Source organism: Hermetia illucens, chromosome 1 (genome assembly GCF_905115235.1).
Source record: "Hermetia illucens chromosome 1, iHerIll2.2.curated.20191125, whole genome shotgun sequence".
Taxonomy (NCBI): domain Eukaryota; kingdom Metazoa; phylum Arthropoda; class Insecta; order Diptera; family Stratiomyidae; genus Hermetia; species Hermetia illucens.
In genome coordinates, this window is record NC_051849.1 from 9,866,099 (window position 1) to 10,010,277 (window position 144,179).

Sequence of the window (144,179 nt, forward strand, 5' to 3'; positions counted from 1 at the left end):
ACAGCTCTTTGGTTGTGCGTTGCCCGGAGGCCGTTTGCCCGAAGGCGGTTTGCCCGGAGGCGGTTTGCCCGAAGGCGGTTTGCTCGTAGGCGGTTTGCCCGAAGGCTGTTTGCCCGAAGGCGGTTTGCCCGGAGGCTGTTTGCCCGAAGGCGGTTTGCCCGAAGGCGGTTTGCCCGAAGGCAGTTTGCTGTCCGTGTACAGATGCTTACCCATGGGCAAGACTTTAGCCTCAGCAGGTGGCGCCGGTTGGAGCCTGGGGTCAGGAGTACTGACAGAAGGGGTCTGCTTCGGCTCGTCCGTTAAGGACTGGGTCCCAATTGAATTGGTTCCCACTTGAATAAGTGGGGAATCTGAGTCTAGACTCAGGTTCTCCATCGATGAGTTCAGGGTTCCCCTTCACTCGGGGTTGGATCGTCACGATCGAAGTTTAATTGTGTTTGCTTAGTAGGTTTATGTTTTTGTTTTTTTGTTTTTTCATAGTTGGCTGCCATGGCCTCAATTTTCCGGGGAAAGTAAGTCGATCTTGGCAGAGCCCCTTTTTGCCGAGACAAGGCTAGTTGAAACTGGGGGTCGCCTGGTACCCAGAGTTCACCGTTTACGGCCACATCTTAACTCCTGTGACCATTCAGCCCTCGGCACGGTAGTCATACCTTGGCTTGGGGTTTTGATTACCGCTTGGCTTCAGGTGTCACCTCCCGTTTCCTGGAGGATCTTCCTTACTGAGCTCCCTCACCACGTCAAGGTAGGTAATCGTCGAGGGAGCGTCATTAGATAACTAACCATTTGACATTTGACACCATTTTATCTGATCTTCTTCCTTGTTACGTTCCCTCCTCTCCTAAGCGCTTACGCTCTTACCCCGTCTGGTTCACCACAAAAGTTCACAAAAAAACTACGTCAAAAAGAGACTGCGAGGAAGAAGTTCCTGTCTTCTAGAAACGATGCTGACTTAGTTTTTTTTTCAAATCTCTACGTTCATCGGTCAAATCCTTAATACGTAAGTCCAGAAACGAATATTTGACCAGTGTGGAAGACTCATTAAAGCGCAGAAACCTGAAGCCTTTCTGGTCCCACATTCGCAATTCCCGCTGCTCTACCCAGTTATCCCCTCCGTCCATTAAATTTTCTGGCTTCTCAGCTAACTCCCTCCAACTATCTTGTGATTTACTCTGCCGCTACTTTTCGTCAGTCCCCTTCTTTCTCCGAATTCCTCCCGATAGTGGATGTAGCCTGCCCCGCATCGCCTACAATTCCATTTCTTACCCTTATCCTTATCGAGAACCTCATTGGCAAACTTGATGCCAATGTCGGATCTGGCTACGATGGTCTTCCAAACCTCTTTTTGCTCAAAACTAGTAAGTCCATCTCCCTTCCCCTATCTCTTATTTTCAACAAAACCCTCGAAGAAAATCATTTTCCCGGCTTGTGGAAAGAGGCTCTCATCATCCTCATACACGTACGCTTGCCGAGAATTACCGTCCCATTTCCCTCCTCCCCTTCTGTTCCAAAATCCTGGAAAGATATGTCAGCGACTGGTTGGTCGCTCACTTTGGCCAATACATAGTGAAAGAGAAACATGGCTTCGTTCAACATAGGTCCACTGTCTCCAACTTGCTTGAATTTACCAACTTTATCGCCAAATGTCTAAATTCACAGCAAGAAGTGCATACCATTTACACTGACTTCGATAAAGCCTTCGACACTGTAAATCACAAGATACTTCTATCCAAAGTCTCGTCTCTATGCGTTCCCATACCATTTGTTTTATGACTTGCCTCTTACCTTTCTCTTTTGACGGCTGTACTTTCCGCTCCTTCTCACTCTCCTCTGGCGTCCCACAGGGATCTATCCTGAGTCCTTTGTTATTTTTATTTTTTATTAACGACCTTTCTCCCCTCTTTACTTGTCCCTGTTTGCTCTATGCAGACGACCTTAAGCTGTTTTCCGCTATATCGTCGCCTATGGACTGTGTTTCCCTTCAATCTAACCTGGACACTCTGGTTCTTTGGTGCTCGACTAATAGTTTAGCGTTAAATGTCAGAAAGTGTCACTCTATTTGCTACTCCCTAAAATCCTCACCCACTTCTTTCTCCTACTCTCTTAACGGGCATTCCTTATCCTGCTTAAATTTCACTCAAGATCTCGGAGTCACTTTCAACAATAAGCTCCGCTTTGACACCCATTGCCTCGAAGTCACCAATCGGGCAGCAAAATTGTCAGGCTTTATTCTTCGCTCCTCCTCTGAGTTTGACTCCATCCAACCCTCCTTAGCTCTCTTCAATTCCCTCGTGAGGAATACCCTCGATTATTGCTCCGTGATCTGGTCTCCCTCCCATAACTGTGATTGTCTTGTCCCCCCTTTTTTAAGAAAAGCTTCCCTCGTGTGGACTATCCCTCCCGCCTCCGCTTTCTGAACTTTTCTTTTCTACAACAGCGTAGATCTTATCTGGATCTATGCACATTTTTTAAACTTTCCTCGGGTCTGATGGACTGCTTCGCCGCTGACGACACCGCCTGCCGTCCTGCGTCTTATAATACACGGAGCGCAGACATCTTCAACGTGCCCTTCGCAAAGCTCGAAGTTTACTTTCATTCTCCGGTTCCTAGGCTTTGCCGAAATTACAACGCAGAACAGCTTGGTCCTTTTAACTTCTCTACTTGAAGTAGTTTTAAACGTAGGATAAGATTTTAGGTTTCTCTTCCTCCGGAGGACAATAATTAATTGGAGTTTACTCTGTTTGTTGTCCGTTAAATTAAATAAATAAATAATTAGGGTTAGCTTACCAAACACGCAAATGACACGCTGCGTGTAAGTTAAACTCCAACCAGCAACGTTAATGACGGAAACCGCTGCTGGCATACCATTCCGCCTTTTCTTGAAAGATGAGCGGACAAACCAGACATACCTCATCGACAAGGGGGCAATTGTCTCAGGCTTACACTTTCTACGCAGCCAACGAAACCACTATCAAGATCTTCGGCAGAACCAACAAGGTTCTGGACTTCAACCTAAGGCGACCTCTTCAGTGAGAATTCATCACCGTACAAATAGAGTATCCCGACATAGGAGCCGACTTGAGGCTACCCACGGTCTTCTAGTAAATCTCCAGCGTCGACAATTGATCGATAGTAAAATCGGTCTTACTACAAAAGGAAGAGTGATAAAAAGCAATCTACCCACGATCTTGACGGTCCCAGAAGGCAACGGTTTCCAGCATCTCTTCACCCAGTTTCCTGAACTGACAAGGAACGACCCAAGCATGCAGTGGAACACATCAAAGAAGCTACAGGCCAGCCTGTGGCGGCTTAGGCTAGAAGACTTCCCACAGCAAAGTATCAATCGGCAAAACAAAAATGCAAATCTTAAGAAGTCTACACTACTAGGTCATCGAGACCAAGAAGAAGAAATATCATTAGACGGTGATGCTTCAGATCACGGTATGGGAGCTCTACTTTACCAACGAGTCAACGGAACTTGGCAATCGCTTGGGTTCTATTCAAAGGTATTCAACGGGGCTCAGGGCATGGACCCTACATATGACAGAGAACTTCTGGCAATCTTCAGTGCTGTACGTCACTTTCAGCAATTACTTAAAAGCAAGCATTTTATCATCAACACACACCATAAACCTTTGGTGTTCGCCTTTAACCAGAAGACAAATACCGAACCAAGGAGAACCAAGCAACACATCTACATTAGCCAATTCACCACCGACATAAGGCAACAGAATAGAACCAACAACACAAACGTCGATACACTCTCCAGGGTGGAACGAATAAGTCTAGAGGTTGAACTAGACTAGCCAGTGCATAGAGAGACGATTCATCCTTACGGGACTTACAATAATCCGAACCTTCAACTCCAATGAATGGACATCCAGGGTGCTACCTGCCAGGCGACTTCAGAAGAAGCATCTTCAACAACCTACATGGGCTAAGCCACCCCTACATCCGAACTACTCGAAAGCTTGTTTCTCAACGCTACCTCTGGCCAAACAGTCAAACAGTCCCAGTTTCTAGGAATCGACCGTATCCGAACCACGCCCAACCGTCAACCGGCTAACGGATGTGTCGAACGCTGACACCGATCCTTGAAAACTTGACAGGCGGGGGGGGGCGGGTTCTTCTCCGCGGGCAGTCCTCTCGCTAGTGCTTTTGCTGGCCTTGCGTTCGTTATTAAGAAGGGCAACAGGGATGACTCCTGCGATCACCACCACAGCCGGTCCTCAAAACAGCGGTCTCTGTATCTGCGCGTGGGGCTAACGATGCATTTTATCGCCAAAGACATCAATTCAAACTTCCGCGACATAGAGCAGAATGGATCCTTAACGTTTGCCAGTTAAGGCCAAAATTCTAGCTACGGTCTTCTCCGATGTTGCTTTGATTTGCTCGCAAAAGTTCATCTTCCAATCGAGCGTTAATCCAAGGTATGTAACCGTTGGTTTTAGCCCTAAAATCAACTTGCGATCGACAGGCGACGCAGGGGAGGGGATTCTCTTTTTAGTCAAGAGGTTTATTTGATTTTTTTCCTATGCAAGGCTGAAACGCATCAATAACGAAATCTGCTTTGCGCTTGTCCAACAGTGCGTCCAGCAACAAGTGCCCCAGCATTATCTGCATAACTAATCAGGCGCGACTCTTCCCATTTCCACGTTACGCGGAGCGCCACTAGTCGAAATCAATGCTGGGTGTCTCAACTTAACAAACAGCATCCACCGTGCATCTCCGTGCTCTAAAACCGTATCGCTTCGACGAGTCTACTCCTCATTAGCCTCTCAAACATTTTCACACATTTGCACGAGCCTCGTCTGCTTCCAGCGACAAGTAAAAATGCCTTCAATGTGCCGAGTAGTAGCTCCAGCCGATTTTACCGGGCGCCTTCTACTTTTTTGCAGAAAGATTGGGAGAACCGTTCACAGGACTGCCTCTTCCAGTCCTTTTATAGTAAAAAAGTGGCAATTCCCGGCATCTTCCACGCTTTTGTCATTAATCGGAGCAGGAGCTGTAGAGAATAATGTCCGCACAATTCGGCCCATTCAACTTGTCGGATAGCCTTTGCCAGCAGGCTTTACTCTTTGGTTATCATACAGCGGAGTTTCATTTTAGCTGATCTGTACTCTGCACGCCGTGCTAAATCGCGGAGATTATGACACTCCCTCCGCAAGTCGACAATTTCGCCGTCCACCATTAAATAGAAAGCTTGACGCGATCGTTGTCTGAAGTGTCCTCCAGCGAGGCCCACTTTCAACATCACGACATTCCAAGCGCAGGGACCCTTTGTCATTTACGTTTAATTTTCGAGCTGATGCTTTAATTAGAAGATATGCATATTTTCTTCTCAACCTTGCTTCGCCTCTTCCTGCGAAATTAGTTTCACACATACCACCTCGTCAAGTGCCTTAATGAAAAACGAACTAACGTTATCATATTAAATTTTTATTTCATCAAATATTCTTTTAGACAATAATAATCGAAGAATTTTATAACCAATCTTAACACTATCAGACTCCTGTTTTCTAGTTTAGTTATTTTACTAGTTGAAATGATTAAAACAACAAAGACAAATACATTACGCCTATGCAGTATTCAAAATTGGTTTAATAAAAACGAATGGAGAAAGAGGTCATTTACTATTCTAATTAGATGTTTTTCCCAAGAGAAATGAGAAAATCGGAATTAAATTGGAACTTTAGTCTCCAAGGCCTCCATAACTTCACGATGTTCATCTGTTTGTTGTCTTCGCTCTGACAAACATTTCAAGGCTCCACTGTAGTTTCCGGCGAGTGTACACCTTAATGAAAATAGAAAAACACTTATATAAACGGAATCTATTTATTTGTTTTAGAATTGTATTTAAAAAAAATTTTCTTTAATTTGAGAGGGAGGCGAGACCTCCTCTCTAACCTGCAGAATCCACAATAACTAAGGGACATCCTCCAATTTTATGGCCTGAGGATGCCAAGTCTGCGTAGGAACTCCAAAGGACACGCCACATTGTACATCTGAGGTAGCACAGGCATTGAGGATGCGATCCTTTGTGGATCTTCTCTCTCGATCGCGGCATTCGAGTCCGGAATTTTACACCCCGCGCGGGGTCGAGCTCTCCTTTTTGTTTTTAATTTCAAATTTAGCTCGCTGTTAATTTTTCATTAGATTTACGCGATGTGCCATGTTTGTTGGTTTGTCGGGTTCCGGTGTGGTCCAATGCATCAGTTAAGGACACATAAAATTTTTGTGTAATGACACGTGAGTGACTGAAGTGTTCGAAGGAGGTACGCTGGTACCACCGTAGATTCACCGAAGAGACCACTAAATGTACCAGCCTCTGTACTTTTTCAAAAAACTGGCTACACGAAATGCAGCACGTCGGATGACAATTTTCGACCCCTTGAGCCGACACTATTCCACGCTACCCCGATTTTCCGCACTCTCTCGCAAATTGCCGTATTTTCTCGACCTTGGACTTAGTCAAGACATTTTTCGGAATCCTTCAAGATCATTAAGATACTTTGAGCCAATGGGTAGGTACACTAGCATATTCCTGGCGGAAATTTACGCCATAGACAAATGTGCCTCCTTTAATCTGCAAAGGAACTACAGGGGGCAGAACATAGCTATTCTCACCGATAGCCAAGCAGCGATCAAGGCACTTAGGTCCAACCAGGTGAACTCTAAACTGGTATGGGAATGCCTTGAGAGACTGAATACACTCGGCTCGTCCAACAAGGTCTGGATACCAGGCCATGCTGGGTTGGAAGGCAATGAGGCAGCGGATGAACTAGCCAAGAAGGGAGCAGGGATGCCTTTACACGGGCCAGAACCCTTCTGTGGAATCGGAAACGGTTTCATGGCTATGAATCTAAGAAACGAAGAGAAACGGTTGAGGGAACTATATTGGGTGGGCCTACCAGGGATGGAGCAGTCTAGAGTGCTTATTGGGGGATACGAACCCATGCGTACAAAGGATTGCTTAGACCTCACCAAAAAGAACCTCCGAATCATAGTGGGAATTCTCACTGGTCATTGTCGGCTGAACTATCACCTAGGGAAGCTAGGGATATCTACGGACACTGCCTGCAGGTTTTGTGAGGAGGAGGACGAAACCTCTATGCACGTCTTGGGATAGTGTCCGGCACTTGTGCAAAGTAGGTCGATACATCTGGGAGAACACTTAATACCAGATGCAAAGCTGAAACATCTGGAAGTGGGGAACATACTAAAGTTCCTAACGGTTACAGGCCTGCTTGAGATACTATGATCAACAGGTACACTGTAACCAGTAAAAGGGGCACAATAGTTCTTCAAGGACGCGGTGCGACTTTCCCTTAACAGAATAATAATAATAAAGATAACTTTTGGACTGTGCAATACGCCGCAAACCTTTCAGAGATTCATCCACTCCGTGTTACGAAACCTCCACGTTTGTTTCGTTTATTTCAATGATGATCTGATTACGTCTTCCTCTGAGTCCGAGCATGTCAACCACCTCGAATACATTTTTCGCGTAAAAAGGAAATGCGCCAACCCCTGCACGTTTTCTCCAAAAGCTGCACTTGCCGGGATCTCTGACGTTGGCCCCTGAAATGCAGTACCATGTCGTCTAACAATTTATGACCCCATGAGCCGGCGTTGAAGTCCCGGTTCGCCTTTCATACCGAAATCATCAACAAACAGAGGAAACCTTAAAACGCACGACTAAATCTAAGACTTCGACCAACATTTTTTGGCGCTTCATTATAGCGGATATAGGCACTCTCATCTTAGGCGCAGACCCCCTGTGCCACTATGAATTTCTAGTGGATCAACAGATTCATCTTTGACTCACCGACCTCCCTTAGCTCATCAGGAAGAAACTCAACCTGCACGCCTAACATTCATTCCATCATTTTTGAATACCACCAACCCACCTATTCGTGCACTTCTTCAAAAATATGACCGAGGTGCCATGTTCAGCACCACATCAACACAACTGGCTCCCCTATCATTTCTAAAGCTGTTGATCTTCACCACCTCACATGCTCTTTGCACGCAATGGCGCATGGAGTGTGGTGATTAGTGCTCAGACGACTCCAGACCGACACCCCATTGCATTCGACATTCATTTACGCACTCTATCGTAGACCTTAGACTTAGCCAAGGGATACCACTAAATCCCTGTAGCTCCCAAAGCTATTCTAAAAATGGCAATCTGGTCAAATTTCGGACTCTTTGAGTCCAGTACGATGACTTGGACTTTGAAATGTTGTGCGAACCTTTCAGAGATTCATCCAACGCTGGGAAATGCAATCTAAATCACATATACGTCACTCCTTTACCTTGAAATAGAAGTCGGACAAAGCGCTCCCTGGCCAACATCGGAACCTGAGCTTTATCAGCCCCAGAGGCTATCCAGGCGTTTGAAGCCATCAAACAACAGCTGATGGATGCTACACTTTTGGTATTCTCTCAGCAAGATGCACCCCTAACCGTATTCGTCGTTGTCTCAGACATCGCCGCTTTTCAACAAAAGGTAAACGCAATTAAATACTTCCGGCATTCTCTTGAAAGCAGGCCACACGCAGTGTCCTATCTTCGGTTCAACGTCCAGTATATGTGATTATACCTCAGACAAGGAACCACGCCGTTCACTATCTAGCCCACCCAGGCATCCGGACAACAAATTGATTAGTCGTCCCTAAGAATTTCTGATCATCCATGAACAAGGACATTAATCCTTGGGCCAGACAGTGCATCGCATGCCAGAAGTACAAGACTATAAAACATGTGGGGAAAGTGGTAGTCGTTCCAGTCCACCAAGTGTTTCCTCATAATTCATCTCGATTTAACTGGCCCTTTGCGAGACTCACACAGTTTCAGGTATTGCCTCACAATTATCGGTAGATTCAGGCGGTGGACTGAGACCATATCTCTGAAAGATATTTCTGCACAATCTTGTGCTGAGGCCCTCTGGCGAGGGTAAATTCCACGCTTCGGTGTGCCGACAATAATCACTGATCAAGGAATGCAGTTCGAGTTCTCCCTTTTCTAGGAGTGAGGCAAACTCCTCGGTTTCAAGCGGCACCAGATACCTAAGTAACATCTGCAGTACAATGGGATGCTTGAAAGACGACCCATCTTGGTCGAATGTTCCGCCAGTTGTTCTATTTGGACCTGCGAGGTTGGTATACAGGAAGAACATGAGATTTCCAGCGATCCTGTACTCGACATTAGAAGGCAGTGCGAAAGCTGAAGCCGCCACCTATGAGATAAACATGGTCGACGTGTTCAGAGATATTTCTAATTAGAACGGGCCTCTTTCGGATTCCGCTACAGCCGCCTTATGATGTCAGCGAGCAAATACCACACAATTTTAAGTCCGGCGCTGGAAGCATGATTAAGAGGGTTTTCTTGGCCTGACTAAAGCCTTTTTTTCGAAAAGAAACGCAGCCAGGAAGTGGGACGCGCGACGCGTCCTTTTTTACTTGCCGGGGCTGAGCCATGCGTTTTGTTCTTCGATGAAATCCTCTTTGGTTTCAGTTGGGGGTGAAATGCTGCCGGATGAATGCATGAAATTGTGGGCGCTCTGGAAAGACTTTAAAAAACAACTTTTGATAGCAACTAAAAAATTGTTTTTAAAAGTCAAGGAGAAGACCAAACATCCGCGTTCGACACTAGTTTAAGAAATAGTTAGTTAATTGTAGTCACATAACTATTGAAAGATCGCAAATATTCTAACTCTTTCGTAAAATCTCTATTCACAAAATCTTTCAGTTCAGATTAACACTGACTTAAGGAACTCCTCAAACACTTCGACTACACTGATGACATCTATCTGCTCTCTCAGGTTCTGGGTGCGGTAATATTCAGACGAAACCAGAGCATGATGTTTCACTGCCCGAGAATCGCTACCGAAAGAAAATTCTTCTTAAAACCCCTTACCTCTCTCATTATATTTCTCCTATTTCTGTTTTCCCTTCCTCAACATTCATTTACATCAAGCATTTAAAATTTTAAAAACAAAAATCAAACATTTCATTTTATTTATCAAAACCTACCACTTACATCTCCCTAAGATTCTAAAACTCATTTATATATTTATATACAAATTATCAATTTATATGTTCGAATATGATGACGGGTCAAAAGGGAAGATTGACCTTGCATTTAAACTTGATCGGTTAATTTATTTTAACGGTTGGTCTGGTTGAGGCGAATTAAATTTTTTGGGCATAGAAATTAGTGGGACCGATACCGGTTGATCGATTGACAGCGAAACGGGTGGATCGGTAGTCGATTCGAAGCCGCGGTGCGGACACAATCATTTCAGAGTGAAATTACAGGTCGTATTGAGTTGCAGTCAAAAAGAAATGATAATAAAGTAATTTGCTGTATAACAAAGTGGAGACCTAGTTGTCAGGGAAGTTCATCCCCCTCCCCCAGTGTTTAGTGCCACTAGAAATCAGATGGGCACACCCCCGCTTAGAGGGAGGATTGGATTTATAGGAGTTTGATCGGCGTGGGAGTTTCGGCCTGATGAGAAATTAGGTTGCACACGAATAAGTGGAAGGAATGGACAATAACCAAACCTTTTTAAAAGGTAACTTCAATTTGACGCTTTACATGACATTTTCTGATGTGTTGTGCTGCGCCTGCTGCAACAATGGATAGAATTCCTTTTCTTATCATCGATAATTTTCGAATGTTTATTGAATCAATCAAGATTTCGATTTATTCGAGGAGCAATATAAAGAAACTGCTGAAGAAGAAAGTCGTAAAGCGGCACACTGCAAAGTTGATTTGGGATGGAGGGTGCAAAAAAGAGAAAAAGGAAGGGAATTTTCATGCAAGTTTTGGGGCAGAAAGACAGAAGGATAAGAGCCACTCTTAAAAGCGTTTCTTTTATAATTTATTGACCTGAAGAAGTGCCACACCAATGCAAAAGAAGAATTTTCCCAAGAGTACAATTTGGTAAAGTGTTTGTCAAAGATGCATTAGTAGAATCATTTTGGTCCTTGATAAATTTCGTTGAAAGTCGATTCATTTCTCCCCTAGAGAGCTCTCGAGTTAAAAGGGCCTTTATCTCATTTTTCTTGTTGCTTGATCGATATTTTCTCATTTTCTTATTTTTTTTTAATTTCTTATTTTTTATATTCTTTCTTTTGTTTTATTTATATTTTCTTAACTTTTTTATTTTAATTTTTCGTTTATATTCCCTCACCTTTTTTTACTCCGGATTTATATCGTTTTTGTCATTAACGAATTGCACGTGGGAATGAATTTCAACAAATTTCTTTTTGATTTGAGGACCTCCTTTTCCCCTAAACCTCTTTAGCCTCGCAAAACTTTTACAGAAAGGGACATCCTCCATAATCATGGCCTGCGGATGTCAAGGTTGGGGGAGAACCTCAAAGGCCACGTCACACATAATCGGTGGGACGATTATTAATAAAAAATATTATAGTGAGGTTCCTTCCGCGCAACCTTTAAATAATAACTTGAGTTTTCCCCAGATGCATTTTACTTGAATGTTATGGTTTTACATAAGTTAGTTCCTAACTTATGACTTAACACTTAAACACTTCCCGTAACACTCTAACTCCAATACCAATCCAATAACAGAGATTAACTTTATAACTTTGTGAATGTGATTGACCCTGTGTGACTTTGAACTTGTGAGTTTAGCTCATGACTTACTTTCTCGTGACTGAAATCATTGATCTGATATTCTATAATATATACTTCTCAAAACAAAGTATTCCTCGGAGACTTGAGTTCTAAGCAAGAAGAATTGCGAACTCTTGGCCGCGTTCGAGAGAAAAATCCTCCGAAAAATTGTTGGCCCCCCTACATTAGGATGGACGATTCCGTAGCCTATATAACGACGAAATCTATGAGCGATACCACACGGTTGTGGATAAAATCCAGCTTAATAAGTTACGATGGGCGGGTCACATAATCCATATGGATGAGAATAACCCAGCCCGGAAAGTCTATAAGGGCAATATCTATGGTAGAAAAAGAAGACGAGGCAGACCCTGCCTAAGATGGAGCGATGGCGTAGGCCACGACGCCAGACAGCTTTTAGAGATATCGAATTGGTGGAGCTCGGCGCAAAACCGGGATGTCTGGAGTTCCTTATTAAGGCAGGCCTAGACCGGATACCGGTTGTGGCGCCGTTGATGGTGAGGAAAACAGAGGATCTAAATTGTAAGATTGCATCCTAAGTAGTTTGATTCAAATCGATATTTGATCTTAGTTGCTTACTTCAGCAGTTACTAGTTAGTCTCTATCTTCTGGTAGTGATGACCCGTACTCTTATCAGCATTAATATGTTCTCAAGAAAGAATGATTACATTAACTCCATTACTAACTGTGCTAGAAGCACAGGATATTTACGTTATAATATCAAGTTACAGTATTTAGTTGAACCCTTCATATACTAGAGTGGAGAAAGATCCACATATTGTTCGGACAGGAGTTTATTGAGGCAGGGTGTCTTAGGGGTTGCCCACAGGAAGAGGTCTCTCTCTCCTCTGTTGTGGCTCTTGGTAATGGACACCTTGCTATGGCTCCTGGATTGCACAAAGGTCTACGCACAAGCGGACGATTTAGCAATAATAATTATTGCCAAGTTTACTGTCATAGTATGTCACCACCTGAATGCCACACTGCATGTAATCCACAGTTGGTGCTTCCATAATGGACTCACGGTGAACGCTAGGAAAACTGCACTAGTTATGTCCACTAGAAACGTCAGGTGGGGCAACTACACGCTACCCACCTTAGTAGGGGCGGAAATCCAGCTGGTACAAACACTCAAATATTTAGGAGTATATCTTGACTCCAAGTTAACGTGGAAGCACCATATTCAGGAACAACACCAAAAATCCGGAAGGACTACGATAGGTAAGACCTGAGGACTTTCACCAAAACGGATTCATTGGATGAATACATCCATAATAAAACCCATTTTGATGTATGCGTGCATCGTCTTGTAGCCAAGACTGAACTTTGCTAACAGTAGGAAGCTGCTGACGCGATTGAAAGGATCAGTTGCCTAAGTATTACAGGAGCAATGAGTAGTACGCCGACTGTGCCACTCGGAGCTATTCTAAATTTACCCCCAATCCATTTGGAGGTAAAACGGAAAGCAGCTAACGACGTACATAGGCTTGATACCATTGGCGCGTGGAAAGGCGGCCAATTATACCGTCCATCCGGAAATTTCTTGGAAAACATTAGGTGACTCTTGTGCCTGTATAAAGACTATCTTGCCAAGGTCCTGAATCTACAATGGTGGGGTCAAAACCAGCTTTTGGCATGCGGCCATCTACTGTCAAGTCCAGTCTGAAGGGGGAAATGGCGAGTATTCATGCAGCCGAATGGAGAAATTTGAATTTTTGCTGGCAGGCGAAAATCGTTGTGAAGGAACTCGAGGTCGCTAGAGGTAGGGCTTTTAATGAGACACTGCCCCTTAAACTACTACATGGAAAAAACCGAAATGGCGGTTTCGGTCATATGCAGCCAAGGCGAGGAGGAAGAAGAGACGGTTCTGCACTTCGTATGCAGCTGCCCGGCCTCCTCAGACCTCAGACGGAGATACCTTGGTGAGGTGTTCTTCAACGAAGAGTCTGCGGATTCTCTGTCTCTGAAGAATGTTCTCAGAATCGCGAAAGTCTGCGAACGATGTCGACTAGAGGCCGATGAATAGGCGATCTCCGGGGATAGTACAAAGGGCCTAGTTAAGGTCTGAGTGCTTAAAGCTGCGGCCCTTCCCACTAAACTAAACTACAGTATTCAATATCTTCTCAAGCAAAGGATGTTAACATAAGAATCAAATCACAAAGTTCAATTTGTTTACATATTCGACAACTTGGTCTTTATTTGTGAGTCATCGTTACTCATCATACATATAACTCGCATCGGAAAAGACGCGTGAAGTTTTTGCAATGACACATTAGGTATCGAAGTCCCAAAAGGACTCCCCATATTCCCGAGCCTGGTTAGCATAGGGGCGTGTAAGCACGTATCGGCGGAACACTTGGATGGAGTTTCAAGGTTTAGGTTGGATAGCTCTCCTCTCTTGTTCGTCTCCGGCAACTAACGATGGTCTTTTGACCATCGACAAACCAATTGGGTCATTATAAAATGATCAAGCCGAAAGCAGCAATGGTTTCGTGGAGACAGCGCTGGAGAATCTGTTGTTCCGACATTCACCCGGCTAAGTAGGAGCAACCGAATCTATCTAAAATGTTTACACCTCCGTGTATCAACAGGAAAAATCGATTTGTCACCGCCGGACTTTTTGCTAGATACCAATTTATGCACTTATTTCCACGAAATGCCAATCCCCCATGATCTGCGACAATTCCTCTTCACATTAGCGCGACTGATCGAATCTACCCAGAACTTTTTCTATACTCCGGTAAACTGAAATCGCGCTTTTAATCCAGTAACTCTACACTCTTTCCCGTTGGTCGGAATATAATACATCATTTCAGCCCCATGGTTTTTACGAATCACAGAAATTAAATTATCAGAAATTTTCATTCATCATGACTACATTCTACAAGATTTCATATTTTAAATACAAATACTTACAACAAAGCAGCTCCTTCATAATTTCCCGTGGAAGAAATATGTTCAACCCATGCCTTCAGCAAATCATCAAACATCGGATCTCTGCTATCGATATGCATTTTTGCAATAATCCACGCTTCACGATAATAATGCTTCTCCATTAAGTAATCTACACTTTCCCTAATTTCATGACAAGCCAAAAGATACGATGCCGCGTTCAGTACAAGTCCAATTTCCAATAGTTGATTAGCGTATGCTTTGCAGCATTTTTTCCAGAAACTAATCAGAAGATACGCGAAAAAATTATGAATACAAAGAATTTGCCTAGATAGCATGATCATTTCACTTACTCATATGAAATCGTTGGCGCCAGCGAGATGTGAGTTTCGTTCAATTTCTTTGATTTTATGCATTGCAAAATTTCTTCTTTAAGATTGCCGGTGATTTGTGGAATTAGAGTTCGACCAATTGATTTTGTATTTGATATTTCATGATTTTTCACTGGAAAGGTGGGTGAAATGCATGGGGGATAAATTCGGAATGAGATAGCGGAGAATTTTTGGAGGAGATTGGATAACTTACTTTCAGCATTCATAATATCTTCAGCATCTTGACGAGAACCGAAAAGTTTCTCAGAAATGAGCGGTGATTCAGAATTGTTTTCCAATACGTTCCGAATGCTTTGAAGAGTATCCTTATTCAGTTCCTTTGCAAGAAGGTGTAAAATAGTAGAAGGATTCTAGAGAAGACATGTTCAAAATAGGTAAAAATTAATTCAAGCCTAGTTTTCAAGAGCTACATTTACCTTTGCTATAAAATTAGAATTAGGGTCTGATTCCATTGGGATATCATTTCCTTCGCCTTTAATCGACTTTAACCTTTCAAGCATTTCTAAGTTTCCATCATCGACTTTATTATCCTTTTGCTTTTGTTTAGACTTCTTTTTCAAAGGGGCAGCATTATCTAATCGAGTCCCCCACTGCACTTCTCCTAAATGCTTCTTTTTATGCTTGCTTTTCCCTAGATTCTCTGCTGGTGTGTCCAAATAGTTAAACATTTCAATTGAAGTAGCTTTGCCCGCACATATCACAATATCTTCATTGATTGGTGAGAAAATCGCACAAAGCATAGGCGAATCGAAATGCTTTACGAACGTCAGCTCTTGTTTAGGTTGTGATAAATTCCAAATGGCAATGGAACCATCAAAACCACACGAAAGCAGAAGATTCTCATTTTTGTTGCTCCATTTGACCCAAGGATTGCCTGGTTGAAAGTCGTGTGTTCCTAGAATGCGGTCTGTTTCCAAACAAAGATCAACAATTTTAAGAATCGTTACGTTGTTTGACGGCGATGAAACTGCTACAAGCGTCGGATTCAGTGGATTAAAGCTTATTTCGCTAATGTACTTTGAAGAGGTGTGTTTGGCGCTGATTAATTTAAAATCAACTGAAGAGCCATCCGAACGAGTGTAAAGCACAACATCTCCATTTTGGGTTCCAACCAATAACAAATTTTCATGCAATGCAATGGTTGAGGCCTGTTTAATGGAGTCCAATTTCGTTGCATCTATTTGAGAGCCAGATGAGCACAGGGAAATGTTTTATTAGTTAATGAGTTACTTACGCTGCGCTTTGCCATTCCATTCATAATACGCCACCTTTTCTTGGCTGCAGGCAAAAATTGTGTTGCTACTCCAAGCAAGCGAATAGACAGGTTTCCCCGAGAAGGGCTTCATCAAGACTATGGGACCAGTCGTCTTTTCACTATCGAGAACTCCGACCTAGTTTAAAGTGTAAGAAGATTTTAGGTACCAAGAGGCTACCGTTTTCATTTCTCTTTAGTTTCACTTACCCGTCCCTCGCCAGTTCCGAAAGCCAAGTACCTAGCATTAGAGCTCCAGCAAAGTGATACAATTTGCGTGTCTTCCTTTAATGTTAAACATTCCATTGTAATATTTGTTGGAGTAATTGAGCCAAGTGACATTAGTCCAATACGCCGATCTGGAAAACCAATTGCAACTCTACCACAAACACCAAAGAGTTATTAATGGGTTGATCGTGGCAAAAACAATCATAGTCGAACTCACCGGTTCATGTCACCTGGATTTTCGCGTATCGCTGAAACCCCAGTCACAGCACATGAATATTTTGCTAATGTTTGCTTTGTTTCGATATTTTCACAAACTAGCTCTCGTCGCGATGAGATCGTCCACACTATAGGACAGTTGACCATCTTGCAAAGACCGACCACATTTCTTTGCTTTGATTCATGCTTCTCTCGTTTGAATTCTACCTTCTTATTTGCAGATGGACCAGCTGCATATATTGCTAGTTCGCAAGACTTGTTATTCGTGATGAGAGTATTTGCATTCAGCCAAGTTACTTCGATATAATTGTTGCCTGGAAAGTAACTCCCATTAGAGCGCCCGAAAAGATCTCAATTAAATGTTTTACCGTGTTGGTTATGTGGCCCTTTTAATGATATCTGATCCACAGATTCACCAGTTCTGATGTTCCAGATCCAAACGCTTCCGTCCAAAGAACCGGACGCAAGAAATACATCTTGCGATGTTGCCCTTTCTTTGCTTAACCCATTTGAATCCACGTTCGAGGTTAACGTGCAATTGTTCTGAAAATCTTCTAAAAGTGAATCTTCACTCGACTCCGGAAATTCAACGCTCAATTCGGAATCACATTCAAATGAACGACTTGTGCATGTTTCTTCTCTGTCGTGTATTGCTTGCTGGCAATCTTCTAATGTAACTTGCCGCTGTTGACGTGCAGGTGAGTCCTGAAATGCATCCTCTCGGTTTCGTGCAAGTATATCATCCTTCAGACTTTTACAGGCTTCAATAAAATTAAAATTTTCGTTGCTGGGAGCATCTTGTGGTTCGTTGTCGGCACTTTCTGCATCGCTAGGAATTTTAGCGTCTAACCGTGCTGGTACACCGAATTCATTTTCTAAGTAATCGAAGTCGTAAATGTCGAATACATCATCGGTTGAGACGTTTTGAGCTGCAGCGACTTTGCGGGAAAACTTGCGCACAGGCGTTTTAGTCGGGCGTGGCTGAGTTGGGGCAGGTGCCACAATCCAGCTGAATGAAGTTATATCTCGCGAGTGACCACAAAATGTTGACACAATCGTTTCAGCTAATTTTGAAAAAGATTGGAACTATTTTAGCTTCACACCTCACTTAATCAATACAATATCTGCATACTTGCCAGGTTTACTAAGAAAATCAATCCTCGAACACTTCCGAAAGCAATCAAATTCTCGTCATACGGCGAACCTTTGGCAATGGTAATTTTGTGTTTGTTACTCAAAATGCGTTTGTTCTTGGTATATCGATTCGAACTAACACAATACTTTACTATGCAAGTCGAATCGATGGATAAAACCGTCCGATTTTGGAGGAAACACATCGCCACCGAATCAGGAGGGCCGTCGCCATCTCCAATGGAAGTCTAGGGAAGAGAATATTACAACCAAACCTTTGAATCGTTAGAAAATATTTGGTATATTTAAGATCGACTGTTCCTTAATCCATTTTTGAAAAAACTACTATTTTCCGCCAAAATTAGTAAAAGAAAATATAATAAAGGAGACGAAAATGATGCAACGAACGAGTGGAAAACATTGGATTAGAGAGAAATTGTGTATTTTGAAGAAATGTTCTTCTTCCGAGTTGTTGACTCATTGGGAAGTCTCAGGTTCTCCCCGCATACGAGCTTCGCGGGCTTGCAATCAAGAAGAGTCGAGTTGTGTCATCTTTCGAGCATCCCATTGAATTGCGGCTGATACGTGGTTGTCCGGTGGCTTTTGTAGCCGAGGAATTTGCCTAACTCCGAGAAGACAGAGGGTCTGATTGGTGACTATAATTGCCGGCACTCCGAGGGGCGTGCAATCCACTCTAGACAGACAGCGTCGCCACAAGATTGTGGAGTAATATCTTCCAGAGAAATTGACTCAGACCACCGAGTGAACCTATCAATGATTGTCAGGTAACACCTGAAACCGTGCGAATCCCGCGATGGAGTGTGTAAAAGCGCTCAGTGTGCCAAGGCAACACGTCTACCTTTTTTCTCACAGTTTTGCAAGTATGGCATTCAATGAAGTGTCTGGCCCAAGAATTATGTCCTTGTTCGTGATGGGCTAAAAATATTTTGCGGTGACTAATCGATTCGTTGCGCGGATGCCCAAGTGTACACGATTTTGACCGGTGTATATATGGCCTTGATTCCTTGTCTGAGGTGAGGCGGGGGTCAAAATCCCTTCACTAGCACGTGAAAAACTGTCGGCGACTGCGTTATCCTTTCCAGAAATATTTCGAATCACGAAACTGTACTGGCTGTTTCGTCCCCCCGGCTCGCATGCGTCCGGCCTTAAGGTCCGTGAATCCTGTGAACGGCCTGTCTGCACTCTCGCTATTGAGAGATATGCGGCTAATAACTAACGATCGTAGGTGCTGCAGTTCCGTTGAACGAGATTCAGTTGCTTGGAAAAGAAGCTGAACGGCTGCCAGATATGATTCACCTTATGAAGGAGCGCATCACCTACGGCGATATTCGAGGCATCGACGAATACGGCTAGGAATACATCTTACTGAGAGAATACCAGAAGTGTAGCTTGCACTCAAACGCCTCGACAACCTCTGGGGACCACCCAATCAAGCGCGAGTCATTAGTTTTTGGCCCAGATCGGTAAGCGTTAAGGATTGCTTGATGGTGGGTGGACTTGGATAGGCAACGACGGCAGAAGTTTAATATGTCCAAGAACATTCTCAGATCCTTAACTAGTGGGACAGAAGAGTGGGACAATATACGAAATAAAACTGGAGGTTTCATCCCTGAATCTGCTGTTTCTTCGTTCTCCGTTCCAGCGTTGAGAAAATACGGCATTCTGCGATAGAGTATGCAAGATCGTGGATGAGTGCAATAGGGCGTCGGTCTGGAATCGTCTAAGCATTTAGACGTCTCTTATGCCACATGGTCTCCATTCGCCATTGGGTTCAGGGAGCATGTGAAGTGGCGAAGATCAACGGCCTTTTTTTTTGGGGTAGGGTAGGTGAATGCATTTACGCACACAGTGTTGGACTCCCGATTCGGTACGTCGTCGGACTACCAACTAAACACCTCCCCATCGTCAGAGAGCTAGCCTGGAACCGTTTGTCACATTACCCTCGGGCTAGTCCCCGAACTCTCCCGCCTTGCGGAGCCTTCAAATCAGAGAATTCCTTTCACCAACGGGAGGGGAGAGGAGGAAGTCAGTTCAAGGAACCCCCTGTCATCCGACTCCTCCACCGGTCAAGTTCTATCTTCTTAGCAACGAGAACCACCTTCCACAAGAAAAAAAAGTGTGGTGGGCATCGTCCACAACTCCATTGCAAAACACAAAATCCGGAGAACGCGCTTTTCCAATCTTGTGCAGGTAAGACTGAAAACTTCCATGCCCACTTAAAAATTGGGTAAGGAAATAGTCAGTCTCACCATGCTTCCAATTCAGCCACGCACCTAAGTTGCCGATGAGCCGCGCAGTCCATCTGCCTCTAGTTTCATTTTGCCAAGAGAGCTGCCACTCGTCTAGAGTGTGTTGCCGTTCTTCGCGAGCAACCACCTCTCTTGCGCTTGTATATGGCTTGACGCTCCCTAGCAAGAAGGGCAACGGGGATAACTCCCGCGATCACCATCACGGCCGGTTCAGAGACAGTGCAGTACGCAGACGCCACCCGTAAAGCTCCCCGTCTTTGTACTTGCGCGAGGCGTTTACGATATACCTCCTTGTTAAGAGCGCCAGCCCATACCTCTGCGCCGTAGAGCAGGACAGACTGTGTTGAGCTCATCAGGAGACGTCGCCTACTAGACGTAGGACCCCCAATGTTTGCCATTAGCCTACTTAATGCCGAAACTCCAGCCGCAGTCTTGTTCGCTGCTGCTTGGATTTGCTCAGAAAAGCTTGTCTTTGAGTCAAGAGTCAACCCGAGGTACTTTACCGCTGATTTTGACTCGATTATCGACTCGCCGAACGATATGGGAGGCAGGGTCGCAATTCTCTTTTTAGTCAGGATGACTACTTCGGTTTTTTCCAGTGCAAGGTTGAAACCATGAGTAGTGATCCATCCGCTTACCCGTCGCATCAATATGCCGAGTCTGCTTTGCGCCTGTTCGACAGTGCGTCCAGCAACAAGTGCTGCGACATCATCTGCGTAGCCGACCAGGCGCGACTCTTCTGGCATGTCGAGTTTAAGCAGACTGTCATAGGTAGCGTTCCAGAGGTCCGGCCCTAGGATGGATCCCTGTGCTACCCCCGACGTGACTTCCATCCACCTTTGACCCTCTAGTGTTTCATAGAGCAGGGAGCGGTTCCTCAGATAGTCCCTCAAAATCCGTAAGAAGGTATTGTCTAGTGTGCCTAGAATGTCTTTCCACCTTACGGAATTGAAGGCGTTTCTGACGTCAAGAGTTACGTGGAGCACCACCCGTCGAGTTCGGCGGCTATGTGCCTCTGCTCGTCGAACGGCGTCCACGACCTGGATGACAGCATCAATTGTCAATCTCCCTGCCCTAAAACCAACGAGTCTACTTCTGATGAGCTTTTCGAGCACTTTCCCAGCAGTATCAAGCATACATAGTGGGTGGTATGAAGACGGCAATTCGGGATCGCCTTTCCCTTTAGGGAAGATCAACGGCCTTAGAAAAGATAGGGGAGCCAATAGTGTTGATGCCGTGCTGAACTTTATGCTTAACTAGTTCAGAAAGACTACGCTCGGTAGTGATTTTGCGATATTTTTTAAGAAGTGTGCCAATAGGTGGGTGGGCAACGTTCTCAAAAACGATGAAATGAATCTAAATCGTCACCTAGCTCTATTTCCCAAAGGTAATCACCGATTGGTTGCCAATTTAGAAACTATGGTTATTGACACCGGCTGTTGAAGTTAGGCCACCTGGTTTGATCTGCCCACGCATGCTGTGTGAATTCAAGTGCTTTCCCGTTAAAAGATTTCCATATAGAAAGTCCAAGTGAGCCAATTTATGGATTACCACCAACACGACTCTCTTTGTTAATATGTGACCAAGAACCTTCAAAAGTATTCAACCGTTTTAGGCAGTCGAAAGCAGGCAATCGTGTATACCTTGCCTGAATCGAGTTGTGTGCCATTAGGGCTGATTGAATGGCCTAGAAATTTCACCTGCCATACGTGGAATTTGCATTTTTCAACGCTGAAACTACTAAACCATGGTCTGTTTAAAGAAGTTTTGAAAAATACACTTGAGATGAGCCAAATTTTCGGGCTCGGTGGATAACACGACCAAAACATCATCCAAGTAAACAGTACACTGTGGATGAATTTCTGGAAGGTTTGCGCCATGTTGCACAGGCCAAAAGTCATCTGTGGGATTTCGAAGAGTCCGAAACTTCTGCAAATTGCTGTCTTTGGAATATATATTCGGGAGCTACACGGATTTAGCGGTTTGCTTTGGCGAGATTCAAGGTTGAAAATAACGCGACAGTTTACAAAGCCTTGGATGAGAAGGATAGGGTACCAAATGGGAATTATATAAGCGTTCAGGCGTCTATAATCTCTTAAAGATCGCTAATAGGCTTGGAGAACAGATAGAGTGAAGTTGATCAACAACCGTTGAAAGGTCTACATATACCCTGCTTAAGGAGTTATTCAAATGCGCGAATACGTGGATCGGCAACATCTTCAAAAATGATGGAAAGACTGTTGTTGTCCTGGCAGGTTGAATTTTTCTGACGGCCTAAGTGATGTTGCGGTGTCTATTAGGGACCTATGCTATATGTCCACTACCGGCCCACAGTGATACAGATAGTCAGCGTCCAATATAATGCCCACTGAAAAGAAATGCCACGAAAAGGTCGTACGCAAGCCAAGACTCACGTCTACTTACCTGTAGCCGTAAGCGTTTATGGGCGTGGAGTTTTCTACCTCTGACTTTAACAATTGTGGAAATAATTGTTAGATTTGATGACAGGCAGGCTTCCGGTTGCTGTCCATCAGAAAATTACACCTACTAAAGAGGTCGTATATTGTCAGGCGGCGTGTTGCTGTGATTAGGATAGATGTTGCCGCGTGTTACCAGCGAACTTATCGAGGAATGCTTGTAATTCTATTTCATATTGACTAATTCCATTAACGCAAGACGTCGTTCATTGTCCTCTATAGTCGGCCAACACTCAGAACCATAGAGGGCGACAGGACGGACGACATTGTGGTAAATTTTAGATTTGAGACATTCGTTGATACGTCGATCACAAAGAACACCAATTGTGGAACGCCACTTCATCCAGGTTGCGTTAATGCGTGAAGCAATTTCATAACGCAGTTCTCCATTGGCTGATAGCGTTAATCCGCGGTATTTAAATCGCTCAGTTCTAGGCAATTCAGTTTTGTCTAGATTCAATCTGAGACCGTGTTGCATGAGGTGATCATTCCATTTTTGGACAAGTTGCTCGAGATCCTTTCTGCTATCAGATGCTACGAAAACATCATCTGCATAAAGCAGTGTGTAGGGCGCAGGATGTTGAAGGTCCCGTGTGACGGTGTCTATAACAAGAACAAAGAGGAGTGGTGAGAGGGCGCTTCCTTAGTGAACACCAACAGAGACACGAAGCGGTTTTGATACACCCGCCATACTTCGAACTTTAATTTTCGGATCGTGGTAGAGCAATTGAACTCAGCGCACGAGTTCTTCTGGCACTAAGTGTTGTCGTAAAGCATACCAGATGAGTTCGTGTGGCACACGTTCAAACGCTTTCTCTAGATCCAGAAATGCGATTACGCTTGAATTGACGGTCTTAAGATGAGAGTGATCGGATATTATTCGTACGCTTGGAATGCACACTATTATATAGTGGGCCCAAACTCGGGACAATTAAGACACTCTATAGGCCTCTTCCGTTTTATTGATTCTTCAACTATAGTAATCCGATGCAAAAGGTACCGCAAGTATAAATTGGATGCGTATCACCATCGCGTTACTTTCTTTGATTCCGAGTTCAGCTCTATCCATGGTGCAATTCTGACGCTGTAGGGTCATACATACAGTGAAGCCCATGGTGTTTTACGTAGGCACCTGTCGTGAGACTTAATCCTACGGTGCTCTTCAGACACGGATTGATTTTGTGACCACAATCAGAGCCCCGCTGAGACAAGCAACAACGGTACCAGTCTATACCAAGTGCATGGCTTAGCATTCATACTGGTGGATGCAAGAATTACCTAAATCTCTACCGAACTATGGAGTACGGCACCTGTGTTGATACGCGACACCACGTCGAGGCCCGAAGGTCTCTTCTCGCTTGAGCATAACCACCATGAAACTCCCACTAGGGGGGCCAACCGCAAATAACCGAGCTGTCCTCACATACAACAGGAGTTCACCCGAAGTATGTGAGTCCAGGGGCTTTCCCGGTTCCCATGGTACCAGTACACCCCTGGTAAGGTTTCGTGACCAATTTGCCACTTCAGATGAGTCCCCGTGCAGACTCGGGTCTGATCGCCCTGATTAGGCCTTTGGAGCATTCGCCTACTGAATCACGGCCGGCAAACCAAGGTGATTACAGCGTCTCCCGGTGCCACCACTATGGAAGTTCTCCTCGCCCACTTGGTTTTGGTTTGGCCGATAGGGTTGCCGCCCCATCTTCCTCGCCGCGACCTCTGAGCACCGGTCATACATACATGCAAAAGGGGGGTTTAAATTTTTTTTTCTTCAAATATTGTCATGTGGGGTATCAAATTAAAGGTCTCGATAAGTACTTTTCAAAGCCGGTCTTAGTTTTGACATTTGTTGGAAATGTGGGGAGTGCGGGAGGTTGAAAGTGATCACTTCTTTAAGGGGGCCATTCTCAGAAACTACCAAACCGAAAAATCTAAGAAAAAAAAATCAGGAGGCTGCCACTATATGGTGCCTGGGCTCCGAAATACCTTCCATACTGATATCTCGTTCCCACGTACTCGAGGAGGGCGATCAGACCCGAGTCTGCAAGGGACTCATCTGAAGTGGCTTCGGCCACGAAGCCTCACTATCTCACTGGAGGTTATCTGGTACCATGAGAACCGGGACGACACTCTGAGAGCATATGCTCCAGAAGAGGTTATGCCTACATCGCGGGAAGAGCTTTTCGGAGCTCAAGCATGGAGTTGCGCTGTATGAATGCTGAGCCTCACTCAGTATAAACCAGGACCACTGTACTTGCATGGCGGGGCTCTGATTGTGGTCCCAAAATCAATTCGTGTTCGAAGAGGACCGTGGGATTATGCCTACACGGCAGCTACTCACGTTAAACCCCCAGGACTTTCATACCGATATCTGTTCAAATAAAGTTAATCATAGTAAATTACTATGCACTACTTTGTAATTAGCTGGAAACCCCCCTTAAGTTCATCCCCCACGATGTAGTGATACAGGCTGTAATGTAGAGCATGACCGTACCAAGCTTGGTGGAAATCACATTATTACTAACAAAGTTATAATACGTCAAAGTTGCTGGTTCTTTGAAAATTGAAGACTATGAATGTCAATATCACCCGAAAGTGGATACTCTCACATAATATACTCGTATGCATATATTACGTGCTACGTACCAAGAAATACACAAAACTTTTCGTACCTGAAGCGTCCAGCTTCCGGTTTCCCGACTTGTTCATTTTTATATATTAGCAGATAAAAATGTAGTGGCCAACGTTCAAAAAATCATCATTGTTTAGAAATGGATTAGGACAGACGCTTCAATATTATTGAAAAATGATACAGATTACGTACAATGTTCCCTATTACCTTGATATGAGCTTTATGCCCTTTCTCTGCCTGACTAGCATTCAGATCCCACACTTGAACAGTATTGTCATCGGCTAGAGCTGCAAAATATTTTGTTTCTGACCAGTCAGGATCGCAATCAATGCTTTTTATTCTAAAATATAAGGAAGCGGATGGTGAGCACAAATCATGCTATGACGGATGGGAAATTGAATTCACTAATAAAGGTTTCGATTTAATACTTTTGCCTCATGGAAATCGCTTTAATCACTGGAACTTCGTCATCTTTGATTGCAGAAATATAATTCACTGATTTGAAGCCAATGTACAGGAAGCCACCATCTGGACAAGCAGCCGTTGATGATATTAGATTCCAGTTGGCAGCCAAGGGAATCTTGACAGGATCCATGATGTCTTGTCGAACTGAAATTGAAAAATAAAGCATGAATACTTTACTTACTTTAATCTTGTTAAATAATAAATCAAATACGTATTAATGAATATTTGCAGCAGGCTGTTGTTCATTAAGTCTAGGTCCTGAAAATTGTCATCTCTTAAGGCAATCGGCTGCTTGATCTAAGTGAACTGTTTTTCGCAGACAAGTATATTTTGGATGACGGTGAGTATTCACAGTATGGAGGAGGATGATCCAGCCCGAAAAGTCTATAAGAGCAATATCTATGGTAGAAAAAGAAGACTATAAAAGACAATGAACGGCGTCTTGCGGTAATGGAGACGAACATGTTGCGTTGGACTAGTGGCGTGACACGTTTTGATCACATCCGAAATGAGGATAACCGCGATCGTTATGAGGTTGCACCGATCGAGAGAGACGTCTTCGATGGTATGGTTACGCAATTCGCGCTAACGAGAATTCACTTGCCAATATAGGTTTGAACATCAAAGTCGATGGTAAACGACCAAAAGGCCAGCCGAAACAACGGTGGCTTGATACGCTGGATGGGGATTTAAAAGCCTCGAGATTGCATCCAGATCAGGCATATGATAGAGGCAAATGGCGAAACCGATCACGACGGGCCGACCCCGCTTGTGAACGGGACAGAGGGTGAAGAAAAAGAAGACGAGGCAGACCCTGCCTGAAATGGAGCGATGGCGTAGGTCAAGACGCCAGAGAGCTTTTAGGGATATCGAATTGGTGGGCCTTGGGGCAAAACAAGTTCCTTACTAAGAACGTCTAGATCGAATATCGGTTGTTGCGCCGTTGATGATGAGAATAGCTTCTCGTGCCGATTGGCTCAGCCGCTGGACATAGGCGAAGATGATTTCGCCTATGCCTGCCGCCAGAGCGTTTTCTATGTCTGTCAAGAACCTCCTGGAACTTTTTTAGTGGAAAAGATTGAGAGGCGGCGAGGAATGCCTGAGCCAAAAGGAAATATACGGAGTCATGTTATAGTGTCCTTTTATAAGGTTAAGAAACTAAAGGCGCTTAGTGTCATCCCAAGCATCGAAGGGCTTCTTTGGATCGTGAAGGGTTTTGGGCCAATTGATCTGACTAGAAATCTTTAGAAAATTTGCAGTCGAAAATGTTCATCCACATGTTATGCCAGAATTTCGTCTTGACCTCCCTCACAACTGCCTCGATAAAGGTTTTGAAGTTGTCCTGATTCGCTATTGTTCCAATGTTCTTGAAAGTTTGTTGTTTTACCCGAGAAAGTTGATCAGCTTGTTAGGCCCCATTTGAAAAACTCTTCTGTCTATCGAGGGGGGAAAATATACGGAAACAATTGTCAAATTAGGTGTTAGGTTGGATGCTTCAGTAATGATGATGTCCCTTACCAAGCGCAATGCGCAATGGCGAGTCCACTGTATCAATCCTTCCTGGATTTTGCTATGTGATTGGCAAGTGTGACAGGAGTGAGGGTTGATTCTGAAAGTCTCTTGGAGGGTGGGGATGTCAATATTGTTTGAGTTAGCCAAAAAATTCAAGAGAGAACTTATTCCTTGGTAGACTTTGGGTGTAGATCACTGTCTATATTGAGTGTATTAAAGTTACCCTTGAGATTGTTAGCCACGTCATGTATCCCTTGCCTGCTTGAGACAATTATATTTAATGATTTTAAAAGTTGGGAGACCAGTTTCTGATATTGCGACCTAATAAAGTAGAACGGGTTATCGAAGACTGGCAAAAGGCTTTGATTTTGTGAAGCGCTGTCCGATGTATTATGAGTGGCTTCTTGTTGGTTTGGGAGTTTTACAGAGACTATTTGCGAGTAGGTTCTTTTGTCCTGAGAATTTGGTTAACATCCACCTGAAAATGTTTGGCCCTTTTACGGCCTGTCGACCGTAAGACGTAAGACCGTAAGAAAATTGCAGTCAAGTGATTCGTCTGAGTTCCTTGAAATAGTTTGTAAATGACTTAAGATGTTTCTGTCAGTTAGGGCAGGAGCGATCCTTGAAGTTCTGCCCCTAACTTCCGCACAGGAGACAGGTAGCCTTGTTGCAGCCCTCTACACACATAACACATAACACTGCCACCAGTGAAATTTGAACCGCGATCTTCCGTACGACAGCCTTGCGCTCTAACCACTCAGCTATCCGGATAGCTTAGTTAAATAGGAAAGGCTTATTAAGAAATGGACGGCAGTTGTGAAGCGCATTCGTTCTGCTACGATCCTCCACGTCAGTAAAGGGGTGAAAAACGGGCTGATGGAGCTGGAGGAGCGGATATGGAGAGTAAGTGAAAATCCGCGAAAAACAGGAACAACCGCGTTTCCCGATGAGAACACCGCGAGCGCTAAATGTATTGCAGACAGCCCATTGCAGAATAAACTGGCGAAAAAAACAAATAAGAAAAGGGGCACCTGAAGGAAACTTTACTCAGGCACTCTTCAGAAGAAGGAGGTGAAGAGGGACAAGAAACAACAACACGCCGCGTCATCAGAAAAACCTCTGCTTAAAATTAAGCTCTGCTTATTAAGCCGACGAAAGGCAAGACTTTTGCGAAAGTCCTCAGTGAAATCCGTTACAAAATCAAGCTCGAAAATAGCGGAGCAGAAGTGTCTTTGATTCGAAAAATAAAGGGTGGTGGAGTCCTCGTCGAATTGGGCCCGAGAACAACAGATACAGTTACATTCTGTGAAGCAGTCAAGGGGATTCTGGGAGAAAAACTTTGGTTTCCAGCCTGGAACCCACATGGTCTCTGGAAATCCGAAACCTTGATTGCCTCACAGAAAAGAACGAGGCAGAGAGGCTGTCAAACGTAAATGTTCGGAGGTAACCAATGCCCGGATTAATATCACCTCTGTGCACTCACGTTGTTGCGGAGCAATATGCGAGGAAGCTTTTAAACATTGGGGTAGTGTGTAAGATACGAATCCGGGCCGTCCCAACCAAATGGAACATATGTTTGGATTATGAGCACATGTCTGCAACCTGTCGGGACAGAAGGGCAACATGCCGCAAAGGCGGTCAGGCAGGGCATAAAGCGAATACTTGGAACGAAAAGGGGAGCTGCGTCCTATGCAGGGAACGTGGCGCGTCTGATGAAATCGTTGCGCATATTGCGGGCTCGGAGCGATGTCCAGTCTTCAGAGCAGAACTGGAAAGCGCTCGGACAGGGTTTTAGTATTACGATTGCAAATTGTCGGCACATGAATTCGTATAGGCCAAGTACACTCTAAGTTAAAATCCACAAGGTGATGTAACTTTTTTAGGTTGTGATGTTTACGCCGCCGCGGTTGGGAACAGAAGAGACCGACTTATTTCCATGCGGTCCTTACTGTCCCAACCAACGGCATTTTTCCGCCGCTAATTCTCCACTGCCCTGGTGCGTTCAGAAAATGAGTGAGTGGAGAGTTCCGCGCCATCTACCCGTCCGCATCCGCAACATTCGAAATAAATTTCGAATGCTGCAGATCCTGCCGCACCACATCACTCCGCCCCCAGACGAAACCTAGGGGGTTTCGGCGACGGATCCCCGAACTTCGTTCGCCGTTAATCCACAAAGCGGACACGACGCTGCTTCGGGGCGCACACGGGTTTCAGCCTGGACAAAGAGACCGCCTTTTTGTGACCACCGATCTCGAGCTGGAAGAAATGTTCTCCCCTCTCGAGAACGCGGTACGGGCCCTCATATGGAGGCTGCAGCGGCTTCCGTCCTGATCAGCACGTGCGAGCATGTGTCCAGTTCCTTGGGCGAACAAGCAGATATGGACGAGTGTCGAGTGGGTGGTGGCGCTTTGATGCGTCGGAGATTGTCCCTCAGCAGACGCACCAACCCCGACTCCGTGAGACCCGATCTCTTGTCGAAAACCGGATCGCTTGGGAGTCTTGGGTTCTCCCCGTATACCAGCTCCGCGGGGCTGGCAGCAAATTCCTCTCGGCGGGTTGTACGAAGGCCGAGTAGGACGACTTGGGTCCAGGACGGGTCGTCGCGTGCCATAATGGCGGCTTTCAGCGTCCGGTGCCAACGTTCCAGCATCCCATTGGATTGCGGGTGGTATGCCGTAGTCCGCTGGCGTTTAAAACCCAGGAGTTTGCTTAACTCCGAGAAAAGGGTGGATTCAAATTGCATTCCCTGGTCAATGATGACCACTGCAGGGACGCCAAAGCGAGGTATCCACTCTCGACAGAGGGCTTCGGCACAAGATTGCGCCGTAATGTCTTTCAGAGGTATTGCCTCAGGCCACCGCGTGAACCTGTCGATGATTGTGAGGCAATGCTTGTAGCCGTGCGAGTCTCGCAAAGGCCCTATTATGTCGAGGTGTATCGTGTGGAAACGCTTGGTAGTGCGGGGGAATGAGCCCACTTCTTTCCTTACATGCCTGGAGACTTTACACTTTTGGCATGCGATGCACTCTCTGGCCCAGGAATTGATATCCTTGTTCATGGAGGGCCAGAAGTATTTTCCGGTAACTAACCGGTTTGTTGTCCTGATGCCGGGGTGCGCCAAGTCGTGAACTGCGTGGAACACTTCCTTGCGAAATGTGGCCGGAATGTATGGCCGAGGTCCCTTTTCCGAGTCTTCGCAGCAGAGCGAGAAGTTTGAGCCGAAGATGGGCAACTCCCGAAATTTGTATTTGGGGTTGGACTTGAGGCCCTGAAGTGCTGCGTCATCCTCCTGCGCCTTGGCAATAGCTGAGAAATCGAGTGAGGCGGGGATGTTAACCTCGGAGACACGAGACAAAGCGTCAGCAACTATGTTGTCCTTGCCGGACACGTGCTGGATGTCTGACGTGAACTGGCTTATGAAGCTCAGGTGTCGAAGCTGACGAGGGGACGCTTTGTCGGGCTTTTGTTTCAAAGCAAACGTGAGAGGCTTATGGTCCGTGAACACTGTGAACGGCCTGCCTTCTAGGGAGAAAGGGAAGTATTTGATGGACAGGTATGCGGCGAGCAGTTCGCGATCGTAGGTACTGTAGTTCCGTTGAGCGGGATTCAACTGTTTCGAGAAGAAGCTCAACGGCTGCCAAACTTGATCCACCTTTTGGTGAAGGGCAGCACCTACTGCGATGTCAGAGGCATCAACAAAAACGGCTAGGGGTGCATCTTGCTGAGGAAATGCCAAAAGTGTAGCATCAGCCAGTTGCTGTCGGGATTTATTGAACGCGCGGACAGCCTCTTCAGACCACACAATCTCTCGTGTGTCTTTTGTTTTGGGGCCAGACAAGTACGCGTTCAAAACGGACTGGTGATGGGCGGCCTTGGGCAGGAAACGACGGTAAAAGTTTAGCATGCCCAAGAACCTCCTCAACTCCCTCACTGTTTTTGGACGCGGGAAGCTTGTGATTGCTTGCACCTTGTCTGGGTCGGGCTGTATTCCTTCAGAGGAAATGGAGTGGCCGAGGAATCTCACCTGTTGTTGAAGGAATTTGCATTTCTCAACGTTTAGGACTAAACCGGCCTCAAGGAGACGTTGAAAAATGCACTCGAGATGGGCTAAGTGCTCAGACTCAGTGGAAGAAGCGACCAAAACATCATCCAGATAGACGAAACAGAAATCGAGGTTTCGCAGGACTGAGTGAATGAACCTTTGAAAGGTTTGCGCCGCATTGCACAATCCGAAAGTCATTCGGGTGAACTTGAAGAGTCCAAAGGGTGTGCATATTGCCGTCTTTGGAATGTCTTCAGGAGCTACTGGGATTTGGTGGTATGCCTTGGCTAAGTCCAAGGTCGAAAAGATGCGGCAATTCGCGAGGTGATGCGCAAAGTCGTGGATGAGTGGAATTGGATATCGGTCGGGAACAGTCTGTGCGTTTAGCCTTCTGTAATCCCCACAGGGACGCCATTCGCCATTTGGCTTAGGGACCATATGTAAAGGGGAAGACCAACAGCTGTTTGAGGGCCTGCAGATACCCTGTTGAACAAGTTGTTCAAATTCTTTCCGCGCGATAGCCAGTTTCTGGGGTGGTAGAGAACGCACCTTCGAGAAAATCGGGGAACCAGTAGTATTTATGTGGTGCTGCACATTGTGCTTCACTGGTTTCGAGAGACTACACTCGGTAGTAATCTGGCTGAACTTTTGGAGGAGTATCCGAACACGAGAGTCGGTGATGTCTTCCAAAAGAACGGAAGGGTTATTGTCAGCGTGAGATACCATTTGGCCCGACGAATTTAGGTTGGTTGTGGGGTCTATAAGGGACTTATTTTGCAAGTCCACCAGCAACCCATAGTGACACAAGAAGTCTGCGCCTAATATGGGGAAGCCGACATCCGCCAGGATGAAACGCCACGGAAACGTCCTACGCAAGCCAAGACTCACGTCCACTTGCCTGTACCCGTAAGTATTGATGCGGGAGGAATTTGCTGCCGCCAGTTTGAGGGGTTGTGGAAATAGCCGATGATGCCGGGGTACGGGAAGAACCGAAACCTCCGCACCCGTGTCGACGAGGTAGTTGCGCCTGCTGAGGGGGTCGAAAATAGTTAGGCGACGCGGCGCTGCGCTCTGGGTGGCCGTCGCCAAGACCCCCCGCGGACCTAGTTTTTTGCGGTAGGCGCGAATTTACAAGGTAGCGTACATCTTGTCGCTTTATCTCCGAAGTTACGATGGTACCAGCAAATACCTTGGTCCGCAGGCTGTCTTGACGACCTGCTCCCCGAACGCCCTTTTCGCGTGGCAGACCGTGAGCGAGCTCGCGATCTGGCACTTGAACGCTGAGCGTCCAACGTCGCCCGCATCTCGGCCACGTTGGCCGTTAAAGCCGCTATCTCGCGCCGTAAGTTGCTCACCTCATCCGACTGTGGTTGAACGGCCGCTATGGTTGGGCGAACGTACACCTCCTGTACCTGGTCGGCCGTCGCTGCTAGTTCCTCCAAGGAACCGGAGACGCAGGCTAGGATCGCCTGGGTGCCCTCCGGGAGCCGACGCAGCCAGAGCGACTTGATCAGATCGTCGCCGATCTTGCTCCCACCCAATTGCCTCATTTCACGAAGCAATTGGCTGGGAGTTCGATCACCCAACGTTAAACCCGCCAGCAAGTGGTCTAATTTTGCCGACTCGCTTGCCGACAGGCGCCTGATCAACTCGCTCTTGAGCTGCGAGTACGATGCCGACTTCACTACGTCGGACACCAGAAGTATGGACTCCTCGTCCAGGCCGACCACCGCGTAGTTGAAGCGGGTCGCGTCCGATGTGATGCCGGACATTTGGAACTGCGCTTCCAAATGCACGAACCACAGCTCGGGGTTCCGCCGCCAAAACGGAGGAACGCGTACGGCGAGGGCGGTCACTTGTGGGTCCGATGGGCCTGCCGCGTCTTTGCCGTCAAACGACATCTTGTTTCACGAAAAGTACGAGTTGTAATGCAGACGCGGTGAATTTATAACGAAACGCGGTGAATTTTACTCCGACACGGCAGGCCGCACCCACAAATGCACGCACGGACAGAGAAAAAAAATACGACCGAAGCGGACGCTCTCCAGTGCAGACCAAAACAACACCAAAGAAATGGAGAACCCGCGATGCGAAACACCTAACGCCGTCTCTTGCAGCGGCTTTAATTTTTATTATCTCTTTTTAGATAATATTTCAAAACTAATTATAATTATAATAGTATTTCAGCAAACACTTGATCGAAGCTAGAAAATAAAAACTAAATTATGCGAAATGTTTGTAAAATGTATTCTCCGAGACTGTGATAACTAATGATAACGTCGTCGGATCGTATCGTTGGGTTGCGATGCGGCGTCTAGTTCATTTGGCACGAGCACTCAATTGCAAGGAACGATACGATGGCACCAAACTCAAACTAAACCTGTGAGTTTATTGAAGCGAACTGCTGATTTTGTGGTGGCTGTTGTTGCTGCTGTTGATACTTCTGCTGTTGTGCCGGCGGTGGATTATGATGTTGTTGAGCTTGAGGCTGATATTGTTGTTGGCCGGGGTGCTGCTGGTATTGCTGCTGCTGATATTGTAGCACCTCGATGGGATTTTGTATGCTTCCGTATTCACCAAACCTTCCGCCGTTGCTGCGTTGTCGTTGTCTGTGGCGGCGGCGCTTATGCGGGCTCCAGTGTCGGGGTCACCACTTTAGTATTACGATTGCAAATTGTCGGCACATGAATTCGTATAGGCCAAGTACACTCTAAGTTAAAATCCACAAGGTGATGTAACTTTTTTAGGTTGTGATGTTTACGCCGCCGCGGTTGGGAACAGAAGAGATAGACTTATTTCCATGCGGTCCTTACTGTCCCAACCAACGGCATTTTTCCGCCGCTAATTCTCCACTGCCCTGGTGCGTTCAGAAAATGAGTGAGTGGGGAGTTCCGCGCCATCTATCCGTCCGCATCCGCAACATTCGAAATAAATTTCAAATGCTGCAGATCCTGCCGCGCCACAGTACACGTAAGATGGAAAGCCATTCTAGGCACCCTAGACAATACTTTCCACGTGCCGAACTATCTCTTACGGATATTAAGGGACTATCTGAGGAAACGCTCCTTGCTTTATGAAACACTAGAGAGTCAGAGAATGGAGGTTACGTCACGTACGGACCGCTTCCTATGGTAGTCTACTTAAGCTCGACATGCCAGAAGAGTCGCGTCTACGCCTACGCGACGTCGGATACCAGTCGACTCAGTTGTGAATGAGTACCTAAGTCAAATCAGGGTAATAATACCGGGCAAGCGCAATGCTGACCACATTTCCTCCTACACTGTACTGTAGTGTACCGTTACGGTCTTGAATGAAGTGCTCTAACACACTTCAAGGCCCTGATCCAATATGAATTGTTGCGCCAACGACTATTATTACGTCTGGCAGGTGACGTCTCTTGATGAGTTCAACGCAGTCTGTCCAGCTTTACGGCACAGAGGTATGGGCTGACGCTCTTGGCAACGAGGTATATCGTAAACATCTCGCACAAGTGCAGAGACGGAGAGCTGGGCGGGTGGTGCGTACCGCACTGCCTATGAACCGGCCGCGATGATGATCGCAGGAATGATCCCCGTTTCCCTTCTTGCTAAGGAGCATCAAGCCATATACAAGCGGGCAGGTGGTTGCTCGTGCTTGGCTGAATCGGAAGCATGGTGAGACTGACTATTTCCTTACCCAGTTCTTAAGTGGGCATGGAGGTTTTCAGTCTTACCTGAACAAGCTTGGAAAAGCACGATCTCCGGATTATGTGTTTTGCAATGGAGTTGTTTTCTTGTGGAAAGTGGGATGGGGTTCGTCAGCAGCTCTATTTAAACATAGGTGATCTCGCTCCAGATAACAATGTCGAAGAGATGCTGAGGACTGCTGACAGGTGGAACCGTGTTGCCCATTACGTTTGGGCCCTTCTCGTTGCTAAGAAGATAGAACTCGACTGGTGGTGGAGCCGGATGGTAGGGGGTTCCTCGTACTGACAGTTCCTTTCCTCCTCTCCCCTCCCATTGGTGAAAGGAATTCCCTGATTTGAAGGCTTCGCAAGGCGAGAGAGTTCGGAGACTAGCCCGAATCTGACGATGGGGAGGTGTTTAGTTGGTAGTCGGGAGTCGGCGTAAATGCATTCACCTACCCTACCCAAAAAAAAGGCCCCTACCCCAGGTCCCTAACGCCTGACCTACGATTAGTCGATTCCGGAACCCACAGACGGATCAGCGCTCGCTCGGGGCAACGCGGTGTACTAATACCGGTTCAATGCGCACTACCCGACCAGGGTCGCCAAGGGGCTGGCTCCTGATACACGCCACAACTGCCATCTTAGCAGAGTTAGGCTTACATCACCCCATCGACGTCGAAAAGGAGTTGTCGACGGCTTCAGGGACTCCCAGTATGCCCCGGCATGTATCGACCATTAGCAATTCGTTATTCACCGAGAACCTTTCTCGAGGATACTACCTAGGATGCGTTTATTAAGCCAGTTAGGGGGTCCGAACTACTTGCTCGGGCATTACGGGGACGCCACTCCTCGTATCGTAATCGATCCGTTAAGGATCGTTGACGAACCCTATGTCCTTCTGGGATTAACACCTCTGCATCTGCACATACAAATGCAGGCAAGGAGAGCAATCTCCAGGATGGCCGAGGTATTAGTGAGGCGGGGACATGCCTAAATCGAAGGAAAATGAAAATTATCAATACCAAGGGATAACATGACAACAAGGTTTTACTTCGATAAGAAGTTTGAAACACGTTGGAGTGTTAGGTGATTAGGAGAGGAGGAGAGATTCTGGGAGTTGTGAATGCAAGATGCAAAATGGTCTGAGGCTCTCGCGGTTCAGGTTTCACCACTGGTCCTGGAGTCAGCATCAACATCTTCCTAGCAATAACTTTTTTGTGGACTTCAGTGACAAACCAAACTGGGTAAAAGCGCAGGGACTTAAGAGGAGGAAGGAATGTTACAAGCAGATCTGATGAAACGGTATAAAGGATGTTGACGGCTTGGTCGCTACTTAATGGAGAAAAAGGGAGACCCAATTGGCATAAAGAAAGTTAAACCTGGCAGGCTTGCGCGAGACAGGGAAGTCGAATCGGTTGATTTCAGATTTCAGATTTATTTATTGAGCAAAGTAAAGAAATACATGTGCTGTACAAAGGAATAATAACTTAAAAGCTCAAGCGTGACTAATTACGTATGTAACGCTAACCTACGGAGATATCCGGCCTAGTCAGTTACATGTTATAAAGTGAGATGGTGGTGCATGTCAGTGCTCATTTGACATAACATGTGCTTAAACCTAAGAATAATTTATAACTTACGACTAAACAAACTAAACAAACATAACACAAAATAGTACTCCGTACTGGGAAACGGGAGAAAGGGAGTTTTTAGGCACCGGTGGACAGGATTGATCTACGGAATTGGAGTAAAGCGCAGTCCTTTCTCAATGGTGTTAGCATTCTGAGAAAGGGCTACCTTTTACTCGTTTTGGGCCTGTGCGAGGACAGTGACCCAAGGGGGGAGGGATGAAAAGGGCTGTGGGATTGCGGGGTATGTATTGTGGGGCTAAATTGGTAGAAGGAGGGACCTTAATTTAGGGAAGAAATCAATGCTTGGCGATATTACATTAGGTATAGGCTAATTAGTGTCTTAATCTGCACTAAGGAAAGAAAAAAAAGAAAAAAATAATAGTGCGGTTAGCTTCTGTGAAAGTCCGGGGAGGAGTTTTGATAGAAGGAGGGGATGAAGGAGGAAGGGGAGACGTGGTGGTTGAGAGGAGAGTTACTGTTCGAGAGGAGAGTCAGCCCTGACACGTAGTACCTCTGCTCGCGTTTAGCGAGATTTTTTATCAGCGGGTTAGGGTGGGACAGCCACTTTTTCAGTCTGACGCGCGACAGCTTGATCATGTGCGGAATTATGGGGCAAACCCCGGAAAGGTCGTACAGAAGAGAGTTTTGGTGAAATTTTAGGTTTGTCCTTCTGTATTTAGCCGTGCATTTCCTGAGTATCGTCCTTTCAAAGCATTGGAGGGCTTCTGCTACGTTCGGAGACATGGTAGCCCATGCTGGGAAACCGTAAGTCAGGGTTGGACGAATGAGAGTCTTGTATAAAAGGGTTTTGGTCGCAGGATACAGGGCCCGGGATGAGAGGAGGTTGTTTAAGGCAGCTGAGACCTTAGAGGCCTTGGCGATAGCAGATCTGACGTGGGGGTTGGATTTGAGTTTGTTGTTGAGGGAGATTCCCAGGTATTTGATATTTGATTTCGGCTTGAGAGTGTGGTTAGCAATGCGTAACTGCAGGTTTTTGCTTTCTGGAACTGTGCGCCAGTGACACTTCCCACTGGGGTTTCTGAAGCAAATAACCTCAGACTTAAGGGAATTAACGGTGAGGGCCCACCGGTTGAAATAAGCGATGACCCTATTGATTAGGATATTGAGAGAGAGGGAGGCTATTGAGGGCCTGAGACCACTCGCATATAGGATGGTGTTATCGGCGAAGAGGATCCCTCCTGACGCGGGAGGATCATTGTCGATGGGGGAAGAGGGCGGGAGAAGGGCTGCCTGAGTTGCTGTTGTCGTGAGGGATAAGTTTACGGGAGGAAGGGGAATATCGTGGAGGAAGATGTTAAAAAGTTTGGGGCCTAGAATAGATCCCTGAGGGACTCCTGAATTTACCGGGAAGTCGCTGGAGCGTAGTCCATCGAAACGCACGTGGCAAGTTCTGTTGGAGATGAAATCTGCGAGGATTCTGAATAAGGGGAAGGGGCAATTTAACTGGATTAGTTTGTAGAGCAATCCCTCTTTCCAAACAGAATCAAACGCCTTTTCGAGGTCTAAGGCGCAGGCTACGGTGCAATGCCTGTTTTCCAGTTGATTGAGGATATGGTCTTGCAGGTACATGATTGCCTGCTCAGTAGATCTGTGATTTTCGAAGCCGAATTGGTTAAGTGGAATGATGGCGGAGTAGTGTCTATTGAGGTGACTTAGTAGGATACGTTCGAAGATTTTTCCGATATTGGAAAGAAGAGAGATGGGCCTCATATTTTTGAGATCGCCCGAGCACCCTTTTTAGGGATAGGTATGAGGAGGGCGGATTTCCAAGCTACCGGGAAGTGGCCGTTGTTCAGGCAGTTGTTGAAGAGGATGGCGAGCCGATCACTGATGGTAGGCGCACACTTCCGCAGAACAAAGTTCGAGATGCCATCGGGGCCCGAAGATTTTTTATTGTTGCACCGGGAGATTGTAAGTTCGACTTCTTCTAGGGAGGTAAAGAAGCGGGCGAACGGGCCTGTTTTCACTACATCAGCCGGGCATCTGGGAGAAAAGGGGCAAAGGTAAGAACCTTCCAAGCTCAGCCTTTTATCGCTGACAGCATTGGCGACCACTGAGTTCCAGATGGGGTCCGCTGGCGATTTTGCTCTGAATAAGTGGCTGAAATAGTCTACGCAGGCGGATATTTTTTCCTCGGGGGAGTGACACTGGAGGTTACCTATTTTTATCGGGGTTTGGTGGAAGTTAGTATATTTTTTCTTTCTTCCGGTCAATCGATTAATTACTGAGAAAACTTGTGTGCCGGGTTTGTGGGATTTGAGGTGTTTCTTGTAGGCCGCATTCAGTTCGGACCGAATAGCTCCGTTGATTTTGTTGGATAGGTCTTTGATGATCTCGGAGAGGAGACGGCAGTCAGCGTTGCATCTGTTCCGTGACCGGTGAAATAAACGTTTCCTGCGCTGCAGTAGACTGTTTCTATCGCGAACTAGGAGGAGGGTTGAGGGGGAAAGGCACCCGTATTTGTAGTACCCATGTTCTTTAACTGGGGCGTGTTTGTCGCGCGATGTATGCGCGATTTGTCCAGGGGAGGGCCCAGCACGCTGTCTAAGTCGCGTTGGAATTCGTCCCAGTTTGTCAGATTGAAAGATCTGCGTTTGTGCGAATGGTGGAGTGAAGGGAGACTTTGCTGTAGATATAGAGAGAGGCTGAGGGCATGATGGTCCGAGTGTGCTGCTAGAGAGGAGCAGCTAGTGACACATGCTGAGAGATTGGACGAGATTATGAAGCCGTCTAGGAAAGAGGATCCACGAGGAAAGGATGGCACTCCCGCGTTAATGATGTCCGCGCTAAGGAATGGACCTGATTGGAACCAATCAAAGAGCACTTTGCCGTTTTCGTTGTTGACTGAGTCGCCCTCGGTTGATCTAAGCATTGAACTTGAGACCAGGATATGTGCGCCAGGAGCAACGTAAGATGGCACGAGGGAGTTGGAAACAACGTGTCCTTTATCGAGAAATATATTAAATCTGGGCGACTAAAAGTTCCTTTCCGCAACCGAAGCCCTACTATTTATTATTCACAAAATCAAGAAACTAGCAGTTTTGCACAAAAACCTAAACCGTTCACGTTAAGCACTTCCTTTTTTCAGAGAATGCGTAACGATTTAGAAAATATCCATAAAGTTGTCTGAGGTAATGTTTTCGAGGTTATACTTGCCGGTTTCGCACCTGTAGATGATTACGATTCTCGAATTATCTAAATGATTAAACTTGAATCACTAAATTTCCACTTTCTTTTGATTCAATCCGTCTAAAAACTTTAGTTAGCAACTTTTGAATGCGGAAACACGACTTGTTTACATCCGATGCCGTTTGTAAGTTTTCAAATTTATCTTTGACAATTAACATGTGTTTTGCGCGGGGAAAAACGAATCAGAAAAAGTCCTCTTCGAATCTAGTACTACAATTGGTAAGAAGTTCTGTTTTGTGAGAAGTTGGACCTTGTATTATGTTGTTTCTATGCTTTTGGCATAAAGAATCTTTTTATTGGAATAGTAATTAGAAATTCGATCTGATTTGAAAAAAGTTGAAAAATTACAGTTTCTTGTGGCAGATTTTTAAAATTTCCTTTCTACACATGGTAATGCTGTAATCAAAAATCGTACGATATAAAATCCCTCGCCCTCGTGGAAAGTCGTGAAAGACGAACGCCCGATTCCAAGCAGCCGCCAGAAATTTTGTCGCTGTGACATTTGTGTGACGTGCGTCGAGGAGTGAGGTGTTGTTTCGCCCATTCCAATATATCAAGGAATTCCATTAATCACGATTAATCGGACATAAAAATTCCAATTGACGGCTAAACGTGCCTGCCAGACGGGATATCTGATTGTAAAATAAACGTGGTTCAAACTGCAAGTAACGCCCGTGGCCGGAAAACACGTGAATTCGCGACCGAGAGAGTATTGTGCGGTGGGACTGGAGCGCAAGCGATTGGCGTCGTGGTGAAATTTTCCGTCTTGTGTTTTTGGCACGCAGTTTTCCATAATTTCATCATCGTTCGGGCGAAACTGCATTGACTCACGAGTCAGAAATACGTACTCGAAGTTGATAGAAGTTGCTAGTGCTCTGTAACGCAAACACGTCCTTCGGCGAGACTTGGGCGAGCTGACCCGTGATTTCTGCGGCATTCATTCATTCCAGTTTCAGCCTGACACCGTGTCCGGCCTGGGTTCGTAAATTCCCATAAATTTGCTATTACAAGCAGTGTTTTCACTTGCGTTCCGCCTGAATTGATTTAATTGGAATTGAATTGAAAATCGACGAGTGGTCTTGAGTGCGCGACCGATCGCCGACGTAAAATATATTCCGTGAGTACTTGAGTTCGGATCGCTGGAATTTCGCACCAGCCGCCGTCCGTCACCGCGCTCTACAAATTTCCACGCTGTGTGCTTACTAGAACAGGTAGTGCAAGCCTACGGCAGCAGAGGGAGTACGAGGACAGGTAAGTGGGCAGCAGAGCGTTAGTCTAATATCCTTGAACTCGACTTGAATGCCCTCACCCCCCTAGGGAGAGCGACGTCGCGCTGCGCGGAACCCCAATTGACACTGACCAGGTAGAATGCCGTCTGCCTTTCACTCATGAGATTGCTCAATCGCGCTTTCAATATTGAGAAAGTGTAAATCATGGCATAAGTAATAAGCGAGCGACAGTCAATGGCGCTTTCGGCGGAATGTTGCCGGACTTTGCTTAGGTATTGGCTGGGAGCTGTGGTAAACACACACCTGCCCTCGTGGCATCAGCTCTGAACCAATGCATTCCGGCTTACACGCCCGTAATTTCGTTCAACCCTCCAAAGCGCGCGAAAATTTCCACTCACGGAAGACACCTTTACGGAAATTCGCTGACCGTTCCGGCTCTGTGCTTGTCAGTATCTTTATTGCCCACATAAATTTTCCCCGGTCGTTCGCTTCGTCTCGCGACAGCACACATTACATTGATATTTCCATATTTTGGCCTCTTATCGACGCTGAACATAATTTGTACAAGTTTTTCCTTTAGCTATGAATCGGCTCTGATTCATGATTTTTTTGTTCTGCCGGTTCTTATCGCGAGAGTTATTTTTGGCTACACAATTCTATGGGGAACGCTTTACAAGTCAAGGTCTCCGGTAAATGTTGGATGAAGAAGACGCTTCGCCGGTTGTTTGTTGAGCTGGAAAAGGTTCTTCCTGGTAGCAATCGAAATGGTCAGCAAACGAACAGTTTCGCTGGAGCATTGTCCCCTGGGAATAAATCGTAGCACTCACCTTGATTGCTTCGACTATCTGCACATTTCAGTCCTTGCCGCATATGAACTTTAGATAATTACATCTGCAGGCACTTTATCAAAAACTTGAAGGGACCCAATTGGGATGGTGCCAATTTTTCCGAAGCTTATTCGACTTTGGAACCTGTTTTCCTCATTTACTCGGTGTTTTCCTGAACAAAAAAACAGATTTTTTGATAGTGCAATGGGACTAGTAGAATTCCAGGTGCTGGTTCCAACCCTGGTCATGCTTGACGATAAAATCTGGCTAAATAGGTTGCTGTGGGCGAGTCCCTTACATGGAGAATGATCCAGCAAGAAAGTTTATAAGGGCAGTATCTATTGTAGAAAAAGAAGCATAGACCAGAACGTCAGACAGCTTTTAGGGGTATCGAATCGGTGAAACTAGTCCTGAAACCGGGATGTCTGGAGTTCCTAATTAATGCAGGGTTACCTCTAATATCGGTTGTTGCGCCTGTGTTGATGGCGGGTATCTACCCTTCTATGTTACTGACTTCACCCTTCAATGGGACATTTGGGCTGCCACGTTTACGGTTTTCTTAGCCTCACGATTTGGGTAGTGATGTGAAATGTAGAAAACTGATGTTACGAATCCACGGAAGGGGGAAGGCAACGACAACGAATTAGGGATTCGCGCATTTTCTCATGTAACGTGCGCTCCCTGTACAGACCGAATGTTGCTGAGCAGCTAGCCAATACCCGGTCCCAATATAAGGCTGATGTAACAGGGACCGGTTTCCTGGAGAAGAGCCGCTACACCTTACATTATAGCGGCCATCCAGTAAACCATGTGCTCGGAGTAGTTTTCTTAGTCAGTCAAAAAATGAAACCTGCTGTTATCGGCTTGAAAAATATAAGCAAAAGGCTATGAACTCTGCGTTTGCGGTTGGCAAGTTTAGAAATATTAGCCTCATGAACATTCACGCCCCTACAGAGGAGACTGCAGAGTCGGAAAAGAATACCTTCTACGAGGCAGTTGAGTGGACTCTCGAAGCCTGTCCCAAGTCATACTTGGAGATTTGAAAAGTCAAATAGGGACGAAGCCCGTATTCAGGCAATACGTCGGCTCCCATAGCTTACATAGGGATACCAATGATAACAGACTGCGGGTTATTCAGTTAGCAGTATCGCATGAAATGGTTGTTGGAAGTACCTGGTTTGTGCGGAAAACGGTCCACAAATATACGTGGGCCTCTCCAGACGGGACCACTTTCAACCAAATTGACCACGTCCTGATTGAACGCCGCCACCTCTCAGCCTTGATGAATGTCAGAACAAAGAGGCTCCACTCCAGGCAAATCAGCAACAGATCAGATTTTCTCTGTGAGGCAAGCGATGGAAAAATTGTTGGAATATGGACATCAGTTGCACCATCTATTCATCGACTTTAATGCCGCCTATGATAGCATAGCCGGGGTAAAACTTCAGACGGCCATGAGAGAATTCGGTATCCCCACGAAATTGATAAGACTGACTAGGCTGACCCTGACCAATGTGCGAGGCCAGATAAAAGCAGCAGGATCATTCTCGAGACCATTCAACATCAACAAGGGTCTAAGACAAGGGGACGCCCTATCATGCATCCTCTTCAACCTGGCCCTGGAGAAAGTGATTCGCGATGCTGATGTAAATGCGAGAGACATCATCCTCTTCAAGTCCACCCATATACTGGCCTACGCTGACGATATCGACATCAGGGGAAGAACAGCCCGATATGTACAGTATTCCTTCATCCAGATCGAACAGGCGGCGCAAGACCTTGGGGTGCACATTAATGAAGGCAAGACGAAGTACATGGTGACAACGTCAGCGCCAAAACCAAAAGAATAAACAACATCGAATCGTACTGGTCAAACGGGAAGAACAAGGATAGGAAACTACAAATTTGAGATTGTTGAAAAATTTTTCCTATCTAGGGTCGAAAGTCACAACAGATAACAGCTATGACGATGAAATCCGCGCAAGGTTGTTGGCTGCCAACAGAGCCTATTTCAGCTTACAAAAACTGTTTCGCTCGAAACATCTCACCATAGGGTCAAAGCTCTTACTGTACAGACTATGATCTTGCCAGTCCTTATGTATTCCTCGGAGACTTGGGTTCTTAGCAAAAAAACTGCGAACTCTTGGCCGCGTTCGAGAGAAGAATCCTCCGAATAATTTTTGGCCCCCTACATGAGGATGGACGATTCTGTAACCTACATAACGACGAAATCTATGAGCGACACCACGACCCTCTGGTTGTGGATAAAATCGACTCAACAAGTTGCAGTGGGCTGGTAACTTAATCCGTATGGATGAGGATGATCCAACCCGGAAAGTCTATAAGGGCAATATCTATGGTAGAAAAAGAAGACGAGGCAGATCCTGCCTGAGATGGAGCGATGGCTTAGGTCAGGATGCCAGACAGCTTTTAGGGATATCTAATTGGTGAATCTTTGTGCAAAATCGGGGTGTCTGAAGTTCCTTATTAAGGCAGGCCTAGATCGGTTATTGCGTCGTTGATGATGATGTGAAATGCATTTACGCACAAAGTGCCAGAATCCTGTCTGAGATAGACTACCGGCTAAAACATCGCCCTGGAGTATTCAGGACTCTGACTCGGAACAGTTTGACACATTACTTCAGACCAGGCTTACTCAGTAAAGGAGCAGAACCCTGTGGATTCAGAGAGCTTCAACTACCTTGGCATCTCTCCCATCCATCTCCCTCTTTTTCGTGTCAAGAATGCCTTGTAATGTGCCACTCGACTCAACATGTCTTCGCTCTGCAGCATGATCTCAATTATGGTGTCCATGGATCCCAGACACCCTTCCATCGAAAGGTGATGGCGCTGGGTTAGGTAATAGTCAACCTCACCGTGCTCTCGTTTGAGTCACGGCCGTACATCTTTTATGAGATGCGCGGTCCACCTACCTCTCGATTCTGTTTTCCAAGAATGCTGTCAGGCTCAGAGAGTACCGGTTCTCTCTTCAGAAGCGATAGCTTCCTTATTTCCCTCGCCTACTCTGAAGATGAAAGCCCAAGAAGCAAGAAGTGAGTGCTAATATGTAAGTGCCCCCCAAGTGCCAAGTGTCAGTGCCTCTCTCTGCTAGTACCTTAAGGTCCAAAAAGGAAAAAAATCAGCCAATTACGGTATACAATATTTATGCCTCGCACCTGTTAAAATCACTAACGGGCAAAGGCCTAAAGGTGACCCTAAAAACACGAGAAGTGGTAGAACCTTAATTTTTGCGGAGTCCACAGGAGACCATGGTAAAAATTTTTCGCTCATTAATGAGTAAGGGCTTAGTGCCACCAAAAGAACCCCTCCATCCCTTAGAACTCAGTTCGTAATTATCTGCGATCTCCACAGGGAAACTGACCCTGAAGAAGTTATGGCTGAACTCACTTCAGTGCACCCCTTCGCTCCCTATCAAATTACAATCTAGTCTTTTTATAGCCAACTTTGAGCCCTCCCAAGAACTAAGTGAAGTTTTCAAAGTGAAGTACATTCTTCATCAAAAGATTACCTTCAAGAAGGTCAAACCTGTGGAGGAAAAGAAACTGGGCATCCTGCAAGATATCGTGGGTGTCCAGTTTATAAAGAGATGGTAGCCAGAAGCGAAGCTGCCAAAACCTGAAAAACAACTAAGAAATTTTCAGTAAAGCAAACAGTGACTCAACTTTCACAGACTTTGATCAGCCCAGGCGTGTCATATGCGCAAGCTGCTAAGAAGTCTCTTCCCTAAGCAGCGAATCAAGCAACCAAACGAGTGGTTTCCGAGAAATGGTTGAAACTTTCGCTTCTGCGCTCAGCAACGAGCAGCGCCAATTTGCTGCGATTAAACTTATCCTTAACTTAGGGAACTATGTATTATCGCAATCAACTCGGCATCCCTGATCTCGCACGCTCAACGTGCCACCTCCCAATTGTTAATCGACACTGAAGGCGGACTTGTACTGCATTTCGGAGACCCACCTTAAAAGCAGACTTCACCAGATATAACAGTATGCGGAACGATAACAATTTAGGCACTGCCGTCCTAGTCCGAAAAGACTATGTTTTTGAGGAAGTCACCATTGAGGTCCTGCAACTTCTTCCCCTGCTGCAGTAATAGTTAAAACTACCGATAGTAGACGGATTCTGGTAGTCTCCGTTTACATCAAATGTGATTTTAAATAATTGAGAAACTGGCCCATGACTTGCAAGTCCCCAGTTAAAGTCAAAATATCTTCTCCTCGGGGCGATTTCAACTCGACATACACCTCCTGGGAGGACAAGGCAGTGAATATAAATGGGGAAACCCTGGATCCACGACTTTTTTTCGCTCACCAATATTGAGATGGTTTTGCCAGATACATCGACAAGACCGTATAGTCAGTCTATCCTCGACTACTTGCGGTAATATTGATCTCCACGAGTATGGGTGTTAGGAGGTCCGCCGTGCCATAGCCCCCGTAACACGATAAGGTCGAAGTTACTCATTGGGGCGACCAGGTATCAGTGAGGTTCCGTTGGGGGGTTCGGGGCACGGTTCGCATGACACCCTGTGGGGTGTTTTTCGATTCCCCTGTTAATAGTAGGGTCACCTCGTACAGGGTGTGGCTATCACCCCTTACCCCTGAAAAGCCACACATAGCCCTACAGGAGAGACAGATCACCCTCAAAGAGAGATAAATTGGTCTCAGGGAGCTATATCTCGCGTCAGTCTATCCTGCAGTGTCTTCGCTCTTCGGCATGGCCTCCATTTGGTATCTGGGGACCCAAGACACCCTTTCATCGAAAGGTGATGGCGATGGCGCTTCCACCTTCTGCAGAAGAAAAAGGTGTGACAGGCTTCATCTATCACGTCCTTGCAATAAATACAGTCGGACGGTGCATGCAAGTCAGATTGAAAATACCCGTGTCCACTGAGCAGCTGAGTTAGGTTATAGTCAACCTCACCGTGCTGTCGATTGAACCACGATGAGTTGCACGGTCCATCTACCTCTCGATCCTTTTTTCCAAGGTTGCTGCCATACCCAGAAAATACGGACTTTCTCTTCACAAGGGAGAACTTCCTTATTTCCCTCACTCGTCACCATGTAGAGCGGTCGAAATAATTACCGCGATGGACACAACTTGCAGAGCCCCTCGTCTTTGTAGTTGCGCTAGGGGCTTACGGCACATTTCCTTACTGAGGTAAAAAACCATCTGATTGGCAAGAAACTCCAACTGCTCCAATATGGAAAAGAAGTCTAGCAGTTTAGAGTAAATTGGATGCTTATTAAAACCGTCCAGTCGCTCTCTATGGTTTTGAGTGTTGGCCGACTATAAAAGACAATGAACGGCGTCTTGCGGTAATGGAGACGAAGATTCTACGTTGGACTAGTGGCGTCACACGTTTAGAACACATCCGAAATGAGAATATCCGCGATCGTTATGGGGTTGCACCGATCGTGGAAAAGTTGTGAGAGAAGCGTCCTCGATGGTATGGTCACGCAATTCGTGCAAAAGAGAATTCACTTGCCAAGATTGGTCTGAGCATCGAAGTCGATGGTAAACGACCAAAAGGCAGACCTAAACAACGGTGGCTTGATACGCTAGATGGGGATTTGAAAGCCTCGTGATTGCACCCAGATCAGGCATTCGATAGAGCCAAATGGCGAAACCGATCACGACGAACCGACCCCGCTTGTGAACGGGACAAAGGCTGAGGAAAAAGAAGATTAAAACCACTTTGTGTTGAACGTCTCAAATTCAAAATTTACCAGGGTGCGTCCGGAGTGTCGGTAACACCGCATGATCACATCCGAAATGAGGACACTCACAATGATATGGGTATGTATATTAAATCGTGCTGATGAAAACTCACTCGCCAAGATTGGTCTGACGATCGAAGTCGGTAGGAAACGACGAAAAGGCTGGCCTAAATAGTGATGGCTTCATACGCTGGAAGGTAATTTGAGAACTTTGCGACTCCATCCAGATCAGGGCTTTGATCTAGCAAAATGGCGCAAGTCATCAAGACTAGCCGACGTCGCTTCTGAACGGGTCAAAGGCGGTAGAAGAAAAAGAGCTATTAAATGACCCTCGTATTTTCAGAACTCGAAATTTTATATAGGGGTACCATCATAGTTTTCCCAGGATTTTCAGTTGGGTGCCCAATGAGAATAGAGTCTGTATCACTTTAAGTTGGTACCCTTCAATAATTCATTTTTTCCGCAAATTTTTGAGGACCGATCCCAATGAAGCAGGCACAATCACTGTCAGCAGCAGTGATCTGCCCAGAACTGAGCAATTTAAATACCTCGAGTCAACGCTATCAGCCAATGGAGAACTGCGTTATGAAATTGCTTCACGCATTAGCGCAACCACGATGGAGTGGCGTTCCACAACTGGTGTTTTTTGTGATCGACGTATCAACGAACGTCTTAAATTTAAATTTTACCGCAATATCGTCCGCACTGTCGCCCTCTATGGTTCTGAGTGTTGGCCGACTATAAAAGACAATGAACGGCGTCTTGCGGTAATGAAAATGAAGATGTTGCGTTGGGCTAGTGGCGTGACACGGTTTTATTACATTCGAAATGAGGATATCTGCGATCGTGGAAAAATTGCGAGAGAGGCGTCTTCGATGGTATGGTCACGCAATTCGTGCTAACAAGAATTCACTTGCTAAGGTTGGTCCGAACATCGACGTCGATGGTAAACGACCAAAAGGCAGACTGAAACAACGGTGGCTTGATACGCTGGATGGGGATTTAAAACCCTCGAGATTGTATCCAGATGAGACCTTTGATAGCCGACCCCGCTTGTGAACGGGACAAAGACTGAATTAAAAAAAGGTTTAGTTGGTAAAAGATAAAGAATGCCCGCGGGTTAATTTTCTTGACTAGTTTATTCATTGATGTCTGTCTTATGTCTTAACTTCGTTTTAGGCAAATGGATACGAAACCTCTGGGCGAAGTAACTAAAATCCAATGAAACCCCGAACGGAATTCAAATGAATTTATTTCCCGTGTAATATCTATAAACTTCATTGATGCACTCCATAAGTGATATGGGAGTGATATCAGCTTATTGACCGCGGTATACTTTTTATAATAAGTCTTATCACTCCTCCAACAACTAATTAAACCCGCAAATCACCGTTTACGAAGTTGATAACAGTCTGCATCATATCATATCATATCGGGACGAGCTTATCTTTCCATTCGTGACACAATTTAGTGTGTCAAAATGGTGAATCAATTAACTAACTCAGGGAAACAGTCAAGATATTTGCATAGGGAGAGATACAAATCTGACCAGCTTATAACCTTGGATATATTTTTAGAATGTAGATCTCCCTGGCGATACTTGAATGTGTACTTTTCAATTTGAATTTGTCTCCATATTGGTTAACAAGTGATAATAGTTTTAGAAAGGAAAGTCACGGACAGGAAGTAGGTTCACTTCAGTATCACCTAGAAGTTAGGAGCTCGTTTATAGTTCGTTATTGTATGGATACTGACGTGGTTGCTACAATTGAGATTGAATCTAACAGCCTTTCAAATTCTCGGTTTGCATACAGTTCACTTATTTAGCTTGAACTTGGCGTAAAGCTGGACACAGGGGTTCAAAAATTGGTGACGGGCTGTTTGAAAATCGCCATTTAATATTCAAATATTGCTTGGTCTTCTGAGTCAAAAATAAATTGGAAAAGAGTTGAATCTCGTTATCTATAATCAGTTTCCGAATATCAACCGGTTTATGGATGATTCGACGAAATCTGCTTTTATACACGAAAAGTTGTTCGCGGTATTCCAAAAAAATTCAGATCTTGTAGAAGCTTCTCTCACCTGATTGCTATATTTAGTCGCTGGAAATCCAGCAATCCCAATTTGCTCGCAACGAACTATTAAACCTAAATCCAACCTGCAAACCTTTCTAATTCCAAAAGAAAGATATGCAATCATTCTTCATTGCCAGGCTCTTAGTGGGTTTCTCGAACGTGGCTCTTAATGAGATTTTCTCTGCATCATCGCAAAATGTTCCTGGCAAAAAGATCGACCAATTATTGGAAATCCCCGCGAATTTCTGTTGGAATGACTACTTCAGACTGTGCGTCAAACTTAGCTTTTTTTTATGGATTCGCTTCTTCTTTTCGGTTTGAATCTTGTAATCTTGTAAAAGAGGAGCTTATCGCAGACAAAAAAACGTTTAAAACGTACGATCCAAAATTTCCATGGCCAAACTGGATATTCATATGGTGTCTGCCGATGATTTTGAGTTCATTGGCCATAGAGGAGATAGCGGTCACGCGATCGTTTCGGAAGAAGATTAATAGGAAAGGTTTACCTTTTAGTTTTTTTGGTACTTAGTGAAGGCTTTGTGCTCCATTGATTTCGATTTTTTCGGGGTCAATAATAAATGCACCAATCATAAAGTGTGTAAGGAGGTTGAGATGCAATGTATGTAAAAGCCCATCATGAAACAAATTCATTAACTATTAATAAATAACGTTTCCCATCTGGAACCATTCGAGTTCGATTCAGCAATTGATCATGGGAAATTTGTCTTCTCCATTTAGGTCAAAATTTTAGTCGATATTAATGTAAAAGGGGCGTTTGCAAGAAAGAAGAATTTTGGGATCTTTTTATGTAGGGCGTAACTTCAGGGGTCGTCAGCGGTGTGGGGTGTGACGTACCGGAGGTGCCCGAGTAGGTAGTTCTGACCCTCTAGCTGGCAGTATACCTGCGTCCTAGGTAGTAGCCTTGAGAAAACTTCAGGGAACTGGGTTAGGGGATAAACCCATTCCTGACTATTGCGGCTCACTTCCTAGCACACGATGAGCTGGTGAATTTTCCATGGAGAATAGATCCAAACAAACAAAAAAAATCGACGCAGCACAAAAATGCGTCATTTATCCCAGCGATCAGCGAAAGAGACAGCGAGGGTTGAAAAACCCGATCTGACACCGAACGCCCACATAAAGAGGAAGCCTTACCAATTGTCGCGACTGACGGTGCGGGGCGAAAACTCCCATACCTAGTAGTGCTCCTGTTCCGAAAAAAAGCCCAGTCAGAATCGCAAGTCATGAGCAGTCGAAGAGGAAAAGCTCATTAGGAAATGCGCGGTAATGGTGAAGCGTATCCGGTCCGCAACTTTACTTCAAAGGAACTTCAGCAAAGGTGTCAAAAATGGGCTGAAGGAACTGGAGGGATAACTGGACCGCATCTCCTAGAGGCGAACTTGGAGACGACTGCAAAGCAAAAATAGCCGCACTTTTCACTGACAACACTGCCAGCCCCAAACGGGCCCACTGCAAAGTGTACTGTGAAAAAAGCGGAAAGAGGGCGATGTGCCTGAAGGAAACTTTATCAAAGTAGTTTTCAGAGCCGAAAAAAAAATAGGCATAGAAGGATAAAAGGAAACAACTGACTACGCTGTCTAAGACCCGTATGCCCAAAGACAAGGAGGCTACAGACTAAAAGCCAGTAGCATAAAAGATGAGGAAACGAAGAAGGACTATAGACCGTCGGTTCTGCTCATTAAGCCGACGAAAGGCAAGACATTTGCGGAAGTCCTTAGTGAAATCCGCAACAGGATGAAACCCGAAGACGACGGAGCAGAAGTGTCTTTCATATGAAAAACATTAAGCCGACGAAAGGCAAGACATTTGCCGAAGTCCGAAGTAGTGAAATCCGCAACAGGATGAAACTCAAAGACAACGGAGCCGAAGTGTCTTTCATATGAAAAACGAAGGATGGCGGAGTCTTCGTCGAACTGGGCCTGAAAACGACTAGAAAGAGTATGTTTTGTGGCGCGGTCGAGTTACTGGGGGAAAAGGCTCTTGTTTCTAGTCCAGAGCCTGTGTTCCTTAGAAATCCGAGATTTTGACTGCCTCACAGAAAAAGTCGAAGTAGATAAGGCCATAAAGTGTGAATGCCTAAAGGTAACCAATGCCCGGATAGGTATAGCACCTCTGCTGCTCGAGGCCAAAAATTCACCGCGGTGGAAGTCCCCGAGCAATATGCGACAAAAAACACCTCAGCAGCGGGAAAATCAAAATTGGATGGGTAGTATGCAGGGTGCGAATGCGAATAGTCCCCATCAAGTGCTACAGGCATCTGGACTATGGACACACGTCAGCAACTTGCAAGGGACCGGCCAGGAGGACAGCACGCCGGAGATGCAGTCAGGTAGGTCACTAAGCGAAGACCTGCAATGAAAGCGAAAGTTGCGTTCTCTGCAGGGACCGTGGCGGCGTGTCTGGTGAGAGCGTCGTACACACTGCGGGCTCGGGACGGTATCCCACCTTTAGGGTGTAACTGGAAAAGATTAGGGCACAAATGGCATGATCCGCATTTTAACATGCAACGGAATGCAACCGATCACCAGTTGCTAGCGCAATTCGCTGCGGAGGTAAAAGCTGATCTTGTGCTAATCAGCGAGCAATATCTAAACAAGGACTCGGCTTCATGGCATCAGGACTTATCGAGTACTGCGGCCATCTGGTTTCGGGATGACGTTTGACTTCGTGCTCTTGGCCAAGACCGAGAGAATGGTTTTGTCTAACGGTGTAACGTTTTTTATCGTTTATCTGACGTCGAATGAAACGATGCCGAACTTTCGGGGCCAGCTTGATGCTCTGGAAGACGGGGTTTCGGGCACGGAGGGGCGAATCCTGGTAGGCGGTGATTTTAATGCTAGGGCCCTTGAATGAGGTATGCCTCAGCCAGAATCCAGAGGGAAATAGATTCTGGAAATGGCGGCGAGGATCAGGCTGGTAAACTACAGCGGATCCTCGTCAACGTTTCGGCGCCCAGGCTGCAAAGGAAGCATCCCTGACATCATTTTTGCGCCGGAATCATCGCATTCGAAGTGGTTGACGCTACTTGCTGGCGTGCACTAACTCGGCGCTCCCCCTGCCTATGAAACGCTCCACCAGAAGATGCACGCTCGGAATGTTTGTCCTCCACGTCGCGAAGCGACTGCAATAGAATATTGCATGTTCTGCGTATGCTTCCTCGCCTGGGCAGGTTGGGCATGCTGACGAGTCTACGCATCTTAATCAGAAGCGAAAAGCAGGCGAAAGTGATGTCAGTTTTACGATATGTGTTTGCCTCACCGATATTTGCAATTCCTAATTTTAAAGATGTCCAATTTCTTCCATCACTATCAACTAGAGCATCGGAGATATGGCGCTACCCTGAGGCGTGCCTCTGTTCGCAGCTCTGGTCAAGTGGCTACTCCCCAGATCCGACTGAATTATCCTGGCTCTTAGCACGGATATTATCTAATGCATAAGCTATTCTAATCCAATACAATACGTCGAGGCCAAAAAGAAGGAGGAAGGATAAGAGGATTTGAGGGAACAGATGAGTTCATTGACCATTCTCTACGACGATCTCGATCTGCATGGCATGGGAAATAAGGGAATTAGGATGGTTTGACATTTAGTGAGGAAGTTGAGGGTATGACTGCCGATTTGGATGGAGGGCCAGAAAATGTAGCCGAAAATGAGAAGGGGCGGTTTGTAGTAATACAGCTTGATTTTCAGAGGTTTTGGGATGTTGTATTTTAGGATTAGATAAAGGGATTTGAAGGAACCAGTTGCACGGCTTAATGCCTTCTTCATACACGGGAGGTGGGATGGGCGGGAATTCATAGTTAGCCCAAGGTAGGTGACTTGATTTACGGTTGAGATTGGGGTGTTGTGAATTTTGAGTGATAGAATTGATATGTCACTCCTTATTTTTGTGGGTTTAGGGAGAGTTTCCAACGGATGAAGTACCGGTAAAACCGTCCAAATAGGAATTCAGGCGGGCTTCACCGGTCGGGATGTTTTTAATTTAGGTGTAAAGGATGAGGTCATCCGCGTATTGAAGGAATCGTGCGGTCAACAGGGAAAAGAGGGTAGCTGAGAGGATGGATCCTTGAGGGATACCAGCCGAACTTGAGCAAAGAGAACAAAGGTGCTGTTGGAGTTGAACTTGGGATTCCCGCCCGTCAAGAAAGCTAAGAATTAGCTTGCAGAGGCATTGATGGAAATGGAGGACTTCTGAAAGCTTATAAACGAGCCCGTATTGTTATGCGGATTTGAAAGCCTTCTTTATGTCGAGAAGGCAGGCTATGGTCGGCGCCCGATTTGAGTACGAGGAGTGCATGCTCAATCGAGTGTTTTTGTCGGTTAGCGAATTGAAAGTCGGGGAGTGTGTGATTGAAGTCACAGTGCTCGTCAATGATTGCTTCTATGCTCCGCTCCAAGATCTTAACGGAGGATGATCTGATCTAGATAGGCCTGTAGGTATCGAGATTTAGAGGATTCTGGTTCTTTTTGGGGATGGAAACTATGCGAGCACTTTTCCAATCTGATGGGAAGTGGGCATTTTATTAGGCAGTGGTTTATCATAGAGGATATGATGGGAGTAATGCTAGGACCGCATTTCTTTGAGACAAAGGAGAGAATGTTGTCAAGTCCAACCGATTTTTTATTTCTGGAGGAGGCGACGGACGCCATGATTAACTCTGGACTGACAAAGTGGATGGGGTAGGTACTTTCATGCTGACTTGGGTCGGCGAGTTGGTTGAAGAAATTTTGGGTAGGTTGTGAGATATGGAAGGAAGGGAGGAAAAGAAGTTGGTTCATTTTTCCGCTTACCTCGTTGTCAAAACGTGATTGACGAAAGTGGAGGGTGTAGTGGTGTGCTTGAAGGAAGTGGTCTACGAGGCCGTTCACCTTTTCATCAGTATAAAAGTAGAACAAATGTCCTGCTTACATATAAATAAGGAGGCTGCAAACAGCATCTGGTTGTCGCTTACAGTCACATTACTCCCAGGACAGGTGAGGTAGCATCCAAAGAGTTGCCTTTGTCCTGGACGAAATCGCAATTAATTTTTTCCTGATGTGTTGTCGCTTGACACTGAACAAGAATGATCTCCTGTTTCAAATGTGATTTGTGGGAGGGCTGAACGCAAAGTGATGAGCATGGCATTTACTCGGTGAAATCATGCAAGAAAAGTTTAATCGGTTGTCATTGACACAATGTCATGTATCATGCAAGTTCAGAGTTGTGGTTTGAACTTGCGTTGCCCATAATTCACGACAAACATACATTGAAAATTATACAACGACTGACCTGATGAGATTTCTCTTATCACTAGATGCCTTACACATTTTTACTTTATTATCAGCACGTAAACGTTGAATATATTCAGAACTGTAATATATAATAGACTGGAAACCACGTTTCGAGTGTAGTAAAGTCAACGCATCGTTAGAAGCTAATAGCGCCTAGGACACTGGTGCATCTCACGCCACCGTGTTCTTATCGACTTATGTACATAGTGTGAATATAATATACAATTAAATAGAGTTTTCTTATAATCAAAATTAATAGCATTATATGTTATCATTCCATCATAGAATCCACTTGCATTAGAATTATTTAAGGCCGTTCTCCAGACATCGCGCCAAGTTTAGCTCAGTTCGACTTGGTGGTGATCGCACGCAGTCTTTTCACGATCTCCGAGCGATTCGCTAAGTACCTTCTTAACAGCTAATAGACAGTGGTGAAGTGTGTGAAGCTCGTATAGCGTGATCGCGTAACGTTTGTTGCTAACGTGCTTTATCTATGCAAAGCTATTCATCAGTTTATTTGTCGAGTTACTGAAAATTGAGTAAATTTACCATAAAGCTAAGGTGATTTTTAAAATATTTTTATTTTTTAACTCCACGCGCAAAGCAAATATATCGTGCAATTGCGATATTCATGCCACGATCCAACTGGCAATCGAAGTTGTAAAATGAAGACTTAAAGATAAAGCAAACGTGCATCCTCCAATATGTCCAGTGGTTATTCAACACTGCATTTCTGAAACAAACAATGAAATAATTTGAATTCAAGTTTGGTCTCAATCCGCCCAGTTAACCACTCGATTCACAACAAATAATATGCATAATGGACACTTTCACTAGCTTAAAATTTCACGAGTGAAAGTTGTAATTCGTTGATGTACAAATTATGATGGATTTAATCATAACGAATACGAATTTAAGTTACAAGTTGAATTTCTAATTTTCCTTTTTTGTTTTTCTATTTTAGCTTAAACAAAAATGTCGGCAAAAGCGATTCGTGAAGCAACCGGAAAGGATATATTGAACCGGCTCTTGGATAAAAGCTCAGGTGCAGCAACATGCAGATTCGCTTCTGTAAATGAAGATACAAAATGGGGTGATTTGTTGGCTGCAAACCCATGGCTAGAAACCACAGTAAGTGTTTCCCTTTATTATTTGTACTTTTCAAATAGAATTTTGTTGGATTTCGTGATCGTAAGTTGTTTAGTATGCAAACTAGGGCTCTCTTGCTGAATGGAAGATATCAAGTAAATAAATATACTTACAAAGTATAGCTGCTAATAATATGACCGCTAGCATTGAAGTTTTGAAGGTTGCATCACTAATCAGAGCTAGTATTTCTCCACGTATATTCGTGTTGCGTTTCTTCATATATTTAAATATGAACAGTTGAAGTAAATTACTTTGAACAATGCTAGTCTGGCTAGTATCTTATGGCTTCTTACAAAAACCTCAGAATTAAGAAATCATAAATGCATTTTTCACACTTCAGTGCGAAACAGATTCAAGCCTGGGCAAAATCTTCGAAGCTTTCATCATTTCCATAATATTAACTACGCCGATTGCTGAAGTTAAAGAAATATGTCGAAGAATTGATATAACGAAGCAGCTAACATGTCCAAGCCAAAAATATGTCCACTTCATTTCGTTTCTTCCTTCAAATTCCTCCTAAATGACCTTCAAGTTTTTGCAGCAGCAATCACAATGCAAAATCAGCAAAAATCAATTATCAGTTGTGCGCCTCATCCAATTTCAAAACAACCCACACAAATGTATGTGTACCACATTTCCAGCTCTTGGAGTTATGTCACTCCTTACAGTCATGATGCACTAGTAGAGATTCATCTTAAAGATTTCTCCTTGCAAAAGGAACGTGACTCCTCTTGTTATTAAGAGCACGCTTCCTTTGCTTCCTACTTTCACCACTCATCTCAAGTAGAGGCCAACATGTCAAGAGGGTCTTCCTGTCTGTACTTTACCACTTCGTGTAATACAACACGTATTTCTCTTGGCATACAAAAATTCTACAACTTCCTTATCGCATCATGCAATATTCTCATGGTTGAATCGTTCAAACCGAATATATTTATAGGTCAAGGACAGTAAATTTTGAATATGATAATTTAAAGTTTTGTGAAACACAAAAACCCACAAAGTCCAAGCGTTCACCCGTGGATGACAGGGGGGTCTATGCAACAACCGAATTCGGCTTGATAATCCATCTGACCTACCCTACCCAAAGTTGAAATCTAAAATCTCATTTGCATGACCACGCTTCGTGATTAATTGCCAAATTGTTAGGTTTATTATATATGGTCTGGAATAACGCCGGCGATTTCATGCAGCATTTAATTGCGGACTCATGCAAAGTGACCATCCAATTACATAACACTAAATAGAGTATTTATATTGGCGAAATTTACTTATCAAGGCTGCTTGGGAATCGAAAAAAAGTTGGTGTTTTTTTTTCATTGTCAATGACGGACACTGACCACTGTATATCACGTTTTGGCTATGCGTTGTGAGTTCGTTCACACCGTGATTGATTGTGCGAGAACTAAATAAGCAAAGAGAACGCGAAGTTCTAATATGGACTTGATTCGAATTAGTTGCTACCGTGAAGTTGCCTAGTTTCGGGTCTAGACTGGGATCTGTCGCAGTATTTTTTAAATCGGTGATGTGATATTAAATGATATCAACATGATATTAAATGATATCAACAGAGGAAGAGAAACAACTTGTGAATGAGTTTAATTCAAGTTCATAGGGGATCATAGTTGCTGTTATTAGACTGAGACGCGGGATATGTTTAGAGGTTTGATTAGCCTAACTTATCCATTGATGTAATGTTATGTATTCAACATTACATCACTACTTCCTTTCGTTCTCCTTTTTAATGTTTGTTTCAATAGCAAGTAGTGAAGTGCGACAACCAGAAAACTTTTCAGTTTTAAAAATATTAGGCGATGACGGCTTTACAGTTTCTTACCAGGGCAAAGATAAATCATCAGACGCTGCCTCACCTCTGCACTGGGAGCAGCTTGACCGAAGCGGCTTGTAGATGTTAAGTGATCCTTTATATAATTCGCAGAACACAACATGACTTCGAATTATATTGAGCACAAATCCGCCTATGCTATTGACCAAAGCTTAGCCAGAGTTGAAGCCGTGGACCAAAAAGACGGAGTAAGTTGCTCGTCATTTGGTCCGGTCCGGCATCAAGTTAATGCGGACTTAGGATCCGCAATTCTAAAAAAATATTTTGAGTTTTGCTGATAACAAACAAGTAATAAATATCCTTGAGGTTTTCGAAAATTAAGATCATATTTGCTATCCATATTCACTATCCATCCTCCTTGTATGATGTGTAGAATATCAAAAGCAGCGTGACGGGAACAATGCGTCTCACTTTAATTTTTAAAATCTTCGGTCAAAACCTCATGCATACGTAAATTTTCTTTGGCTTTGTGCAACCGTTGTGTGCGTGAGTATAGTATATCAGTTTTATCTCACAAGACTATTCGCGCAACTGTTGCGTGCGGCAAAATTTAAGAAAAAATCTGAATAATTAATTCATGTATATTTTTAACTAATCTGATAATTCCATTTAATTATAAAATTTTTTTGCAAGCAAAATTTACATTTACATTGAAAAATGTGTAATGTATGGAAGATTTTATGTATATTTCATATTCCATTGTTAATAACAATAAGGATTCATAAATCTTTCTGATATTGTTCCCTATGTTGTAAATCTGTTTTATAATTATTTAAAAAAAAAGTATCAAACTGTAAATGTGGCCCATGCCCCCCATCTAAGAACGGACTACCCTCTATGATGCTTAACCTGAATAACAACTATTGTTAGTGAATTGTAATATTACCTTATTAGTGTGCGTAATTAATAATTGTGATATTGCTTAATTAATAATTAGCTAGAGTGGGGCTCTAGAGTGATTGTTTAATAAGTTGCAGCTACAGTGGGCAACAATAAGATAGCACCCCTGAAAATTTCTCATAATTTCCTAAACTACTGAATGCAGGGCAGCAAAATGTTCTACAAACTGGGCAGATAGACTAAAATACACGTTTCTATCTGAAAATAATTATGTTTTTCCCAACAATTGAGCTTTTAGGCTGAATTTTATGCTACAAAAAGATAGCACACCCAGAGAAAATAATGAATAAAAAGTCAAATATAAGATTATTTTGTCTTTATTTCTACACTAATTCTTAGTTGAATCTCCTTTATTTGCAACAACAGCGCAACCTCTAATTATGGCTGTTTTCAGCTCCTCCACTGTTGCATATTGTTTTCCTCCGGTGTAAACCCCAACAATTTTCTATTATGTTGAGATCAGGCCGGCCAATGGAGAAGCTCGATTTCTTTCTCCTGGAAGAAAGATTTTACCTTTCTGGTGGTGTGTACAGATGCATTGTTCTATTGAAAAATCGGCGGAGCGTCTGCGATGGACACCAGATCGCTAGATATTTGTTCCTTCAATAGCGGCACGTGCTTTTCAGAGTTCATTTTCCCGCGAATGAACACTAATTCGGCCGGACCATTAAATCAGATAGGACCCCAGATCAATATGGAGCCTCCACCATGCTGGCACTTACTCAAAATTATTTCCTCTTTTCGGATGTCAAAACAAAACCTTATTAAAATCGATTCAATGTCTGTCTGTCTGTCTGCCACACGCATTTTTCTCCAAAACAGCTAAACCGATCCGAACGAAATTTGGTGGACAGATGGGAACTATGAAATCCCACGCATACAGCGAGTGGCATAAATTTAGGTGGAGTTTAAAGGGGGGCTCCCCATACATGCAAAGGGGGGATTCAAAAATTTTTTTCACCAGATATAGTTGTGTAGGGTATCAAATGAAAGGTCTCGATTTGTACTTTCCGAAACTGACATTAGTTTTGGCATAAATTGCAAAGTGCGTGAGTAAGGAGTCAAAATGTACGCATTTGAAGTGAGACAGGACTCATTTTCGGAAACTACCCAACCTAAAAATCCGAAAAAAAATCAGGGTGGTGCGCCTAGATGAAATCTAGGCCTCAAAATATGTCCCATTCCGGTATCTGCTCAAATAAACTTACTAATAGTATATTACTACTTTTTAGAAATTTACTGAAAAACCCCCCTTAAATTCATCTTAGGACTTCCGAATTTTGTACCAGCATAGGGGACAATATTTCGAATATAAATTTCATGGAAATCAGGCAATTAACGCCAAAGTTATAGCAGTTCAAACTTAGTAATTTCGAGCGAGTTTACTGCTTCCAAAGCCATGCAAATCAGATGCTGACGTCATAATTACCCGGAATAATTGACATTCGCGTGGAATATTAAAGTCACATTTATGAAGAATCTATTTATCTACAGCCCTTTTAAGGTTTTGTGTAAAACATTTATGTGAAATCTAATCTTCGAGAGATGTCCCATTCCGATATCTGCTCAAAAAATTTACTAATAGTATATTATCAACTTTTAGAAATAGACTAAAAAACTCCCCTTAAGTTCATCCTAAGTGTACTAAATTTTGCACCGACATAGAGGACAGCCTCGTGCATACACATGCCAGGCTTCATGAAAATCCAACTATTAGTGGGAAAGTTATAGCAGTTCAAACTTATCAATTTCGTGCTAATTAACAGCATCCTAAGCCATACACATAAGATGCTGACGTCATAATTAACGAGAATAATTGAAATTCGAGTGAAATATTAAAATTCCATTCAAGAAGAATCTAATTCTCCCTAGCCCTTTTTAAGGTTTTGTGTGAAACAACACCTTATTAGAATCGATTCGATGTCTGTCTGTCTTTTTTTTTTTTTTAATGGATGGAGGTGGAAATCTTAGAAAGACACTGCCGCGCCAGGTTGCAGCAGCGTGTGGGATTCTCACCCACTAAAACCACCTCCACTTTCTCCTTTTTCCTTCCCTGCGGGACCGCCGCAAAGCATTACTTCGCGGGGTGGACTGCGCTTTACGCGACCAGTCCTTCCGTTCTTCGCGTCCTCCTTGCGCGCTCCGCTCTTGCCAGTTCCTCTTGCATTCGTTTGATGGCGGTGTTCACCGCACACCAGTTTCCCTCCGATTCCAACATTTCCCCGACGATGTTCTGCGGGCTTAGAGTGGTTTTCAGGGAGTCTTCCAGACTCCTCCTTTCTGAGAGAAATCGTGGACAGTGGAACATAACATGCTCCGGGTCCTCAGGTGTGCAACCACATTCAGGACACAAGGGAGAATCATCCAGCCTGAATTGGTGCAGGTACTTCCTGTAACCGCCATGTCCTGACAGGAATTGCGTCAGATGGTAGTTAATCTCACCGTGTCGTCGCTGGATCCACTCTTCAATACGGGGAATCAAAGTGTGGGTCCAGCGACCCCTCTGCGAGTTATCCCACCGTTTCTGCCACTTCTCCAGCGACTCCCGCCTTGCCGCCTTTCGGCATTCTGCATCCTTTTCAAGAGGATTCATCCTCCTTGTCTCGTACAGGCAGCGTGTCTCACTTGCCAGAATGTCTATCGGGATCATTCCCGCAATAACACACGGTGCCTCGCCTGATATTGTTCTGAAGGCGCTGCACACCCTTAGCGCCACTAAGCGGTAAGTCATATTCACTCTGCTAGGATTACTCTCACACGCTAATGCTTCCTCCCAAACTGGTGCTGCGTATAATAGTGTGGAGCGAACCACTCCGGCTACAAGTAATCTGCGACTGTACCTTGGACCTCCAATGTTAGGCATCATCCGCGCTAATGATACGCTGGTATTTGCCGCTTTCTCACAGGCATAGTCCAGATGTCCCTTGAAATTGATTTTAGCGTCAATCATCACCCCTAGGTATTTGATAACCGGCTTCGAAGTGGTGACGTGACCACCAACGCGAATATTAATCGTATTCCTCTTCCTACGATTGGTAATCAAGACCGCCTCCGTCTTTTGTTCCGCAAGGTCAAGCTGAACCATCTCCAGCCACGCTTTTATGGCGCTAATGGTTTCGTTAGCGTACATTTCCACGTCTTCAGGTTCTTTCGCGACGACAACCACAGCTAGATCATCTGCGAAACCGATTATCGTGGCCTCCTTTGGCACGGGAAGGACAAGGACCCCATTGTACATGACGTTCCACAGGAGAGGACCCAACACTGAGCCCTGTCTGTCTGTCTGTCTGTCACAGCCAATTTATTCAGAAACGGCTGGACCAATTGTCACGAAAATTGGTAGGACGGAGGAAAGGTCTCAATTAGTACTTTTCGAAACTGGTTCAATATTTGATATTGGGTGAAACATAGGGGAGTGAGGGCTCAAAATATGACCATCAAAAAGTGTAACAGGTCTCGTTCTCAGAACCTATCCAATCGAAAAATCTGAAAAAAATCGCAATAGTGCATCTCTACGAAATCTAGGCCTCAAAATATGTCCGGTTCCGATACCTGCACAAATAAAGTTAATAATAGTATATTTCCACATTTTGGAAATTTACCCGGCACCCCCCTTGTGTTCATCCCAGAAGTACAAAATTTGGCACGGGTATAATGAAGAACATAATGCACAATTTGGTGAAGTTTGACGAAAATTAAACTATTATTAACAAAGTTATAGGGGGTGAAACTTGACATTTTTTTGTGAATTTCGTGCACTCTACAACCTTCATGACGTCATCATCACATATCAATTCGTCAATACTACAACGAAGTAAGTTCCCATGAATTGGGTGGAAAAGAATTATTTTATTTTAGTTTTTTAGACATTTGTATATGAATATCAATTATTCCAACGGGACATGTGTGTATGTAGGTATATAGTATATGCGTGCTAATGGACTTTGCGGGTAGTGCCTAATTCAGATAGATATAAGAAGTAAATCCGAAATATGGGTACGATCAATCTATATACGTGCCTATATGTGTACAGTATTCGAAAATAGGCAGTTTGTTTGTTTAGGGTGAACGTAACATCTACGGCTGTAATATGTACGTATGTCTCGTAGTTTTGTAGCTGTATACGGATAGAAAAATGTGCGTTGAAATTTCTTAGATAAGATGAACACAAAACCTTTATACCCGAAGCGCAAGCTTCCGGTATTCCGACAAGTTTATATTTGATATTGGTTAAATTGTTTTCATTCGCTAATAATATTAAACTCAGAGCGTGAAGCGTATGAGGTTGACCATTATCAACACAGGGCTTTCCATCAAATGATTTATTTAAATCGCTTTCTACAAAATAGAGGGCAATGGAATTTTTAGCTATATTACACGGAGCTGTCGTGCACTCGTCGCTCCTCACATCTTTTTCTTTTTCTTCAGCCTTCAGTTCACAAGGGGGGTCGCCTCGTGATGATCGGTTTCGTCATTTTATTTTATCAAATACCTCATCAGGATGTAATCGCGAGATCTTTAAATCCCCATCCAGCGTATCAAGCCACCGTTGTTTTGGCCGGTTTTTTGGTTGCTTACCATTGCTTTCAATGTTCTGATCAATGCTGGTTGTTGAATTCTCGTTAGCGTGAATTACGTGACCACACCATCGAAAACGCCTCTCTTGCAGTTTTCCCACGATCGATGCAAACCCATATCGATCGCGGATATTCTCATTTCAGATGTAATCAAAACGTGTCACGCCACCAGTGCAATGCAACATCTTCGTCCCCATTATCGCAAGACGCCGTTCATTGTCCTTTACAGTCGGCCAACACTCAGAACTATAGAGAGTGGCAGACGGATGACATTGCTGTAAATTTTAGATTTGGGACGTGCGCTGATACGTCGATCACAAAGAACACCAGTTCATCCAGGTTGCATTAATGCGTGAAACAATTTCATTACGCAGTTCTCCATTGGTTGATAGCGTTGACTCGAGATATTTAAATCGAAGAGTTCTGGCAATGGCAGTAACCTCCCCAGAACTGAACGATTTCAATATCTCGGGTCAATGCTATAAACCAATGGAGAACTACGTTATGCTCCTCACATAGGGAAACACAAAACCTTTTATACCTGAAGCGTCAAGCTTCCGGTTTCCCGACTTGTCTGACGTTGTTCGAAATGCGCTGCAACTGTCAAAGCGCTCCTCATACGCCTTCGTTCAAATTGTGGGAAAGATGGAAGTTAGGGCAGCTATGAATTTTCCCGTTCGCATGCTTCTTGAAAATTAACCGATTATCTAGCATAACATCGAGAAATTTTATGAACCATTCGCACTGTATCACATACTTTCGCCTGACTTTTGGCTAGTACAGAATCAGTCTTGGGTTCCACGAAGGTTAACCCATTTGATACTAGCCATGACTTGATTAGCCTGACCGATGTCTTATATGTACAAATTATATTCTGAAGATGTTTTTCTACTGCCACAATTGCGATGGCTTCAGTATAGCCAATAAAACTAGCTGGACCCAATATCAATCCGTCAGATATTTCGCTGGTTACCAAGAATTCAATTGGACCTACGTTGGTGTCAGAGGAACGAGCACATCCACCTGATTTAGGGATCTTATAATAAGTTAACAATATCTCTTTTTAGCTTAGACACTACCGCTCTACAGATTCCTCATTACGATGTAAGCCTCTTCGCACAGTTTCTTAAGCGAATTTCGTATGCTGTCATGATATGGCATTCGTGACTCTCTGAGAAGCTTTGCATTTTGTCCTTCTCTGTGCAATTCATCCATTATTCTTACTTGCAGGCACTCGACATGTAGTTGCCTAGTTTCGTCATTACACCGTGATTTCAGTAGTCTGTGAGCATTATTTTTGCGCCTTGAGAGCGCCGATGAGAATCCTCTCGCCCAATGTGGGCTTTAAAATTCACTATTTTTGTATTGTTAGAAGGCAGTGTTTCATAAACTCGTTCCAGGGTATTCTAGAACTCATCCTTGAACGCGTCGTCTTTTTCTTTCGTTGATGCGTGGCAGCTCACTAGCCACACGTTTAAGAATGTTGTTTTAATACGAATCGCACACAGTTGTTCATTCATTGCTTTAAAGCCAATGATTCGTTCTTTGAATTTGTTGTCAACGATAATTGCCATTCCAAATTCTCTGTTTTCCAATTCTTTTCCGCTTGCGAACGTATGTTGTCAATTTTGTATTCGAGCCATGTCTTTCCTTGGATCGCTAGGATGTTAATATTGTTTCCTGAACCTTCTTTGAGAAGTTCTCGCAGAGCTTCAATTCTGCTTAGGGTGTGTACGGTCCAAGTTCCAAAGGAGCAAACCATATTCCGTAGCTGAAGAATGCGTCCGATCCGAGGCTGTTGTCCTGGTTGCGCGCAAAAGGGTATTGCCAGGAGGGGTTGCCGGCCCCTCGCTGATAGGTGAGAATATAGCGGCTCACACTCGCTACGACCGTTGTTGACGTTATCCAGCTTCATTCAAGACTGTATCGGTACACTATAGGAGGCAATGTAGTCACCAATGCGCTTACGTATGATTATCATCCTGATTTGACTCAGGTTCTCATTCACAGCTGAGTCGACTGGTATCCGATGTCCATACAAATTTCTTTGCTCTAACCACTGAGCTATCCGATATTCTTGACGATACCAATCAAATAGATGATCAGTTTGCCAGGGGTTTATCGGTCAGTGATTCGGAGCATCATAGTGCGCCATCGTTCGCGGTTCGCTGAAATGCGCTTCATGACTTCCCGAGATGCTCGTACTCTACCTCTACTGTTCTGCGCCAAGTGCTCTTGGAGCGACTGACTCGTCGGCCTCCTCGCGAGAGTGGATTCGATTGCATTGGGCTAATTGAGGAAAAACTTATTTTCTCATCTGCTTTGGATGAAACCGTCAATCATTCTTTTGAAAATTTGGATATTTAGCTCAAAAAGAAAGGTCCACAAATGTGGAAGAAAGTTTCTTTCCAATTGGTCCGGTCGGACGTTAACTGGAAGCGGACTTAGAACTCCCTCAATCATCAAACAAAATAATTTGTGATTATTGTTTATGCCAAACTATGAGTCGGCCAATTAATGTGAAAAGTTCAAACTGCAGAAAAGCGATACTGAAAACTGATGACTTGTTTGATGGGTTTTCACACGGTATGATTGGTCTAATGACATGGTTGATAATCAAGTTGGTGGTAATAATGAACCTCACCCATAACTTATTTCCATTCCATTATTTTTTTTAGAAGAAAGGCTGAATTAGCGAAAACGGAACGGTTATATCGAAAAGGGTGTTATTTTAATTAGACGTTGTGCAATGTTAAATGACGCAAATTATTGAGTGAAAGGTGTTGTTTATTGTTTAAAGTTAATGTTGCATTGCAAATGCGGATGGTGTTACTGATATGACGGCGAAATCCCTTTCGAAATGGTTATCAAACGTCCATACAGATTGTACTGTGGTGATAACATCATGTTGAAAGTTCCTCTGAAACTATGCAGCTTCACAACAGTTTCTTATGTTTGACGTCAATCACAAGCTCTACCAATAATCTGAACAGTATTTCCATGAAAATTAGGAACATTGTAAATGAAAAAAAACTATATTTTCATAATTCCCGTACATATGTCCGCTCCCTCATCAAAATATTGCTCGGTAGTAATCGCCCATTCAGATAGTGCCACTATCATTTTGAGGTCAAACTTGATAAAAAAAATTCTAAACAATACTTCATTTTACGTATATATGACACGCTCGCTATATGTAGGTGCTGAAAAGGGTGTTTCTAATCAAGTACATGATCAACACTTTCAAATTCCGGAATTTTCTTATGTGTAAACCAAGTGTGTATATATATATAGTAAACGTTTGTTTTTCTGATTTTAGCATAACGCGTCATCTTGTGCTAACAGAAATGTGACGATGGGAATATGAAGTGTTTGCATTTGATTCGTTAGAAGCTTCAAAAATCGGATGATCTGATGATAAAATGTTTTCATCCATTTTCAAAGCAATACAATCATTTTCTGGTGAAATTCATTAATTTCGATAAAGTTATCGCTCTCTGCTGAAGCGCATTTCCACTATTGATTCATCAAATAAACGCTTTTAATTAAAAGTAATAAAGACCGGTATTGGGCGAAGATTCTCACGAACTGGTAGATAAGCGGGGTTGCTCACGAAAACCATTATCAAATATACTCTCCAGGTGGGCTTCACTGCGATCGTGCTTTTTACTTTCACATGCCTTATCAATCTTATCACCATTCCTGTGATCTGGTCATGTAAAATGTGCGCTTTATAATGAATAAAATTGTTTGTTTCCATGAAGCAGAAATATGCAATGAGAAAAGATACAAAAGCGGACTACTTTTCCATGTGTACTCTAGATAATTGTTATTAATTTGTGGGTAACAACAATAGACTGCACGCGAGGGAGCTTTTGCGATTGTCAGATAGTGGAGAATTTCGAATTTCGTTGAAAAGATTGACAAACAATAATGCACACCTGATGTAGATATTACAAATGCACAACCTTATCTTTACGTCAATATTAACAACTGACCTAGTTGTTAGGACTGTCTTGAAAATAAATTATCGAATAAGATTAAATTTTCACAATATCACCTTCATTGTTATTTCTATTTCAAAATTACTGAAGACATTTTCGTCACATTGCTATATCCATAAGTAAATTATGACCTGAATTCAACAATTGGCACTACAGAAGTCTAGCTGTAATAATTCAACGTCATGCTGGTCCCAAGCCCAGGTAAAAGAGGAGGGTTTGAGGCAACGTACTCTGTACTATCCTCAGTAAAACAAAAATAAAATGCTGAGACCAGGGAAAGAGATAAATAGAGTATAGTTGGAGGTGTTCTCCTATGCTAAATCCTACCTGATCTCTCTTGGTAACAGGCCCCGTGACAGGTCGACCAAGAAAATGCATAGAATGTCGTTACAAACATGATGATCGGATTAAGTCACAGGCCTCGGAGAAATGCTAGGGCGTCCACCTCAGTCGACGCGGCAGGACGGGCCCCGGTCCTGTCGAGAAATGGGCAAGGGTTCTTGACGCATGGACGGCGTCAGGACGTAAGCAAGTTAGTGCGCATACAACGAACAAAACAAATACGTGTCTGCACGCTAAATGTTGGTACCCTAACTGGAAAGACGGAGGAACTCGCAAGAGCCCTTCGGAAAAGGTGCATTGACATCTGCGCTCTGCAAGAAACCCGATGGTCTGGTTCCAAAAGCTGCGACATTGAACGCGAACGCGGTAAAAATGGTTACAAACTTCTCTATTTTGGTAACCCACACACTCAATATGGTGTTGGCATTGCCATCTCAGAGGGTTTCCGAGATGCCATTAAAGAAGTTGAACGATTTGATGATCGGTTGATGAAGCTCACCATTATATCAACTGATCGCACTATTCACTTCTTCACCGCGTATGCACCACAGACACGTCGACCTGATGTCGAGAAAGATGCCTTCTGGCAACTTCTCGATGAAAAGACTTGTCACGTGCCTGCTGACGATTACATAATCATTGCCGGCGACCTTAATGGTCATGTGGGTGAAAAGGCAGACGGTAACAGGTGCCATGGGGGAAAGGGGTTCGGAGCGCGCAATGAAGGTGGCGAGCGTATAATCGATTTTGCGGACACCCATGACCTTGTACTTATGAATACATGGTTCATCAAACGATTGTCTCATCTTCCCACATTTTATAGTGGGAACAATAAAACGCAAATCGACTATATTCTCATAAGACGCCAATATTTTACAACTGTCACTGATTGCAAAGTCATTCCCTATGAGACCATCGCACCTCAACATCGGCCGTTGATTGCTGTCCTGCGAATTAAGCCACCGATAAAACAGCGTGAGGAACGCACTGGCCCGCCGCGCATTAAATGGTGGCGATTTGGTGAGAAGAAAGAAGAAACGGTCTCACTCATACGATTGCCAACCATTACGAATGTGGAAGAATCATGGAACCAAATGAAAGACACGATCCACAAAGCGGCCTCTGCAACCCTCGGGGTCACCAAGCCGGGTAAGCGGTACATCAACCGAGATACTTGGCTTTGGAATGATGATGTTGAAATGAAGGTCCGTGAAAAGAAACGCCTCTACCACAAATTTCTCGACGATAAAACGCCTGCTAATTGGCAAATTTATAAGAATGCCAACCGGGAAGCAAAGAAAGCGGTCGCTGTCACCCGAGCGAACCATTTCAAAAATCTTGACGATAAACTGGACACTCGGGATGGCGAGAGAGATCTGTATCGACTTGCTAAAAGCCGTGATGAATGCCCACAGGATATTGAACACTTCTGTTGTGTTAATGACAAGAACGGTACTTTGCTTACCAACCGTCGAGCCGCAACGGATAGATGGTGAGAATACTTCGAACAGATTTCAACTGAAGAATTTGCTCATCCTCCACTTCCACAATGATTGCCGATTGCACAACTGAAGTCGAGGAGGCAATAAAACAAATGAAATCGGGGAAAGCAACAGGACCTGATGACATCGCATCTGAGCTCTGGAAAGCGACGAGCTGGGACCCAACACTGTGGCTCAGTGAATTCTTTAACCGGGTTATTCAGGAAAGAAAAACACAATATAACTGGCAAGAAAGTACCACTGTTCCAATATGGAAAAAGAAAGGTAGCCCAGCAGAATGTTCAAATTACCGTCCGATCCGGTTACTTTCCTATACCATGAAGATTTTTGAACGTATTCTTGACAACCGTATTCGCGAAATCGTTGAAATAACCGTGAATCAAGCCGGATTTGTCAAGAACTGCGGAACTACTGACGCAATACACGCTGCGCGGTTACTCATGGAGAAACACCGTGAGAAGCATCGCCCTCTTTACATTGCCTTTCTGGATCTAGAGAAAGCGTTTGACCGTGTACCACACGAACTCATCTGGTATGCTTTACGACAACACTTCGTACCAGAAGAACTCGTGCGCTGGGTTCAATTGCTCTACCACGATCCGAAAAGTAAAGTCCAAAGTATGGCGGGTGTATCAAAACCGCTTCGTGTCTCTGTTGGAGTTCATCAAGGAAGTGCCCTCTCACCACTCCTCTTTGTCCTTGTTATGGACACCGTCACACGGTATATCCAACGTCCAGCGCCCTACACACTGCTTTATGCAGATGATGTTTTCCTAGCATCTGATAGCAGAAATGATCTCGAGCAACTTGTTCAAAAATGGAATGATCGCCTCATGCAACACGGTCTCAGATTGAATTTAAACAAAACTGAATTTTTAACGACCGATCCCCATGAAACAGGCACAATCACTGTCAGCGGCAGTGATCTGCCCAGAACTGAGCGATTTAAATACCTCGGGTCAACGCTATCAGCCAATGGAGAGCGTTATGCGTTATGAAATTGCTTCACGCATTAACGCAACCTGGATGAAGTGGCGTTCCACAACTGGTGTCCTTTGTGATCGGCGTATCAACGAACGCCTCAAATCTAAAATTTACCGCAATGTCGTCCGTCCAATCGCTCTCTATGGTTCTGAGTGTTGGCCGACTATAAAAGACAATGAACGGCGTCTTGCGGTAATGGAGACGAAGATGCTACGTTGGACTAGTGGCGTCACACGTTTAGATCACATCCGAAATGAGAATATCCGCGATCGTTATGGGGTTGCACCGATCGTGGAAAAGTTGCGAGACAGGCGTCTTCGATGGTATGGTCACGCAATTCGTGCAAACGAGAATTCACTTGCCGAGATTGGTCTGAACATCGAAGTCGATGGTAAACGACCAAAAGGCAGACTTAAGCAACGGTGGCTTGATACGCTGGATGGGGATTTGAAAGCCTCGAGATTGCACCCAGATCAGGCATTCGATAGAGCCAAATGGCGAAGCCGATCACGACGAGCCGACCCCGCTTGTGAACGGGACAAAGGCTGAAGAAAAAGAAGAAGATGTCAGGTCAAGAGGATATCCTAATTGCCGTTAAGTCATATCATTTGTTACCTGTCACTTTAGCGCCCATCCTTATATATATGGTTACAATGAAATGGTCTGCCAACCATACCTACTCGCCATTGCCGTCGTTTCCTGGTCTCATCACTTTCCGAGAAACTTGTATTCTTCCTTAAGTATTCCGCACCATGTAGTGATCATAAAACCCAATCGTGGGCTATCCTAGGATAGTGGATTCGATTGCATGGTGTAATCCGCCATGGAGTTGTAATCCTTTCTCAATGTGTGACTTATTCTCTCCCACTGCCGCCTGTACGTCAGCTAATAATTTGCATATAAAATATTTTGGTTGTCGTTTTGACAGTCGCAGGGAGCAATAAATCCTTCATTGCGTTACCTTCATCTAAAAAACTTGTTGGCACTGATGAAGGGAACAAGTGGTTCCCGAAATATCGCTATTTGCAAGAGTAAATATCCACACCAACGAAAAAGAAACAACAAGTTTTTATTATTTTAATTAATTAATCGTTGGAAACACCGCATAATTTCACTCCGAAGTAATAGCAGTCTTTTTCGGACTCTGCGTTCATCTGTTCTGAATATTTTTTTTGTTCAAGAAACTTGGGCCTGCTTGCCCAACGGGTAAAAGTGTTTTCACGTGAACTGGCATAAACCAATCAAAAATTGAATCCTACAACCGGAATTCTCTTTAACGTTCCCAAAGAAGTCTAGTTCTGGATTTGTTTGAGGGTCTCTCCCTGCTCTCTGCAACTTCGACAATACGAACTGCAGGGTCTGTCAAGTCTTGCGGTATTGTCTCTTATTTGCTCGTGGCCCTTGAAAACAGTCGCCATCGAGACGCAGACTGTCTCTCAAGAGCGCATCACTTCATCGATAGATCTCCAGTTTCACCAGTATAATTGCCTGGAGTACACTGGTGTATCCTGGACTGTACAACAGACTACAACTCCGCTGCACTGTGCTCACCTGAGAATATCCCTGCTATGCTAATAAATTGCACACCTACCATTAACGTCTGTTGGGATTGATTGCACTTTGACCAGTTCTCATCTCAACTGCCCCACAGATGTTCTATCGAATTTAGACATGGCGAAAAGGAGTGTCCACTCCAGAGGCCAGTCGAAAATATCCATTTTACCTGTAAAACATTCCCTAGAATCCCGTGGCAGTATGTTTGCGGTGGTAATTTTCCTGGGAGATTTTATTTTCAGAAAAAATAGCTCTTATTTGTATTTAAGCTGCCCAAAAAACTTTCATCTAAAATAGCAAAATATCCCAATGTCGTAATTCTGCCCAATAATTCTCTTGTAATACCACTTTCCTTCATACCAAGAAGACTGAATCCAGAAGGAGCAAATGAAGTGGCTAAGAAGCACCGAATGTCATTGCATATTTTTGGAGTAGGGAATTTTAGCTAATTGGCTCGTGGTCCTTGTGGTTAATAGATGATTTTCTTGTGTGATCGATCGAGAAACAACTGACGTGGAAATCCTATCACGAGAGGGGCGTCCGTGCTGTGTACGACGACGAATGTTATGTATTCGTCGCAATCCTCTATGTCACCAGAAGCAAATAGCAGGCGAAATGGGCATGTTTGCGCCCAGTATCAGTCGCGAATTTTACACGGAGATCTTCAGTTTAGCGTTTACAGGCGATGCGTCCGCCATTTATTAACTTCTCAACTGAAAGAAGCGCGAAGGAAGGAATACCATGATTCCAGTGCGGTCACCATGTAATGGTCTGGTGGTGAGCTTCTTACTAACTACTACTGTTACCAAAAGTGACTTCAGTAAAATTGGGGTAAGAAGGAATTCCAGTGTATACCAAATCATGTTAGAAGAGCTTGTTGAACCCCTAATCCAACAATACCTGGCAGACTAAATTCATCTGCGCAAAAGAATGGACCTCTGGTAGTCCCGATTTACATCTACTGGATTATCGACAGTAGAACAAGCTTGATGGGGTCACAAATATCGGGCCGTACTACCGGTGACGCTATCGACGCTTGACCCCAGGGACTTCAACCTTGTATAGACCTGGGAAGTAGTCATTTTGAATGATTTTTTCGATATATTTTGTCTTTTCTGTGTTAATTTCGAAGAATTTGCTCTATAGGTTCGTGAAAAATAAAAATTCGTTTGACTGAGAGAACTTAGGGCTATACCACATATACTATGGAAGCCGCGATATCGGTCGTGGATGTCCTCATTTCGGAACTGATCATAGCCTGGATCGCCACTGATCCAACGCAACATCGCTAGTCGACCAGCGTGCCGGAGGAGGAGTAATATTTTTGTTAATGTTTGAACTAATTTCTTGCATCATCTGAATTGTAAAAATTTCAACAAGTCGGAAATCAGACTTTGAATGCTTGAGCTATGAAATGTTTTGCGGTTTCTTTATGTAAGAATACTTGGATACTTTATGTTTAAGTCCAATTTCCTTAGATTTTAAACCAAACTTCTTGTCAAAATTGATTATTTCTGAAAAAAAGTGCGTGTGACGCACAGTGAACCGATTTTAATGAGATTTTGTTTTCCATAAAATTTTCTATCTCCTGGTTGCCGTTTGGTCTAGGATGTTCGGGTTCACAGGGGGGTCGATAAGCAATTTTTAATCACAAATTTTATGGAATCTTTGTTCACATGGTTAATAGATGCATCTTATTGCGAACCCCAACGATATGTGGATTTTTTCATAGACGGTTGAAAGTCCAAAGGACCACACCGCCACATTCTCGAGTCTGATAATTGAAGAAAGAAGTATGATCATGTCGACGTCAATTTTGATTCATCTGCACATAGGCGCTGGCAGACTTGCGTGGTAAACTTTCAACATTTTTTCAGATGTCGCCCTGTGAATTGGGGCTTAAGAATATACTCAAAGTCCTCCTAGCTTGTCGTAAGAGGCAAGTCGTGAGAGGCTATCAATCTGCAAATTTTGAAACTTAATTGCTAGCGAAACGTCAAAAGCGCCCTAGATAGGGGCTGACCTCATGGCTACAACCTTTGGCTATCGAAAATGGACTATGATTGGTTTCTCGAATGTGCGCACCCGGGGGCAACGGTTGCGAGAGTCTTTAGAAAGCTCGCTTTCTCTAATTTGAGTGGGAATTCCAACGATAAAAGTTGGATCATTCGGGGCCTGAACGAAGTAGGGTGGTGAAACGTTGGAGAGCACTCCTTTCTATCTTGCGGTAATGCGCTATTATACTCTGGAAAGCCAAATGGTAAGATACGTGAATTCTGTGCTGGGTTGCTACCGCAAGGCGCGCTCTCTTGACCTGACAGGCGGTAGCTGACAGACTTCTAACTGCAAGGTTCGTATCCAGGTTAAGGTTGTATCACAATTGTACAATTTTATGCACCAACGGCGACGTCTGGTATAGTCGAAAAGGATGATTGGTACGAGCAATTATAATCAGTTCAGGGAAGACTTCCTCAAGGTGACATTGTGAACGTGATGGGTATCTGAATGCCAAGGTTGACTCTGCAACGCCTTGCTCGGACATGTGATGGGGAAACACGGCCTTGGCGACCGTAACGATAATGGTTGAAGGTTGATGGATTTGTACAACATCCACCGCCTCGTCATTGGTGCCTGTTGTAAGATCAATTGGGTTTCAACTGACTAATACCTTACGAGCAAATAGATCGACCGCTTTACGATCAGCACTAAATTTAGGAGTTGTCTCCTGGATGTCATTGTCATTGGTCTCGAAAAAGATCACCATCTGATGATTGCTTGCGTTCGCTTCCGTCTTGCGTCGGCTACTTCTCATAGGGTTGGAGAGCTGCAACCCCCCAAGTTCAACATCGACCGTTTTTTTTCATTCAGGTGTCGCTCGACAGTGGGACGGCAGATATTTTTAGTAACCCACTTGAGAATATCGATGAGCATTGGGCTGTCATCAAAAATATTCTTTTCTCAATGACTAAACAAGATGTCGGCTACGTCCTGAAGGGTCGTCAGATTATCTAGCTGACTGCGGAATCTTGGAAGTGAATCAATGAACGGAAGGGCTTGAAGACTCTATTAACCGGTGCGAGCGATGGCGGGCGTCACGCGCTCGAACTCCCAACACCAAATGAATTCCTGAAAAGTTTAGCGCAGTGTATGTCGTGGCAAGAGAGAATTTGCTATTGTGCTGATGCTTTCAGAAGTGTATACCACATCTCGAAAGAGCTTGCCTGTGAAGGACGTCAACGGTGGAGTTGTCATCCATCATGACGGGCAGCTGAAGGAACACTTCAGTACGATTGTCAATCGTATCAAATTCGATGAGGTTCATCCCCTTGTGCATGAAATGGCTAGTCACCAAAGCATACGTGTTCGGACTGTTCCTCCAAGCAGAAGAGAAATCAATTCAGCCATCAATGCACTCAAACGGAGCTCGATGGAGAGAGTTTTTTTGCAGCTACACCTGCTATTTCCTCTGGTACGGAAATCCTGGGAACCTGAGATCTTTTCCACAGAAAGAAAGAGACGATTGATAACATTTCGAAGAATGGCACCCGTTTCGAGTGTAACAATTGGAGGGGTACATATGGTGCGTACTCCTGGCCGTTACAATGATATTGGCTAAAATAATCCTGGAACACTTGAAAGAATATCTCGAAAGCTTAATCGATAGAGAGCAGGCTGGTTTCCTGCATTAACCGCATCAACACTGTACGCTACACCTGCTCTTTATCGACTTCGAGAAAACTTTCGATATTGTGAACAGGGAGTGCAACTGACGTGCTTTACGCAGGAGGGGCACTCCGGAGAAACTAATAGCTATTATCAAAACGACACATAATGGTGTAAAATGTCATGTGCTGCGCCGAGGATATTATTTCTTCTTGTTATCGGTGATGTTCTTCATGCTACCTTGTCCGAAGGATATGGAGGAATTCAATGGACTTTGATATCTTTCCTCAAACACCTCGTCTGCGCTGATTTCATCTGTTCGCTCTCTCACCGGGTCATGGACTACGGTCAAATGCAGAGTTGGAGTAAAGATAAACACCAATAAAATCTGAGTTCTCACTCTAGCGATAGCGGGTCATTGCACTCTATCGACTTTAATGGGCAGTGCATCGAAGGCGTCGATCAATTTTTATATCTAGGAAGTGCTATTTCTGTCGACGGTGGCATCGAACGAGATGTTGCCCGACGCATTAACAGCACTAAATTCGCTTTCGTTGTCTTGTCTCAAATCTGGAAATGCGGTTATTTCAACACAAAAATCAAATTGACACTGTTCTCTGCTAGTGTTGCTATATAGGAATAGCACATGGAAAGCGAACCCCACTGTTACTCAAAAGCGTTTAGCCTTCGTCAACATATGTCTACGTCGTATCATCGAAGTATGCTGGGCTGGCGCTATCTCAAACGAACAACTTCGTCGGCGAACAGGCGTGGCACCCATACGCCCTATGATCGGAAGACGGAAACGGCACTGGATGGAAGAAGGGGGCGACAATTGCATTGCGGGCTAAGCAATGCAGTGGAATCCACTTTCCCAAGACGGCCGAAGAGTTTGCCGCCCCAACCGCACTTGGCGCAGAACAGTTGAGGAAAATTGCAGACGTCTTGGGTAGTCGTGGGAAGAGCTGAAGGCCATTTCAGGTAACAGCGAAGGACGGTGCGTAAGCGTGGTTGACGCGCTAGATCCCACCGAGAGATACATGGCAACCATATATCTGCTCTGGTGATTGGTCATAGCCAATCCGGATGGTCATTCGAACTGCCTCTAACTTCACGCTGTTATTATGAAATCGATTTTATTGAAGACTTTGTCTACAGAGTGTTTGTGCCACGAATCTAAGTTCATTACAGTTGAAATGAAAAGGGGAATCCACTGAGTTGAATAAATTATAGAGAATATTGTTTTTCTAAGGGAGGTAATTAGTGTGAATTGTGCTTCAAAATTACTTAACACACCAGCGTACTTTGGATGAAGTGGCGTCCTTTGTGATCGATACATCAATGAGCGCCTTCAAAATTTACCGCAGTGTTGTTCGCCCTGCCGCCCTCAATAGTTCTTAGTGCTCGCTGGCAATGAACGACACATCGCGGTAGTGGAGACGGAAGTGTTGCGTTGTATGCTACGCTATGATCGCATCTACGATCGATATGGGGTTGCACCAATCACGATGAAATGGTCATGTAATCCGGGTTAACGACAACTGACTAGCTATGATTAGCCAAGTTATCGAAGTCGATGTAAATTGAGCAAAAAGACAATCATTTTGGACAGAATGTATTTAAATTTTACAACAATTCAAAATTTCGAAATATTGATTGTGGGCTTTGTAATAGTGTGTATTCTTGCAAGTGATGAATTCGTTGTGTCTGACTCAATCGGGGTGGGGTGATTACTAATTACTGAAGATAATACTGAAATAAATTCCAGATTCGGGTGATTTCTATTATTTTCTTTTATGATATCGGATCCAGAGTCCATATTTGATTGTTTGGGCGCTTTAATTATTCACGTAATTTTTTCTTCTATGTTATATTGCGATCTACCCATTTACTTCGTTATGCATACTTTCAATAACACTCGCATGTTTATTTTACATTTGCAATTACATTGTTGAATTATATTTCAATGTTTAATGACGATCTAGACTAGCACCAAGTTGCGAGTAGGTATGAGGTACAGTAGTTGCTGTTAGAAGCTATCTCTGAATAAAAGTCGTAATTCTACGATCGGGTGGTTTTGTAATCATCCTTGGAGGATTAGCCATGGAATAATTGTAATGAGACCACGTGTTGAATTTTAGTCAAAATATAATTTAGGAAAATTTGAAAATCATACAGAATTTCACTGATTTGGTGAAAATTTATAGCATCTTTTGTACGGTGAACGCTCTGTGGATCACGTAATCTTCCTATTTGTTATTTTGTCAATATGTACACAATCTCTCGATGCGATTTATCAAAAATTAAATACAATTTTATTGTTAATTTACAGCCCCTTGTTGTTAAGCCTGATCAATTGATAAAACGACGTGGGAAATTGGGATTGATTGCTGTCAACAAAAATATTCAACAAGTCAAAGAATGGGTCGATGCACGTATGGGAAAAGATCAGAAAATTGGCGCAGCCGTTGGAAAATTGCGAAATTTCATTATTGAACCATTCGTTCCACACAAAGATGTAAGTAGAGGATACCATTTTGGAGTGCATTCCTAATTTCTATAGACAATAGCTTCGAAGTTGGTTTGGAAATGGTCCTCTCGTGTTTGCTTTTCGAGGAAACAACCAGAGAATTGTTCTAGAGCTTAATAAACTTAACTGAATATTGCTTTTTCAGAATGAAGAGGCTTACGTGTGCATCTACTCACACCGAACAGCAGACACTATCCTATTCTATCACCAAGGTGGTGTTGATATTGGTGATGTTGATTCAAAGGCCTTGAAATTAGACGTTCCAATTGGCCAAAATGTAACTGCAGCAGAAATAACAAGCAAACTTCTGGTGAATGTCACCGACGACAAGAAACAACGAATTGCAAATTTCATTTATGCACTCTATCAAAGCTACGTGGATTTATATTTCACTTATTTGGAAATCAATCCACTCGTTGTCACAGCAGACTCAATCTATGTCTTAGATTTGGCTGCTAAATTAGATTCAACTGCTGATTTTGTTTGCCGGCCGAAATGGGGTGAAATTGATTACCCACCACCATTCGGAAGAGACGCATATCCAGAGGAAGCGTACATTGCCGATTTGGATGCAAAAAGTGGAGCATCATTGAAGGTTAGTGGTGTTGGGAATGTTTATGATTGTTTACAAATTAATATTTAATATTTTATCCAGCTGACAATTCTGAATCGCAATGGTCGCATTTGGACAATGGTAGCCGGTGGTGGCGCCAGCGTTATTTATTCTGATACAATTTGTGATTTAGGTGGAGCATCGGAATTAGCCAATTATGGAGAATACAGTGGTGCACCATCAGAACAGCAAACATATGAATATGCAAAGACTATTTTAAATTTAATGACCTCATCACCAAAACACCCACAAGGAAAAATCCTGATAACTGGTGGCGGTATTGCTAATTTCACAAATGTTGCAGCCACATTTAGAGGTAGACTACGCCCCAAATGCGATACATTATATAAAATTCAAATCAAATATTTAATAAACTTGAATATTTCAGGAATCATCACTGCCCTTCGTGAATTCCAACCACGTCTAGTTGAACACAACGTGTCGATATTTGTTCGACGTGCTGGCCCTAATTATCAAGAAGGCTTACGAAAAATGCGAGAGTTTGGTAGTTCTTTGGGTATTCCACTATATGTTTTCGGTCCAGAGACACACATGACAGCAATTTGTGGTATGGCATTGGGACGACGACCAATTCCCCAAGCTTGCAATGTAGAGTTTGCCACAGCGAATTTCTTGCTGCCAGGGGGTCAAGAACAACAAGACCAGAAGTCAGATGCCGCTAGCAGTGGTGATAGCAGCCGAGGAGGCGCGAATGGTAAGCAGTTTTTTATGAATATTGTTTGATTGCTTAGTGCTAAGAAAATGGTGTCGGGAAATTTTATTAAGTTCTTCGTTAATTGCTAGATTTCTACTTTTATTTTGCCTACATTTAAGCTTAATGTTAGACTGTTATTGAAACCACTATATGAAAGTTCAGCTCGGTGAACGATTTTTTCGTCCATCTGACATGAAATCATCTCAGATTCATAAGCTGTTCTTGATTCGAATGATCCTTTCCTTATAATTGTGGAAAATTTCCATCCATAGGTAGGCTGGAAAGGGGACGATTCTCCCCGGGCCCGGACTTTTATCAGGGACCCGCGTTACAAATTTCAAAAAAAAAAAATGATAATTTGGGGCCCGGCATAATTTTCATCCTGGGCGGATTTCTTCTATACGACCCTATCCTTAGGTGTTCATTATCTCTCATTTATTTGCTTCATATTATTCTGACTATCCACTTATCTCCAGAAATTTAAAAAGATGCTCATTCCTTGACTCTTTTGCGAGGGTCGTTCGAAAAGTCTGTGCAAAAATAAAAACTACTTAACTCTTTGGGGTTATACACTTTGTCCAACGCTGATCTAGTTCGTTGATCCCTTCCGAAGGAAGGATTTGTCCAAGTCTGAAAAATAGCTATTTGTTTCTGCTATCATCTTTTCGCTTGAATAAAATCTTTTTCCCGGTGGCCCTTTCTCCAAAGTAGGGCAGGGGCGTCAACAACGTTCAGGGTCGCTTGTGCCCATATGGTCGCACCGAAAATTTTGAAACCACTTATAAACTGTTCTAATCGAAGGTGCAAAATCACCGTAATGTTTATCAAGCTTCTCTTTAGTCTCCTGAGGCGTTTTGTCTTTCATACGGTAATGTCTTATCACCACCCGAAATCCTTTACGTCAATTGCGTCAATCCCTCCACTTCCTCGATTCAAACGAATCATCATCATCATCCTCAACGGCGCAACAACCGGTATCCGGTGTAGGCCTGCCTTAATAAGGAACTCCAGACATCCCGGTTTTGCGCCGAGGTCCACCAATTCGATATCCCTAAAAGCTGTCTGGCGTCCTGGCCCACGCTATCGCTCCATCTTAGGCAGGGTCTGCCTCGTCTTCTTTTCCTACCATAGATATTGCCCTTATAGACTTTCCGAGTGGGATCATCTTCATCCATACGGATTAAGTGACCCGCCCACCGTAACCTATTGAGCCGGATTTTATCCACAACCGGACGGTCATGGTATCGCTTATAGATTTCGTCATTGTGTAGGCTACGGAATCGTCCATCCTCACGTAGGGGGCCAAAAATTCTTCGGAGGATTCTTCTCTCGAACGCGGCCAAGAGTTCGCAATTTTTCTTGCTAAGAACCCAAGTTTCCGAGGAATACATGAGGACTGGCAAGATCATCGTCTTGTACAGTAAGAGCTTTCACCCTATGGTGAGACGTTTCGAGCGGAACAGTTTTTGTAAGCTGAAATAGGCTCTGCTGGCTGACAACCGTGCGCGGATTTCATGTTGTTGGTTGTCTTAATGACTTGCCAAACAATTTTTTAGTGACTTTCTGAGTCTTGACCAACTCTTTCCAAAACGTTCTCAATTACATACGTTCGTCACACAGATATTTTCAGCGGAGCCCCAGACTCATGGCTCCTTCAACTCGACTGCCATATCAAAATGGACGCATCCTGCGCTCCTCTTGCTGACTGCGTTTTCTTCCGAGAAGAAAGGCTTTACCAGGACCAGGGAGATCCTCTTGAGTGTGTGGGCCTCGCTCGAAGATCTTAGGGAACCTCGTAATGTGACTGCAGCGGCCTCCGGTAGGCGTCCCCCCTAATTAGGACATCCGTTCAAAAGTCAAGATCTCCCTGCGCGTTGATCACGTTTCGCGTGGTGGTCGGTCACGTTTTTCGCGTCACTGTATTTTTGATCAGACGCAACAATCGAGTGGCTTTCAACGTACTGTTGCATCTGTGAAGAATGCCATTGACTTCGGGTGGTACACGGTTGTCCGGTGGCGTTTGAAGCCACCCGAACAAAGGGAGGACCTGAACTGCTTTCCTTCGTCGACGATTATAACTGCCGGCACGCCGAAACGTAGAATCCATTCTCGACAGAGGGCCTTGGCGCAAGATTGTGCAAAAGCGTCTATCGATAATAGTGACAATACCTGAAACCGTGTGAGACCAATTAATTTAGGATGAATTGCGTGGAGGGCTTGATGGACCAGGGAACACATCTACCCTTTTCCTCACATGTTTTATAGTATTGCACTTTCGACATATGATGCTGTTCATGGACGGCCAGAAATATTTTGCAGTGACTAACAGATTCGTTGCCCGGATGTCTGGGTGTGCTAGATCGACGTAAAGTACTTCCTTACGGAAATCGGTCGGAATATATGGCCTTACTCCTCCATGGAGGACTCACAATATATACTGCAGGTTGAAGGAAACTCCATAAATGCGTAGTTGAAGTTGGTCTTGTGACTGAAGGACAGCGTGAGTGGAAATTCAGTTGCTTAGAAAAGAAGCTCAACGACTGCCAGATTTGGTTCATCTTTTGGTGAAGGCCCTCTTCAGACCACATAATTAAGCGGTAGTCTTCGGCCCTGACAAGTAAGTGTTAAGGATCGATTGATGGAGAGCGATCTTAGGCGAGAAACGTCGGTAGAAACAGGAACATCGTGATCCCGTTGTATAACCCACCAGTACAGAGATCCTTCGGAATCTTTTCCCTCTTTAAGTTTTTCCTGTCTAGTCAGTCGCAATGAAAATTTTCTCTATCTTATGACGCTTTCGTACTATATTGTAGATTAAGTGTTGTAGCATTCATTCGACAAAGCAAACGCGCCTAATCCCATTTAAAGTTGTCAGACCATAGAACCTGTCAGATTATCCAATCGATGAATTCATCGAGCGAATTCTGCAACAATATTTCAAATGGTTATAAGATGCATGTTATCTTAGTTGAATATGTGACAGTCACTCTTCAGTTAACTGCGGTCAAGTTCCATTTTTCTGCTCTGTCTCTTTAGCGAAATGGAAGCAGAACTTGCTAAATGATTTAGTTCAGTCAGAATTCCTCGGCTCTAAGTAGAAACTGGGTAACAATGAATTCTTCGAAATAACATGCTTTACTCAACAAATGTTGCCGTAAACTATTTTCTTCTTCATGCAGATGATTTATAACACAAGAGGTTTGTTGCCTCATAATCAGACCCAGACAGATTTTCTCATTGCTCTCGGCATATAATTGCTAAATCATTCATTTATCATCCTGATTTGGGTTTCGCATGTCATAGCTACCTAGAATTTGATTTTAGAATGCTTTGGTTGTGTATTTTAAGGTTTTCGATTTTGGATAAAATTTGACAACTATCGCTTTTGAATTTGTGCCTTGTGTATAACATAGACTCTTAGTTGTTGTCAATAACGGTGTGATCCCTTTGATGTGGAATTATTGGCTGGAAGATGATGTCCTTAAAAAAATATAGTTGAATGTTGAAGGGGATTCCGAATCGAAATCATGTCATGGTTTGCTGATGTTTGCTTCCATTCATTCGATGGATGAATGGCTTTGACCCTTTTGGTGGCTTAGTTTTATACTCGTCGTCTTTTTTTCCGTCCCAACCTTTTCTGCAACTTTTCAACTTGTCGCGGCTGTTCAATGGAATGATGGATGGAAGGTATTCAAAATGTTAATAATAATACACAATGGAATCCCCGTAATGCCTACATGCCATAAAAGTATCCTCAAACAATGACACTGCCTCCTCCGTACTTTACATTCGGCACAGTACAAATGTCTAACGTCCCTTCTACTTTTGAACGACACACTCGCCTATTGGACCCGAATATTTGGAACTTCGATTCATCTATCCAAAGCACCTTTTAAGGTTTTGTGTAAAGCAAAACCTTATTAAAATCGGCTTACTGTCTGTCTGTCCTTCACACGGATTTTTATCGGAGACTAACAGCGATTGACACCAAATTTGGTGAAAAGGCGGGAACTGTGAACACTCACGTATACAGTGAGTTACATTCTTTCACGTTGAATTTAAGGGGGGTGTACATTTTTTTCATCAAATATAGTCATTTGGGGTATCAAATGAAAGGTCTCCATTAGTACCTTTCCGAAGCCGGCCTTAGTTTTGACATTTGTTGGAAACGGGGGAAGTGTGGGGGATGGTCGTTGATAAAAAATAAAAATAATAAAGGACCCAGAATAGATCCCTGTGGGATGCCAGAGGAGGGCTAGGAGGAGCAGGATGTGCAACCATCAAAAGAGACGGAAAGATAAGAGGCATGCAATGGAATTCGGACAGAAGTATCTTGTCATTTACAGTGTCGAAGGCTTCAGCAAAGTCAGTGTAGATAGTATAAAATTGTACAACTTTTTACGACGCTCTTAGTCTTTCTGCAACTTGACGCATGGTCTTTGCATGATACACGAATAGCACTACGTTTCATAATAATTAGTTGCTTCTCTTCTGGCAATATACATAAAAATTCGAGATGTCTATTTGAAAAAAAAAAATAATTTCACAAAATTTTCCAATTTCAAAAGAAAATCACGGCCCTCACTAAAAAATACAGTACACAAGAAATTATCATTATTTCTCCCATGGCAGGAGCATATATATTTGTATTTCCAAGCTCATTCGTTAAAAGTGTTTGGACAAATCCGTGGAAGTATATTTGTTTCCAAACTTAAGACGGTAGTGTATTTGAATTAATCGTTAATACTTAGAGATTGGGCCTAATGTGCAGGAGCTTAGTCGTCTTGAAAATGATGTTATCAATTTTTTCTCTGAAAACTTCAATGTCGGCAAACAGAATTCCCTTATATTTGGATGCATTCAAATGGGACACCCACTATCAGCTTTTTCGCATTTCAGCTTTCTGTTATGCATCTCCAGATCATAATATACGGAGAATGTTCTACGGTTGATGTCGTGCATTTCTTGCTATTTGGTCCAATAAAATTAAATTTAGATTCATCCGGAAAAAATGACTTTATTATTCGTCTCCGCTCCAGTTTCGCTACTCTTTCGCTCAGTCGAGTCGCCTTTTCTTCGTGTCTTTTGTCAGAAGAGGTCTTTGTAAAGACTCGAAACTCGAAGTCCAAACTCATTCAGGCGACGCTGCATCGTTTGTTCACTCATCCTGCTTAAACTTAACCTCTTAACTCACTTTTAAATCTTTTTAGGGGGCTGATGTGATTAATTTCCCTGTGATGATGATCTTTTCCATTTTTTTCTCCCACTTCCTTCTTTCTAGTTTTAACTTCCTATCAGTCCATAGAATTTAAGGAAACTTTGCACAGCCAGTCCTTGAAGCATTCCTGATAAGCCCTTTTTAGTATAGCCTTGAGCTCTTCCAGCGATGCAGTCTTTATCTCGTCAATTGTTACGAATCTCCGTCCTTCAGTTTTGGGAACAGGAAAAAGTCGCATATCTGGATCGTCATTGATATCATTCAGCAGCCCCTGAGCAATGCCCATGTGACGGTTCTTTTGGTCAGGATCTAGACGTTTTGAGCAAACTTCGCTATCACACATCTCATGTCCAAAATATACGAAAAAATTATATGACACGAACCGATTTATATGCCAACATCTTCAGTAACTTCTCTTATGGTAATTCGACGATTTTCCAAAAGAAATTTTCTTCACAGCTTCGACGTTGTCATCTGTTGTTAAAGTGGTGGGGCTCGGCTATCTTGGAAGAGCTTGTACCGTATGCCACTGTCAACATCTTATCAGAGCACCTTCTTTCCATTTTTTACACAAAATTTGATGCGAATTCTCTGCTCCTGTTTTGTAATAATGTTCTATTTGCCAAAAACAAGCTAAATATGCTACATGTATCTGTGTGTGTGTGTGGTGGGGGAGAAGCTACAGCTTCTGAGCAGTCAGGTCGGGTTGACCCATTGTACTCGCCAACCCCATCTAACGGAATATTTCGGATTCGTTTACGTATCGCAGGATTTCCGTTAGTGGATGTGATGCTATCCGTCGCAACTGGAGAACGTCGGCATCAGAAATCTGATGCCTGATGCGTCCATAATCGATCATTCACATAAGAATTGCTCCGTGGATTCCGCTTCCTCATTATAGGAGGGACACGTATCACCTTGAATAATGCCTATTCTGAACATATGCCCAGCTAGTGAATTATGGCCTATCAGAATGCCCACAATACTCCTGCAAGTCCTCCTGCTTTTCGACAGAGGTGGGCAGCGCCTGATGAGTTGCCTCTGCCAGGGTAGAGGTGAGGCAGCGTCGGATAAGTTGCCTCAGCCCTGGACGAAATCGTAAGTCAAGATTTTTTCTTTTCGTTTAGAACTTGGGTATTTAATCCAAAAAGAGGAGTCCGCGAACCACAAGAGAGGAGGTAAGTTGCTTCCTAAGTGGTCCGGTGGGAGGCTTGATGCTTTGGAGGACGCTATCTTAAGCACGGATGGGCGGATCCTGGTCGGGGGTGACTTCAATGCTAGGGCACTTGAATGGGGCATGCCTCACACAGATTCCAGAGGAATTCTGGAAATGGCGGCGAGAACAGGACTGGTAGTTCTAAACACCGGATCCACCCCAACGTTCCGGCGCCCGGGCTGCGAAGGAAGCATTCCAGACGTAACCTTCGCGTCGGAATCACTGGTGTCGCTGGTGGACGGGTGGCGAGTTCTGGAAGATTTTTCGGCAAGTGACCACCAATACATTGCTTTCGAAGTGGTGGACACAAACTCTCGGTGTGCGCCACTCCAGCGATCTTTCTGTGTATGGAACGTCGCGAAAGTGAACACCGGGAAGTTTGTCGAAACTCTGGGAACAGGTGGGACCACGCTGAAGGGTACTCCTGGGGGCGGTGGCGCCGCGGCTGACACTGTCGTAAATTCAGTTATGAACCTGATAACGACGGTCTGCGGAGCCTCCATGCCCAGGAAGACATCGAGGCGCAGCAAACCTTCCATGTATTGGTGGACAGTGGAAATCGCAGAGCTCCGGAAGGAGTGTCACAGGCTCCGCCGCTTAACACAACGTCTAGGCGACCGGGGGGAGTCATGTACCATAATGATGGAGTACAAATCAGCCAAAAGGAGACTCCGCAGCGCAGTAAACAAGAGCAAAGCTCGCTGCTGGTAAGATCTGATCGACGAGGTGAATGGGGATCCGTGGGGACTCGGTTACAAACTTGTAACCCGAAAAATCGGGGCTTTGCGGAAACCGTGTTCACTTAAGGCCGAGCACATGGACCGCATTGTGAGGGCACTCTTCCCTGCACACCCCATATGGGAGGGTGACGTCGGCGCGGAGAGCGCAGAGGACTGTCCACTTTTCTCTGTAAAAGAGTTGGAACAGGCAGTCCTCTCTATGAAAAATAAGAAGGCGCCAGGACCCGATGGTATTCCAGCAGAGGTATACAAACTGGTATTCCAACACCGGCCAGACCTACTGCTCGGCGCATTCAACGCTTGCCTGAAAGAGGGCATTTTCCCTGCTCGTTGGAAAGTTGCAAGGCTTGCGCTGATTCCTAAAGGGAAAGGCGATCCCGAATTGCCGGCTTCATACCGCCCACTATGTATGCTTGATACTGCTGGGAAAGTGTTCGAAGAGCTCATCAGAAGTAGACTCGCTGAAGCGATACGCGCTGCCGGAGATTTATCTCCCCGGCAGTTTGGTTTTAGGGCAGGGAGATCGACAATTGATGCTGTCATGCAGGTCGTGGACGCCGTTCGACGAGCAGAGGCACATAGCCGCCGAACTCGACGGGTGGTGCTCCTCGTAACGCTTGACGTCAGAAACGCTTTCAATCCCGTAAGATGGAAAGACATTCTAGGCACACTAGACAATACCTTAAACGTGCCGAACTATCTCTTACGGATTTTGAGGGACTATCTGAGGAACCGCTCCCTGCTCTATGAAACACTAGAGAGTCGAAGGTGGATGGAGACCCTGGAACCTCTGGAACGCTACCTATGACAGTCTGCTTAAACTCGACATGCCAGAAGAGTCGCGCCTGGTCGGCTACGCAGATGATGTCGCAGCGCTTGTTGCTGGACGCACTGTCGAACAGGCGCAAAGCAGACTCGACATATTGATGCGACGGGTAAGCGGATGGATGACTACTCATGGTTTCAACCTTGCACTGGAAAAAACCGAAGTAGTCATCCTGACTAAAAAGAGAATTCCGACCCTGCGTCCCATATCGTTCGGCGAGTCGATGTTCGAGTCAAAATCAGCGGGGTTGACTCTTGACTCAAAGATGAGCTTTTCTGAGCAAATCCAAGCAGCAGCGAACAAGACTGCGGCTGGAGTTTCGGCATTAAGTAGGCTAATGGCAAACATTGGGGGTCCTACGTCTAGTAGGCGACGTCTCCTGATGAGCTCAACGCAGCCTGTCCTGCTCTACGGCGCAGAGGTATGGGCTGGCGCTTTTAACAAGGAGGTATATCGTAGACGCCTCGCGCAAGTACAGAGACGGGGAGCTTTACGGGTGGCGTCTGCGTACCGCACTGTCTCTGAACCGGCCGTGATGGTGATCGCGGGAGTTATCCCCGTTGCCCTTCTTGCTAGGGAGTGTCAGGCCATATACAAGCGCAAGGGAGGTGGTTGCTCGCGAAGAACGGCAACTCTAGACGAGTGGCATCTCTCTTGGCAAAATGAATTTAGAGGCAGATGGACTGCGCGGCTCATCGGCAACTTAGGTGCGTGGCTGAATCGGAAGCATGGTGACACTGACTATTTCCTTACCCAATTTTTAAGTTGGCATGGAAGTTTTCAGTCTTACCTGCACAAGATTGGAAAGGCGCGTTCTCCGGATTGTGTGTTTTGCAATGGAGTTGTGGACGATGCCCACCACACTTTTTTTTCTTGTGGAAGGTGGGATGGGGTTCGTCAGCAGCTCTATTTAAACACAGGGGATCTCTCTACAGACAACATTGTGGAAGAGATGCTGAGGACTGCTGACAGCTGGAATAGTGTTGCCAATTATGTTCGGGCCCTTCTCGTTGCTAAGAAGATAGAACTCGACTGGTGGAGGAGCCGGATGGCAGGGGGCTCCTTGAACTGACAGTTCCCTTCCTCCTCTCCCGTTGGTGAAAGGAATTCCCTGATTTGAAGGCTCCGCAAAGCGGGAGAGTTCGGGGGCTGGCCCGAAGTAATGTGACAAACGGTTCCAGGCTAGCTCTCTGACGATGGGGAGGTGTTTAGTTGGTAGTCCGACGACGTACCGAATTGGGAGTCCAACACTGTGTGCGTAAATGCATTCACCTAACCTACCCCAAAAAAAGAAAAAAAAAAGTAGTCCGGTCCGTCATAAAGTGGATGCGGACTCAGGACTCCTAGCATCCTCAACTTTAAACAATCGTTTGGTTGGTTACGCTTACCTGAAACGGAAAGACGAGTTGAAAGAAGGCAGAAAAATCGATTGATAAAAAGAGCGCAAAATTTTCGTGAGATTCAATTTAATCAGATAAAATTTAACATCAGATTCTAAAATCGTTGGATGCATTATTTTCTTCTTTTGCAATTCAGTCCACTCTTCGTTCCGATTTTCCAAGTTGGAGTAGCCTTTCAAGTATTTTTACTCAAAGTAAAGGCGCATAGTTTGTCTACGTCGAGAAGCCTTCCTTCCATTCCACTGGTTTCATCCTTTCTTTTTGCATCTCATAGACTTGAATTTTAAAAGAACTTTTCATTGTCTCCCAAGTCTTACTTTCATTGAGAAAGTAACTTGAAAAGAAGTCTGATAATTGCATGGTGCAGTCTGTTAATATTTGCAAGAGTATTTTTGTGCATAATGGCCGAATGAGGAACTTTACTTGCTTCCAGTGTAATTGCTTTATTATTCTTTAAAAGAAGAACGAATATGTTTAAGTTGTCGTACTAACATTAGTCATTTAAGTTCATCAATTAATATCATTCGCCGAAGCATTCGCAACTTTCTTTTGCGTTGCTTTTAAGCCAGCTTTAAACCTAGCAATGTTCACGTTGTCGATTTGTTGCCAACCTGCCACCGAAAAATTACCGTAACAACTCAATGACGGCGACTTGAAAATTAAGATGTAGCATACAAGTTGGCAACAGGTCGGCAACATGAATTCTGGCTTTAGAAAGTCAAATGTTTATCCTAATCTATTGTAGCTTATTTACGCTTTTGCAAAATATTTTCATCTCATTCTGTGTAGTATCTTAAGTAGTTTTAGTTTTCTTCATGGAACTTATACTATTTTTTTTATTTTTTTCTTATATTTTATGTTATCACCTGTTGCGCTTGAACATTACACTCAATCACTTTGCTCTATCTCAAAATCAAATCAAAAAACAATTCGAATTGAAATTTTTCATCACGTATTGCTCATCTTTCCTGGTTGCGCGAATTCGATGCATTTGGTCATGCGGTACGATCCAAACACAATTTCAATCATTCAATCAAAAAAAATAATAAATCGATATCGCGAAATCGCTGGGTTATCATTACGAAATCATCTTGAAATCGCAATGTATAAATCAAAACTGAAACACATACACACAAAACACATTAAATTGAAAAATCGAAATCGAATTGATGGGTTGTATGCTGGATATTGTATGAATTCTTCATAACATCAAACTCTGTACATGTTGAACAAAACTCGCAAACAAACAAAACACATGTAGGAATCGGTCCAATAAAATTGCCTCCTCTATCAACAGGAGCATTGAAATCTCATGGATTCAACGATGCTCAATCATCATCGGCTGTCGATGGTCGGTCTGTGCAGAAAATGTTCACAAATCGCACAAAGGCAATTGTATGGGGCATGCAAACACGTGCCGTACAATCGATGTTAGATTTCGATTTTATTTGCAGGTATGTAAAGGGGGGCTGGACACTTTTGACAAATTGCACTGATTTACTTCATTTGGATAGAAAATTAGCGGTATGAGTTGGAAGACATGAAACCAAAAAGTTCAGAAGAAAAATCACTCACAGAAGCATCTAATATCTTCTATCCAAATGAGGGGAGATCTCTGGAAATCTGTCATTCGTTGCAAAGAAAATCAATTGGTAACGCATGTTTTTTGTACCTCCTCCAGGCGAGAGGAACCGTCGGTTGTTGCCATGGTCTATCCATTCACCGGCGACCACAAGCAAAAATACTACTGGGGTCACAAAGAAATCCTACTGCCTGTGTATAAGAAAATGCAGGATGCCATCAATAAACACAAAGAGGCAGATGTTCTGGTCAACTTTGCTTCACTACGTTCGGCCTATGAGTCAACTTTGGAAGTGTTGGACTATCCACAAATTAGGACAGTTGCAATCATAGCTGAAGGCATTCCTGAAAATATGACCCGCAAAATGATTGTGGCAGCTCAGGCGAAGGGTGTATCTATTATCGGGCCAGCGACTGTGGGAGGAGTGAAACCAGGATGCTTCAAAATCGGAAACACTGGTGGCATGCTCGATAATATTCTGCACTCAAAACTGTATCGACCGGGAAGGTAAGTTCATTGTCTTGCATTGGTACTGACTCAGTAGTTCAACGCAATAATTTAACATCCTTTCTCTATTTCTTATTCGCAGTGTTGCTTACGTATCCCGATCGGGCGGTATGTCAAATGAATTGAACAACATCATTTCCAAAGCTACAGATGGCGTTGTAGAGGGTGTAGCAATCGGTGGTGATCGTTACCCAGGCACAACATTCATGGATCATATCTTGCGCTACCAAGCAGATCCTGATATTAAATTGATTGTCCTATTGGGTGAAGTTGGTGGAGTAGAGGAATATGAAGTTTGCGAAGCTTTGAAAGATAATCGAATCACAAAACCCTTGGTAGCCTGGTGTATTGGAACTTGTGCTGGAATGTTCACATCGGAAGTACAATTTGGTCATGCTGGTTCATGTGCCAACTCTGATCGCGAAACGGCAGCTGCAAAGAACAAGGCACTACGTGAGGCTGGAGCCTACGTACCAGAATCGTTCGATACTCTTGGCGATTTAATTGGAAGTGTTTATCAGGAGCTTGTGAAAACAGGTAGAATTGTGCCTGTTAAGGAAGTCCCACCACCGACTGTACCTATGGATTATTCATGGGCAAGAGAATTGGGCCTAATCCGTAAGCCGGCATCGTTTATGACGTCGATTTGTGACGAGCGAGGACAGGAATTGATGTATGCAGGAATGCCTATTAGCGATGTGCTGAATAAGAACGTTGGTATTGGAGGTGTTATTTCGCTGTTGTGGTTCCAACGTAGTTTGCCACCATATGTTTGTAAGTTCTTCGAAATGTGCTTGATGGTTACTGCTGATCACGGTCCAGCTGTGTCTGGTGCTCACAATACAATTGTGTGTGCTCGAGCTGGAAAAGATTTGGTGTCTTCAGTTGTAAGCGGATTGTTGACAATCGTAAGTATCTGATTTTAAGATTTCACTTTTGTTTTAGGCTTAAGAGAGTTTTAAGTCCGCCATCCATCTTTTTGGGCTAAACACGCAGCCCTTGGCGAAATCACAAACCGTTTGTTTATCTGAGATTTCTGAGGTTTAAATTATAATGAAGGCACATGACATGATTTTTCGAAAAGCGTGCCCTCTTCCTCCACTGTTCTGCGCCACATAGTTCTAGAGGGACCCACTCCCCGACTATCCTGGAATAATGGGTTCTATTGCACGGCATAACCCGCAATCGAGTCGTTACCCCTTTTCAATGCCTCATTGTGTAAAACAGTTTTAAAGCACTTCTCGGAGTTGGGGCATTATCATTCTCTTTTGCAACTCAATTGCTACGACATGAAATATGACCAATGAACGACTTGCCCCTCAACTAATTTGGAAGATCTGCGCTAAAAATATATTAACTAGTGCAGTACCGGGAGCTCACTTGACGACTCAGGCCAGGGATGCTGAAGTTGAAATTTTCAACTTGTTTATTCCAAGAGTACTTTTCGCCTAGGCGGATTCTAGCTCAGAATTACTGTCGTCTCGGATAGCTAAGATCACCAATTTCAACACTCACAATGAGTTTATGTCATTCCAATCTAGGGAACGTTGTCAGAGGAGCCTTGATCGCCGAACATTTGATAACGCGGGAAGTCTTGCTGAACAGCGACGACACTTCCACTCATATTACTGCTACATACATCAGCTGACATCTTTTCCGATCCTCTCCCAATCATTATGGAATTGAACAGGCCCCTAATCTACAACCTGTTGAGCGCTGCCCCTTCACTAACTACAATAAAACTGACAGTAATCCGACACCTAATGAAGTGCATAACGTTGAAATGAACTATAGACGAGCTTTGTTGAAGACGTTCCATATTTTGACTACCAGAAACATCTGTAACGGCAGATATTCATACTGATGAACTTAACATCTTTGCGACATGATTTTGAAACTGCTGCTAAGTCCATAGCGATCATTTTCACAGATATTGTAAGATATGTCAGTAAGCAACTGCTCACTACTAACCATCTCAGAATCCTATTAAAAAGATCATTCCAACCACCAACTCCTTATAACAACCAACGGAACATGAGAGACATCGAAAGGAATGCCCAAAGATTTAAGAGGGAACCTCTCGACGACGCAGCCTTTAGAGGTGCTTAGTCATCAGATGACAAAAGAGAGCAACAAGCAGGCTTATGTCAGGGAGATGCTCTCGCCTAAATTTGTATCCACCCGGAATCGATCACAAAATCCAAGATATCTTCATAGCGTGGAAAGACATGCTCAGTATCGTTGAGCATATCTACACCTGTTTAGCAGTTGCCACATCGCTTATCAAGGCGATATAAATCGGCTCGCTCGCTCTTCATACAGAGGAGGTAGAAACCGAACTATCACGTTTGCCATTCGAACCACACGGTGTTTGGCTACCAAAAGAGTGGCGAAAATCTAAGAATTAAACCTTACCCTTCAGGAGAGGCATTATGAGATCAACTGATAATCCAGCATCTAAAAGCCTGGCTTCAAGGAATTTAGTATTCATCAGCGTGTGGCTTTTTGAACCTTGTGGACGTTGCAATGTATAATTGCGTATTCGCTTTGATTGATTCATTCCACTCCACTTCAAACATGGATTAGCGAAGTGTTTTGTATTGCCCGGATCCCTTTGTAGACGATAAAGGAATAATTCGAGTAGGAGGCCGGCTGAGTGCTGTTTTGTTTTATAATGCTAAACATCAGATGGTCCATGTTCCATTGACTAAGCTCCTTATGCGGATGATTCATGATTATCATTTTCATTGGTGACCACAAAAATTGTTATCCTTCAACAATTTTGGTCAATCAAGAGTAAAACCATCGCTGGATCAGCTATCCAGGGATGTGTAAGTCTAGGCCAAAGGCATTGAATCAACTTACTTCACAAAAAAACCTACCTCACACAAAAGGACATTCAGCCTGACCATTTTTGAATTCAGGGATTGATTGCTGTGGTCCTTAGTAGATAGTACAAAATACACAGAAGTAACTCGCAAAAGGCCTATGACTCCATCATCATCAAAGGGGCAACAACCGATATCCAGTTTAGGTCAACCTTAGTTAGGAACTTCAGACATCCCGCTGTTGCGACGAGGTCCACCAATTCTATACACCTAAAAGCTGTTTAGCGTCCTGACCTACGCCATCGCTTCATCTTAGGCAGTGTCTGCCACGTGCTCTTTTTCTATCATATTTGCCCTTGTAGATTTTCCCACCCATACGGATTAAGTGATCCGCCCACCGCAACCTCTTGAGCCGAATTTTATCCACAATCAGATGGTCGTGATATCGCTCATAAATTTCGTCGTTATGTAGGCGATGGAATCGTCCATCCTCATGTAAGGGGCCAAAAATTCTTTGGAGGATTCCTCTTTCGAACGCGGCCAAGAGCTCGCAATTTTTCTTGCTAAGAACCGTGGAATACATAAGAATTGGCAAGATTGTCTTGTATAGTAAGAGCTTTGACCCTATGAGGAAACGTTTCGAGCGAAATAGTTTTTGTAAGCTCAAATAGGCTCCGTTGACAGCCAACAATCGTGCGCGGATTTCATCGGCGTAGCTATGGCCTAGTATTCTGTTATTTCACAGCAAAGGCTTCGCCAGTACATTTTAGGTGGAGATATTTGAAGCCTGCCGATGGCTAGGGGTGATCCGAGCCCCAAGTGTAATATAGTCATTCTAACCGCCAGGCGGCTATTAAGGCTGTATACTCAGTGGCGACATCCTCCAGGCTGATGGGGCAAAAACGCACTAAACAATATGGACGGCACACTCAAAGTCGCCATCCTCTGGATTCTCAGTGATAGGAACATAAAAGGGAATGAGTGGGTTAACGAACTGGCCCTACTTAACAGCCGCTAACTCCAGATAGTGAAGGCTCATCACCTACATCAAATCAAGGAGGATTTGACCCTCCTATAAAATCGTAAGAGCTTTTGGGCAAGGCGCATTCAAAATATACAGAAATACGGCTGGTTTCGCTGAGACTGACCTATAGAAGACCATGCCACAAGACTCGGCATACTCTACAATTTGCATTGTCGAAGCTGCGGAATAGGAGGGAGAGACCCTCAGCCACTTCCTTTACGATTGACTAGCTCTTGCTAAAGCCAGGCTGTGGACAAGATCCCTAGTTGCATGGTGGGGGAGCTGCTATTCTTTATGAATTTTATGAGCGGGTCCTAAAGAACTGAACTCCTTGCTCTTCCCGCAGCAACCGTGACCTTAGGAGTTGTTGCATCAAAACAGCACTAATTAGGCTCCTCCAAGCGGTCACCTACCTTCAAGCACCATTAGCTTTGTCGGTGCGAAACATAGACTCTCTGATTTGAAATGCACAGTTTACGTTTCTTGTGAGCAATAAGCTATATTCAAGGGAGACAAGGAACAAATCAAATGGGACATGGAAGATTGTTGGACAGAGAAGAGGCTAGATTCCTGTGTGAATCCTTCTGTTCTGATCACATCTATACCCTTCGGATTATTGTGGAGCCGTGTGTGGGAATTAGATCAACACTCTCTGCTCTTCATTGATTTCGAGAAAGCAAAAACAAAGACCGTATTTACCCCTCCTCCCGCGCTTGGAGCTATTCGGAGAAATAAATTGCTATTATTAGAGTGACATGATGAAATTTCTAAGAAATTTGAAGTTGGTGAGATTCTTCACGCTGCCTTGGAATTTGGAACCACCAAAGTTGGGTGTGAGTTCCGCTTTGGTAATTGAGTTTTTCGTTCGTTTTGGGGATTGGACGACTCTTCATCTTTTCTAGGTAATTCGTTTACTTTTGCGAATATCAATCAATAGCGGCGCGGCAGATAACTCCGGCATATCCTCTCCGTGGCCGTAGTGGCAGTACAAGTGCCACCGTTTTGGCGACGTAATCCGGAAGCCTGGTTCCGGCAATTAGAGGCGCAATTCGCGATCGCTGGCATCACTGTTGATGCCACAAGATTTAAACAGGCACTCGTTGGCCTGGGCGAGGAGGTGTTTGGACTGGAGGAGTGTTCCTACACGAAGTTAAAGGGCACTCTCGTCGGTAAGTGAGTCATCAAGCTGAATCACTTGCTGACGGAGCTCATCGTAAGCGATCATTTTTCGAATCAACTGCTGCGTGAGATGAAGCAGTTGGGCGGGGATAAGGTTGGGGTTAAGCTTCTGAAGTCGTTGTGGTTGTCGAGTCCTGCAATTTGCTGGTACCACCGTATCTTTGCCGACAAAGCAGAGAAATGTATCAGCCCGTGCACTTTCACGGCTTCAAAAAACAAAACGTTGGGAGCACCAGCAGCGACTACCCAGAATGTAGCTTCACGCCAATTAACAATATTCGATACTTTGAGTAAACGCTATTACCTGATCGACACAGTCCACTCGGTATCGCGGAATCACAAACTGATTCCGCATCAACTCAAACTAGCGGCGGAAAAACAGTTCGACGGACGTTCTCGTGACGTTTCGTCATAGCAGATATCAGTAGTCCCATATTAGGCGCAGACTTTCTAAGCCACTAACGTTTGCTAGTAGATCTGGAGAATAGGTCGTAATTTTGCTCACGTCTTCAGGACCCTCGCATTCATCCGCTTTCTCACAAAGACAGCAATATAACTACCGAAAGTAGTCTCTCGTGGGCAGAAAAGCATGATGTACGACACCGTTCATTACCACCTCAGAACCTTCCTGTTGCTAAAAAAGAATTTTATATACTTTTAAAGCATCATCATCATCATAGATCATCAAATAGATGCTGGTCTTCTTCACGGCACATGGTCCCAAAGTTCAACAGCGAATGGAGATCATGTGACGATTACCGACGTCTGAATACTCAGACCGTTCCAGAGCGCTATCCCATACCACGGCACACCCTTCGGACTTTTCGAATTCACACGGATGCTTTTTGGTCTGTGCAATGCGACGCAAACTTTTCAGAGGTTCATCCACTCTGTCCTGCGAAACCTTAACGTTTGTTTCGTGTACTTGGATGATGTTTTGGTCACCTCTTCAGATTCTGGCTGCAGATGCTTTGTCACGTGTTTCAGAGGTTAAAATTCCTGGAACGGTCGATTTTTCGGTAATTGCCGAGGCACAAAAGGATAATGCAGTGCTTCAGAGCCTCTGGGACAACTCCAAATACAAATTTCGAGAATTACCCATTTTCGGCTCTATCTCCGAAATAGTCTGTGAGACCTCTGAAAAGGGACCTATGCTATATATTCCGGCCGCTTTTCGCACGGAAGTATTTCAAGCAGTACACGATCTTGCGCACCCAGACATTCGGACAACAAATCGGCTTGTCACTAATAAATATTTCTGGCCATCAATGAATAAGGACGTCAACTCCTGGGCCAGACAGTGCATCGCGTGCCAGAACTTAAAGTCACCAAGCACGTACGAAAAGAGGTAGGCTCATTCCCTCGTTCTGCAAAGCATTTTCATACGATCCACATTGACATTAGTGGTCCTTTGCGAGATTCACATGGCTTCAAGTATTGCCTCACAATTATGGATAGGTTCACGTGGTGGTCTGAAGCAATATCTCTGGTCGACATTTCCGCAAAATCGTGTGGCGGGGCCCTTTATTGTGTATGGGTTTCACGCTTTGGAGTTCCGGCAGAAGTCATTACTGACCAGGGAATGCAGTTCGAGTCTACTCTGTTCTCGGAGTTGGGCATACTCCTGGGCTTCAAACGTCGCCGGACGACTGCGTATCACCCGCAATCCAAAGGATTGCTGAGATAGGACACTGACGGCCATTATAATGGCACACGATGACTCCTCGTAGTCGCATGTCCTGCCTTTCGTTTTACTTAGCCTACGTACAGCCCATCGCGAAGCGTTTGCCGCCAGTTCCGCCGAGTTGGTATACAGGGAGAATTTGAGACTCCCTAGCGATCCTGTGTTCCAGGTTGGCCCTTTCCACCACTGAGTTTTTGCATTTGCTCCCGGCAAGATTAAAATCGGCCCCACCATCCAGTCATTCTTTGACGAGGGCTAACATCTCAAGAATCTGGATGTCCGCACACTCGTCTTGATTCGCGTGGATCATCATCAGCATCAACGGCGCAACAACCGGTATCCGGTCTAGGTCTGCCTTAATAAGGAACTCCAGACATCCCGGTTTTGCGCCGAGGTCCACCAATTCGATATCCCTAAAAGCTGTCTGGCGTCCTGACCTACGCCATCGCTCCATCTTAGGCAGGGTCTGCCTCGTCTTCCTTTTCTACCATAGATATTGCCCTTATAGACTTTCCGGATGGGATCATCCTCATCCGTTGGTTGGAGGTGTTATTTCACTGTTGTGGTTCCAACGTAGTTTGCCACCATATGTTTGTAAGTTCTTCGAAATGTGCTTGATGGTTACTGCTGATCACGGTCCAGCTGTGTCTGGTACTCACAATACAATTGTGTGTGCTCGAGCTGGAAAAGATTTGGTGTCTTCAGTTGTAAGCGGATTGTTGACAATCGTAAGTATTTGAGGTTTGGTTCAATTTTAAAAAACATGAATGTTGTACGAGCTCTAAATGTAGGAAAGAGTAGCAGAGAGAAACTAAAGCATCAGATGCTTGCAAAAGTACCCAGTGGCAGTGATTGGCTGAGAATATTGGCACGATTGAAACGAGTTAGCTCTTGATAAGAACAATCCATTCTACAACGGCCAGATATTCTCGAACCCAATACAATGCGACAAAGACAGATATGTTGTTTGTACATCTTTTGTTTTTCATGTGAATCGGGAGCAATGAGTTCTGTTCGTAGCTGGCCACAATTCCTTTCACCCGTATCGAAATTAACTTCAATCTAGGCCCTTGTATATGCTGAGTATATAATAAATCCGTCATCCAAACACCACCTGAATAAGATCAATTCACCATAGAGATTGGAACTTCCTTTTCACCGGCATCAAGTATGCAACCCTGTACCTTTCGATTATCTCCAACAACTCTGATAATCCAAAATGTCATCCGACGCAGAATTCCGCAACATTACTCATTGTCAATCCCATCATCAACACCCCATGAATTGTGACATTCCAATTTAGGCAACGATGCCAGAGGATCAAATTGAACATTTGAAAACGTTGAATTTCTGTTTCTGAAGGACGACACTTCATACATCTGCTGACAATTCAATTGCTAGTGGCTGCCTCATTAACGAAGCTCAGTCTCACGCTCTTTTCCGATAATTTTTCATTCCTTATAAGATTTGGCAAGTTAACTAATCTACACCTGCTGCATCTTCATCATTATCATCAATGGTGCAACAATCGGTATCCGGTCTAGGTCTGCCTTAGCAAAGAGATCCAGACATCTGGGTTTGCGCCGAGGTCTATCAATTCAATACCCCTAAAAGCTGCCTGGGGTCCTAACCTACGCCATCTCGGAGGAATACATAAGGAGTGACGATGTTGTCCTGTACAGTAAGACCTTTGACCCTATGGTGAGACGTTTCGAGCGAAACAATTTTTGTAAGCTGAAATAGGCTCTGCTGGCAGCCAACAACCTTGCGCGGATTTCATCGTCATAGCTATGGCTTAGTATTCTGTTATTTCACAGGAAAGGCTTCGCCAGTACATTCCAAGCGGAAGCCTGTCGATGGTTAGGGGTGATCCGAGCCCCAAGTGCAATATAGTCATTCTAACAGTCGGGCGGCTATTAAGACTGTGGACTCAATGGCGACATCCTCCTGGCTGATGGGTCAGAGACGCACTGAACAATCTGGGCATGTTGTGTTCGAAACAAGTGTCTGCAATCCTTAAATAGAATCTATAGTTAAACTGGAAACTTTTCCTTTTAATAGTTTTACTCGAAGTAATACTTGAATTTCGTTAGAATTGTTGCTAGAGTTACAAAGACGTTCAAGTGGAATAGATCATGTGGCAGTGAAGTGTCCTAAGAACACATTAAATACGGACTCCCGTCAGATTGGTGCTTATCGGCAAATATATCAAAGTTAGCGAATACTATACCATAACTGAACCAGCTGACGCTGGGCGATCGTACTCCAGGCTAAGTGCTTCGAGAAATGAAGCCGCTGGGTGGGGGTAAGGTCGGCTCAGAGCTGTTGAAGTCTCGTTGGTTGCAGGTGCTTCCGCAGAGCACTCGAACCATCTTGGCCTACGAAGACTTGGGGTCGCTGGAGGTGTTGTCAGGAACGGCCGATAATGTCCATGAGGTATACGCATGCCCCGTGGTCACGGAAGTCTCGAGAGACAAACGTCGCGATGAGGAAGACCTCAAGGAAATGGTAACGACACTGGCGGTCGCAGTCTCGAGGCTTACGGCGACGGTAGGTACTTTTCGTTTGGGAGGTAGATCTCAACCGCAGTCACGGCCGAGGTGGGCGTTCGAGTAGTCTCAACTCGGGACCTACATCTTCATCGAAGACTTGCTGATATCACCGTAAATTCGGAGCTCAAGCGACTAAATGTACCACCGGATGTACTTTTAATGCGGCTATTCGAAGCGCAGTATTACGTCGCCTTACAATATTCGACCCTCTGAGCAGGCGTTGCTTTCTGCTTTACACGGGCGCGGAAGTATCGGTTATCCCAGTAACCCGTCCAAACCCTTTGATTCCGCAAAACTTGTTCGTGACGATTCATTTTGGCGGACATTAGCACCCCCATTTTAGGGCAGACTTCCTGTGTTACTATGGGCTGTTGGTGGACCTGAAGAACAAGACATTAGTAGATCCCTCAATTTCTTTAACGTCGTCAGGAAAATTTCCACCTGCGAAAACGACACCCTTTCAATCATTTTCGAGGACTTTGCCGACCATTGCATTCGAGAGCTCCTCAGAAAACACCGCAACATCACTGTTAAAAGTGATGTGCAGCACCACACCAACACTACCGGATCCCCAATCTTCTCAAATGTGCGTCCTCTTTCATCCCAGAAGCTTGCTGTTGCAAAAAAAAGAGTTCAACGTTTTGATGAAACAGGGTATTTGCAGATCCTCCAATAGCTGTTGGTCATCTCCACTCCACAAACGGCGGATGGAGGCCTTGCCGAGATTACAGACGATTCCCGACCGATACCCTATTTCGCAACCTTTAATCTAGCCAAAATATATCATTTATCCCCGTCGCTCCCAAAGACATATCGAAAACACCTATTTGCATACCTTTCGGATTCTTCGAGTTCACCAGGACGACTTTCGGCTTATGCAAAGCTGCGCAGACATTCCAGAGATTCATCCACTCTGTTCTGCAAAACTTAAAACTCTTGTTTCGTATACATGGATGATGTTTTGGTCGCTTCTTCCGAATCTGAGCACTTGAACCATTTCGAGGGCATTTTTCAACGTCTCCTTGAGGCCGGACTCGTTCTAAACGTTGCGTCCTACGGAAGCAGGTGAAATTTCTCCGCCACATGATTACCCCTGACGGTATCCAACCTGACCTAGACAAGGTTAAAGCGATTAAAAACTTTCCCCTGGCAACTATGGTGAAGAATCTGCGAAGGTTGTTGGGCATGTTAAACTTCTTTCGTCGTTTTTTGCCCAAAGCAGGTTCTTGGGCATGTTAAACTTCTATCGTCGTTTCTTGCCCAAGGCCGCCCATCATCAACCGATCCTCAACGCTTACTTGTCTGGGCCCGAAACCAACGCGAGGTTGCGTGGTCTACTGAGGCCGCCCAAGCGTTTGAAACGGTCAAACAACAGCTTGTTGATCTGCACTATTGGCATTTCCTCGGCCAGATGCACCCCTAGACGTGTTTGTCAATGTCTCAGAGACAGGAGTAGGCGCCGCTCTTCACCAACGGGTGAACCAAACCTGGCAACCGTTGAGCTTCTTTGCTAAACAACTCTAACCAGTAACTACAGCGCCTAAGATCGTGAACTACTCGCCGCGTACTTCCGTTTCTCCCTTGAGGACTGGCTATTCACAGTTTTCACGGATCACAAGCCCCTTATTTTCACACTTAAAAAAGCCCGACAAAGCATCTCCTCGAGAATTTCGGCAACTGGGCTTTATCAGCCTTCCAGCATCCAACATGTGTCTGGGAAAAACAACGTCGTTGCAGACGCTTTGTCTCAAATCTCGGAGATCGCAGTCCCCGCCGCGGTCGATTATACGGCAATCGCCTAAGCATAGAAAGACGACGCAGAGTTTAAGAGCCTGAAGGCAAACTCCAAATACAAGTTCAAGGAATTTCCTATTTTCGGCTCAAACTACTTACTCTACGAGACCTCAGACAAGCGACCTACGGTATTCATTCCGGCCGATTTTCGTAGGGAAGTATTTCACGCAATACACGATCTTGCGCACCCAGGCATCAGGGCGACAAACCGGTTAGTCACTGGAAAATATTTCTGGCAGTCCATGAACAAGGACGTAAATTCTTGGGCCAGATAATGCACGTGTGCCAAAAGTGCAAAATCAACGAGCACGTTAGAAAGGAAGTAGGCGTATTCCCTAGGTCGACCAAGCGCTTCCAAACCATCCATCTCGACATCATTGGCCCTTTGCGAGACTCGTACGGATACAAGTATTGCCTCACAATCATCGACAGGTTTACGTGGTGGCCTGAAGTAATACCCCTGACTGACATTACGGCACAATGATGTGTCAAAGCCCTCTATCGAGAGTGAATCCCGCGCTTTGGTGTAGCAGCCGTAGTCATCACGGACCATGCAGTTTATTATTATTATTATTCTGTTAAGGGAAAGTCGCACCGCGTCCTTGAAGAACTATTGTGCCCCTTTTACTGGTTATAGTGTACCTGTTGATCATAGTATCTCAAGTAACGGTTATAGGCTATAACCGTTAGGAAGTTTAGTATGTTCCCCACTTCCAGAAGTTTCAGCTTTGCATCTGGTATTAAGTGTTCTCCCAGATGTATCGACCTACTTTGCACAAGTGCCGGACACTGTCCCAGGACGTGCATAGAGGTTTCGTCCTCCTCCTCACAGAACCTACAGGCAGTGTCCGTAGATATCCCTAGCTTCCCTAGGTGATAGTTCAGCCGACAATGACCAGTGAGAATTTCCACTATGATTCGGAGGTTCTTTTTGGTGAGGTTTAAGCAATCCTTTGTGCGCATGGGTTCGTATCCCCCAATAAGAACCCTGGACTGCTCCATCCCTGGTAGGCCTGCCCAGTATAGTTCCCTCAACCGTTCCTCTTCATTTCTTAGATTCATAGCCACGAAACCGTTTCCGATTCCACAGAAGGGTTCTAGCCCGTGTAAAGGCGTCCCTGCTTCCTTCTTGGCTAGTTCGTCCGCTGCCTCGTTGCCTTCCAACCCAGCATGGCCTGGAACTCAAAGTATCCAGACCTTGTTAGACGAGCCGAGTGTATTCAGTCTCTAAAGGCATTCCCATACCAGTTTAGAGTTTACCTGGTTGGACCTAAGTGCCTTGATCGCTGCTTGGCTATCGGTAAGAATAGCTATGTTCTGCCCACTGTAGTTCCTTTGCAGATTAAAGGAGGCACATTTGTCTATGGCGTAAATTTCCGCCTGGAATATGCTAGTGTACCTGCCCATTGGCTCAAAGTACATTTTCCTTGGACCAATGACACCGGCACCCGCTCCCTCTGCTGTGAGGGATCCGTCAGTGTACCAAGTAATCAGTTGCTGGTATATCGAAGCCACGCTCTCCCAGTTTGCCTTGTTACTCCAACGTGTTACAAACTTCTTGCCGAATTGAAACCTCGTTGTCATGTTTTTCACATGTTAGAACTAACCATGCAGTTTGATCCTACTCTTTTCTTGGAGTTAGGCCAGCTCCTTGGCTTCAAACGTCACAGGACTATTGCATACCATCTGCAATCCAATGGGATGCCGGAACGTTGTCATGGAGCACTAAAGGCCGCCTTCGTGGCTCAAGACGGTCCTTGCCTTTCGTCCTCCTCGGCCTCCGCACAACTCATCGCGAGTAATTTACGGTCAGCCCCGCGAGATACGGGGAGAATCTGCAGCTCCCCGCCAGCTCTGTGCTGAATATCAGACCAGGATTAAGTGACTCTAGCATGCTGCGCCTGCTCAGGGACGCAGTTTCGAAACTGCGGCCAACTCTACCTTCACGGTACACCACGCTGGAGGTGGACACCTCCAGGGACCTCGAGATATGTTCGCAGGTCTTTATTAGGGTGGACGTTTCTCGGAGGCCGTTACACTCATCATACGAGAGCCCCTTTAAAGTCCTGGAGCGGCGGGAATACTCCTTCAAGCGTTCGGGGCGGTCCCAAGTGGGTCTCCTTGTTAAGGCTGAACGGTTTCGCCGAACCGGGGATGCTAAAAAAATGCGCCCGCGAAGCGTCAGATTCGCTCGGTAATTGTCGGGATCATGTCCCGGGTTCCTCCGTTGAACCCGCGCAATTGTTACTGGCTATACTTGTATGGGTATGATTGTCTGGCTCACATTCTGATTCTCTTAATTTACATCGTGTTATTACCTTACATTTTAAAAAGAGCAAGTTCGTTCAGGGCTAATTTACAGGAGCCATGAGGCTTGAGTTGATGAATCATCAATTCAATGAAACTACCTAGAATAGTAGAGATATTTTTTCTAATGGTTATCCGAAGACCAATGCCCTGTGGAGATCCGAAAAGAATAGCGAAGTATCCAATGAATTCTGCTTAATTTAATGGTTGTCCACTAAAACAGGGGTCGTGTATGCACACAGTTTCAGAATAATTTTTCGTTTTGTGCCAATAGTTCAGAGAGCCGTCTAAAGGCTGTTACAATTCCATAACTTTTCACATAAATTATCTGATTAGAACTTTATTGTTGCTTTTCTTCCATTATAATATCAAAACAGCTAAATCTCTACAACTGCTTCTATTAATTTAGGGTGATCGTTTCGGTGGTGCCCTGGACGGTGCAGCTCGTCAGTTTTCCGAGGCCTACGATTCCAATCTACATCCAATGGAGTTTGTGAATTCAATGCGTAAGAAGGGTCAACTGATCATGGGTATTGGACATCGTGTCAAGTCGATCAACAATCCCGACGTTCGAGTGAAAATCATCAAAGAGTTCGTGATGGCCAACTTCCCAGCGAAACCATTATTGGAATATGCTCTTGAGGTAGAGAAAATCACAACGAGTAAAAAGCCTAATCTGATCCTGAACGTTGATGGTGTTATTGCAACAAGTTTCGTTGATATGTTAAGGAATTGTGGATCGTTCACAAGGTAAAATGATGAGAAATTTGATGTGGTTGTAGTCAATGGCTTCATAGATGAATATTCAGCTCTTTGTATATGACTAATAAATGCGATTCTCATCTCTGTTACAGCGAGGAAGCTCAAGAGTACATCAACATTGGTGCCATTAACTCGCTATTCGTGCTCGGTCGCAGCATAGGATTCATTGGGCACTACATGGATCAGAAGCGTTTGAAACAAGGTCTATATCGTCATCCATGGGATGATATCTCCTACGTTCTCCCTGAACAGTATAATTAAAGAAAAAAACATCCCCACGTCGTAATCGAAGAGAAGGAGAGAGTAAAACTGATTCCAGAAACCGTCACACATGTTTCCACTAATTATAAGACCAATTAGACAAGAACCAGAACAAAACTCAGAATCACAAAGTAGTGTAGGGAAAGTGCTTACTTTTTCGCGGGATTCCATTACTCTCTACATTTCATCGCATAAACAAGTTCAAATCGCAGGCGCGTAATGCTTCTTTTACGACTCCAAAGTTTGTAGGGCTACTTCGCTACCGATCCACATATTCCCTTCATTATAAATAAGTTCAACCGGACGATGGGAGTGCAAACGCAATTTCATGTTTGGAACTCCCGTTCTAAAAATAATTCCTTTTTATATACGTTCTTTTTTTAATCATATTTGCCTTGCGTTTTTAAATTTAATTTTCCTAACTTTGAAAACAAAACGGGGCGTCACGTTAAGAAATATAGTTAAATATTTAGCAGGTGAAAATAAAGCAACAAAAAAAACATTGAGGAAGAAACTTCGAGAATAATTCCTAAGCATAATTGCATTAAAATATTGTATTTAGAGAGAGCTTTTCGTTGTGGGGTCCATAAAGGTGTTAGAGAACAAATTTCAAGGCTCTATAAAGTACATTTATTGAGAAATGATAGAAAACATATTTATTTTAAATTTAGTTATTTTATTGTTATACTTTTCTAAAAATAAGAAATTATATGAAATATTTTATATAAAAGAATTCACTTTTTATTTTGTTGGTCTTAAATCCAATCTGAAACTTTCTAATTTTACGATGAATCCGTCGATTTAAAACAAAGCAAAACAGATAACACCGAAACCATTAACATGTGCCGCTTGCCGTGCTTGACGTGATCAACCAATCACAAACTTAATTTTGAATTGTGCATGAGCCGTCCTCATTTTTTTCGACATTTGTAATTTTTTTGTAAGAACTCTATTGAGGGCATCGGGAGAGCACTTCTAGAGACAAACAAAGTATGATATTCTTAACATGTACAAGTAATTTATCGCATAGAGCGCACGGACAATGGAATATTAGTTGTTTAGTGATCTGCACTTAAATGTGAAATGAAATGTTATAAATGGCACAAAAAGTTAACGAAGTAATTACTGACTGCACAGATTGTTCTTCATTTATGGTCGTTGTTATGGGAAAGTGAAAATGAAAAAAAAAACATTGGAATAAAGGAAGAATTATCGCTATCATTTCTACAAAGCAAAATGCAAGTGGGAAGGAAGAAGTGAAGCTTGCCTTGTGAGTAAGTTCCTTGGAGGAACGAAGGACGAAAAGTCGTCATACATAAATATCGTTATTGTAATGAAGCTTGAAGCTTTGCGTTGAAGATATTTTATTGATAATAAACCATAATTTCAAGGAATCTCGTTTAGTTTTCATAATTTTTAAATTGAATTGAATTGATTGTTAAATAATGCCGGAAATCGGCAGGAGCACTCCCACTATTGGTAACTGGGAAACATCAGTTCAATATAAGCAGAAGAACTCTGAGGATGCCGGGCAACTGCATAAAAAGTGCAGGGCCGTCTCCTCCTCCTCCTCACATTGGCTGAACACATAGCCGAAACCACTACCCCAATCTTTTCCATATGCATTGTCCCGTCAAAAACCCTACTAGGGTTTTCATGTCCCACTTCTTAAAAGACAACAAAAATGCCTCTCTAGTGGCCTTAGGCTCTTTCACAAGGATTTTCGCTTGCCGGCAAGAGTCCAAATTTCTCCACTCGGTTGCGTGAATCCTTGCAATTTCACCCTTCAGAGTAGACTTGACAGTAGATGGTCGGATTCCAAGACCCACCATTGTGAATCCAGACCCTCCCCGAGCCAGTCTGTCAGCCACCTCATTACCGGCGATGTTAGAGTGCCCCGGCACCCACATCAGGAATGTTTCCACACCAACTGGCTTGATATGTCGTTGCCATTTAGTGCTGATAATGCCGCCCGACTGTCGGAACAGATTCGAATGGTGCGACCCCCCCATTTTTGTCGCAGACATTCTTCTGCTGCCAATGAAATGGCATATAGCTCCGCTTGAAATATGGTCGTCATTTTGCCGAGGGGTCGGGCCAGTTCTATAATCGGATTCTCCGAAAACACCCCTGCGTCCGATCCATTCTACATGACTGACCCGTCGGTGAAGATTATTAGGTCTGTAATCTGAAAAGACTCATGGCCACTTGTCGACCATTCTTCTCTTTCGGTGATTACGACAGTGTATGTCTTTTCAAAGACGAAGGGCTACCGTATATTTTTCAAGGAATTTCCAGATGGACGCATGACCGTTTGATTGGCCGCCTTTCCACGCCCCAATGGTATCGAGCCTATATGCGTCGTTGGCTGCTTTCCGTTTCAGCTCCAAGTGAATGGAATCTTGCCCCAACTACCCATACTGTAGTACCCCAGTCACTGGTGGCGCTCCAGCTGCACCTCAAGTTGCTCCACTTCCTGGATACACTGAACGACAATATCCGGCCGGAGTTTCTGCTCAACAGTGCCCAAATTTCCCATATTGCTCTTAAATTTTTCTGGAGACTTTTTGGATCCTTAAGTGCCTGAAATTATTGTGATCTGATTTGAATTTTACATTCAAATTATGATATTTCTACTTTCTCCTATCCGTCATTGTATTTATGCAAATATATTTTCTGTTAATATATTCCGAGAATATGTGTTTAGAATTCAAACATCGAATTAGGTAGGTTTTGGTGGGTTTGCGGGGCTTGATGGCCTTCCTGCGTAATTATTGCTTCTATCCTTTTCAGTTTCCGCTGAATTGCTGCTTCTGGTTATTCGAAAATCTTAAGAATGTGAATCTTTCCCTTAGGAGAAAGCCGTGATTATTAACATCCCGAAGAAAATCACCCCTGCTTGGTTGCATTCTGACACCGAACAATTTTTTTTGTTGAGGATGCGGGGAGTCCTGATCACTTGGGAAGCAACTTACTTCCACTCTTGTGGTCCACGGACCGCTCTTTTTTGAGTTAAATACCCAAGTTTATCAGACGATTTCGTCCAGGGCAGAGGCAACTCATCAGACGCTGCCTCACCCCTGCTGCCCTGGGATGGAGTGATTACCAACAGTCACCTTCTCGGACACAACCTTTTCGTGGTGGGGAAGCTTGTTGTAGTTTATTACTGCACTAAGAGTGTCTAAAAACACACGAAGATGGAAACAAAGAAATGTAACTCTCCAAGTGATAAGAAGTCACAGACTTCGAATCCATCCGCGACTCTGAGAAATCAGGTCATGGTCGAAGCACGGATTTTAGATGCCTCACCAAACGAAGAATCTGTGGAAGACAGGCTCTCCCCTTCAGTGGAAAACTTACACCCGGTGTCTACGGGGCCGTCAGCCAAAAGGATAGTACAGCAATACCCTTAATGAGAGGAACTGGAAATCTGAGTTCTGCTGGCCTATCGGTGACGCTGTTGCCTAACTCTTTTAAAATCCGGGGGAGGCAGGCTCGGCAGAAGCAAACTTTAGCCGCAAAAGAGAAGGGAGCACAGGCTTGCCTATCAGAACCTTGTCTTCCGCCTATACGTAAAAACGGAAGATAGGGAAGCGCCGGTATGTGAAAACAGATCCATGCAGCCCAGACTCCGTGAATCTGGGGCTTCTAGCCGACGAAAACGGAAGCCACTGCGAAAGCAGGCGAAATTTTTTGGGAATGTGGATATGGACGTTGCTATACCGCTAAGTGTGTCGATATCCAGAGAAACCGGACGCAATAAAGCGGAACTTTCGGCAAAAGGTGAGGACAAGCTGTTAGCCCCGATGAGATCCACACTAAACACAGCAGACTTTTCAGTTAGCGATGGTTTCGATATTAGACTGCACTTATGGCTACAAGCATAATAGTTACTCAAATCAACCTGCAGCATGCCAAAGCTTCTTCCCACTTGTTGGCGGCAATGCTGGCAAAGTTGCAGGAGGGGGGGGGGGGTAAATTTAGGATAGCTTCAAGTGCCGCAGTCGGCGTAGTACTCATTGCTCCTGTAATACTTAGGCAGTTTCTGAATCTGCGTTAGCAGCTTCCTACTGTTAGCAAAGTTCAGTCTTGGCTACTAGGCGATGAATGCATACATCAAAATGGGTTTTATTATGGATGTAAAGTCCCCATGTCTTACCTATCGTATTCCTACAGCACCAGAGCTATCTGCAGGATTTCTGATATTGTTCCTGGATATGATGCTTCCACGTTAACTTGGAGTCGAAATCTACTCCTAAATACTTGACTGTTTATGTCAGCTGAATTTCCGCCCCTGCTAAGGTAGGTAGCGTATAGCTGCCCCACCTGATATTCCTCGTGAACATAACTAGTCCAGTCTTCCTAGCGTTCACCGTGAGTCCATTGCGGAGGCACCAGCTGTGGATTACGTGCAGAGTTGCATTCAAGCGGTCGCATATTGTGTCCACAAACTTGCCGGTTGGTGATTGGTTTTTCCGCCTCGGTTACACGCACTTTTCTCGAAAGCGGCTGGAACAATGTACTACCGACCGCGCCAAAAGGGGGTGGTTATGAATCCGATCCGATAAAAAATAATATATAATTGGACTTTCTACGGCAATCAGCCATCTGTTAACATGACTAAATTCCACGTCACACTTCGAGGTTTTCCAAATTTTCCGTCGAATCCGTTTCCTTCTCCTTTCTCAAATGGGAAAACGGCAACAACCACGCAACCGCAAGCGAGGTCGACTAGAAAATCAATTTAGTTGTATGTGGCTCATGTTATAGATTTTTTGGAGGTGAAATGCAGCGTGTTATTTGCCCTGGTATTAATGGGGACACTATGTTAAACCCTTTTCATGGATTTATGGTTCGTCCACTTGGAGGCACAATTTCAAATGTGGTCTTAGATAAGGAGACCATCGTCCTCATCTCCGACATAGGCAAAGATGCCTCGTATATTAAATTTAAGACCGAATTGATCAAACTCCTGTCGGTAAGTGAGTTAGCAAAACTGGCTTACTTACTGGCAACGTTGGGCGATCGAACCCCCAGCCAATTGCTTCGCGAAATGGGGCAATTAGGCGGGAGCAAGATCGACAACGACTCGCTAACATCACTCTGGCTGCGGCGTCTTCCGGAAGGCACCCAGGCGGCCCAAGCGTGCGTTACAGGCTCTTTGGAGGCTCTGACTGCCGCCGCTGACAATGTACACGAGGTGCACGCGCGTCCTACATTATCGCCCACCGCAACATTAGCCCATCGAGGAATTGACTTAATTAAAACGCTCTTATTGCGAGTATGGCCGAATTGAGAGCGACGTAGAACGGTAAGTGTTGGGGTGGTAGGTCGCGAGCTCACTCACGGTCCATCATCCGAAAAGGGCGATCGAGTAGCCGGTCGTCTGGACAACCTACGGACCCAGGCATATGTTGCTACCATCGTAGTTTCGGGGATAAAGCTACAAGAGGTACACTACCGTGTAACTTCGCGACCTCTAAAAAAAATAAGTCCGCGGGGGTCCTGGTGACGGCCAACCAGAACGCAGCGCCACGTCGCCTCACGATTCAAGACTGCACCTGCTGAGAGCAGCTATCTTGTGGAGGAACGAAGGTTTCGGTTCTTCCCGTGCCCCGGTAACACCGACACAAAATTTGAAACTCACAGTAGCAAACTCCTCACAAATAAATACTTACAGGTACAGGCAACTGGACGTGAGCCTTGGCCTGCGTAGAACGTTTTCGTGGCGGTTCATCCTAGCGGATGTGGGCTTCCCCATTTTAGGCACAGACTTCTTGTGTCACTATGGTTGCTGGTGGACCTACAGAACAGATCACCTATAGACCCCACGACCAGCCTCATTTCGTCGGGGAAAATCTTGACCCACCCAAGTAACAGTCTTTCCGTACTCTTCGAGGACATTACCGACGCTCGTGCTCGGGCGCTACTCCAAAAGTTCAGCCAGATTACTATGGGATGTAGCCTCTCGAAACCAGTGAAGCACGATGTTCTGCACCACATCAACACCACTGGTTCCCCCATCCCCTGGAATGTGCGTTTCCTAATACCCCAGAAGTTAGCAATAGCACGAAAGGAATTCAAGCAACTCATTCAACAGGGTGTCTACCGACCTTCAGGCACCTGTTGGTCATCATCACTCCATATGGTCCCCAAGCCAAAAGGTGAATGACGCCCCTGCGGGGACTACCGGATGCTAAACGTCCAGGCCATTCCAGATCGATACCTTATACCACTCATCCACGACTTTGCGCACCATCTCGCAAACTGCCGCATCTTTTCGAATTTGGGCTTAGCCAAAGTCTATCACCCTGTAGCCCCCGAAGATATTCCAAAGACGGCAATATGCACACCCTTTGGACTCTTGGAGTTCACGCGGATGACTTTTGGGCTGTGCAACGCGGCGCAAACCTTTCAAAGGTTTATCCACTCGGCCTTTGTTTTGTACACCTGGATGATGTTCTGGTCGGTTTTTCCTTAGAATCTGAGCATTTGGCCCATCTCGAGTGCATTTTCCAACGTCTTCGTGAGGCCGGACTAGTCCTAAACATGGGAAAATGCAAGTTTCTCCAGAATCAGGTGATATTTCTCGGCTATTCCATTACCCCTGACGGAATCCAACCCGACCCAGACAAGGTGCAAACAGTTTCAAGATTCCCGCGTCCTAAGACAGTGAAAGAGCTGCGGAGGTTCTTGGGCATGCTAAACTTCTATCGTCGTTTCCTGCCCAAAGCCGCCCGCCATTATTCTGTTTTGAACGCGTCCTTGTCTGGCCGCCAAACCAAGGACACACGAATGATTGTGTGGTATGAGCAGGCCAGCCTCACCCAACCCCAAACCTGGAGGACCAGTTGATAGAATCTGTCCCGTTTTTAACCGCGAGAGCCTCGCCTTCATCCTTCTCCGTCTGAAGCTTTTCGATAAGAAAGAGCTCCCTGCGGTCACCACGTGGAGGTGGGGATAGGGTTTGGTAGTAGAGCTGTCGGTGTTGGTCTAGCAGGCGTTTCCCAGGTTTTATGCTCCATCGTGGATACCACGTTCGCCCTGCGTCCTATACTCCTCTTTGACCAAAATACAAATACGCATATCAGAAAACTTAATTTCTTCCCGACATTTTGCCTTTTATCCTTCCTATCTGCTAATATTTTCCTAAAAATATTATTAATGAAGAATCTACAAATATTTGAAAGGAAACACAATATTTTTATTAGAATATTTAACAATTTTCAACCAATAATGAAAAAAATGTTGTTACTTGGGGCTATCCGTGAGATTCTCGCGCTGGATTTCAATATGTGAGCCTGGATCGTATGCAAATTTCACACTCCACGAATAGTGTTCAATTATAACTGAAGATACATTTTTCTGCAAAGGAACAGTTTCCAATATAATCTCAGATTTCAACGTGTCAAAAATGAACGAACTCGTTGCGGATCGAACATGTTATGTACTTTTTTCGAAAAAAAAAGTTCCTTGAATGGACCGAACTGTGGCGGCAAGGGTGTTAAAATATAATTCCGAGGAATTAAAATGTCTATCTGAGGAAAGAAATCTATTTATTTTGTCACGTACCCGCTTATTTCTACAATCTTAGTGTGTAGTATCTCTCCTCTCGCAGGTTGACACAGAAAAAAACTGTTTTGATAAAATTTGATTGTATTATTCAATATAGTTTTTCCTGATGCAAAATCCGAATAATCTTTAACAAGCCAAGCCTTTCTCTAACAGTAGTTTTTTTGGCCAAAAAGCAATGCCTTATTAACACACGAAATTCCTTTTTATCCATTTTCATCAACCTAACAAAAGTTGCATCACTCAAAATGCTCTATCCCACAAACTAATAGTCCGACAGCTGTCAAATTTGTACACGTGTCTTTTGAAGGTTAGGGTTAAGTAAAAATCATATGGATTCAATGCTAGTAACGCCATGTGTATGTTAGCCTATGAACTTTTGGGCGTACTTACTGGTTCCCGAAATATTGATATATGGATGAAAATAAAAAAGTTGTTCGCCTCAAGGGGGACTGCAAATAAGGTATGGTACTACTGTTACTTCGCACATAGCCATGTTCGATCCAAGATATACAATATAAAGCGAGATATCTTTAAGGATCCTACCGATGATACACTAGGTGCTTCAGATATCGATTTCACAGACTTGATTGTTGATAAACTTATGCGATGTGAAATCCGTTCTACATTTGGTCGAACACGGCGTAAGCAACTTATGGTCACCGTGTATTCCGTCGGAACATGATAAGGCCGATTGGATGAGACCGGCTTCAAATAAATGCCGACCGCAACGACTCGTCCGAAATCCAATTCACTTGTTATAGTCCGTTTCGTCTGGGTTTGGATAACTTTCACAGAAAATTCATAGTGTTCACAGGAACAGTCCAGGAATATACTGAGGCAAACAGTGTCGTAGGCTTTTATCTTATATTGTCCTATTAAAACCTGCTTCGAAGAGCTTTCCCCGCCATCACTGAAACACTGGAAATCTTGCAATTCCGATTCTGTACATTTCAATGGGAATGGATTAACTGGTGCAGGAGCCTGATCGCAGGGACACAAAGTATCATTGCAGAAATTACAGAAATGAGCATAGGCAATCTTCCGGGGGAAGACTATTTCCAAGGTCCATTTTGGAGGTGGAGTTTTGGTCAGTTCGTCGGTAAAATCAACCAAGGCGAACATATAGATGAACACTTTGTAGCCGAAATTGTTTTGAGACAATCCCCACATGTTATCCACGTCGGACATTGGAACCAACTTAAGCTCGTCGTTATTCAGGACCTTCACCCCAAAAATCACTTTTGAGCTGGAGATGGGAGATTTCACCCGGATCATATACCGATGCATTCTGCTGGAATGCGAGAACAAACAACCCGTTTTCAAAGGATACCACTGACGAGTTCGTACCCTTTCTGGAAAATCGTAGGCTCGGGTCAATCTGGTAACCGTAAAATTGAAATCATCGACAAACTCAAATAAATCTGCGAAACGTGCCACGGGCTCTACTGGGATGGAAAGTTGCAGAAAATTGAACCGTTCAAAAGATGAGTTGAACAAATAATCAAAAAGAAAATGTTTGAAGGGTTCTATTTGATCGACGAAATGCCTTTGGAAAAAAGCCTTGGAATCCTTTTTTATTTGGTCGTAATATTTTCGATTTTTATCATGTTTACTGTGGTAACGAAGAAGCCATTTAACGTAGCACATTTTCATGAAGGATTGGATCTTGAGGGCCGCCCACTCTTGTACTTCATCTGTTATTGCCACAGGAAAGGATGTTTGGCCGGGACAATCGCATGTGTCGGAAGTTTTTGTATTGAACGCCTTGACCATGGCTTGAATATTGGTCCTGTGAGTTTGTTGGATCGGCGTACTAGTCCAGCGTGGATCTGAAGATATATTTAGAAGACATTTAATGAATGTAAATAACGTTATGGACACTCAATAACCTTCAATAAAATATCTGAATATTTCAGGAGTTAAATGGGATCAAAACGGAAGGATTCACTTATGCTGCAGGTATCATCAGGAACAATAGAAAGTGGGGATCTCAATTTTTTATAGGAGCAGTAGACGATCGTAGGATTACGAATAGAGTCAAGGGAATATTACTTTACATACTCGAAATATAGAGTATTTTTTGGGAACTCAAAATTCCCTGATGTTAGAAATGGTTGTTATGCGTCAGTGCCCGCCATTTCGGTCTAACCCCACCGTTTTCTTACTCCACGGTTTGATTTGGAGATCATAATCAGAGCCCCGTTGTGATTAGCACAACGGTACCAGTTTACACTGAGTGCGGGCTCAGCGTTCTTACTGGTGGATACAAGATTTATTCCACCCGAGTTTGACGGCGCAAAACACGCTTTAGACCACAAAAGGGCTCTTCCTACGATGTGGGCACAACCACGATCGCAATGAAACTCACATAAGAAAGCCAACAGCAAATACCTGGGCCGTGAAAACATCCCCCAGGAATTTTCCTGAGACATATGAACTCGGAGGGCTATCCCGGTTCCCATGGTACCAGATAACCTCTGTTGACACGGTTAATTTCTGGATTGGTAATCGTGAAGTCATCTCAAAATCAATTGTCAAATACCTGGGGGTGATGATCGATGGCAAACTGAGTTTCAAGAGACACTGAGAAGGCAGCAAATGCTAGCTCATCCCTTTCAAGGATGATGCCTAACGTGGGAGGGCCGAAGTATAGTCGCAGGCTACTCATCGTGGGGGTGGTGAAGTCGATCCTGCTATACGCGGCCCCTGTCTGGGTGGGAGCGTTGAACCACGCCAATTGCGCTAAGTGTGTGCAGCGCATTTAGGACGGCGTCAACGGAGGCAGTGCGTAACATCGCGGGAATGACCCCTATAGATCTTCTAGCGAGTGAGGCACACTGGCTCTACAAAAAAAGGAAGGCATATCGAACCGAGGTGAATGCCAATTTCCAAAAAGCCATCAGGAGAGAATTGTGTGGTAAGTGGCAGCAATGGCGGGATAACCCCGACAAGGGCCGGTAGACCCATACATTGATCCCGTGTATCGAGAAATGGGTTGACCAAAAACACGGAGAATTGAATTACGACCTGACACAGTTCCTTACGGGACACGGTGGCTATAGGAAGTACTTGCATCGCTTCGAGTTGGACGAGTCTCCCAACTGTCCTGAATGCGGTGCTACTCCCGAGGACCCGGAGAACGTTATGTTCCATTCTCCCAGATTTCTGCAGCAGAAAATTAGGTTGAACAGCATCTTGCGGGCGGACATTGAGCCCTCCAACCTGGTGGAAGAAATGCTGAAGTCAGAGGAAAGTTGGATGGCGGTAAATGAGGCAGTAGCGTGGTGCAGACAAAACTCCTGGAGTTGGATCGAGCTTGGAAGGCAGCGCGACGGAGACGCGTCATGGACGTGCTGGTGTAGCGAACCAAAGCCTCCCCCGCGAATCCCATGCAAAGCTGCAACCTAGCGCAGCAGCGTCTTTGTTAAATTTCCACCTCCATCCATAAAAAAAAAGATAACCTCTGTTGAGGCTTCCTGGCCGGAGTCACTTCAGACGAGTCCCGTACAGGCTCGAGTTTCATTGCCCAAGATCTCTGAGCATTTGCCTACTGCATCAGAACCAGCAAACTAAGGTAAATACAGCGTTTTTAGGTGCTATCACTTGGGGATTCTCCTTGGGAACTGGGTATTGACTCCTTCGACAAGACCTACTTGCCTCCTCGCCATCTCTGGACACTTGACGATGGAGTACAGTTTAACTTTCTAGATATGAGTAAATGATGCTTAAAGCCCAATAGAACCGTTTCCGTTCTGTCCGTCTTTTGTTCTTATTCGAGGTTCTGTGGCTTTTTGTCGGCAGATACTGAAAGTAACTTGAGTCCATCACCGCCACCATCTTGTAATATAATTATAGCATAGTTGTACGAAATGGCCATAATGAACACCAAGAGTAACATTGGTTTGGGTGCGAGGTCTATATCCCACTACGTTTATTACAAATGGAGTCCAACGTAGGGTCTAACATTTGCTAGGTTTCCAAATGGTGAGCCTGTAGAAGACAACCTATTGCGGCTCCTATTTTCAGCTTCATTCCTACTCCACTCTGTAAAGTTGTTTTCTTTGTTCCTTCGTAAGCATACTTCAAATGCTAGTCATTTTTGACACTTATAGTCTTATGGATTTACGGGCCTTCCTTCCGATCGAACCATCAAAGGGCACCAAAGCAAATATTTTAATTTATTCCACAGCACAGGAGACGCTGATCAGGATAGACCTAGAGCATGTATCCTCGCGAGGAGGAGTTCCCAACAGGGGCAGTACACCAACTTTCCATTTCCAAAGCTCAGACAACTGTGTCGGTTCGGAGGAGGTCTTTGATATCACCCTAATAACCGACAATGGGATTCTTAGGGTGGAGAACTGGAGATGGTCTGACCAGAGATCCTTTTCAGATCACAGTTGGATTTTTTCAGTCTAGATCTCGTCGCAGAGGTCTCCAAACCCTTCAGAGACTCCAAGAGGATCGACTGGAGAAAGTTTGCTCAAGTATGTAATTAAGAATGAATTCTGCGGTGCGCAAATTGACAAGGTTGGCACGGCAGACAAACTGGAGTCAAAGGTCGGCGCTCTGGAAAAGGCATTCGATACCGCCGTCGCCCCCGTCTCGTGGCCTGCTAAATACAGACCGAAGACACTGCCACCGTGGTGGAATGAAGATGCCGTCAGCCTCAGGAAACTGACTTAGGAAATTTTCAACATCTGCTACAGGCATCAATATTGGCAGCCATACAAGGAGTGCCTGAAGAAGTACAAGTCGAGGCTCAGTAAGATTCTGTCCAAGGAACATAAGAGCCCACCCTTTCTTCCTCCTGGACGGAATCTTTTGGTGAAACCTTTGAGTTGCCGGTTCAGACACACTTTCCTGCCAGCGAGAAAAACTGTGAGTCAGAGCCTTGCTTGAAGGGTTTGCAGCCACTACAGTCGTGCAAGACTATCAAATCGGTAATTACTGAGCATAAAATTCGCTGGGCTATGAACAGCTTCTTCGCATATAAATCTCCGCAGATGGCAGATGGCACAAAGCCAGTCATGCTACAGAAGCAGCAGGAAAGGGTTGTGTCGTGACTTGTTGAGATTTACCCCGAGCTGCATCTCCTTAGGATACGTACCACAGTCCTGGACACGCCCATGATGGCTATCATACTGAAAACGGGTGCGGCCATGAACCCGCGAAGGACTTTCCATCAATGAGCCGCATGCACATCCGCTTAAGGGTGATTATGGAACACTTTTCTCGAAGTCTCAGCATGTCTACCTCAAAGGAAAATCCACAGGAACTGTTCTCCCCGAAGTAATTGGCAGCGTTGAACGGTCGCTGCAGTGCAAGCAGTGTACTCTAGCTGCCTTCTTGGATATAGAAGGAGCATTCAGCAACGTTAGTACCAACGTCATCAAGGAAGCCTTGAACAGTATTGGATTGGTGGGGTATCTTACGGATTGGATTATATCCATGCTAAGTACCAGAATAATCTAGTCGCATCTGGGAGGCAACCACTTAACAAGAGCTGTGAGCAGAGGCACGTCCCACAGTGGCCCCATCTCTCCGAGACTCTGGTTAATAATGATGGACGAAATTTTGCGAATATTGGACAGTAGCGGGGTGAAGGTAGTGGCGTATGCCGACGACTTGGTGATATTAGTGTTAGGGATGTTTGCGTCCATTATGAGCGACATCATGGAAGGAGCATTGCGAAAGGTGTGCCTGTGGGCCGCAAGATGCGGGCTCTTCATAAACCCAACCACAACGGAACTGATGCTATTTACCACGAAGCCAAGAGTACCTGAATTCCACCTACCACGACTGAATGAACAAAGGTTGGTTCTTTCCTCTAATATAAAGTATCTGGGCGTAATCTTGGAGAGAGAGATTGAATATACAACTCAGTGTTGAGAATACAGACCTTCTTAACCCTAAGCTTTATGCTCAATCAAAGTCATCGTCTTAGAAGTTTGTGGCATCAAAACGGCGCACCACAGTGCTAATTGGGCTCCTCGGAGCGGCCACTGATACCTACCTACCTTACGGGCCTTTGCGGCTATAAGCTAAAACTTATTGCCGTCCAATTTCTGAAGGGTGTTTTTCCCTATCTGTATGTTAAGTGACAATCTCTTTTTTCAACTAATTTGAGGAATTTTTACCACGCCTTCTTCTTTGTTGGAATCAAGGGGCAGGTGATATGACATTTTGATGGAATGTTGCATCTTCATTTCGTTCTGTAATTCCAAACGAGAAAGATTGAATGGTTATAGTATACTTTTCGACGGAGACCAACTTGATTGATATTCCGTCGTTTGAGAATGCACTGCGTACAAGAGTTTTCCTAGCATATATGTTAGATTGACTAGATTTGTAGACTGTTAAATTGCAGATCTCGAATCTGTAGAGACAGACTGATTTTTCAGTTGCGACATTTCATTTTCTACAATGGTTTTTGATTGGATTCTGGAATGTGCGAATACTTTTCTATGGGGCTAACCAGAATGTTCTTTTGCTTCAATTTCAGCGATACAGGCTGGACATTCTGAGGTTAACCGTGTGTGGGACTTCGGAACACCTCTTTTTGTTGAGGATGCTGGGAGTCCTAAGTCCGCATCCACTTGATGACGGACCGGACCATTTGGGAAGCAACTTACTCACTCTCTCATGGTCCACGGACTCCTCTTTTTGGATTAAACACCCAAATTTATCAAAAATCTTGACTAACGGTTTCGTCCAGGGCAGAGGCAACTTATCACCAACAAAAAAAGTCACTTCGGCCTGGTCTCGTAGATTTGAACTTAGGACGCATTTCACTTCAATATAATTTGCACTCATGTCGTGTTTGCGATTATATATAAATGGAGCGATTACCACCTGTCGGCACTTTCGGTCACGCTGCTACCAGGGAAAAGGTGAGGCAACGTCTGATGGCTCTTTAAAGAATAGTGCGCAATTGAATTTTTAACTATGTACACGCGGAGCTGTCATGTACTCATGGTTCCTCATATAAGGAAATACAAAACTTTTTATATCTGAAGTGTTCACCTTCCTAATTCTCGACTTGTTTTCAATGTGACTGTACTTCATTTTCATTGTTATGAGAGTTTAGGTTGTGTCAAACTACAATAGCGATGTCAAAGACGAAACCGAGGCAACGAGATTCGAGAGGCTGACGCTCAACCAACCCAACCATAAATATATATTCTTGTAATGTTTCCCATCAAACGTTTAACTAGAGAAAGACAAAATGCTTATACCTCTTATTATCCAAAACCTGCGCAAGGTTCGAATACCTTCAAAATCCCCAAGTTCACGCAAATAATTGATTATGCTTTCTTGCAATCGATTCATGAAGAAGGTGTGAATTTCTTGTAAAATATTGTATGGTTGTTTCATATATTTTTCGAATGACCCAAAAAAATAAACCATATTCGCGACGAAATCACTATTGCCGACGGATTCTATGTAGTCCTTCATATTCTTCACAATATTTTGAACATATTTTTCAAACCGAACCCCATCAGCCGCCATTAAATCGAAGAGTTTATCCTCGTCGGTGATCTGGATGTTTTGTGAGTTTGTTTTAATATGGAAGCAAAAGTTTCTGGCTTTGCATTTGATCCTGTATACCGAGCGCCCAGCTGGCAAGGCGAATACCTTTCCCATCATAGAACTCGTTTCTAACTCAATCGTGACCTGTTGTTTGGGACAGTTCCAGAGGTATTTGTCCAATTTAATCCTAGACTCGATCATATGGCGTTCATCCTTTACCACGGTGAGATCTAGGAATGCATCCTGATGCTCCTCCTGATCGACAAACATATAAAGGTAGATCATGTCATCACCATACACCCTTAGGGTTTTGTTTGCTGGAGTCTCTGGTTCTTTTTTTGATACCAGTTCTATTGTCGGCTTTTTGGTGGGTTTTGACTTTTTCGGGGGAGGTTTGACTGGTTCTTCTGGTTGAACTTGTTCATATTCATTGGAAATGAAAATATTTAATCGATTTCTATGGTCCTTCAGGTAAATTTTAACGCACTCCAGAGCGTGGATAAGTTTATTGAAGTCAATCCATGTTTTTGTGCCATTTGTATCTGGGGCCATTGGGGTACTATCCTCGCTCTCTGCAAAACAAAAAAATAAAAATATATGCTATCGTGTAAGCAGGAAGAATAAGATACTATTGGAACAAAAACCGTTAGATAATAAAAGCAGAAATTTCATAAAACTGCCGAAATTTCGAGAACTAGTTGATCTCTCCTCAGTGAGTTTTTGTCTCAAACTCCACTGTCAACCCCATTTTCCCAGACTTGAATTTTAACTTAAAGTACTCTATGGGTTTCCGGGAGAAGGTAAAAAACTTGTCGGTTGAAGAAGAGAAAATAATTTGTCATATAAAACACGGTTTATGACTGGTTCCTGAGATGTATGCACGCTCCTCGGGAATGATCAGCTTCTCGATAATATAAGTTGGTATTTCTGGACCTAAGTGAAGTCAGATGGTGGAACTTTTGATAAAACTCCTTTCCCTCTTGCGATAGTGTGCTTTTGTCCTCTAGAAAGTCCAATGGTGGTTGGGGCGAATTCAGTGTTGTTAGAGTCTCATCACCAGGGAGCTGGTTTCTGACAGGACCTTGACTGCAAGATTCCGGTTCAGGCTAAGAAGCATTATATTTATGGTATGCAGCGGAAAAACGGAGATTTCCAACAAAAAAGGAAAAGGATCCTTTCTATGAGTAGCAGCATACAGTTCAGGAGATGCTTCCCAAAAGTGACAATGTGATTCTGATGGATGATATGAATGCCAAGGTAGACTTCAGCAACATCTTGCTTTGGGCATGTGATGGGAAGGTATGACACTGGTTACCGTCACAACAACGGTGAAAGCTTTGTGCACTTCAATTTCATCTTTGGTCAAACATCTTGACTTGCTTGACCTAGCAATGGCTCAGAATTTGGAAAGGGTGCGTTGGTAGCGTAGTACCGAAAATAAACATTGACAAAACCAAGGATCTCAGTCGTAAACATTTTGGAAGAAGCCTGGTAAATGGTAGATTGCATTCGCTTTCCATATGTCGATATTCTACTGTGCTTTCGGTCCTTACTTCCCTTATTCCATACGTCCAGAAAGAAAGAAAAAATGATGATCGCTGTGGGTGTAACGCTCACTCACCCGATAGACTAGTCCACTCATCAACGTGGCACTGACGTGTGATATATCGATGATCGATTCCAACCCTCACATTCAACTTTGTCCAGCTCTGCAAAGGTAAGTTCTACCCTTGGTGTTCTTCACTTGACATTCCCACTCCGAGGCGCACGTGTTGAAATTAGCAGCAATTACTTTAGGACGATGATTCCCATTCTCTCTTTTATGGTTTGTTTTCAATATATCTGCAGTGGATGAAGTTGTTTTGTAACATCTTCCTTTGACAATGCTGTTCAAATCCCTCCTAAATACCGGACGCATGCCTTTGCCTACAATGTGTCAATCGTTTACACTCCCTTTCTCCTTCTTTAATTTTCCTCGCCGCAATCCTGGATGAAGTATCTGCCAGATACCTGAGTCCCCACATAAATCCCACCAATCCTGCCCGCGGTAATCATTTTGACTTCGGCTTCCGCGGGCAAATTGTTAATAGCATTCTGGGTACATCGGTATGCCTCATTACCACTTTTTGTCACACTTTCTGCTGTATCACTCCCATATCTTCCCGCGGAGTAACCCCGTGTAGGTCTTTGCATTCTCAGCTTGGTCCTACAACACCTTCCCCGCTTTCTCGGGGAACTATTCAGAAGTTTCTCGCTTGATTTCTCAATTCCAGTATTAGATCCCCTTTCTTTGTTCCACTGACGCGGCTCAAACTATCATCAAAGTTCCTTTACATTTCGAAGGATATCTGCATAGGATATATGTGCTTCCTTGGAAATAGCATAATTATTTCTGGGCGGAATTTGCCCCTGCCTTTTTCTTCCCTTCGCTGCTAAGTCGTATCTATTCTTCGGGGTGCTGAGCGCTAGTTTTGAGGGAGCCATGACCCCCGTTCTTCGTTGAAGCCTTTGCATGACGAATGCACGCATTTGTGGACGCTCCTGGAAAGAGTCGGCCATGAGTTTTGTTGGGCTTTTCCCGCAATTATCTTTCAAAATCATAGCAAACTCTTCACAGAGCGTTCACAATTGCGTACGTTTGTCAGGCAAATTGCTCGCTTCGCCGCAACTTCTTCCATTATGGCAGTCGCTGAGGCCATAGTCGATCAATTATGCCAGTTTCTTCCCTAGCTCAGTTATCTGCAATGAAAGCGCGGAAAAAGAATTTCGCAGCATGCTGGGATCCTGCACTGGCACTGTCTCTACTTCGATTGCTCGCTTTATCACCGGCTTTATCATGCGAAAGTGTATTTCACGCGCGACTTTAGCACTGATGCTTTGGAGTTTTGCTCCTCTAGTACCCTGATATGTATAAGACAACTTAATCCTTGTTATTAAAGCTTCGATCTTTTTTTGATGAACTCATACAGTTCATTTAAACGTATCCTTAGGGGTCGTCTACGATCTTTAATGAGTGAGGAGTGACGCCCCCGAGGTGCCCAAGTAAGCAATTCTGACATCTTAGCTGGAAATATGCTTACATCTTAGGTAGTCACCGGCACACGTCGGGACACAATGAGGGTCCTTGGAACCATCTATAGTTCTCTGCCGACGTCGATGGAGTGATGTGAGCCTAACTTTGCCAAGGTAGCAGTTGTGGAGTGTACTCCTTCGGGACCCTGGTCGGATAGTGTGCATTGAACTGGTGTTAGTTGACCACGTCGCCTCGAGCGAGCGCTGATCCTTCAGCGGATCAAGGCGGTCAGTTAAACGTAGTTCGGACCTCAGGAAACTGCGGTAGCAGCTTTGTCCTAGAGGATGCACCCGTTCTTGCGCCTCCTCCTTTGACCACGATGCCTTGGTAGGAATTTCCATGGAGATCGAAAACAATGAAATTGACAAAAGTAAGGAAGGAGGAAGAATTGATTGCCTTTGTGTGCAGTATGAAAATACATCATTCAACCAAACGTTGAAAGAGCACGGCCAAGAGCAAGACCTGATCTAGTGCTAACCAGTGAACAGTACCGGAACAAGGACGCAGCTTCATTATATTTCGATTTGTCGTGTACTGACTCTAATTGGGTTCAAGACAGCATCCAACTTTGGGTTCTTGTCTAAGGTCGAGGTGATGGCATCACCTGGATTCGATGTTTGGGGGAAACGTTTCTAGCGTTTATCTATCACTGAATGAGACATTACCAGAGATTCTTCACAGACTTGATGCTATGAAGGACGCTGTTTTAGGCATGGAGGGACGAAGCCTGGTAGAGGGTGACTTCAATGCCAGGGCACTTGAATGGGGCATATTTTATCCAAATTCCAGAAGTAAATGGATTCTGGAAATGGAGGGGGGGGCAAGAACCAGACACCGGTTCCATGCCAACGTTCCGGCCCTCAGCCTGGGAAGGAAGCATCTCTTATGTTATCTTTGCGTCGTAATCATTGGCGCCATCCGTGTGCGAGTGGCGAGTTCTGGAAGGTTTCTCGGCAAGTGACGACCAATATATCGCGTTCGAACTGGTTGGTGCTACTTGTCGGCGTGCAGCAGTCCAGCGCTCTTTCTGCGCGTGGAACATTGCGAAGGTGGACATAGGGAGATTCGTCAAAGCTCTTGTAATGGGCATAGTGGCGCTGAAGGGTACTTAAGTGATTAACCTGATAACGAAAGATTGCGGAACTTCTATACCACGTACTGCACCCAAACGTGACAAGCCTTTTATGTATTGGTGGATGATGAAATTTTCTGACCTGCGGATGGATTGTTTAAACGCCCAGGAGGAGACATGCATCACAATGACAGAGTACAAATCAGGAAGTGCTCAAAGAGTTCATCAGAATTACACTCGCCGAAGCGATACGTACCGCCTTATCCTCAAGGCGTTTTAGTTTCAGAGCGTCGATGGGTAATGCTCCTCGTAACGCTTGATATCAGAAATGCTCTTAATTCCGCTGGGCATACTAGAAAATTCATTCCACATGCCGAGCTACCTCTTGAGGAGGAGGACTTATCCGATAGACCGCTCGCTGGTTTGTAAAACGCTAAAGGACTAGGAAAGAATAGATATCATGTTTTGATACCGCCAGGACCTATCCTAAGGCCGGACCTTTGGAACGCTTTCTTCAATAGTCTGCTAAAACTCGGCATGCCAGGAGAGTCGAACCTGGTCGTTCAAAGCAGGCTTGGCATATTGATGCGATGACTATCGGACGAATTAGTGTTCATGGTTTCAGCCTTGCGTTCGACAAACCTGCAATTTCTCCTTGATGTCAAAAGGAGAAAGGTGGATGTCACAGGAGCTATGAAATTTCTGAATGTGGACGAACACAAACAAAACATCTTTCACCCTGCCAGGAGGAAAAATAGTTGAGCTATAGACAGGTGGTGATCTTAATCAGAGAGAATATTGACCCTGCGTTCTTTATGATGAATGTTGGCGGCCCTACATATACCACAAGACGTCTTCTTATGAATGCAACACAGTCTATTCAGATCTATGGTGTAGAGACTGATAACCTTAACAAGGAGGTATATCGTAAGCGCCTTGCCCAAGTGCAGAGACGGGGAGTTTGACGGTGGCGTCCGGGAGAAGACACCAGGAAGGCGGTTGGTCATGAAAAATGGCAATGGACACTAAATGAGTTGGAACTCTGTTGGTAGAATGAGGCAAACCAGATCCGTGGATAAAATCGAAAACACAGTTATATTGATTATTTAACTACGCAACTTCTAAGTGGACATGGAGGTTGTCAGTTTTACTTGGTCTAACAATTCCCTTTCTCCCTCCTTTCGTCTTCTAGACTTGAAGGCTTGCTAAGTTGAGAGCGTGGGAGAGCAAAGTGATGGTTCGAAGCTAGTTCTCCGATAGCGAGGAGAGGTTTTATTTGGTAGCCCGGCGGGTATCGTTGTGAGAACCAAACACTGTGTGCGTAAACGCTTTTCCCTACCCTATCCACAAAAAAGTGAAAGGAACTATGTCCCGATTTCCCCCCTTTTACTCTGCCTTTTGCACCAAAAATGACTCCTCCTATGCCAAGACAATCCGCATTCCTTTCCGAGTTCCGCGGATAATCTTCACTATCCAAGATCGTTGCTGTCTCCGGTGACGACGTTCCAAGCTTGGAGTCCTAAAAAGATACAGGAGTTGTCTGAGCGAGACGACTGGACAATCTAGTGAGCTAACCCGGGCGTTTATAGTATTGTTTTCTGGGTGATTAGTTGGGAATACCAGTGTCTCGGCTTCCCAAAACTTTTGGAGTGAATTCTATTTGTTGATCGTAATCAAAATAGAACTTACTACTCGGTACCTTCGCTTCAGGTTTCTTCTTTTTATTTTTTAACTTTTTATTTTCGGCCACAACCGTCTCTAAGCTGGTCACAGTGACTTCCTTTTTAATACTGCTGGCCTGAAATAGTAACTTGCATTAACTAACATCTCTTCCTCCTCAAACTGGAAAATTAAGGAAGACTTACCTCGGCTGTATACAATTTGTTTAACCACTCCTTATTATACAAACCCTCGAAGTGCTCCTGCCTACACTTTGGTATCGTACATAGAAGGGACCAGTAGATTTTTTCATCATCCGGCGTCCAAATCCCTTTTTCCATGGCCCAGTACATCCAACGGTAAGTTTTCCACAAAGGAAGCGCTAAATAAAAATTCAAATGCAATAAGTTTGCCAATGTAGATTTTACAGACCTTACGAGGAAGGATTTCACTCCCTTCATTAAGGGGTATCGAGCGCAGCATTGAACAGTTGATCTCCATGTAAAGTTTCTTCTTACAAAATTCACTTGGTCCTATCTTCACATCCAAAGTAGTTAGAGGTCTGGGCTCTTTCCCGACTTTCTTCACTTCTAGTTCTGATGCAACTGTTTTTGTGTCCTCGGAGTTTTCTTTGGTCTTCTGAGGTGTTGCATGGTTACGATAAGTAAATGGTGGGAACATCATTTGGAAGATTTCCCAAACTTTCTCGGAACGTTTTCCGGAAAATTCCATTTCGTCCGGAAACCATCCAGTTAGAAGGTATACGGCATTGAAGCGTGCTATGTCGGGCTCGTTAAGTAGGTAACCTTTACGAACGGGAATAATGTCCTTGCATTTGCAAATATCTCCATCGAACATGCGACATTGGTGAGAGGCCTTCTGGTCTAGAGGGATTTTATCCACCTACTATTTACTATTGTGAAACTATAATACGGTCCCATTTGGAGTTAAATCAAGGAAAAGGTTGAGTTGGAAGGTAGTAAGACTAGTAACTGGGTCGGTTGTTGGGAACTCGCCATATGGCCTTTCGGGGCTCCCGTTCTAAGTGCAGTTCCACCGAAGTGCGCCAGTCCTCCATGATTGTTACTCTGATTAGGCTTCTCAGTTGAGTTGACAGGTAACTGACATGTAATCCTACTGCTACTGGGCTCTTCTGTGGCACTAACTACTAAAGCCGCGTTCAGCGATCGCACTTCGCTCGTTACTATCCGTCTCTGCTGGTGGGTCGTTGTGGCGAATATGCCATGACAGTTTAGCCCGCAGTGACATTTCGAATCAAAACGTTCAAAAAGATCAAATAGACCGGGATCATCGCAATCGTGGGCTTGGACCCCCCGAAACCTCAAATGGGACGCAACTTAAGTACTCTCAAAATTTGAGCACTGTCTCCACCGCTGTCAAACATCCTTGTTTAATGACAGTGTAGCTGAGGCTGAGTAAGCTCTTTGGCTACGCTTCTCCCTTTTCTGTCTTTTGCATCACCACCACTCCTATGGCATATTGACTTGTGCCACAATGGACAGCGAAAGATTTGGAGAAGTCGGAGCTGTTTAACACCGAAGCTGAAGAAAGGCTCGTTTTCAGAGGTTGGCTGAGACGGTGACCTCAGGCCAGCAAATCTAACCTTTTTTCTGAAGCATGTCTGTCAACGGTGCAGTCAGCGAAGCGTAATTTGGCATAAATCTCTGATACCACCCTTCATGACAAATTTGCTCTCTTCCTTACGTTCAACGTCAAGTAACCGCATGCCGACAGAACACTTCGGTGGAGCTTCAGTATTTGCGAGCGGACCTTCAGAGGTCCTTAAATTTATTGCGCTGGTTCGTCTACATTATACGACCCCTATGATGGAATGTCTGGTGTTTGACTGCATCACCATCAAAACATTCAACTGCAAAGAAGTGCTCTGACTTTATTAACCGGTTGTACTATTGTTGTGGTGTCTTCGAGCTCCTAGGATCTCATTTGGAGTATTTAGTGAATCTCCCCGATTCCACTCCCACGATTAGCGTAGCAATCCGCCCTAGAATGGAGCACTAAGGTTGTGGTATTGCATGATTATCTCCAAATATAGGATGTGACTGGAGTACCTACAGCAGGAGCAGCTGAGTTGACTCAGCCAAGTGGCGTGTTCTTTCCTTTAACCAGAATAACGGATTTTTTTTATAGAGGATTTTTTTTTGCTGCTGGCGGAGGCCGTCCTACCTCTCGCAAGCGAAAAAGGTGTGTTCGGCGTCATCCGGCACTCCATTGCAGAACACACAATCAGGAGATCGCGCCTTCCCAATCCTGTGCAGGTAAGACTGAAAACCTCCATGACCACTTAGAAGTTGGGTAAGGAAGTAATCAATCTCACCGTGCGTTCTGTTCAACCATGGGTCTAATTTGTCGATTTGTCGACTTGGCTCATTTTGCCAAGAAAGTTGCCACTCGCTAAGGGTGCGTTGACGTTCTTCACGGGCAAGTTTTCGCCCTTACGGCGATAGATAGCTTTGCGCTCCTTGGCAAGGAGGGCAACGGGGATCACTCCCGCAATCACCATCACAGCCGGTTCGGAGACGGTGCGATAAGCAGACGCCACTCGCAAAGCTCCCCGCCTCTGCACTTGAGCGAGGCGTTTACGATGCACCTCCTTGTCAAGGGCATCAGCCCATACCTCCGCACCATAGAGAAGAACGGACTGCGTTGCTCCCGTGAGGAGACGTCTTCTAGTTGATATAGGGCCCCCAACATTCCCCATTAGCCGACTCAAGACCGCGACTCCTGCTGCAGCCCTGTCCGCTGCTGCTTTGATTTGCTCGAAGAAGCTCATCTTCGACTCGAGCATTAAACCAAGGTATTTTATCGCTGGTTTTGACTCTATAGTCAACTCGCCGATCGATATGGGACGCAGGGTCGGGATTCTCCTTCTGGTCAGGATGACTACTTCGGTTTTTTCCAGCGCAATGTTGAAACCGTGAGCAGTCATCCATCCGCTTACCCGTCGCATCAATATGCCAAGTCTGCTTTGCGCCTGTTCAACAGTGCGTCCGGCAACAAGTGCCGTAACGTCGTCTGCATAACCGACCAGGCGCGACTCTTCGGGCATATCGAGTCTCAGCAGACTATCGTAGGAAGCGTTCCAGAGGTCCGGCCCTAGGATGGATCCCTGCTACTCCCGACGTGATTTCCATCCTCCTCTGGCCCTCTAGCGTCTTATAGAGCAGGGAGCGGTCTTTCAGATAATCCCTTAATATTCGCAAGAGATAGCTTGGCACGTGAAAGGAGTTCTCTAGTGTGCCTAGCATATCTGTTCATCTTACGGAATTAAAGGCATTTCTGACATCAAGGGTTATGAGGAGCACTATCCGTCGAGATCGGCGGCTGTGTGCCCCGGCTCGATTAAACGCATCTACGACCTCCATAACAGCACCCACTGTAGATTTCACTGTTCTAAACCCGAACTGCCTTGCGGATAAGTCCCCGGCAGCACGGATCGCTTCAGCGAGTCTACCCCTGATGAGCTTCTCGAGCAGTTTTCCGGCCGTATCAAGCATACACAACGGTCGGTATGCAGACGGGAGCTCCGGGTCCCCTTTAACCTTACTGATCAACGCGAGTCTGGCCACTTTCCAGCGACAAGGAAAAATGCCCTCCTTCAAGCAGGCGTTGAACACTTTAAGCAGCAATTCTGGCCGTTGGCGGAACACCAGTTTGTAAACTTCCGCCAGGATGCCATCAGAACCGCTTTTTCGAGCTCTCTCATTGTGAAAAGAGGACAATCCACGACGCTTTCCGTGCTATTTACATCAACCCGTACAGGGTGTCTGGGGAACAATGTCCGCACAATGCGGTTCATCTGGTCGGTGCTCAGTATGCAGGGCTTCCGCAGAGCCCCGATTTTCCGAGTGACAAGCTTATAGCCAAGTCCCCTATAGCCAAGTCCAGAGGATTACTATTTCAGACAAGAGAGTGGGGTAGAAGACAACTGACTGTTTGGACGTGGTGCTATAATCGTGGCAGACTCGATAGGTCTCGCATTCTAGCTCTCCACTTACAACTCAATTTTGTATGCCTAATTCCAATCCCAGATCCAACTCCAAATGTAAATTATCTTAAAATCCCTTACCAAGGTAGTAATGGCCATCATCATACACTCGAAAAAGATTCAATTTAAGAATTGCCTTGGTTATGAGCAATGGCCACAGTTCAAGCCGGTCTTCCGTGTAGATGGATGGGAGTAAAATTTTGTTCCTGTAATCAACTGGAATTCGGTCGTCAACCTGGATTTGTCGCCACTGTCCACAATGGTACAAACGTATTACATATTTTCCTAGCAAGGATAAAAGTGAAAAGATTGGCTGAATAAATTACTAATTTTTAACATAACGTACTAAGGACATTGAAATCATGCAGAACTAAGCTCCCAGTCGACGGAGAATAAGCTGCTGCGAGAGAAGATAAACCTCCTTGGGAAGAGAAAATTGGCATTTCTGCACTACCATTCAGAGAAATCGGAACCAAGCAAGCGAAACCAACTGCGAAAGGTGGGAATACGCTGACAACCTTAGTGAGACCCACACTGGACGAAGCAGACAAGGTTGGTCAGACTGCAGCATGCCAATGGCTCTTCTTCCTTTCTACTGCTCACAAGGCTGACAAAGTTATATTCTTCTCTCTACTACTACCAAGGGTCACTAAGTTGCAGGACTGCCCTTATGTTTAGCTGGTTCAAGAGCCATGGGTTTAGCTTAACAAAATCTGTGGTAATCGATCAGTAACGGGGGCTGGGATCTCCTGTGATGAAAGATCCACAAGAACGACAACCTGTGTCTTGACATCTCCTGTGGCCTCCAAGGTCGCAATAACTAAGGGATCTGATAACGTATACGGAGTCAACCGGTGAAGTTCAATGGACTTCAACATGAAAGTATTGCAGGATAAGCAAGACAAATTGGCCTAAAATTATTCTTGCTAAAATGTCAGGCTCATACCATATCGAACGATAGCACGCTCGTAGATCACAGGTACAGTAATTTCATGAACATGGATTCACCTCCAACCGCTCCATTTGGGAACTCACGGAAGATGAATTGGACATACAAGAAAGTACTGAGCACCCGAATTTCGGTCCTTGGCAGGCATATCAAATCTATTGCTGAAATTAAGAAAGGAACCCAGATCCATTCAGTATGCCAAAGAAAGGTAAAACAGCATCAGGGAATTCGGATTTGGAAAAACAGCGGAGAACGGCAAAGGGACTTCTCAACCGGGTTCTGAAGTCTAATTGTTGGGTAGAATCGTCACCGAAAATTTTAGAGACCGTGAAGAAGACCGTCAGCTAAACAATTATCATGGAGGCGCTTTTGCAACAAATCCACGTCAAAGGACGTAACCACGTAACAACAGCATAACCTAGGTGTTTACAGGGAGGGAAGTGCATAAAAAGCGATAAAGAACTGGCGCTTCCCAAGCTCCATACCAAATCATATCTAAGGACCAACAGGCATATACAACCCCCTCCAGAGACTGGGCTTTGCAAAATAGTGGCACTTGATAGAGTACGATAACATCATTCCTGCTCTAGTAATATAGGGAATGGCTGCCGTGGGTCTATATATTCGAAGAATATACCACGAATGCTCAACATACGCTTATTTTCCAATTTCCTGGGCTGATGTCAAGGTGAGTTATTTCCTCCAAAACTAGGAAAAGCTACCTACATGGACGCGAATACCCCCGACCCATCAATTTATTTCCCCTTACACTACACCCTATTTACCGGGAGACGTATCAATTCAAGCAACATGTCTACCAAGAAGACAAATGTAGGCAGAAAACACTCCAGGAGCTTACGATGAAAAATTAACAGACGATATTCGAAAAGGAATATACCGTTGTCCTCATTGCACGACGTACATGACGTTAATGTGTGACTTATCCACTGCCACTTCTGCCTTCTGATCAAATCGCTCTCGGGAGTCAGGCCTGTGCGCCGAAAAAGTTGATCGTTTGAAATAGTATCAGGCCAGCGTACTCAGAACATACATCGCAGGTAGGTATTGACGAAGGCTTGGAGCTTTCGAGTGACAGTGGGGGTCACCTTCCATGTGCTACTCTCATATATTAACATAAAAATTTGATCTTGGTGTTGAGATAATTGCATTTCCTGATACTTGAACATCCAGTCCCGTGTCCCCTCGGCAGAAACCACGATTTATAGATATATAAATTGATTGACGCATTCGATGCTCTGCCCATTAATACAGATAGAGAGAGTGTGATGACCAGTCAGACTGACAACCTTGGTTTTGTTGGTGTTTATCTTCAGCACAAATTTGCTTGCCTCTCTTTCCAAATTCAGAACCATTTGATCAAGATCCATGATCGAGTGGGAGAGCAAACAGATGTCATCAGCGAAGTTCACTGGACTCCTCCGCGTCCTACGGACAAGGCGGCATGAAGAATGTCGCCGATAGTAAGAAGAGGAAATTTCGTGACAAGATACCACCCTGGCAGACTCCTCTTTCGACTTCAAAATCTTGTGAGATTGTATCTCGGTCCAGCACGTGACATTTTGTGCCATCAAATGTCGTCCTAATAATAGCTGTTTGTTTCTCCGTAATGCCCACTTGCGTAGAGCACTCCAGACTCACTCCCTGTCCACAGTATCAAAAGCTTTTTCGAAATCGATGAAGAGCCGGTGAAGAGAAGATCTAAACTCCGTGCACTACACCAAAATGATCCGTGCAATTTTTTTTTTATTTATTTAATTAAGACAATATACAGAAAGCAATTTCCTTGTTACATATTGTGCTCAGAGGAAGGAGCAAGTCAATTGCTTACCTTACGCTTAAAGCTAAAGAAGGGGGCAAAGAACCAAAGGATCGAAGCTGAAGGGCGTTATAGGTCTGGCATAGCCTCAGGATCAGAGAGTGAAAGTAGATGTCGAGCTCCGCGAAAGGTACTTCAAAAATGTCCGCACTTCGTGTATTATGAGAAGCGGTGCGGAAAATAATATCAGAGTTGGCAGAGCAGTCCATCAGGCAGAGGGTACACATACTAAGGAAGATGGAACTAGTGGAAGGTTCTTTTTGAAAACGAGGGTCCGGGTGAATTTACGTTGTACGACTTCAAGAGCCTGACAATCACGGTTGCGGAAGGGGGACCAGACTACACAGCAATATACAAGGATGCTTCTGACAAGGGACTTGGAGAATGTTAGGATGGTTAAATTCAGGTAAAGTCAGAGAGGGAACGTAAGATAAAACCGGAGATTTTGGAAGCTTTATTGATGACGTCAACGAAGTGGAAATTGAAACGAAGTTTGTCGTCGAATATTACACCCAGGTCTTGGAAAGAGGTCAGTAGTGAGAGGAGTTGCCCACTAAGAGAATAGGAAAAGGCTGTTAGAGAGGGTTTAAGCGAATAGCACATCCATTAACATTCGCTGACATTCAGTCTCAGCTTGTTAACCGAACACCAACGGACCAGAGTATAAAGGTTGGACTGCAAGAGACCACAGCCCAACGAAGTCAAAAAGGAGACAAATAATTTAAGGTCGTCTACATAAAGCAAACACGGGCTGGTGAGGGTGGAGGGGAGCTCATTGATGAAAAAGAGGAAAAGTAGAGGGCCAAATACAGAGCCTTGAACAACGTCAGACGAAGGAGAGAAGGAACCAGATGAGTAACCATGAAAAGAAATTCTGCAGGAATGGTATAAGAAACAGAAGGAAAGGCAGGAGATTACCGAGGGAGCTGAGTAAAGAGAGTTTAGAGAGAAGAATATTATGGTCAATGATGTCAAAGGTTTTGGAGAAATCAGAATAAGTAACACGTACGTCCTGTCGTGAATTAAAGCATTTAGAAAGGAAGTTGGTAGAGACCAGAAGGTTTGAAACCCTAGATCTATGTTTCACAAAACTATGCTGACCTTTGACAATGAGGTGAAGTACGAGGTCAACCAGTCGTTGACGTATTTCCCGAGGATTTTGGAACAAGAAGAGAGAAGAGAGATGGGGCGATAGTTCACAGCAAAAGAAGGGTCTCCACTCTTGAGGATAGGGATGACGATGGTCTCTTTCCAAAGATCTGAAAACTAGCATTTTTCTAGACCTTTGTTCTAGCTTATACACAGGAGGAAGGAAAAGAAATGTGTCTTCTACATTGAAGAAGGAACAAGTAAAGAAGCCCATCGGAGCTAGGTGCGACATTGGGGTCAAGATTATCAATGAGGAACTCAACCAAGGAAGGCGTAAGGAGATGGATGGCCAGAGATTCGGAGCAGCAGAGAGAAAACACGAAAGAGAAGTAGGAGCAGAGAAGGTTGGAGGATTGTTGTGGGGAGTTGGCAGTGGAGTCAGCAAAACCGATAGAAGAAGGGAGAAGTTGGGTGGTATTACGTGAATAACGAGTGTGAGACCAAAGCGGCTTCAATTTACCACTAGCAAAGGTGGCTCTGACGATAGTCAAAGAAGGGGTGAAAATTCAGCTGATACAAAGGAAAGTGTATCTCGACTCCAAGCTAACATGGAAGCATCATATCTATGATACAATTTTGAAGGAAGAACTTTATCAGCGCACAGGCCAGTTGCACGTAAACTTATTGATCAAAAGTCGGAAGTGGCATTAGATAAGTGGAACGAGGTCTCGGAAAAGTGGCAACTAGGCGGAGATATATATCATTTGTCCCTTATGAAGTTAAGAAGCAAACAGGTGATTTTAGAGATAGCACAATATCACTAGCCAAAAGCCGGAGTGCTCAGAGCTACGGCTCCTCCCTCTCCTCCTTCCCCAACAAAATAACCTATCATAATCTAAGCCTTTACGGGTGGAACAACCAGAAAACCTTTCTCTCATCAACAAAAGCTACTTTTGCCAAGCTTCTCCCAGGGAAGTGATTTCGCCTCAATCCATTTCTGTCCCGAATCGATCACTACTCCGGAAATCTCAGGATTCCGCCTCTCGCTGCCAAGGACGTTGACTGTATCTCTAATTCCTCGTAACTACCACGAAGCAATTATGGACGGAGAAGCGAAAGTGGTCTCACAATAGCAAAATAAATAGACGCGAGTTCAAAACATTGCTGAGAGCCAAGGTTGAAGTTAATTTCATGGCTGGCTAACTTACCATACGAGTTCACGAAAACTTCATGCGGTTTTCCCTCTACAACTTTACCGATGGCATAAATATGATTTGTCGGTCTCCACTTATGGAATCCAAACTCCGCAAAGTCTGCTGGTTCTACATCATCGTAAAGTCGTAAGGACTCAAAGGCATCTAGAATGTGGTTGTAGTAGCTGGAACCCTCCAAATGCTGATTCAGTTCATGCAGTTCGTATGGCTTTTCCGTAGAAATGAACACTTTTTCCGACAAATTCTTCGGGTCAACATCAGGGAAAAGATCCGCTGGACGTTTCCAAGCTATGGTTGACTCTAGATACAGACGTGGCAATATGAAAATTTCATTATCGTTAAAATATTTGGACTGTTCATTTTCCTTGGGTATATTGTCAGCTTTGTCGTCTTGCTTGTTGCCTTTCTTGGAGTCCTTTCCACTTTTAGGTGCTTTTCGAGTAGGCTAAAGTGATAAGTTCAAAATGAGCGTTTCATTTCTTGGTTATAAATACAAATTACAGTATTAGGATTCCATATTATTTCGTTGATTGATTTCACGGACCATTGGGGCCAAAAGCCAGTGCTTGAAGCAAAGATGAGCTCCCGTTCGTTTTGTCCGCTTAAATCCATTTTCCCTTTAAAATCACGAAATTTTTTAACAGCTTAAGGAGAACGTAAAATGTATGTAACGTCAATAAAGGGTGGCTTTGATTGGAATTTAGTTATTCTTCGAATCTCTAGATAATGCCCACAGATATACCAAGCTCCCCAGGTATTAGTTTGGCCTATAGTGATCGGTGAAGCCTACAAACTCCTGCGAGGGCTTTGCTTCATATCTCCCCCTGAGCACCCTGGATTAATCCTAATAAGTTCGCCCAGTATAGTTCCCTCAATTGTTCCTCTTTCTTCTTTATTTTCATGATCATAAACACTTTCCCGCTTCCGGAGAAAGTTTCTGGTATATACAGCAGCTTCTGACCCTTTTCAGGCCAGTTCTTCTGCTGCCTCTTCGCCTTATAACAGGATATTGTCCGGAGCCTTGAATATCCACACCTAATTTATTAGGAGCGCAATATTCACATATCTAAAAAGATCCTAGTCCATTTAACTGATTCAGTGCCACAGATTCTATTAAATCGGACTCATGTCTCTTGCACCAGAAAAATGTAGGGGTTCACCCTTCGAGGGCCTGGTAACCAACATCTGACATATTCTGTCCTGAACAGCTCAGTGTTCACAATAGTGAACTTCGTCCGAGTGCCAGAACTCAAAGCCGGGATTACTTCCTGGAGACACTTTAAGGCAGCCTCATCAGTGCACTCCAAATGAAGAAACCCATCGCGAAAACCTTGATTGTTAAATATTAGCTTCTTCCCAGGCTCCAGCATTTTTTTCTGCAAGCGCTCCCGGAGGATGGTAAATTGTCCCTCTGACATTTCACTATCCTTGGGGGAAACTCACACGGGAGCGCCCAGAAATGAGGCTGCAGCTTGCGCAAAACGTCCTCTCCGAATTTTTATGGAAGGGACCTGTTTCGCTAAGATCTGTCTCTCCGATTTGATCACCTTCCGGCACACCGGTCCTAATCTCCACGGGGTACGCGGATATAGGCCCTGGTGCGGAGCACGGTAAAGGCTTGCCCACCGGAGATGTGTTGGTCTTACTTTTCTTGCGGGCATTACCACCGACACTGATGGTGCAACCATGTCCATGTCCTCATTCCATGGTGCTTCATTTTCATCCTCTGCTGTCGGTTTGAAGCTTTCCCAGGTTGACGATGTCCGAGCCGCTTAGCTCCTTTTTCACATACCGGCGTTAAAACAGTAGCGTCCACTTCCACAGGTTTCCTTTCTTCCGCTCTTCCTGGTAAGAGTGAGGGAGAGGGTTCTGATAGGCCGGATTGAACCTGTAGTCCGCCCTCCGTAGTGGCCAAAGTTTCCTTCTGTCTAGGCTTCTTCTTCCGTTTAAGGGTAGATTTGGGCTTTAGTACCGCAGACGGACCTTCCGGTGAGAGTTGTCTTTCCTTTCCGGCTGGTTGCGTCGTGGAAACTAAATTCAAGCTTTCCATTGAGTTGGAAAGCATGCCTTAAGCAGATGGGGAATATGAAATTGATGAGGCCTCCAAAATACGCGACCCGATTGCTCAAAATCGCGGGTGGATTCGAAGTTTGTAACTTTTTACCACTTGGAGAGTTACAATCCATTGTTTCTATCTTCATGTATTTACCTTGTGGGTTGGGGCTCAAGAGTACACTCAAAATTGTGCTTGCCGTAATAGGTGACTAAAAGGGATAGAAATTTATGGGCTAGCACCGGATAGGGAAACGACCTTTGGCTATCGAAAACGGACTATAATTGGTTTCTGTAATTGATACACGCTCCTCGATACCAGTAGTATCCTCAGAATGCTCGCTTTCTTCAACTTGAGCGGGAATTCCGGCGATATAAATTAAACATTCTGGGCCTGAACGAAATAAGATGGTGGGACTCTGGATAGAACTCTTCTCCCTCTTGCGGTAAGCCAACTACTAACTGGAAGATTTCGGTCCAGGTTGAGGAGCATTACAATTGTATAATGCAACGCACCATTGGAGACTTCCGATATAGTGGAGAAGGATGCTTTCTGCGAACAATTACACGCAGTTCAGGGGAGGCTTCCGAAAGGTGACATTTTTATTGTGATGAATGATCTCAATACCAAGGTGGGATCTAACAACACCTCGTTGGGGCATGTGATAGGGAAACACGGTCTTGGCGGGGGGATTTCTGCAACTTCCACCATCCCGTTATTGGTGGCTCATTGTTCGAGCACAGAGCCTGCCATAAGGTCAATTGGGTTTCAGCTGTCTGACGCCGTACGAGCAATCAGATCGGTCACTTCGCAATCAGCAGTAGATTTAGGAGTTGTTGTGCGTAACAAGAGAGGCGCTGACATCGGCCTCGAAAGGGAACACCATCTGATGGTCGCTTACGTTCGCTTGCGTGTTGCGTCCGACCGTCTAAGTTCAACATCGGCCGCTTGTATGACTTATCTGTCGCTTGATAGTGGAAGAGCTATCTTGTTGAAAGCTTTGGCTTGATATGTCATTGCTGTTTAGTGCTGATAATGCTGCCTGACTGATTCGAATGGTGCGACCTCTCCATTTTTGTCGGGGATGTCGTAGGATCCTGCCCCAATAGACTTCTGGCCGGCCACTATTTGGATTTTTCTCCACTCTGGCATGTGAAGGATCCAACTGATTAACAGCGGTTCGATTCCATCCTATCTTGCCGCATCACAAATTGCCGCGAATGAGGCATAATTGAAGGCACCTTCGATGCCCATGAATGCGCCTTTTTTTTTCGGACATAGCCTTTTCAATGATTGCCGTGAGTTCATGGAGTGTTGTCTCTATGGATTTGCCTTTCTGATAGGCGTGCTGCCTATGATGAAGTGGCCACTTAGGAATGTATGTAACCCTTATGAACGGTCGACTAGTAGTCTTTCTAGCCCTTTTAGTAGAAAGAACGCTAGACTGATCGGTCAGAAACTTTCTGCGTCCGTGCAAGTGGGTTTCCCTGGCTTGGGAATAAATATCACCTTCACATCACGCCACTTAATTGAAATATAGGCGTGTGTTAAAAATGCACGATATATATTCCGAATATGTAGACCAAGGGCATCCATCCTATGGAACGAGTTAAATGTCCATTTCACTCGCTTCAGTGATACTTCTTTGCATGCCAGATTCCAGTCTCTCGGTTGAGGGCTGTATGCACCTGTCAGCCCCGAGATGAGATCTTAGATGCTCCCTGGAAAGTGCACTACAAGCAAATGGTTTGGCTTTCTGTGTACCTCCCGCTCTGTAAACGTAAATAACCCAGCTTCTGGTTACGTTCTTCAACTTTAGCTTTAGCTTTGAGGTTGCCTCAAGAGAGTTAGTCTCTTTGCAAAAGCGTCTCCATGATAATCGTTTAGCTGATCTTATGCTCTTCTTTAGAGTCTTTTGTGTGTCTTTATAGCGATTCCAGCCAGCACTTGAGAGCACGATTCTTATCGCACGTATCCTTGTCGTTCTCCTCTGTTTTGCCAAATCCGAGTTACACCATGGTGTTTTACCCTTCTTTAGCGTCTTGAGTTCTCTCAGGCTAGTTGTGATCATCTGGGTTGTCTTCTCAATTCTAGCAATAGGTTTGATGTGCCTCCCAGGGATCACGACTCGGGCGCTCAGTTTTATTTTATACGTCGCCCAATCTATCTTCCACGGATTCCAAAATGGAGTGGGTGGAGGTGGATTATGCCCTTACGAAATCAATACGTCTGTAATCTGAGAGTGTTATATCGTTTGATATTCTCCACTCTCCGACCAATGCCACAATATCAGGGAATGCTGCCCTGATGTCGATGACCTCCCGCCTAACTACGTTGTAGAACCACTTTCTACAACGTGATTAGGCGAGAGGTCATCGACTTCACGGTATCAGGGTTCATCAAATTGAGGGATCTGCAGATCGGTTCCTACCAGATACTACAGTATTCTCGATCCTCTTGCATTAATATTGGAACTTTTCCCGCATGTGTGATGAGGATTGACATCACATCCTGCTATTAACCTCATGCCTTCACTTTTGGCATATTGAGTGTTCCACTGGGAACTTCTTCTGCGTTATACGTGAGATATGCAGAGCACCATAGTACTTCTTTATCTCCCTGTTGACTTTTTATGGTTAGTTTAGCCGATGTGGCGTCGCCATCACATAGTTCGTTATCCAAATTAGCCTGGAGTCTTTTGAGACTACCATGCAGGAGCGGGATCGGTCACTTTCATTGGCATAGAACAGGTCAGCATGTTAGAAGTTTGTGGCGCAGCAGGATTCGCGGCATTCGAAATTTATTTCGGATAAATGGCGCAAGGAACTCTCCACGCCTTTAGAACTCGCCACGGGAGTGGAGAGCTAGCGGTGAGGATGTGCCGTTGGTTGGCGGCAGAAAGAACCACATGGAGACGAATCGGTCTCTTCTGCCTCCAGCCTTGACAGCAGACAGTTGGTTTCTTGCAGTACAGCGACTCATAATTTCTTTAAACTCTTCCGTTCCAATTAGTGCTAAATAAAAACCATACTTTCTTCGCTGAACGCAGGGCGTTTTTAATTATTGTCCGGAATTCGATCTTCGTAGTGAAGTGTTTTGTGACTGCTGGTTGGGCTGTGATCGCATCCTCAGGATTAATTCGAATTTCACGTTAATTACAGTACAGGAGATTGTCTGCGAAGGTTCCAGCTTCGGTACAATTTAAGAATCGGTATCAAGAACCTTAAGGTGGTGACCCCGGAGCGAACACTACAACCATCGCTACCGCCGCAGCCCAAGCCCCAGCTACCGTCATCAACGCCGCCGCCGTAGTCGACGCCACAGCCGTCGCCACCATCACCACCGTAGACGCCACCGCCGCCCCAAACGTCATCACCGCAGCACCAGACGTCATCACCGCAGCCCCAGACGTCATCACCGCAGCCCCAGACGCAATCACCGCAGCCCCAGATGTCATCAACACAGCAGCAGCAGCGAACGCAACAGCAGCAACAACAGCAAGTCATCATCATCAACGGCGAAATAGCCGATATCCGGTCTAGGCCTGCCTTAATAAGGAACTCCAGACATCTCGGTTTTGCGCCGAGGTCCACCAATTCGATATCCCTAAAAGCTGTCTGGCGTCCTGACCTACGCCATGGCTCCATCTTAGGCAGGGTCTGCCTCGTCTTCTTTTTCTACCATAGATATTGCTCTTATAGACTCTCCGGGTGGGATCATCCTCATCCATACGGATTAAGTGACCCGCCCACCGTAACCTATTGAGCCTGATTTTATCCACAACCGGACGGTCATCGTATCGCTCATAGATTTCGTCATTGTGTAGGCTACGGAATCGTCCATCCTCATGTAGGGGGCCAAAAAATTCTTCGGAGGATTCTTCTCTCGAACGCGGCCAAGAGTTCGCAATTTTTCTTGCTAAGAACCCAAGTTTCCGAGGAATACATGAGGACTGGCAAGATCATAGTCTTGTACGGGAAGAGCTTTGACCCTATGGTGATATGTTTCGAGCGAAACAGTCTTTGTAAGCTGAAATAGGCTCTGTTGGCTGACAACAACTGTTATCCGTTGTGATTTTCGACCCTAGATAGGAGAAATTGTCAACGGTCTCAAAGTTGTATTCTCCTATCCTTATTCTTGTTCGTGTTTGACCAGTGCGGTTTGATGTTGTTGGTTGATTCGTCTTTGGTGCTGACGTTGCCACCATATATTTTGTCTTGCCTTCATTGATGTGCAGCCCAAGATCTCGCGCCAATCAGTGCCTGCTCGATCTGGATGAAGGCAGTTTGTACATCTCGGGTGGTTCTTCCCATGATGTCGATATCGTCAGCATAGGCCAGTAGTTGAGTGGACTTAAAGAGGATCGTACCTCTTGCATTTACATCAGCATCACGGATCACTTTCTCTAGGGCCAGGTAAAAGGAGCTCTGTTCGAAAGTGGACATAAATCCATGGGGTAGCGCCTATAAAATCGTGACAGACGATTCAGACGCCGATCGTCTCCGCAGATCACGTGCCCTATACTTTTGTCGAAAATAATCCAGGGGTTATTTCCCCAGCAAGAGGGGGATACTGACACCTTCCAGCGCCCCCTGAATGTGACGCCGATTCCACCAGTCACCAGGGACGAGCTGATGGAGATCTGCAGTCGAATAGGCGACAGTAAAGCCCGGGGTCTTGACGGCATACCGAATAAGGCCCTCAAACTTGCCGTCAAATGTAGATCGGATATGTTCGCGGAGCTGTTCGAAACGCACATGTCGAAGGGGATTCTTTCTTGCACCATGGAAGCGGCAGAAGCTGGTGCTGTTGTCTAAGGCTGGCAAATCTCCAAGGGGAACCGTCCTCCTATAGACCCATATGTCTTCTAGACACTATGGGGAAAATGTTGGAGCGGGTTATTTATAATAGACTACTCCCAGCCGTCGAGAGCCAAGGGGGCCTTTCAGATAAGCAGTACGGGTTCCGTAAAACCAGATCAACCATTGATGCCATCAAAATGATTGCTGGCTTGGCCGAAAATACAACTCACGGAAGGGGTTGCACCAGCAAATATTGCGTGGTGGTGACCCTGGATGTGAGGAATGCATTTAACTCGGACAATTGGAACCTTATACGAAAGTCTCTGGCGACTATTGGTGTTCCCACCTACCTCGCCGCTATTATCGATAGCTACTTGAAAGAGCGCACACTCTGGTATGATACCGATGATGGACCCAAAGAGTACGTTGTCTCCGCGGGTGTCCCACAGGGCTCTGTACTGGGCCCACTACTGTGGAACATCATGTATAATGACGTACTCAACCTTCCGGTTGCGAAGGAGGCCACGGTGGTGGGTTACGCCGATGATATAGCACTGGTTGTGGTCGCAAAGCATCTCCAGGATGCTGAGTTGTACTCAAGCGAAGCAATCAGTGTTGTTAAGGCTTGGTTGGAGAGTGCTGGACTAGCACTCGCTGAAGAAAAGATGTAAGCGGTCCTCATCACTAAGCGCCGTAAAAGAAATTACGCCTGTATTAGAATCGGGAATCGTATTATCACTTCCAAGCCGGCCATCAAATACTTGGGGGTGATGATAGACGGAGGACTTAATTTTAAGTAGCACATAGAGCATACTTGCAAAAGAGCATCCACCACGAGTATTGCTCTGGCAAGGATGATGCCGAACGTAGGAGGACCGCGGCATACTTGCAGGCTGCTCATAGCCAGGGTGGTGAGCTCTGTATGCAGTCCCAGTTGGGGGAAAGCACTGCAGGTTTTAGGCAATACACATAAACTGAGTACGGTTTACAGAAGAACATCCCTAAGGGTGTGTTCTGCCTTCAGGACCGTCTCAGACGATGCAGCGTTCATTATCTCGGGAATGGTGCCGATTGACATCCTGGCAACCGAAATGATGAACATTTACAACACCAAGTCCATCTCTCCCTTATCTCAGGTGAAAAAAAAAGCCGAAAGGCAGAGATCCATAAGCAGATGGGACCAGTCAGAAAAGGATCGTTGGACTTACAGGTTGATCCCTTCCATCGGGGAGTGGCTGGAGAGAAAGCATGGGCAGATCAATTATAATCTCACCCAGTTTCTCACCGGCCATGGAGGATACCGTCAATATCTGTATAGGTTTAAATTGGACACCTCGCCTAATTGTTCAAAGTGCGGGGTCCCAGAGAACCCAGCGCACGTTTTCTTCCAGTGTCCTAGGTTCGTGGAAGAAAGGAGGAACCTAGAAGAAACTCTAGGTGAAGTGGTAACACCGGAAAATTTTGTCCGGAGAATGGTAGCCTGTCAGGAAGACTGGGATGCGATCAGTTCCATGATCGCAGTAATCCAGGATAAACTGCGAAAGGCAGAAGAAGTGAGGAAGACGCGGTTACGAACCCCGCGGATAGACGAAAGGAGACCTAGCTAAAGTAAGCTAACTCCGCCCCGTGATGTAATACCTTAAGGTGGTTCCACGGGGTAGGGGGGAGGGGGGGGGGGGGGAGTCGGGGGTGGTTTTAGTGGGTAAAGATCCCACACTCTGGCGTTCCCAGGCCAGAGTCTTTTAAAGATTGCCGCCTCCTCAAAAAAAAAGGTTAAAGAGGACGCATGATAGTATGCTGGTCCCAAGCCCAGGTAAAGGAGGAGGGTTTGAGGCAACGTTCTCTGTACTATCCTCAGTAAAACAAAAATAAAATGCTGAGATCAGGGAAAGAGATAAATAGAGTATAGTTGGAGTTATTCTACTATGCTAAATCCTACCTGATCTCTCTTGGTGACAGGCCCCGCGACAGGTCGACCAAGAAAATGCATAGAATGTCGTTACAAACATGATGATCGGATTAAGTCACAGGCCTCGGAGAAATGCTAGGGCGTCCACCTCAGTCGACGCGACAGGACGGGCCCCGGTCCTGTCGAGAAATGGGCAAGGGTTCTTGACGCATGGACGGCGTCAGGACGTAAGCAAGTTAGTCCGCACACAACGAACAAAACAAATACGTGTCTGCACGCTAAATGT

General features: G+C 44.6%; 3 protein-coding genes across 7 annotated transcripts; 1 reads left to right on the plus strand and 2 right to left on the minus strand.

Annotated features, from left to right (window-relative positions):
• Positions 1 to 5,428: 5,428 nt before the first annotated feature.
• Positions 5,429 to 39,829, minus strand: LOC119646930 (protein rigor mortis). 2 transcript variants are annotated; one of them, XM_038047615.1, is made up of 13 exons: positions 39,646 to 39,829; positions 25,580 to 25,760; positions 25,359 to 25,491; positions 17,777 to 18,023; positions 17,013 to 17,708; positions 16,646 to 16,958; positions 16,411 to 16,579; positions 16,183 to 16,339; positions 15,365 to 16,125; positions 15,142 to 15,298; positions 14,910 to 15,060; positions 14,581 to 14,838; positions 5,429 to 5,791 (listed from the first exon to the last, which is right to left on the minus strand). In XM_038047615.1, the coding sequence occupies exons 2-13, from the start codon at positions 25,744 to 25,746 to the stop codon at positions 5,677 to 5,679; spliced, it is 3,324 nt and encodes a 1,107-aa protein (XP_037903543.1). In that variant the 5' UTR covers positions 25,747 to 25,760; positions 39,646 to 39,829; the 3' UTR covers positions 5,429 to 5,676. The 2 variants fall into 2 exon arrangements, with proteins under 2 accessions (XP_037903543.1, XP_037903542.1); XM_038047614.1 differs by having other exon boundaries at positions 25,344 to 25,491.
• A 334-nt stretch (positions 39,830 to 40,163) lies between these two features.
• On the plus strand, positions 40,164 to 106,495 carry LOC119648075 (ATP-citrate synthase). 3 transcript variants are annotated; one of them, XM_038049564.1, is made up of 11 exons: positions 40,164 to 40,929; positions 55,807 to 55,973; positions 77,696 to 77,881; positions 78,039 to 78,488; positions 78,549 to 78,822; positions 78,895 to 79,221; positions 89,883 to 90,075; positions 90,303 to 90,710; positions 90,793 to 91,618; positions 104,488 to 104,828; positions 104,933 to 106,495. In XM_038049564.1, exons 2-11 carry the CDS (start codon positions 55,818 to 55,820, stop codon positions 105,099 to 105,101), a joined length of 3,330 nt encoding a protein of 1,109 aa, XP_037905492.1. In that variant the 5' UTR covers positions 40,164 to 40,929; positions 55,807 to 55,817; the 3' UTR covers positions 105,102 to 106,495. The 3 variants fall into 3 exon arrangements, with proteins under 3 accessions (XP_037905492.1, XP_037905506.1, XP_037905499.1); XM_038049578.1 differs by having other exon boundaries at positions 89,919 to 90,075; XM_038049571.1 differs by lacking the exon at positions 40,164 to 40,929 and adding an exon at positions 55,081 to 55,403.
• A 5,838-nt stretch (positions 106,496 to 112,333) lies between these two features.
• LOC119646444 lies at positions 112,334 to 114,497 on the minus strand. 2 transcript variants are annotated; one of them, XR_005248740.1, is made up of 2 exons: positions 112,674 to 112,813; positions 112,334 to 112,466 (listed from the first exon to the last, which is right to left on the minus strand). XR_005248740.1 is itself a non-coding variant. In XM_038046895.1 (2 exons), exons 1-2 carry the CDS (start codon positions 114,447 to 114,449, stop codon positions 112,353 to 112,355), a joined length of 1,344 nt encoding a protein of 447 aa, XP_037902823.1. In that variant the 5' UTR covers positions 114,450 to 114,497; the 3' UTR covers positions 112,334 to 112,352. The 2 variants fall into 2 exon arrangements, 1 of the variants encoding a protein (XP_037902823.1); XM_038046895.1 differs by lacking the exon at positions 112,674 to 112,813 and adding an exon at positions 113,220 to 114,497.
• Positions 114,498 to 144,179: the final 29,682 nt, after the last annotated feature.

Bases quoted from the DNA above. Each gene is read 5' to 3' on its own strand.
- LOC119646930 (XM_038047614.1), bottom strand. From the start codon at position 25,746: ATGGATCCTGTCAAGATTCCCTTGGCTGCCAACTGGAATCTAATATCA. The intron at 16,580-16,645 runs GTGAGTTCGACT...TGTTTGTGGTAG, and splicing joins AATCCAGGTGACATGAACCG to AGTTGCAATTGGTTTTCCAG. The intron at 16,340-16,410 runs GTAAGTGAAACT...ACTTTAAACTAG, and splicing joins TCGGAACTGGCGAGGGACGG to GTCGGAGTTCTCGATAGTGA.
- LOC119648075 (XM_038049564.1), top strand. From the start codon at position 55,818: ATGTCGGCAAAAGCGATTCGTGAAGCAACCGGAAAGGATATATTGAAC. The intron at 55,974-77,695 runs GTAAGTGTTTCC...GTTAATTTACAG, and splicing joins ACCCATGGCTAGAAACCACA to CCCCTTGTTGTTAAGCCTGA. The intron at 91,619-104,487 runs GTAAGTATCTGA...CTATTAATTTAG, and splicing joins TAAGCGGATTGTTGACAATC to GGTGATCGTTTCGGTGGTGC.
- LOC119646444 (XM_038046895.1), bottom strand. From the start codon at position 114,449: ATGGTCAAGGCGTTCAATACAAAAACTTCCGACACATGCGATTGTCCC. The intron at 112,467-113,219 runs GTAGGATCCTTA...GTTCCTTTGCAG, and splicing joins AAGCACCTAGTGTATCATCG to AAAAATGTATCTTCAGTTAT.